Source organism: Salvelinus fontinalis, chromosome 36 (assembly GCF_029448725.1).
Source record: "Salvelinus fontinalis isolate EN_2023a chromosome 36, ASM2944872v1, whole genome shotgun sequence".
Classification (NCBI taxonomy): domain Eukaryota; kingdom Metazoa; phylum Chordata; class Actinopteri; order Salmoniformes; family Salmonidae; genus Salvelinus; species Salvelinus fontinalis.
Window position 1 is genome coordinate 19,291,121 of NC_074700.1, and position 132,785 is coordinate 19,423,905.

At 42.9% G+C, this 132,785-nt stretch overlaps 6 protein-coding genes across 10 annotated transcripts; 3 read left to right on the forward strand and 3 right to left on the reverse strand.

The window, feature by feature from the left end:
• The first annotated feature begins 6,320 nt into the window (after nucleotides 1–6,320).
• LOC129835366 (copper chaperone for superoxide dismutase-like) lies at nucleotides 6,321–13,986 on the forward strand. Its single transcript, XM_055900996.1, has 8 exons — nucleotides 6,321–6,456; nucleotides 10,096–10,168; nucleotides 10,641–10,778; nucleotides 11,171–11,345; nucleotides 11,657–11,717; nucleotides 12,082–12,159; nucleotides 12,397–12,500; nucleotides 12,676–13,986. The coding sequence occupies exons 1-8, from the start codon at nucleotides 6,331–6,333 to the stop codon at nucleotides 12,833–12,835; spliced, it is 915 nt and encodes a 304-aa protein (XP_055756971.1). The 5' UTR covers nucleotides 6,321–6,330; the 3' UTR covers nucleotides 12,836–13,986.
• A 24-nt stretch (nucleotides 13,987–14,010) lies between these two features.
• Nucleotides 14,011–31,901, forward strand: rbm14b (RNA binding motif protein 14b). 3 transcript variants are annotated; one of them, XM_055900995.1, is made up of 8 exons: nucleotides 14,011–14,189; nucleotides 20,684–20,834; nucleotides 21,196–21,400; nucleotides 22,338–22,465; nucleotides 23,046–24,031; nucleotides 25,126–25,197; nucleotides 25,415–25,681; nucleotides 28,000–31,901. In XM_055900995.1, exons 2-8 carry the CDS (start codon nucleotides 20,691–20,693, stop codon nucleotides 28,007–28,009), a joined length of 1,812 nt encoding a protein of 603 aa, XP_055756970.1. In that variant the 5' UTR covers nucleotides 14,011–14,189; nucleotides 20,684–20,690; the 3' UTR covers nucleotides 28,010–31,901. The 3 variants fall into 3 exon arrangements, with proteins under 3 accessions (XP_055756970.1, XP_055756968.1, XP_055756969.1); XM_055900993.1 differs by having other exon boundaries at nucleotides 25,415–31,901; XM_055900994.1 differs by having other exon boundaries at nucleotides 22,359–22,465; nucleotides 25,415–31,901.
• LOC129835364 (alpha-actinin-3) lies at nucleotides 28,918–80,990 on the forward strand. Of its 3 annotated transcripts, XM_055900992.1 has the most exons (23): nucleotides 28,918–29,007; nucleotides 59,382–59,501; nucleotides 62,822–62,936; nucleotides 63,268–63,387; nucleotides 63,564–63,650; nucleotides 64,885–64,972; nucleotides 65,227–65,305; nucleotides 66,284–66,365; nucleotides 67,054–67,139; nucleotides 67,417–67,509; nucleotides 67,775–68,005; nucleotides 68,652–68,799; nucleotides 69,276–69,426; nucleotides 69,952–70,060; nucleotides 71,023–71,163; nucleotides 71,329–71,511; nucleotides 72,066–72,200; nucleotides 72,607–72,786; nucleotides 75,319–75,465; nucleotides 75,774–75,839; nucleotides 78,292–78,450; nucleotides 78,588–78,664; nucleotides 79,001–80,990. In XM_055900992.1, the coding sequence occupies exons 3-23, from the start codon at nucleotides 62,912–62,914 to the stop codon at nucleotides 79,080–79,082; spliced, it is 2,469 nt and encodes an 822-aa protein (XP_055756967.1). In that variant the 5' UTR covers nucleotides 28,918–29,007; nucleotides 59,382–59,501; nucleotides 62,822–62,911; the 3' UTR covers nucleotides 79,083–80,990. The 3 variants fall into 3 exon arrangements, with proteins under 3 accessions (XP_055756967.1, XP_055756965.1, XP_055756964.1); XM_055900990.1 differs by lacking the exon at nucleotides 59,382–59,501 and having other exon boundaries at nucleotides 28,921–29,007; XM_055900989.1 differs by lacking the exons at nucleotides 28,918–29,007; nucleotides 59,382–59,501 and adding an exon at nucleotides 34,007–34,332.
• A 9,118-nt stretch (nucleotides 80,991–90,108) lies between these two features.
• LOC129835462 (GTPase IMAP family member 9-like) lies at nucleotides 90,109–92,222 on the reverse strand. Its single transcript, XM_055901099.1, has one exon. It carries the CDS (start codon nucleotides 91,324–91,326, stop codon nucleotides 90,109–90,111), a length of 1,218 nt encoding a protein of 405 aa, XP_055757074.1. The 5' UTR covers nucleotides 91,327–92,222.
• A 6,556-nt stretch (nucleotides 92,223–98,778) lies between these two features.
• On the reverse strand, nucleotides 98,779–106,290 carry LOC129835367 (GTPase IMAP family member 9-like). Its single transcript, XM_055900997.1, has 2 exons — nucleotides 106,125–106,290; nucleotides 98,779–100,856 (listed from the first exon to the last, which is right to left on the reverse strand). The coding sequence occupies exons 1-2, from the start codon at nucleotides 106,138–106,140 to the stop codon at nucleotides 99,523–99,525; spliced, it is 1,350 nt and encodes a 449-aa protein (XP_055756972.1). The 5' UTR covers nucleotides 106,141–106,290; the 3' UTR covers nucleotides 98,779–99,522.
• A 19,469-nt stretch (nucleotides 106,291–125,759) lies between these two features.
• LOC129835330 (GTPase IMAP family member 9-like) lies at nucleotides 125,760–128,129 on the reverse strand. The gene is made up of 2 exons (XM_055900921.1): nucleotides 128,114–128,129; nucleotides 125,760–126,850 (listed from the first exon to the last, which is right to left on the reverse strand). Exons 1-2 carry the CDS (start codon nucleotides 128,127–128,129, stop codon nucleotides 125,760–125,762), a joined length of 1,107 nt encoding a protein of 368 aa, XP_055756896.1.
• Between the last annotated feature and the right edge of the window lie 4,656 nt (nucleotides 128,130–132,785).

The following is a 132,785-nucleotide window of genomic DNA, read 5'->3' on the forward strand; positions in this document are numbered from 1 at the left end:
TAGGACCATCAGATGATGTCCTGACAACTGATAAACAGAAATGTTCCTGCAATATTCCCATGAAATGTGTCTAGGACATTAATATCTTATGTTCTGAGAACATGGCAACCATGTTCTGTGTATATTCGGTGGGACGTTCAGGGAATATTGTCCTAACCCACAGAAAACTGGATACATTAATGTTCTTGCAATGTTCCCAGTGTGTCTCGACCATTAATATCTTAAGTTCTGAGAACATGGTAACCCTGTTCTGGGTGAGTTCTATTTGACATTAAGGTAATAGTCTCTTGGAAACAGTCCTGGCACATCACAGGAACATTTCTATGAAAACGTTACTTAATGACCTAATGAGACTTTTAAGGGAACGTTCTCTAAAGTTGAGGGAACGTTTGTTGTTAGCTGGGATGCTGCTGATGCTGCTGATTGACTAAGTGATACATGAAATATTGGCCAGCCCTATTAGAAAACGAAATATTATGATTTTTAGTGCACCCATAACTTCAGTCTCTCAATAGGCAAAAATTTGAATATTATTATGATTTGATGATGGGTTGTGTATGGATGGCCCATGGCGCCATATTGCAGTGTCCATATGGTCAGGGTAGACTAGAGAGACAGTTGCTTGGACAATAGAGGGAGACACTGCCTCATTAAACAACACTGTGTCGTCTCGTTATTGAACCATTTGTTGATCCATGAAGTTCATGTTCCTCCGCTTGTTATGAACACATCGCACTGTTTTCACAATGCTGTGTCCAATACGCTATTCCCTATGTATAGTACACTACTATAGTACACTACTGTTGACCAAAGCCCTGGTCAAAAGTAGTTTAGTAAATAGGGAACATGGTGCTATTTGGGACGTAGTCAATGAATGCTGGTAGGTCAACAATATTGGACATTTCTATGTGCAATTTAAAAAACAAAAATGTTTTATAGTTTCGTAGAATGTATTAGTTTATTTGATTGCAGCAATTGTGCTTTAAAAAAAAGATGATTCATGATTATCATTAGGCCGCATAGGCCTACATCTGATTCAATGTTGTCACGCTTTTCATTATTCAAAGTTACAGCTTTTACACTGGGATATCTGTCTGTTTGTCAATAGCTTTTGTTTGTTGGTCAAGCACACTTGCCATAAATTAACTTTCCACAATAGCCAAAATTGTATCTGATGAGTTTCAGTTATGAAAAAGATTGTCCTCCTATAATGAAATAATAATTACAAATTAACATTTTAGACAACAATATAAGTAAGTAACCTTGGTATGCAATATAGATACATTTTATCATGAGAGAAACAATGATCTACAGAACCTCATGTACATCTGGTTCATATTAATCATGCATGAACCCATTAGTGTGTAATACTTATGTCATTACTTCACCATTGCGCCTTCATTGTCCATGTACTATTAATATGAAACAACGTATAGAACCAAATTCAAATCACATGTTTGATATGTTTACCATGTGAAGTGTGAAGAAATGACCGTGTGTGTGTGTGTGTGTGTGTGTGTGTGTCTTTGGTGCTGCCGGTGACATTGTTGTGACCTCTGAGGGGACCCTCTGCCACTAAAACCCCTCTTATCTTCCTACATGGAAGAGTTGAACAATTCACCTTATGCAAGAATGCAGACACACACACACACACACACACACACACACACACACACACACACACACACACACACACACACACACACACACACACACACACACACACACACACACACACACACACACACACACACACACACACACACACACACACACACACACACACACATTCAAAGGTCAAAACAGATGAGCCGACAAGGATAGGAGGATATGACTGTGTCCCAAATGGCACCAAATCCCCTTGTAGTTCCCCATGGGCCCTGTCAAAAGTAGTGCACTATATAGGGAACAGGGTACTATTTGGTGTGCAGACTATATGTTAAAAGGGGTATTCTGAGTGCTCTGTTTCCCTTTAAGAAGAGTGTGTATTGGTATCATGTGTGTGATTAATATAGCATTAGTGTTGGACCATTTAACCTAGTGTACGTACAGATGTAGGATCGTCATTTGAGCCAGTTTGCTACAGCAGGAAAATAATCCTGCAGCAACAGGAAATGTGAATTATTATGGGGATTACAACTAATGGACATTTTTGTAGGGGTTGATACATTTTCGTTAAGGCAAATCAAGTCTGACATTTCCAAGTGCAAATCACAAACTTTAGAAGTCTTTTTAAAACTCAAATACACTACAAGTTTGCATTTCCTGCTGTGCTGGACAATTCTCAACAACAAAAGAGAGATCTGTATGGTGCTTGGAGTTGAGTAGACAGCTGGCTGAGGACAGGTCTACAATACCAAGTATAGTGAAGAACAATCAATGTTTCTTGGCCGGAACTTTATCACCTTTTCATACCAATGGATGTACCTGTCACCCAACCTCATGAAAACATACACACACAGTCACACATGCACACAAACACACACACACACACACACACACACAAACATACACTACATCAAACCCACTCCCCTCTGACCCCGGGGCGTGTTGAAATCTCAGTAGTGATCATCTTAGCGGTGCGATCCCTATAGCGGGACTCTAACAGCCTTTATTCTGCAGGACGGGTATTAATATTGAGATTGGTGACTAGGCTCCATGTCGGAGTCCAAAATAGCACCCTATTCACTTTACAGTGCACTACTATTGACGAGGGTCCATAGGGCTCTGGTGGAAAGTAGTGCACTATATATGGATAGGGTGTAATTTGGGATGCAATCCTAGAGATCCACTGTACATCTCACTAAGATATGTAGATCAATGTTTAATCATACAATACAGTACAACATATACTCAATCTCAATCTAGTGGTTATGTTGATGTGTCCTACTTTACTGTGAATCATATTACTGCCAGCATTTCAGATAGGCCTCTGTATAGCATATAGGAATTGTATTCCATATAGATTTTTTTACCATAACGCTTCTGTAAGATGATCTACTTCCCACTGAGCACAGATGTCAGTTCAACATCTAGTTTTGATTTACATTGAATTGAGTTGTCAACTAACCTGTATTGAACCTGAACAAAACATCAACAAAACATTTCACCATGTCATTGGATTTTGGTTAAAAGTTGGGTGAAAATTCACAAAATGTACGTTTATGATTATGATTTTTTTCAAATCCAATCAGTTTTCCACGTTGATTCAACGTCATCACATTGGATGTTTTTGTTGTTGAAATGGTGTGGTTAATTTAACCAGTTTATAACTATCTGGGTTTTACAGAAACGTTTTGATAAAAATGTCAAATCAAATCAAAGTTTATTTGTCACGTGCGCCGAATACAACAGGTGTAGACCTTACAGTGAAAGGCTTACTTACAGGCTCTAACCAATGGTGCGGGAAAAAAGTATGTGTGTGTGTGTGTGTGTGTAGTTAAGTAAAGAAATAAAACAACAGTAAAAAGACATTTGAAATAAGAGTAGCAAGGCTATATACAGACACCAGTTAGTCAGACTTATTGAGGTAGTATGTACATGTAGGTATGGTTAAAGTGATTATGCATATATGATGAACAGAGAGTAGCAGTAGCCTAAAAAGAGGGGTTGGTGGGTGGTGGGACACAATGCAGATAGCCCGGTTAGCCAATGTGCGGGAGCACTGGTTGGTCGGGCCAATTGAGGTAGTATGTACATGAATGTAGAGTTAAAGTGACTATGCATATAAGATAAACAGAGAGCAGCGTAAAAGAAGGGTTGGGGGGGGGGGGGGGGACACAATGCAAATAGTCCGGGTAACCATCTGGTTACCTGTTCAGGAGTCTTATGGCTTGGGGGTAAAAACTGTTGAGAAGCCTTTTTGTCCTAGACTTGGCACTCCGGTACTGCTTGCCATGCGGTAGTAGAGAACAGTCTATGACTGGGGTGGCTGGGGTCTTTGACAATTTTCAGGGCCTTCCTCTGACACCGCCTGGTGTAGAGGTCCTGGATGGCAGGCAGCTTAGCCCCAGTGATGTACTGGGCCGTACGCACTACCCTCTGAAGTGCCTTGCGGTCAGAAGCCGAGCAATTGCCGTACCAGGCAGTGATGCAACCGGTCCGGTCAGGATGCTCTCGATGTTGCAGCTGTAGAACCTTTTGAGGATCTCAGGACCCATGCCAAATCTTTTTAGTTTCCTGGGGGGGAATAGGCTTTGTCGTGCCCTCTTCACGACTGTCTTGGTGTGTTTGGACCATTCTAGCTTGTTGTTGATGAGGACACCAAGGAATTTGAAGCTCTCAACCTGCTCCACTACAGCCCCGTCGATGAGAATGGGGACGTGCTCGGTGCTCCTTTTCCTGTAGTCCACAATAATCTCCTTAGTCTTGGTTACGTTGAGGGATAGGTTGTTATTCTGGCACCACCCGGCCAGGTCTCTGACCTCCTCCCTATAGGCTGTCTCGTCGTTGTCGGTGATCAGGCCTACCACTGTTGTGTCGTCAGCAAACTTAATGATGGTGTTGGAGTCGTGGCCATGCAGTCGTGGGTGAACAGGGGGTACAGGAGAGGACTGAGCACGCACCCCTGGGGAGTTCCAGTGTTGAGGATCAGGGTGGCAGATGTGTTGCTACCTACCCTCACCACCTGGGGGCGGCCCGTCAGGAAGTCCAGGATCCAGTTGCAGAGGGAGGTGTTTAGTCCCAGGTTCCTTAGCTTAGTGATGAGCTTTGAGGGTACTATGGTGTTGAACGCTGAGCTGTAGTCAATGAATAGCATTCTCACATTGGTGTTCCTTTTGTCCAGGTGGGAAAGGGCAGTGTGGAGTGCAATAGAGATTGCATCATCTGTGGATCTGTTTGGGCAGTATGCAAATTGGAGTGGGTCTAGGGTTTCTGGGATAATGGTGTTGATGTGAGACATTACCAGCCTTTTCAAGCACTGCATGGCTACGGACGTGAGTGCCACGGGTCTGTAGTCATTTAGGCAGGTTGCCTTTGTGTTCTTGGGCACAGGGACTATGGTTGTCTGCTTGAAGCATGTTGGTATTACAGACTCAATCAGGGACATGTTGAAAATGTCAGTGAAGACGACTGCCAGTTGGTCAGCACATGCCCGGAGCACACGTCCTGGTAATCCATCTGGCCCCGCAGCCTTGTGAATGTTGACCTGTTTAAAGGTCTTACTCACGTCGGCTACGGAGAGCGTGATCACACAGTCGTCCGGAACAGCTGATGCTCTCATGCATGCCTCAGTGTTGCTTGCCTCGAAGCCAGCATAGAAAGTGATTTAGCTCGTCTGGTAGGCTCGTGTCACTAGGCAGCTTGCGGCTGTGCTTCCCTTTGTAGTCTGTAATAGTTTACAAGCCCTGCCACATCTGACGAGCGTCGGAGCCGGTGTAGTATGATTCAATCTTAGCCCTGTATTGACGCTATGCCTGTTTGATGGTTCGTCGCAGGGTATAGCAGGATTTCTAGTAAGCTTCCGGGTTAGAGTCCCGCACCTTGAAAGCGGCAGCTCTACCCTTTAGCTCAGTGAGAATGTTGCCTGTAATCCATGACTTCTAGTTGGGGTATGTACGTACAGTCACTGTGGGGACGACGTCCTCAATGCACTTATTGATAAAGCCAGTGACTGATGTGGTGTATTCCTCAATGTCATCGGAAGAATCCCAGAACATATTCCAGTCTGTGATAGCAAAACAGTCCTGTAGTTTAGCATCTGCTTCATCTGACCATTTTTTTATAGACCGAGTCGCTGGTGCTTCCTGCTTTAATTTTTGCTTGTAAGCAGGAATCAGGAGGATAGAGTTGTGGTCAGATTTACCAAATGGAGGGCGAGGGAGAACTCTGTAGGCTAGCATACATGTTCATAGAGAGAGAATGTCATATAATTTCAACATAACATTGGTTAAACATTAGTTGAATCCTTAGCAACCCCACAAAAAAACTTGCACTGATTTTGCTGATATAGCTCCTTTATTAAGGAACGTTTTTACTTGAAATGACTGTGATGCGGTTGTCTTCTTACCTACCTTAGTTGAATGAACTGACTTAAGTCACTCTTGACATGAGCATCTATCTGATAAATAATCAAAATGTAAATGTAAACATCAGATGTAGACAGAAAGGCTTTTAAAATATGAATTATTGCACTACATTTACAGTATATAGGGAATAGGGTGCCATTTGGGACAGAAACCTATTCTCAGCGAGTCAACTCCCCTCTCATACATTTACTTGTAGATGTCCCGTTCTTTCGTAAAAAGTGAACACCAAATCTACTCAGTGACTGACAATTGACAATAGGTGGCGATGACGGTCTAAATACAGTTTACCGACCTCATAAAGATGGCGGCTACCTTCTCCCGGTTTGTGCCTGTTTGGGGGAAAGTAAGACGTTTCCTAGTAAATTCTGTTATCATAGGTCAGGCAACGGCGTGCTGCACAAAAATGGATACAGACAGAACTACGAAGGTTTGAACCTGTTAATATTTTTTATTCAAATGACAAATTGTACATGTTGCTTTCCTTGTCTTATTGAAAACACTGCGTGTCAATAGTGAACGTTAACAAGCGCTTATTTAGTAACACTGCTTACACAACATCCGGATATTGACTGTAATACAGTAAGTAGCTAGCTATCAATCATTAGTATTAAAATGTATCGTCATTAAAATCATTTTATTTGGGACAAATCATTCACTAAACCCCAACAAATACTTGCAATGAATAATGTAGAAAATGAGCAAGTTGAGGTGACTAAACTGCTTGGAGTAACCCTGGATTGTAAACTGTCATGGTCAAAGCATATTGACTCATAATAAAGCATTGCTCTGCCTTCTTAAAAGCATTATCAACAAGACAGTCCCTACAGGCCCTAGTTTTGTCGCACGTAGACGGGTGGGTATAATTTGTGGAACGTTCCAACAGGAATCTTTTCCAAAAACTTCGTAAATAAGTTTGCCAACGAACAACGCATACAAAGTTGTATAACGGCAGATTAAGATACCGGGTAGGGAGTGGGCAATTTATTTACGTTTTTCACTCACCACGTTTATTCCGAAAAATGTATGTCCTCACCCTGGTAGCCTATGGACAAACATTAAGAATAAACTACGTGGTGAGTTGATGACTATTCGGCAGCTAGTTAACGAGGTGAATTGATCAGGCCACGTTGTATGCGTTGTAATGTTGGCACCCTTGTATTTTACGAAGTCTTTGGAACAGATTCCCGTTGGAACATTCCACCAATTCTACCCACCCCACCTGGACTACTATTCAGTCGTGTGGTCAGGTGCCACGAGGGAATTAGGAAAATTGCAATTGGCTCAAAACAGGGCTGCATGGCTGGCCCTTAGATCTAACTTTAATAATATGCATGTCAAACTCTCCTGGCTCAAAGTGGAGGAGAGATTGACTTCATCACTACTTGTATTTGTGAGAGGTGTTGAATCTACTGAGCTGTCTGTTTGAATTACTGGCACACAGCTCAAACACCCATGCATACCCCACAAGACATGCCACCAGAGGTCTCAGTCCTCAAGTCCAGAACAGACTACATGGAACTCTATTCCACATCAAGAAACTGATGCAAGCAGTAACATCTTTTTTTTAACAGATAAAAATACACCTTATGGAACAGCGGGGACTTGTGAAGCAACACAAACATAGGCACAGACACACAATAACGTGCGCACTATATACACACGTACACATGGATTTTGTGTTGTAGATACAGTGGGGAGAACAAGTATTGGATACACTGCCGATTTTGCAGGTTTTCCTACTTACAAAGCATGTAGAGGTCAAATTTTTTATCATAGGTACACTTCAACTGTGAGAGACGGAATCTAAAACAAAAATCCAGAAAATCACATTGTATGATTTTTAAGTAATTAATTAGCATTTTATTGCATGACATAAGTATTTGATACATCAGAAAAGCAGAACTTAATATTTGGTACAGAAACCTTTGTTTGCAATTACAGAGATCATATGTTTCCTGTAGTTCTTGACCAGGTTTGCACACACTGCAGCAGGGATTTTGGCCCACTCCTCCATACAGACCTTCTCCAGATCCTTCAGGTTTCGGGGCTGTCGCTGGGCAATACGGACTTTCAGCTCCCTCCAAAGATTTTCTATTGGGTTCAGGTCTGGAGATTGGCTAGGCCACTCCAGGACCTTGAGATGCTTCTTACCATGACGGCGTAGTGTGTTACTTATGGTTTTCTTTGAGACTGTGGTCCCAGCTCTCTTCAGGTCATTGACCAGGTCCTGCCGTATAGTTCTGGGCTGATCCCTCACCTTCCTCATGATCATTGACACCCCACGAGGTGAGCTCTTGCATTGGGCCCCAGACCGAGAGTAATTGACCGTCATCTTGAACCTCTTCCATTTTCAAATAATTGCACCAACAGTTGTTGCCTTCTCACCAAGCTGCTTGCCTATTGTCCTGTAGCCCATCCCAGCCTTGTGCAGGTCTACAATTTTATCCCTGATGTCCTTACACAGCTCTCTGGTCTTGGCCATTGTGGAGAGGTTGGAGTCTGTTTGATTGTGTGTGGACAGGTGTCCTTTATACAGGTAACGAGTTCAAACGGGTGCAGTTAATACAGGTAATGAGTGGGGAACAGGAGGGCTTCTTAAAGAAAAACTAACAGGTCTATGAGAGCCAGAATTGTTACTGGTAGGTGATCAAATATTTATGTCATGCAATAAAATGCAAATTAATTACTTAAAAATCATACAATGTGATTTTCTGGATTTTTGTTTTGGATTCCGTCTCACACAGTTGAAGTGTACCTATGATAAAAAAAATTACAGACCTCCACATGCTTTGTAAGTAGGAAAACCTGCAAAATCGGCAGTGTCTCAAATACTTGTTCTCCCCACTGTATGTGGTAGTAGAGTAGGGGCCTGAGGGCACACACCTAATGTGTTGTGAAATCTGTTGTGAATGTATTGTAATTTCTTTTGTATAACTGCCTTGTTTTTGCTGGACCCCAGGAAGAGTGGCAGCCACTAATGGGGATTGATAATAAATACAAATCGTGCCTCGTAACTATTGTTTCATCAACAATTGATGTTGAACGCAACATTGTTGAGTAACTAAAGTAACCCTAGCCAGCACATAACTTTGAGATGCAAATGTTTCTTAGAGATTGGTTGTCCTATTCTTATTTTGATACAAACTTCCCACAACGTTTTGAAAATGGTACAGCATACCCAGCTAGCACATAATGTTCCGAGAAACGTGTTTCTTAGGTGGAAATTTCAGTACTTCAGCATATTTTTTTTTTTACCTTGTTCTGTTGAAAGTCATGTTCTCAGAACATTCAGAGAACGTTAAGAAACAACGTTCTTCTGTGGGAACTTCAGTACTTCAGCATAGCGTCATAAACTGTCGCTATCCTCCATCACGTTAAGTGTGTTGGCCGCAACCATTAATTGGACACTTGATCTTAATGATTGCTTGTTTATTTTGAAATGGGGTCTGTTTGAATAGACTAAAATGAACAGCTTTGTATGAGTAAAAACTATGGCATGCTAGCTCCATCCTGGTGGTGCAGTGGACTAATTCCATGGATAGAAAACAGAAGATCATAGGTTCAAGTCTCACTGACACGGTGTCTAAGCAAATTAATTAACATGTGTCCTATTTGTGCTTAAGTTCAAAACAGTTATCCCAATCTAAGCCAGCACTATTATTAAAAGTCTTATTGAAACGTGTTCTCAGAACATTATTTAATTACCTTCAAATAACCTATAATTTCTGTTCTTAGAACATTAATAAACCTCCCAGGAAAACTATCAGGGAACCATAGTAAAACGTTCTCAGAACCTCCCTGCAACCTAAAAGTTCCACTTCGGTTCACAGAACGTTTAAAAAATGTTTAATTTTACCAGTCAGGAAATGTATGGCTTCGTTTCCAGAACCTATGGGAAACCAAAAACGTATGTTCCCACAACTTCCAAGGAACCAAATGTGCAAGCTGGGATGTTGGCTTGCTATATCAAAGCATAATTTACATCCAGAGATTGATAGCTATATTGACTGTACTTTGAGGACCTAGCTAGCTAGTTAAATGCTCACTATTTCTCTATTACGTACAGCTGGAGTTTGCAGTGCAGATGACATGTGACAGTTGTGCAGAGAAAGTCAGAGCTGCACTGGAAGGAAAACCAGGTAAATTTGTACTTTTCCATTCCAGCACTCAAATTAGTTATTAGTGTAGTAGGCTAGTAACTACACTTTTGCTAGTGTGCACAGCAGAATACTCGTTAACTTAGTTGTGTATTGCTCCTAGGCTTAATATCAATAGTTACACATTAGAACAAATTATGAATGTTGTTGTTTACTTAGCTATTATTATTGTATTGCAATTCAGTAGGCTGATACAGCGGCTGCTCTTGCTTTGGGTAAACAATTTACACGGGAATGAAACCACTGGGCCCCTCCATGCATTCCAAGATATGTATCAACCTAAAGCCATCTAAAGCATTTAACACACATGGCAGCAGTATTTGTCACAGTGACAGATATCTCTTTTATTTTACTCATTTGTCCCGTGTTTTATCCTCATCTCTTCTTTCTCTCTCTCTCGCTCCTCATCCTTTTTTTCTGTTTTGTCCTCCTCATTCATTCCATCTCTCTGCAGGAGTGCAGTCGGTGAAGATCGATGTGGGGAAGGAGGAGGTTCTGGTGGAGTCTGCTCTGACGTCCCATGAGGTGCAGGATCTCATAGAGAGCACTGGGCGCAGGGCAGTACTAAAGGGCATCGGAGGAACAGAATTGGGTACGGGCACACTGAGATGCATGAACACGGATTAAATTGTATGTGATGCACATCATTGTCTGCTTTTGTCTGTCAAAAGTACAACTCCTCTCTACTTTTTTTTCAGATGAAATGAATATGTGATTTTTTGGGGGTTGGACAATGATCTCCATTGTTATTCAACCGGCAATGGATGACTCCCATTGCAAAAGCATTGGCTCCATCTGAAATACTCAGAGACAAAATCCCAATGTGGCCACGGCCCATAGAGTTAGATAGAGGACTCTAGATGGATAAAAACTGTTTTGGCATGGATGTTGTCACAAGTGTATTTGGCAGCATATGTGCATCTGTATGTGTACTCTACTGTGAGTGTGTGTACTGTATATGCAACGTTTGTGTCTGTGTATCAGACCTGGGTGCAGCGGTGGTCATGATGGGTGGTAGTGGTCCTGTCCAGGGGGTGGTGCGATTCCTCCAGCTGTCTGAGGAGCGCTGTCTGATTGATGGGACCATTGATGGTCTGGAACCTGGCACCCACGGACTCCACGTCCACACGCTGGGAGACCTCACACAGGACTGCCAGAGGTGATCTTTGTGTGTGTGTGTGTGTGCGCGAAACATGATATATTATCAACCCAAATGCAAATCATATTCATTATTAGTGCAGAGGTATTTTTAATAATATGTACAAAATGTCATTGTACTGTATGCATTGTTTTGCCCACAATTTTCTACAGCCTTCAGAGGTTCCTCAGTCAATTTTAAAATAACCCTTGAATAGATAAGTCGCTTTATGATTGCATCACTGTAGCTCATAAGGTCACAGTTGCACCTGCTTGCCCCAGAGAATCATGGGAGTGGATGACTCATGTTTCTCTGCCTGTGTGTTTGTACAGCTGTGGAGAACACTATAACCCCTATGGGAGACAACATGGTGCCCCGCAGGACCCAGACAGGGTACAGTTTCCTTGCCTTCTTCTAGAGTAGGGCTATAATGTATAGTTCTGTTTAGTTCCTTGTGAAGCTGGGGTACATTCTTTCTGAGATGTTATGCCTACAGGTAGTATATTTTTACTGTCTCAGAGACGATATACAATGCATTCTAAAGTATTCAGATCCCTTTCATTGTTTCACATTTTGTTATGTTACAGAATTATTTTTAAATATATTAAACAAATAAAACATTCATCAATCTACACACAATACCCCATAATGACAAAGCAAAAACAGGTTTTAGAAAATGTATTACAAATAACAAACAGAAATACCTTATTTACATAAGTAATGGTTGTGATATTCAGTTAAATGTGTTTTCTTTTAGCATGTAGGTGATCTGGGGAATATTGTGGCTGGACCAGACGGTCGAGCCTCATTCAGACTAGAGGACCCTGAGCTGAAGGTAACACACACACACACACACACACCCCTACCCCTTTTGGTCTAAAACCTATGTATTTACATGGGTAGTGACATAGGTAGGTACAGTGTAATTACAGTAAAGGCATTGAGTACATGGTGTTATACCAGCTTGGGGAATGCACAATTGAATACTGAGCACAGCACACTGGTCAGCGGTACCAACCATTGACAGTAGCCACTCTTACCCCTCTGTCACTTCCTGCTTTACTTCCTGTAGGTGTGGGACGTGATTGGTCGGTCTCTGGTGGTGGATGCTGGGGAGGATGACCTGGGAAGGGGGGCTCACCCCCTCTCCAAACTAACCGGGAACTCCGGCCAGAGGTGAGTTCATGGTAGAGGAGAGACGTGGGTAGCGTTTGGAAGAACTTACTGTTGTAGGTCAAAGTTGAATTAATACATTTTATAGTGAAAAGTTCTGATCTTTTCTATTTGTTTCTCTTTCTTTTCTCTCGCTCTCTATACCCCCCTCTTTCTATCTAATGCTCGTTGGGTACAGGCTGGCCTGTGGGATCATTGCTCGCTCCGCTGGCCTGTTCCAGAACGCCAAGCAGATCTGTGCGTGTGACGGGGTTACTCTGTGGGAGGAGAGGGACAGACCGCTGGCCGGGACGGGTCGCAGCAAGACCACTACAGAGACACCTGCTGCTCACCTGTGACCTGGGGTCTGTTCAGAAGGATGTGATGTTATAGAACATAAAAAAATACATGTATTGTGGATATGTGTGTCAGCTGGAACACGGAACCCTGTCAGCGCTATTAATTATATTTCTATCTGCAACGTTCGGAACGTTTCGTAACACTGAAAACATCCAAGAACGGCCTACCTCACTGGCTGTAGCTGATGATGTCACACTTACTGAAGTTGCACTGAGAGCGAGGGAGGGTAGGAGAAAAGAAGAGGAGAAACCGAAACCGAAGTATTGTCTATTCAGCTGTAATAATTATTGAATTGCCATATAGAATTCTTTCAAGATCGGAACCTGTCATAATTCTAAAGAAAAAAGACAGCACAATAATATGATTTTTTTGTAGATACTATAAAACCTATTTTTTGTAGGTTTGTAGATACTTAGTCATCTCCCATATAGGCAAGATCAGGATTCCAAGCCCAAATATCCCATGTTGACTATTCTGTTGTCGAATAAGTTTAACAGTTTTGTACTGTTAAGCAGTCAATGTTGCAATTCTGTTTGATTACAATTTCATACTTATCTCAACTGCTTTACTGTCTAAATATCTGTCTCTTGATCTCTGGATGTTCTCATTGTGTGTTTTTGAAACTGTGGGGGTTGATTGGATTGACTTGATGGGGACTGTTTTAGTGGTTCAATTACCTGTTGGTAGAATGCCATTCTACTAGGGTGAATCTCAGGTCTTTCCTCGCATCCTCTCTCTGTACCTTCTCCAGTCGCATTGGAGGTGAAAATCACTTCAGATCTTCTCCTCCAATGAGTTTGGGAGATTCGGGGAGGCGATGAAATACTTTAGGGCAGCAGGTAGTCGAGTGTTGGACCACTAACCGAGGGGTCGATGGTTCGGGTCCACAAGCTGACTATGTGAAGAGTCTGATGTGCCCTTAACCCTAGTTGCTCGTGTGGTTCGTTCTGGATACAAGCGCCTGCTAAATTATTAAAATGTATCAGTTTTCATGACTTGAATCATGATTACATCAATCTTTGTAGCTAGTGTTGTAAGTGATTTTGTTTTTCTTTCTCAAGTTAAGGAAAGTTATTTATCAACTTCTCAGTGAAATTTGCAATAAAAGGCACCAGTTGCCCTTTGGACTATGGTGAAACCTGCCTGTGAATTGATGAGTGACTGACTTTTATGTCGAAGCATGCTGTAAAGCCACTTTTTTTAATAGCCTATCTGTTATCAAATGTAATACGGCGATTGTGAAGAATCAGCATTCTGGTGTGGCAGCCCCCCCAACCCCCTGACTTCCCCATTGGTGAAGCCTTCTAAAAAACGGAAGCAGGCGCTACCATTTTGAAACACGGCACTGCTTAGGTAAGTAAGATGGTAGATTTATGTACCTCTTTTATTCGATTTATTTACTAAAGATGAAAAATATAAGTAACGATTCGTAGAAATATTAGGTTTTATTCGTTGTCAGCGGAAGAACCAATGACACGAAACACGAAAGCGTGTTGTCGTTCCATTGAAGACATTTTCGCTATCGCGCAATGTATCCGTTCCAGTGCGGAAAAATGCTGTGACTAACATTTCCAATGTAACATTGTTTTGTTATATGTCCACCATTCATCCGATACAGTTCGTGTACTGTTTTTGTAGATTGGATTAATGATAACACAACAATGGCGTCGAAACCCCATTTCCAGCTATTTAGGCAAATCGTCTCACATTTTCGCCGCGAGGTTTGTTCAGTTTCGGTCACACCAACCAAAACCTAAGCATCCTCTCCAGTCCATATGGGTAATTTTAAAGAAAACATATGTCGTCTATCAACTATTTTCTCATTCTTAGCAGCGAATTGGAAAGTCATGTAAACCCGAACCACGTTTTTGATACATATCTTTAACGTCTATCGGGAGATTCCCAATGCAGGGTTGCCAAGTGTAGCTAAAATTTGTAGCCCAGTGACCTCTGAAAACCCGCCCACAAGGCCTGAAAACTAGACCAAAATGTATTTCCGCTGCAAGGGACGAGTTGCAACATTTATCCCCAAACCCCTTTTTCATAACGTTATTGAGCGAATTAAGAAGGAATATCGACGTATTTTTTTACGACGTCGGCTAAGAAGCAAAATCCTGTTTTCCATCAAAATAATAATTATTGCCAGTTTAAGAATGTCGCAAGAGAAAAGATAAATCACCCTTATTAAACTCTCCAGATAATTTCCCACAAATGTACGTTATTTAACTGGTTTTGACTGCTATGATTGAGCAATGTGTGGTATTTGCCCAATTATACCACAGCTAAAGGCTGTTCTTAGGACATAGCTTTTAGCTGTGATATATTGGCCATATACCACAAACCCCTGAGGTGCCTTATTCCTATTATAAACTGGTTACCAACTTAGTTAGAACAGTAAAAAGTATGTTTTTGTCATTCCCCTGACACACATCTGATATACCATGGCTTTCAACCAATCAGCATTCAGGGCTCAAACCAGCCAGTTTATAATTGTAAATAAATCCAGTTTGCAGCATGTGCATAACTATAGGTAAATCAGACAGGAGAGTTTGAGTGATGAAAGTTGGACAGAGGATCTCGAAATCTCTGCAAGAAAGAAAAATACGTTTTATTTTTATTTTTTAAATGTTGTTATTTTCTGGCAATTGTGCCGTTATGTGCCAGATGTTAAGACTACAAAACGTCATAAATGGCCTATTTGCAAGATTTACTTGTTATTTCATAGGCTACTGACTAAAATCAGGGGTTATAATTGCAATTCAACTTTGCCATGGTTTGCTGAGCTAGATGCAGGTAGCCTATAGCCCCTGATATGCCAAAATCTAATTTCAGGTAAAAATCCACAATGAAACTGACATTAAATGTGGAGAAAGATACATTTACAATAGAGCTGTGATCATGATCACAATTGATAACTTCCAATTTAATTAACTAAATATGACCATTAAAAATTGCATAATAACACAAGGATCCAACAACAAACAGAATTCTAGGCAATTTATTACATCTGGTTGCCAGCTCCAGGTAGGCTACACAAGTGGCACAAATTTATCTGCAATGACTCCAGTGATATCGTCATTTCAATATATATTTATTGTATTTTTATATATATATATACATTTTTATTTTTTCAAGTATTTTCTTAACCCTAGTTCTTGAACTGCATTGTTGGTTAAGGGCTTGTATGTAAGCATTTCACGGTAAGGTCTACACCTGTTTTAATCGGCACATGTGACAAACACAATTTGATTTGAAATGGTAGGCTACAGTAGCTTGCAATGGCATATGAGTTAATAGCCTACTTGATGGCCAAGAAATGCAAATGCAGCCAATCATTCTCCACAATTAATGGAATTTTCATTGTGGACTTTTTCCATAACACAAGCTACATAACCATTTCCACTCGCGCAGTCCTGCAGACCCTTGAACTGGGCATGCGTAAAACCCTTCGCTTGATACTGTTATCCATAAGAAAAGTCTACATCAGAATGCAGTTTACTTTAGGCCGCCTCTGAGCGAATTTATCTAAAGAGCTCTGGTGCGCATTAGGTCGTTTTCCAATGCGTTGTCGCCGTTGTATCAGTTCTAGCACGTTAATATATTTTTTGGAAAAGGGATGTCTCCATAATGAGGATTCTAAATAACTTTTGACCAGTTGTAGGTAGGCTATCACGACGTGCGCGCGTGCTACTCTGTCGCGGTGACTCAGCTGCCTCTGCTGCAGCACTCTCTCCAACCAGCGATATCAACGCACACACACCCCTCCGGCCCTCCACCATTCCACCATTCATTCACATACACAGTAACAGTCTGCTCACTGCCTGATAGTCAGCAGCAGCAGGTCACAGTGAAATATATATATATATTTTTTTAGAAATGCCATAGCGGCCGCGGTGCAATTTAGAAGTAGACCAAAAACCCGCCACCCGGGACCAATACATTTTCGCCGCAAATTGTTTTATTTTTATTGCAACAATAATAACAACATTACACATCAATACAGCGACATTTATGGGAATAAAATGAAATAATAAAACACCAGGCGACCGTAAAAAAATTATTCTGGACATTTTAGATGTGACAAGGCATTGAGACATTAACAGACATCCAGAGACATGAATTCTAATAATTTTTCCCTACTTTTTAAGTTTCACAAGTTTGAGGGATTTGTAAAATTGTAAAGGTTCAATTAAAAAAATACAAAATAAGGAATTTTCCCACCCTATTTACATTTTATGAATATAATATTTGGCCAAGAGAATAATAATGTTAATAAAATAGTTATAATCAGAATTACAAGGATAAGCATAATGCCATTTAATGTCATCAAAGGTAATTTTGGAGACTTTATACACAACCGTTCATGAATTTCAATCCATAGTTTACTAGAATGGCGGCATGAAAAAAATACATGTTCTAAAGATTCTGAATCAGAGGAGCAAAAAACACAAGGTGTTTTGTCAAAATGTAACATTTTGTGCAATAAATAATTAACAGGGTAGATGGGAGAAAATATTTAAATATGAGTTTCTTTAAATGTTTGGATAACTGGACAATTAAGGTAAAAGGTTATGGCTTTTGACCATAGCATGGGTTGGTCACTTCCATAGCAATATATTGAAAAGTACAGGTAATTTTGGAGGGTCAAAATCACATTTATTTTGGAATTCAAGTTAGAGTGTATTAAACAGCCTGTTAGGGATATGATACCACATAGAGGTAGGATTAGACATCATTTCTACCGTTTAATTTAGGAAAAGGGCAGTATCTTCTGCAAATTGACTGAAATGTATCTTAACCAAAAATACGGAAGTTTACAGACACTTAGGTTGGAGTCATTAAAACTCGTTTTTCAACCACTCCGCAAATTTCTTGTTAACAAACTATAGTTTTGGCAAGTCGTTTAGGACATCTACTTTGTGCATGACACAAGTAATTTTTCCAACAATTGTTTACAGACAGATTATTTCACTTATAATTCACTGTATCACAATTCCAGTGGGTCAGAAGTTACACTAAGTTGACTGCCTTTAAACAGCTTGGAAAATTCCAGAAAATTATGTCATGGCTTTAGACGCTTCTGCTAGGCTAATTGACATCATTTGAGTCAATTGGAGGTGTACCTGTGGATGTATTTCAAGGCCTACCTTCAAACTCTGTGCCTCTTTGCTTGACATCACGGGAAAATCTGAAGAAATCAGGCAAGACCTCAGAAAAAAATTGTAGACCTCCGCAAGTCTGGTTCACCCTTAGGAGCAATTTCCAAATGCCTGAAGGTACCACATTCATCTGTACAAACAATAGTACGCATGTATAAACACCATGGGCCCACGCAGCCATCATACTGCTCAGGAAGGAGACGCGTTCTCTCTCCTAGAGATGAACATACTTTGGTGCGAAAAGTGCAAATTAATCCCAGAACAACAGCAAAGGACCTTGTGAAGATGCTGGAGGAAACAGGTACAAAAGTATCTATATCCACAGTAAAACAGGTCCTATATGAACATAACCTGAAAGGCCACTCAGCAAAGAAGAAGCCGCTGCTCCTAAACCGCCATAAAAAAGACAGACTACGGTTTGCAATTGCACATGGGGACAAAGATCATACTTTTTGTAGAAATGTCCTCTGGTCTGACAGAACTGTTTGGCCATAATGACCATCGTTATGTTTGGAGGAAAAAGGGGGAGGCTTGCAAGCTGAAGAACACCATCCCAACCGTGAAGAACGGGAGTGGCAGCATCATGTTGTGGGGGTGCTTTGCTGCAGGAGGGACTGGTGCACTTCACAAAATTTATGGCATCACGAGGGAGGGAAATTATGTGGATATATTCAAGCAACATCTCAAGACATTTGTCAGGAAGTTAAAGCTTGGTCGCAAATGGGTCTTCCAAATGGACAATGACCCCAAGCATACTTCCAAAGTTGAGGCAAAATGGCTTAAGGACAACAAAGTCACGGTATTAGAGTGGCCATCACTTTGCCCTGACCTCAATCCCATAGAACATTTGTGGGCAGAACGGAAAAAGCGTGTGCGAGCAAGGAGGCATATAAACCTGACTCAGTTACACCAGCTCTGTCAGGAGGAATGGGCCAAAATTTACCCAAATTATTGTGGGAAGCTTGTGGAAGGCTACCCGAAACATTTTACCCAATTTAAACAATTTAAAGGCAATGCTACCAAATATAATTGAGTGTATGTAAACTTCTGACACACTGGGAATGTGATGAAAGAAATCAAAGCTGAAATAAATCATTCTCTACTATTATTCTGACATTTCACATTCTTAAAATAAAGTGGTAATCCTAACTGACCTAAGACAGTGAATTTGTACTAGGATTAAATGTCAGGAATTGTGAAAACCTGAGTTTAAATGTATTTGGCTAAGCTGTATGTAAACTTCTGACTTCAACTGTATATCATCAAGTTTTTTTTTCAGCCTATTGGCATAGACATGCGCTAGTAACTTATAGTCAGTTACCAACAACGTGAGAGAGTCCTTCTTTGGTTTGGGCATTAGAACTATTTGTCCCTGTCTCAAAGAAGGAGGTAAGATAGCATTGTCAATATCCTCTTTGTAGACCGAAAACAATAACTGTCTAATATCAGGCCAAACATCTCGATAGAATTCAGCTGTCAGGACTTTCGGTCCAGGAGATTTACCTGTAGGAATTAGTTTAATGGCTTGGTCTAACTCAGTAATATCTAAATTGGAATCACAGAGTTGCTTAAACCTTTCTTCTATAGGGTTACCAGAGTTATTAACAGAATCAAAAAAGGAATCCAAGTCGCCTTCCGAAAGATGAGATTAATACTGTCGAAAGAGTGTATTTCCTTATTAATCACTTCAAGATCATCAGATATGGTGTCGTTTTATATATATAGTGTCGTTTTCATAAATGGATGAAATTCTTTTCCTAGTTTGCCTACTTTTCTCCAAATTAAAGAAATAAGATGTGTTTTTTCCACCTTTCTCAATCCATTTGGCCTTTAGAACGGATGAAGGCCCCCTGTGCTATATCGTTGTATATGTTGTCCAGTTCATCGTTTTCAAAGTAGCCCAATTTACCAGAATTCATTCGTGAACATGGCAACACTGCCAATGGTTCAAGCATTTGTTGTTGTTGTTGTTGCTTTGTCTCGTGCTGCGTCATTAGAAAAAAAATAGCTTTTCCCTCTCCAGTGATGCCTCAACTGAAGTCTGTTTAGTGATGTAAATATAAGCTTTTCGTTGGACGGTGAATACCATGTGTATATACGACTGATACAACTTGGAAAATGTATCTGATCTCAGCGGAAAGGCTGCTATGTATAGCATTGTCAGTATTCTATACATGTGCTTGGCACAGAAAAGTACATTTTTGTGCTTTTCGATTCACTGCTAGCATAGCAACTGGCCCTAAACTGTTGTGACAAACCTGCAGGGTAGCCTAGTGCTTCTTGACCTGTAAGAAGGAAGGTCAGAGGTCAACATGTTGCATGATAATAGAATACGCTAGTAAGGCTACATAACCAAGTTTCTATGGTGTTCCATATAATTACATATTAGAACTATATGGTGTCTTCAATGTTGTTATTCTGCATGGTGGTCAATTGTTAAATATTTTCTTGACACATACTTCCTTTTCTCCTGTGGTCTCGTCATTCATTTTGTCAGCTCTTGCTTTCTCCCTTATAGGTGTCTCTTGGACTGTTTGGTTTTTGGTGTTTCCAGCATCGTGGACAAGTGCAAGTTCAGAATGTTTTGTCTTTTACAGTATGTTCACTTGTCTCTCTCTCTCCCTTGTGTCCCCTGTCTGCCTGTATCTATCTGTCTGTCTGCCCGTATCTGTGCATGTCCCACCACAGCTCCACTATGGACAAGAGCAACACGGTGAAGCTCTTCGTGGGCAACCTGGCTCTAGACACCACCCAGGAGGAGCTTTCTGCCATATTTGAGGCGTACGGCCAGGTGGTCAGCTGCAGCGTTCTCCGACAGTTCGCCTTCGTACACCTACAGGTAGGCTGTAGATATCCCAAAGAGGGGACTACGGTCTAAGTCCCAATTCTCTTCAGTTCTTCTAAAGTGTACACTTGCACACTCTTCGTCATGGATTTAACAATGATCTAAATGCCTTCCAGCCAATGTTTACACCAACCGATCCTATTCTTTTAAATCCCCGACGGCGAGTGCACTACAGAACTGTGTGTTTGTCCATTTTAAATGGTGATTGTTTTTGTGTGTACGTAGGCTACATTGAGTTGATATGGTACAAAATGTATTTCCTCATTGAGTTTTCCTCCCGTTAAAGTTTCCTAATCTAAATGAATGTCTTATTATTTGTACATTTTCTTTGTTTACTAATCAAATCTCCTCCCAGGGTGAGGGTGCTGCGGAGCGGGCCATCAGGGAGCTGAACGGCAGGGAGTTCCGGGGGAGGAACCTGGTGGTAGAGGAGTCCCGGGGCAGACCTCTCCACTCCACCAAGGTGTTTGTGGGGAACCTGTCGGGCATGTGCACCACCGAGGACCTCCAGGAGCTCTTCCAGACCTTTGGTAAAGTGCTGGAGTGCGACAAAGTCAAAGGTGAGCCACGCCCCTTCTCATTGAGGGGTACTCCACGAGAAGGGAGTACCCCTACGAGGGTGTCTCGGGGGGATTTGGGATATGCAATGAACACATTTCCACTTCACACATGTATGTAATACACACTTGTACATGTGTGAAGTAGGACAAATATAAGCACATACCAAATAGTAACGTTATTATAACGGTACTCATGAGGGTGAAGGGAGAGATTGCTCAGTATGGCGAAGGGTGAAGTTGACCCTAGATGTTGATCTTGGGTCAGTTTGCATTTCCCCCACTACTAGGGCTGCAGCTAGCCTAGTAGTCAGAGCGTTGGGCCAGTAACCGAAAGGTTGCTGGTTCGTATATACTCAAGCCGACAAGGTGAAGAGTCTGTCCTTGAGCAAGGCACTTAACACTAATTTGTCTGACCCTGTAAAACAACACATTTCACTCTCCCAATCTGGTGAATGTGACAATAAAACATATATGTGTGTTTTAATGGTTAGGATTGGGGGAAGGGAAACTGATCCTAGATCTGTACCTAGAGGAAATCTCACTGCGGAGCTTATAGTACATTATGGCGTACCAGTGCTTGAAGTAGGCCGGCCGGTGTCGTCCAGTATGGAGTACAGACACCTAATTCTCTACCGCTGAAGTACTGCACCTCTTATAGAACAGGCCATTGGCTTAAATATATGACGGGTACCAGCACCCAAAATGAGTACGGTCACCTATTTCATTGCACTGCATACCGGTGATGGCTAGTTGAAAGTGTAAAGATCCAAGGTATTCTAAGTTGTTTGGGGCTTTTTCATTGTGCAACTTGACAATCAGGTAAGGTTTGTGTGTAGTTGTATAGAGCAGTAAGAAACGTGTGTGTATAGAGCGGTAAGGTGTGTGTGTGTGGCATGCCCGGTGTGGTTCTAACTGGTGTCCCTGTGCTCAATGACAGCCAGGCTCTCCTCTTCTGCAGGCTACGCCTTCGTGCACATGGAGAACAAGGAGGAGGCTCTTCAGGCCATCGAGGCCCTCCACGGCACCTCCTTCAAGGGACGCCCGCTCTCCGTGGAGCTCTCCAAGGTGCTGTAGCACGATGCACTGACATGGAATAGAATCCCTTGACTGGCACTCCCCCCTCCCACCCCCCCATTCAAGTCAATTGGCCTTGTTAATGGAGGACCGGTGACCATTTTGAGTGTACCCATGAGGGTGCAGCCAAATTGCTGTGGTCTGAGGGGTGATGCCTGTTCTAGTGATTATATTTTTGTGTACATTACCCATACTGCCCTGTCTTGTATATCCTTGTATATCCACTATGATGGTGAAGGCGTTCCTGAAGGTTTAGCATGGTCTACAACTGCAGTGGTTCTCAAACCTCTCCTCGCAGACCCCCAGCCATTACATGTATTTTAATTATTCCACAGCTAGGACACCTGATTCAACTTGTCAACTAATCATCAAGCCCTTGACTAGGTGAATCAGGTGAGTTAGTTTAGGACTACAACAAAATAGCGAAATGTCTGGGGGTCCCCGAGGAAAGGTTTGAGAACCCCTACAGTAGCTATAATGCTCTGAGTTGTAGGCTAGATCCGGTTGTCTCTTACTAAAGTCAGTTCCGGAAGCTTGCTAACAAATGGTGTCCGTCTCTGTGTCCATGCAGGTGCAGCCCTCCAAGCAGACACCGACGGGGAAGATCCCCTGTGTGAGCTGTGGGAAGCAGGGCCACTACGCCGGGGAGTGCCCTGTAGGGAAGTCCTCTCTGGAACAGTACCAGAGCCAGGCAGCTGTGCTAGCTGCAGCCGCCGCCGCCGCAGCCGGCCTGCCCCTCCAGGTCCAGCAAAGCGTCCACAACTCTGTCTACAACACCTCGACCTTTGACCCCACCTACGCGGCGTTGACAGGTCTCACCACCGGCACGCGAGCGGAAGGCAACCCCGTCAACCAGGCGGTGTATGGTGCCCTGGCGACGCAGGTCTACGGCGCTAACGTGGCCAATCAGCTCTATGGGGTCCAGGCAGCCAATCAGGCGGCAGCGTTGACGCAGGCGGGCGCCACGCAAGTGTATGCCAGCTCCATGAACCCCAGCCACGCCGCTCTCTACGGTCAGCTCAGTCAGATTGCCGCCAGTCCCGCTGCAGCGTCCGCTGCCGCCGCCTACTCTACACCAGTTTACGCGCATGCCATGGCTAACCACCACCACCCGGGGGCCATCTACCTGGCAGCACCTGGCGTAGAGATGCCTGCGGCCGCCGCGGCAGTCAACCAGGCCTACGCCATGGCGCCGGCGCTCTATGGGGGTGCCCAGCATGCCTACGGCCACTTGGGGATGGGTGCCGCCATGAGCGCGTCGGCAGATCCTTCGGCGGCCATCTTTGAAGCAGCGAGGGTGCAGCACTACTTCGCCCAGGGACAGCAGGTTCTGGCTGAGCAGCAGAACGCGGCGGCAGTGGCGGCGGCACAAGCAGCAAAGTCTGGAGAGAGGGACCGGAGTCCCCTGAGGCGCTCTGCGGGGTCCCTGCTGCCCGATCCTGTCATGAAGCCCTTCATGTACCAGAGAGCCCCCAAGCAGCGCCGGCCGCTGCTCCCCACCCCCGCCGGGCGAGCTGCAGAGGAAGCAGCGGAGGCTGCAGAGGACCCCATGGCTAGGTACTACCACTTCCTTCTCTTCTTATCCAACCCTCTTTGACCCTTCACGATTTAGTTAACTTTATACCTAATTACCAGTCGAGAAAGTCCACTAAGTCGAATTTTGACTTAGTCTCCCATTGACATCATCAGTGCTGGACTTAAGTAGAAGTTAGTATTCGCCCCAATGCTTTTAGGAGCCCTTAACCTTGATCTCTTTATTGAAGCCTCTTCTACCCTCCCCAATGCACTACATCCTTTCTCACTACATTACCCTGTCTCACTACAAACCTTCCTCAGTGTTCAGACTTCAGGAGTGGTAGTGAACATACTTATAGGAACTGAATTGCTCAGTACATTTTCCTTCATTTCCATCAAAGACTTGCTTGACCCCTTGTACATTTTCTGAAAACCTGTGTGTGTGAAAAGACTACAATTCCCTACTGGTAGATGATCTAAATGCTCTATCTGTCCCCCTCCCTTTCTCCCTCCCTTCCTCCCTCCGTGTGGATCTTAGAGAGCAGTGCCAACAGTACGCTGAATGCTACCACCAACAGTACCAGCAGCTCCAGCAGTTACAGTAATTAGGAGAATCCTAATTTCCAGTCAAAACTTCTTTAAGTCAAGAAAGTCCACTTTAAGTCGAATTTCGACTTAGTCTTCCATTTACGTCAGTGCAAGGCTAAGTGAAACTTTGACTTCAGTGGAAGTTAGGGTTCGCCCCAATGGTTTTAGGAGCACTTAACCCGTATTGAATCCTCTCTGACCCTCCCCAATGCACTACACTCTCTCCTCCTTTTCACTACGTGACCCTCGGTCTGATGTTCAGACTTCAGGAGTAGTGGACATACTTCCTGGAACTGAATTGCTCAAGACATTATCTTTCAATGCCATCAGAGACTCTTAACCCCATGTACATTTCCTGAAAGCCTGTTCGTTGTGTGCAAAGACTACAATTCCCCAGTAGAGGATCTAAAAATGCTCTTTCTGAAAGGCTGTTTGTGTAAAAAGATGACAGTTTCCTACTAGTCCAGTTCTTGGTGTTAAAAGACTACAATTCCCTACTGGTAGTCTAAATCCCTCTATCTTTCCCCCTCCCTCTGTGTGTATCTTAGAGAGCAGTACCAACAGTATGCTGAGTACTACCACCAGCAGCACCAACAGCACCAGCAGCTCCAGCAGTTACAGTACGCTACCTACCCTACCTACCACCCCCTGAATGGCTCTCTGTACCCCCACTCAAATGTTTGTGTGTAAAAGACTGTAATATACAATCCCTAGTAGATAATCCAAAACCCTCTTGTCTGTCTGTTTCCCTACCCTCTTTTCTCTCGCTCCTAACTTCTCACTCGATTTCTCCTTCTCCCTCCCCCTTCCCTCTTTCTCATTCCCTCTCTCCCCCAGGTACTATGCGGAGTACTACCAGCAGTACCAGCAGTATCAGCAACTCCAGCAGTACCAGCAACTCCAACAGTACCAGCAACTCCAACAGCTCCAGTATGCCTACCCGCCTCCCAACCACCACGCCATAGCTGCCATCCCTGCCCATGCCATGGCGGGCCACGCCCACCACCACGGCCAACCGGCCCACGTCACGGCGCTGGACGCCGCCCTCAGGCCAGTGGTGCCCGCCTCCGCCGTGGCCGCCGCCATGGTGGCAGCGCCCAGAGTGTATGAGCCGCCGCTGCCGCCGCCACCGAACCGCAAGGAGGCCGTCCTCCGCCGAGCCCCCGAACTCTCCCTTCACACGCCTGAGCCCCCCTTCAGATAGTCACCTCCCTCGTACCCCTCTGTTTCCCCCCGCCTATCACTGTATACCACCCTCGTACCCCTCCTCACTCTCAGCGGCTGTGTGTGTCTGTGTATATCTGTGTGTGTGGGTATATTTGTGTGTACTGTGGCGGTGGGGATTTGTGTGTGAGTGTGTTTGGAGTTTAGGAGTTGTCCCTTGACTACAGTAAGAACCCAACCCCAACTTGGTCCTGGTACCACACTAACAGTGCAGTTAAAGAAGGGAAGACATTCTGTCATCTTACCACCACACAATGTTTAGCTATTGACTCTCAATGGTAGACAGGTGCCAGTAGCAGACAGTCAATTCCTTCAACATAGAGATGAGGTCAAAAATATCACAACCGATTCTTGTACTGTCTGCGCTGTGGTGTGTTGCGTAGCTCCAGGGTTGGAGGGGTCTGTGAGTCTTGTACCAGTCGGGACTGTGGTGCGAGTGTGTGTGTGTGTGTGTGTGTGTGTGTGTGTGTGTGTGTGTGTGTGTGTGTGTGTGTGTGTGTGTGTGTGTGTGTGTGTGTGTGTGTGTGTGTGTGTGTGTGTGTGTGTGTGTGTGTGTGGGAGAGTGATGTTGGCTTTCTGTTGTTACGATGTAATGCACACAGTCCCACGCGTGCTGCCGTGTTCCCTCATCAGCTCACCCCTGGGAGATTGGAGGAACATAGGCACACTGTACTATATGAAACTACCCCCTACCTCTCCTACCCCCTCCCTCCTTCCCTCACACCGCTGGAACCACAGCACTGAAAGACACTGCTGCATTTCTGACCTTATTTACTCTGTCTATACCTTAGCCTGGGTAAACCAAATTAAATGCCGGAATCACCACTGAAACAATCGAGGGTTTAACATTCAGTCTATATACCTACCTCTGACAATGAGAGCACGGAGATTTGCTGGTTAGAATATGAATGGTCTGCCTTCTGTCCATACAGTTTATCAGTCAGTCAGTTACAGGGTTGGGGTCCATTTCAATTAAATTCAGTGAATTTAAAATGGAATTGACTCCATCCCTGGTCAATAGTTTGGAGAAGAATGACACGTTTTAGGGACGAAGTTTTCTATGTACTGTACTACTAGAGTCTTACTGCATCAGTGCATTTTGAGAGGCCTTTTAAAGTATGAATTATTTTAGTTTCGTTTTTTTGTAATGTAAGTGGTTGTCGGGTTGATGAAGTTTACATTCTAACCCCTCAGATCAAGTATGAATTATTTTATGGATTTATAATTAAGTTCACTTTTTAGACTTGCTAGAGAATTTCAATGAGGTTAAAGGAAAACTCCACCCAAAACCTATATTTTGGTGTTTGTTTCATTAATCCATTGTTGACATAGTCCCAAAATGTTTTTGTCAAGTTTTCAACGATATGTAACTTTAAAAATACAGATCATCCCTGTATGATCCATTTTGCATCATATGATGTAGCGTTTTGAAAGTTACATATCTTGAAAACTTGATTGCTGGCAGTCCCAAAATGTTTTGCTTATGTCAACAATGGACTAATGAAACAAACACCAAAATATTGTTTTTGGGTGGAATTTTCCTTTAACATTGTGCCTAAGCTTTGTCTGAACTGCATATAGTGGAGTGAAGATCTCCTTTTTGAAGTGCTTTTGTTCTTACACGTCAGTCTTTTTAATCTGCGATGGAGGGAAAAGGGTTCGGATAATGTGACGTGATGATTTTTTTGTGGTGCGGTAAAGTTCACACCGATGATATGACGATGAGAGATGGAGCAGTATCTTTCAGTCGCCCTGTTCCGACGTATCCTTGCACCCCGCTGTAAGACGACTCACTACCCCCGTACCCCGCTGTGTCCTTCCTCTTCTCCATGTGATTTTAGTGATGTAGTATTTTATCTTGCATATAATCTCTCTGTCTCTCACACACACACAGTTTCATCTGTGGGATCGCGACGATCAGGAAAAAAAACACCCTTTCTTGTTATGCTTGTTGCTTGCCTTGTTTCTGACCGTGTTTTTAGAACTATTTAAAATATTTCTTTTTTTTTAACAAAAAGAAAAAAGGCATGCTTTTTAATATGTATACTACACATACCCACCATTTAAAAATAAAGAATGTTTCTGACTACTGTGAGGAAAAGAAAAAACTGCGTTTCGGATGTATTTCCCCGTTCTTGTTTTTACGTATTTTTTCGTCTTTCTTACTCCTTCCCGTCTCTCCTTGTTGTAATGACCAGACCCATATGACTGGGGACCAGGGTGGCAGAGAAAAGGAGGAGTAGCGTCTGTGTGTGCGCCCCCCCTAGTCTGCCTCGTGGATGGGGTAAGTCTGGTCTGGGGTCAGCGCTCCTCTCTCCAGCCTCACCCAAACTCTTGGCCTATAGCACAGTCAGACAGACCCTGGGTGCGTGCCAATAAAATGTATTTTCTCCTCAACTGTACACTTGTTCACTTCCCTTTACTGGTGCGAGAGGAAATGCCTGAAATGAGGTTGTTTTTATGGTGCCAACTCCTAGGCCAGGTGTATTCCCTACGAGGTCCGGATCCTGCTGGTGTTCTGTTCTACCTGATCATTAATTGCACCCACCTGGTGTCCCAGGTCTAAATCAGGCTTTGACGTCCAGAATTGAGTTTGAGGGTTCTAGGCCATGCCTCTGCTAATCCTATGTTTTTAAGATATGTGGGAAGTCGTGAACAAGTGTATACTTCAGGAGGAAAGAGATAACTGGGACATAGCCCCTCGCTGGTACATCAACAAGGCATCTACTGTGTTACCATGCTGTTACCATGCGCTCATGTCTGAAACCGCTTCCGTTAACTCTGATCTTTTTGAGTTCCACTTTGTGCCAAACTAGTGTCGATTTCATGCCATTTTAATTGCAGATTCAATGTTGAGTAGAGTGGAGCGCATTACTTGCTTGCAGATGACTCCTTGTTTTAACAATGGGTGGACAAACACACACATCAGAGACCTGGGGAGAGGCACACAGATGGAATGACTGTGGTGCTATGTGTCTGCTCCTACCCAACAACCTCACCACCAACACCATGTGTCTGTCTCTGCTGTGTTAGATGTGCATGTCACTCTGCTCTCTGTCCAAAGCCCCATACATACTGACCTACTATTCCAACTGAAATAGGTACCGGCCGCCCAGACACCACCCAGCAGGTGTGAGGTGAGAGGGGGAAGACAATAAACGTCGCGCAGGCAAATGGGAAGTGGGAACTCAATCTTCTCCACCAAGGTAATGAAACAGCACTGTCCCCCTCTCTGACTGTGCCTTGACCGAAACACCCCTCCCCCCCTCCTCGTCCGCCATCACCACCCCCACCCCCCCTCCGTAGCTCCCCCTCTCACCTGCGTTGATATTGCCCGGGGGGCTTCTTTTGGGGGTCACTGCTCACGCTGTGATGTCTTCTACCAGACTTCCAGTGACTTGTCCTGTCTCTCACCATGCAGCACCTACAGTGACTGGGCTGTCAGTCTCTCTGTCGTGCTGATGTGTGTCTGAGAGAGACTGTGTGTGTGCCTGACTGACTGTACATGTTTGAGAGCCAGAGACCGTGTAGGTAAAAGAGTGAGTGAGCGTGTCACTGACTCTACGTGTCTGAGAGAGAGTGTGTGTGTGTGTGTGTGTGTGTGTGTGTAATGTCGTTGGTGTTTTGAGGCTTGGTACATGTGGATCCCCCGCCCCCGCTAGTGACTCCTACACCGCCGTATTCGCCGCCCCTCCCCCCAACCCATCCCCCTCTGCGCCTGTCCGCCGTACACAGCTTGCTGCCGCCGCCGCCTGCCGCCATCTTGGATCTAGGCTGGGCTCTGGATCAGCAGCTCCCGACTGGCCACACCCACCCCTGGCTATGGCTGTAACCATAGAGACCTATTGAATGACAATGGACACCGTGTATGGTGGCCTAGTGGGGTCACACGGCTGGACAGAGTATAAACTCATCAGAGACTTTGTAGGGCGAGAGTTTTTTTGCTTTGCTAAAACTGTGATGCTGGGTTTGCCATGGCTGTGTATGGGAGTTTAATCACTATTCACCACCTCGCAGTTGAATGACTCAAGTCAAACTTATCTAATTAAATCCGATAACCTGACCTTGCTCTGGAGGATAACATTTGGAATAGGTTTTTTAACAGCGAGTTCCCTATGGCCCTCTCGCCCTATCAAAAACGTCCTATAAGACAGACCGGCCCAGTAAGGGACCAACTACCTGCAGATTCACTGTAATCTCAGGACTCCTATAGGACTTCTTTGGTATGGGGACTATCTCTCTCCTCGAGGTAGCTGCTGTCCCTACACCAACCTGCTGTATCTGTGGGTTGCAATGTGTATATCTGAATCTCCTCCTTCTGTTGAGATGATTGAATACACACACCCACTCATCTGAGTTGTCCGACATGTGGTCTGAACAGCTGAGTAGTGCGTTGCCGGTGGGGGGCAGAGACGGGGAGAGGGTTTGTTCTCCACCTCTGTCTTATGAATGAAGGAAAGGATAGATGGATGGAAGGAAATGATAGAGGGATGGAATGAAGGTGAGTTGGTAATGTAGGGATCTCCAGCTCTGATCCATCCCTGTTCCCTAACTCTTCTATCCTGACCATGGGGGGCCCTACACGAACACTGGTTAAACACACATAAACACTGGTTCTGCACAAAATAAACTTGAGTAGTCTACCACTGCACTAGATGGTTTTTGATGCGTTTTGGCCAATATCCCTCTTAAAAGAACTTTAATGTTATGCCTGTGTTCGTTTCCCAAAAGACCTTGAAAGCCCATTTTAATACATTTGATATGAGGGTAATCGATACAAATCTCCCCTTAAGGTTCACCAAAATAGAACTGATTCTTCAATCTCCATGATCAGGATGTGATGCTCTTTCCCACACAGTCCCCTCTCACTCTGACCTGGATGTGTGGAGTCTGACTCTCTCTGGTGTTTGAGTAAATGTAGCCAGCCATGAAGTTCTCCTGCTCTGCTCCCTATTGGCTCACACTGATGGACAACCTCATGGCTGCTCCCTCTCTCTTCACAGCACAGGATAGGGAAGCCATCAATGCTGCCTTACACATAGCAGCTCAACTCCGATGCTCACCCCGTTCCCTGAAGTGTGCACTTGTTCACTCCCCCTTAAGGATGTAAGGGGGGGGGGGGGGCATTCGATTGTTGTAGACAAAGTATACCATGTCTCCAATACCAATCCCATGGTTTTAAATCCTCACGGAGTGAATGAGTGCACATTTGAAAGAGTGGGGACAGAATTGGAATTGGGCCACAGTTTTGCGCCCTGGGTCGACACCAAGTCCACTGTCGGTCACACTTAATAACGTTGTTACCCCAATGCTACCTAGTCACATCAAATATTACATTCTCACAAGCAAGAACTTACTTGTAACTAAGTTGACTTTATTGAGAATCTGGGCCCAGTCAAGTGTAGTTACAGTGTAATGGTGTGTGATTACATTTGGTTAGGGAAGAAGCTATATATAGACTTACTACAGTATAAAGGCAGCTTGATGTAGTGCTAGCTCTTATTGTTATCTAATACCTATGATCTTACTCTGGGGGATTTCATTTCTCTTGGTGTTGGAGGAGACATTTTTAGGGAGAAAGAGCATCTTTGTACACCAAACTGGATTGTTGTGGTGATGTTTTGCAATGGATCGATGTTGAGTCATTTGTTACTTTAAGCACATTTATAGGAAAAACTTAAACAAAGAATCAGCATGCTTGACGGAGATGAAGGGGGACATTTCCTCGGTGTGAAATTGTTCACATCTGTTATAAGAAAACCCTAAAACTCATTATAATCTGGCAGTGTGATTTTAATTTGACATTTTTTCTTCAATGTGCGTTATAGGAAAGTGTATAAACTAGTTTACTATACTAAGCAAGGCATGAACAGTGGCCTTTTTATAACGCACATTGCTGAATAAGTGTCCAATTAAATCACACTGCCAGATGATGAGTTTTAAAGTATTTTGCACCATGAAAATGTTGCCCAAAATGTATTATGACTAATGAATAACCCAATTTACTATAATGTATACTTCCTTTCTCCTTGCATTGCTTATGTCTTGAGGCACTGTACCGTCTGCATGGCATTCCCAAATAAATGAGTATTGAAATAAACGTCATGTTTTATTCTCTCTTTAATCACAATAAGGCTAATTTTAAAAGCGTTTAGCAAAAAACTTGTAGCCACTTTTTTAATAAGCAGTTATATGTGCCATTTAATTATTTTTTTGTTATAAAATATTTGAGATATATGTTATACTGTAGGCCTAAATCCCTTGGTTTGAATGTATTATGCTGTTTAGCCTTCTGACATTCATATGGAATGTATACATGGAAAATACAAAGCACGGCTGGGGGTCCCCGAGGACCGGTTTGAAAATGGATGGAATAATCCTATCCCAGTCAATTTGCTCGATTGAAAATGACATCTTTCTACATCTTAAGATACACTGTATCTGTATGATTTATAATGACACATCTGTATCTTCAGCACAAGATGTAGCTGTACAGACATTTAAGTTATCTGAGGTCTGTATTTATCATTGGAGTCGGTGTGAGGGGTATAGAGCCTGAGAGACAGCGAAAGTCTAAACGGAATCCTTGGGATGTCCCAACTCAGAAGTCAGTTCACTGCAGTTAAAATTTAAAATGATAAAAGGGCCATTTCACAATTTTCAACTTCATATTCATTATTTCGAGCACCACCCCAAAATCAACGTAATGTGAAAATGGCGCATTTCTATGTTTTGTATTAAAAAAGATAGAGGAAGATTTTAAGTCATCGGTATGCATTGGGATTTTAAACAATTATGAGTAGGCAGTAATTACTAATTGCCTCCTGATTGTCCACTAATTGCTGGATGACATTGGAAATACTTTTCTATCTTTTTTACTACAAAACATAGAAATGCAACATTTTCACATACACATACGAAGTGGGAGGCCACACAAGCTCACAGAACGGGACTGCTGAGTGCTGAAGCATGTAGCGTGTAAAAATTGTCTGTCCTCGGTTGCAACACTCACCGAGTTCCAAACTGCCTCTGGAAGCAACGTCAGCACAAGAACTGTTCGTCGGGACCTTCTTGAAAGGGGTTTCCATGGCCGAGCAGCCGCACACAAGCCTAAGATCACCATGCGCAATGCCAAGCATCAGCTGGAGTGTTGTAAAGCTCACCCCTGTTGGACTCTGGAGCAGTGGAAACGTGTTCTCTGGAGTGATGAATCACGCTTCACCATCTGGCAGTTTCATGGACAAATCTGTGTTTGGCGGATGCCAGGTGAACGCTACCTGCCCAAATGCATAGTGCCAACTGTAAAGTTTGGTGGAGGATGAATAATGGTCTGGTGCTATTTTTCATGTTTCGGGCTAGGCCCCTTAGTTCCAGTGAAGGGAAATGTTAACACTACACTCAACATACAATGACATTCTAGACAATTCTGTGCTTCCAACTTTGTGGCAACAGTTTGGGAAGGCCCTTTCCTGTTTCAGCATGACAATACCCCAGTGCACAAAGCGAGGTCCATACAGAAATGGTTTGTTGAGATCGGTTTGGAAGAACTTGACTGGCCTGCACAGAGCCCTGACCTCAACCCCATCGAACACCTTTGGGACGAATTAGAACGCAGACTGCGAGCCAGGCCAAATCACCCAACATCAATGCCCGACCTCACTAATGCTCTTGTGGCTGAATGGAAGCAAGTTCCTGCAGCAATGTTCCAATATCTAGTGGAAAGCCTTCCAGGAAGAGTGGAGGCTGTTATAGCAGCAAAGGGGGGACAATCTCCATATTAATGCCCATGATTTTAGAATTAGATTTTCAAGGAACAGGTGTCCACATACTTTGCTCATGTAGTGTATGTTGATGTTGGGGTGGTGCTGGAGATGATGAATATGAGGTTGAAAGTGGTGTTATTGCCCTTTAAGGTTAGGGTAAGGGTAGAGGTTAAGCTTAGGGTGTAGGGGACAGATGTACCAAGGATCCCGGATAGTGCTGCCTACCAGAGGCAACAGGTGCACTCCACAAGCTTTTGCTTATAAATTATCTCAGTAAGCGGTGCGATTGACGTCTCCATCCCGCTCAGTCCTCCCTGCCCCAGGATAGGTCATCTCCCCAACCACAACCCCGCCCATTGCACCTTTTTAGGGTGAATCCGATACCTGTGCGCCCGGTGTCTCACTTTTTGGGGTGCGATCACGTGTGCTACTTTTGGAAAGAAGCACCCGCCAAGCAGAGCTTCTGGTAGTGGGAGCTGCACCTCCGCCGCAGTCTGTACTCTGCCTCCGCCTCTCTTCTTTCTCCTGACCAGCACACCTGACAGACAGCGAGTCTTCAAGCCCAAGGAGGGTTCCTTCTCGTTTCTTTTCTACATAATCAGAGGGGGGTACTAGAAACCCCAACAAGGCGTGATGATGGCTGTCGAAACCCAAGCGCAATACAGCACCTCTTATATGATGAACGAGGAACACCAGTACATGACGCCAGAGGATGAGTGGGACAGGGACCTACTGCTGGACCCCGCCTGGGAGAAACAGCAGCGAAAGGTAGGCCACGTTTGGGATCGGGCGGTGGGTGAGTGAAGTCACTGTGGCGGTTGAGTGTTGGCTGGAGCGGCCGTTGTGCGTTACAGGCGCTTGTGTGTTTGGCTTGAATCCAGCCCACTCGTTGCGCGTGTTTTATGAGTTAAACAAGTACTCACGGGCAGAACCAAATGGATGTCACGTAGGCTACTAAAGCCCTTTAAAAGTGATTAAAGTTGTCAAATGAAACAGCATAAGCGACCGAGAGAAAGAGTGGGTGGTTGCGTCTTGGCTGCTGAGCTAAGGATTTGGCGCACGGACCTGCCCCCTCCGTTCTGGAAACTATGAGCAGAGCGGTTAGATATTTGTTGTCTTTCACTTATTTACCTGCCAGAGGCACTTATATATATCCACCCCCCACACATTTAAGCTAACCAATGCACCAAATAGGGACTTTTACGCACGACATTTCCAACAGGTCACCATGCACTATAGGCACAACTTGACCAATTACAGAAATCCTAAGCTATGTTTCTGCCTACCAGTCAATAGTTATGCCTACACAATAAAAGCAGGCCTATGCATATAGAGAAATACGTTGATATATTAGAAACGGAATGCTTTTTAAACTCTATCTCTCAAAACTACAAGTTGTCACTCGGAGGGAGAGTGTCCATTATTATTTTGTGCTTGAGGAAGTGTCTTGTAGCCTAGAGTAGAGAGTTGTGAAGGGACCTGGGCCCACCCGTTGTCTTAGCTATCAGTTGGCCTTGCCCTACTCGCCGAAGGGGTTGACAGGTGCATTTAATGAGCTCTAGCTGTCAAACCTAAAAGTCAAATGGTCTGATGGGACAGTTAGCGATGACGTCTGCCTCGCCTGCATGTGCTCTATGGTCTGGCCTAAACTTGGATGGGGACAACCATACTACAATAGGGAATTCATTGAGCATATGACCAAACTTCTACTGGCCATACATGACCGTTTGTCAGCTAAGCTGTCATAGGCTTACAGTTCTATATTTGGGCACCCATAGCTTTGGCCTGTGGTTAGGCCTATGTATACTTAATTACCATTCATTTACCAGAAAAAAAAAATGGTGTATATATGCATACAAGCATTCATTAGGAAATGTATGGAGTCATATGAGGTCTTGAGTCCATAGAAGTCAGTCATTCTCTATTCTATTTCTTAGTTTGAGTCTATGGAACTCCCTTGTCTCACTATGATGGGACAGTTTCCTTCACACAGTGACTGTACAGGAGCTCACAGGGCCTTAAGGGTGAGAGACGTCAACAGATGGCCACTCAGGAGGAGAGGAGGAGTGGAGGAATGGAGGAGAGGAGAGAGACAGGGCTCATATAGAAGTACACCAACGGTTCGTTTCAGACCCACGAATAAACATGTCCTAAAAATACTCCTGAACACTTTCTGTTCCCCCCCCATCTCTCGCTCTCTTTTCTACTCCCTTCTTCCTCTCCCCCTCTTTCTACCTCTCTCCCTCTTCTATCTCCTGGCCAGTTCCCTCTCCAACAGTCTTTCTCACACCTTCTCTGTTTCTCAACAAGTTGTTGTTTAGCTGTTTATCTTCATAGAGCGTAAGTCGATATGTGCCTGTCAGCCGCGCACACACACACACACACACTCACCCCGCTTACCCCCCCCCCCCCCCCCACACACACACACTTTAAGGAACAGCTCAAGAAGCTGATATCATAAATATAGAAAGCTGCATCATTCCGTGGTGAAATGGATCTGAAAGAGGCTCTGGGCACCTGTTCTAACCCCATGCTCCAGATTTCAGTGGAAAAACCCTTGGCTGCAGGCAGGCTCAGTAATAAAGTGTTTGTCAACACACTGTGACTCTGTTGAATATGATACGGCTTCAGAAATGGACGACACACTCATTTTAGTTTATTGCCACTGCCAGTGACTTGTACATTTTGACTTTGGGTGTATATTTATCCATATAACCTTCATGTATAGGGTTCGATTTTAATATTTCACTTGGTCTTAAGTGGTGAAGTAGTGCGATTGACCAATGGTTAGAACCAGTCCCGCAAGACTGTGTTAGCCCGTTGAGCTAAAGCCTAGGTAATAGCCTAACACGAAGCGCTAACACAAGTCTTCAGGTCTCAAGGCAAGGTTTTTTGTCACGAAGTTTACAAGCCACTAGTGTCATTAGCATGTTACAGTGGTGTGATATATTGTATCTGAGCGTTGGCCGCCTAAGCATTTCAGAAGAAAGGATGATGGATGAGAGGAAGGTGTAAACGATTCCTTTTCACACACCCTGTCCTGTCTCTGGCCTTACCTCTGTCACAGCCATTCTTTTCTGCAAATAGAGAGCTATTTTACATGATTTGATCCAATACTTTTATGTGAAAGTGCCGTAAGCCTAAGAAGGCATAGTGTATTGTACGTTTCTACTGAATGTAAAGTTCTGTGTAACTGATGCAATTAAAAAAGGTTACTATAACGTTATTAAGAATCTTATTTAACCTTCATTTAACTAGGCAAGTCACTTAAGAAAAAATTGTTATTTACAATGACAGCCTACCCGTCCAAACCCTCCCCTAACCCGGCCGTTGCTGGGCGAATTGTGCGCCGCCCTATAGGACTCCTGATCACGGCCGGTTGGGACACAGCCTGGGAACAAACCAGGGTCTATAGTGACACCTCCAGAACTGCAATGCAGTGCCTTAGACCACTGCACCACTCGGGAGGCACTCAAGCCCCAAGACAAAACATAAAATAGACACAGTTTACAGACTATATTATATAACGCAACACTTTAGGTTTAAGTTGAAACACATATTAGCCTGATAAACACTTCTTTGAGAACTTACTCCCTAACGAAACAAAAATGAACTTAAATTTACACCACAGAGTGTTAAGTTGGCCAAGGAGGGTTCTCATCACCACAGTGATGACAGGATGTGGACTATTCACAGTCTCACACTCAGAAACAACAGACGTCAACTTAATATGATCAGGGAAGCCATTCCCCTGTGGATGGTAAGCTTACACCTTCCTCTTCTAAGAAACCCAGAATGTGAGGCTGAGGCTGCTGCTGTTATATGTAATAGGTTATATATAGGTTAGCATAGTGTTAGGATGAGCTACTGAGATGCCAAGCAGTTATTCAGCTAGCTAGCCAGTTAGTAGCTGAAAACCCAGAGTATGCAATTAGGGCTCTATAAAATATGCACTCAATTAAATGTTAACTACAAAGTAGCTTATGTGTACCTGGCAGAATGATATCATGATTATTTGCATCAATCCAGTGGCCGTTTGTTTTGCAAACTCTGCAATCATATGAGCGTTACAGAAACATCGCTAACCAAACAACACTCTCTTGCTGGTGGGCAATCCCATTAAAGGGTAACTACATCCCAAAAAATGTAATAAAAACATTTATCCCAGACCTCAAAAGTGGTCTCCTGATGCAGTTTAAGCATTGTTGTGGACTGAGAACATCCAATTGAGTTGTTTTTCTTTTTTTAAGTGTGATTTTGAGAGTGAAAACCTGAAAAAACTGGGGGAAACGGAAAGCTGAAAAAACTGAGGGAAACGGAAAGCTGGAAACACAAACGGAGAAAAATAAATTGGGGAAAAACTAAATGGAATCAGGCTAAAAATAAAACTGATTTTATAGGGGCCTATGTAATGTGAACCACTCCACATTGGACTTATTCTCTTAGGAAGAGAATCACTCTCATAGTCTGTGTTCCAAATGGCACCCTTTTCCCTATATAGTGCACTACTTTTGATCAGATTCAGAGCCCTATGGGCCTGTAGTGCACTAGTGTTCAAGGGCTTGGCGTGGACGCTTGAGAGCTTATCTTTGAGTAGTAGATATTGATCCATCAAGAAAACGATCACTGGTTGTTGTTGTTGTGGATACTGTCTTTCTGTAAGGCCTGTAAGCTGCTCAGGGAGCCCAAGGAAGTAGGCTTTGATGGTGTCTGTGTGTCTGTGTGTCTGTGTGTGTGTTGGTCGAGAAATAGATGTACATTTAAATCAAATCAAATTTTATTTGTCACATGCTTTGTAGACTAACAGGTGTAGACTAACAGTGAAATGCTTACTTACAGGTCCTTTTCCAACAATGCAGAGTTAAAGATAAGTTAAAGATAACAATTGAAATATTGGCAAAGTGAATAACGAATAATAATAATGAGTAAAAATAACATGGCTATATATAGTGAGTAGAAAATAACATGGCTATATACAGGGAGTAGAAAATAACATGGCTATATATAGTGAGTAGAAAATAACATGGCTATATACAGGGAGTAGAAAATAGCATGGCTATATACAGGGAGTAGAAAATAACATGGCTATATACAGGGAGTAGAAAATACCATGGCTATATACAGGGAGTAGAAAATACCATGGCTATATACAGGGAGTAGAAAATAACATGGCTATATACAGGGAGTAGAAAATAACATGGCTATATACAGGGAGTAGAAAATACCATGGCTATATACAGGGAGCAGAAAATAACATGGCTATATACAGGGAGTAGCAGTACAGAGTCGACGTGCAGGGATACAATGTAATTGAGGTAACTACAGTGCCTTCAGAAAGTATTCAAACCCCTTGACTTTCTCCACATGTTGTTGTGTCACAGCCTGAATTTAAAATGGATTAAATTGACATTTTGTGTCACTGGCCTACAAACAATACCCCATAATGTAAAGTGGAATGATGTTTTTAGAAATGTTTACTTAGTCATTACAAATGAAAAGCTGACATTTCTTGACTCAATAAGTATTCAACCCCTTTGTTATGGCAAGCCTAAATAAGTTCAGGAGTAAAAATAAGCAGACATTTAACATCCCTTTGAATATGGTGAAGTTATTAATTACACTTTGGATGGTGTATCAATACAACCAGTCACTACAAAAATACAGGCGTCCTTCCTAACTCAGTTGCCGGAGAGGAAGGAAACTGCTCAGGGATTTCAGCATGAGGTCAATGGCGACATTAAAACACTTACAGAGTTTAATGGCTGTGAAAGGAGAAAACTGAGGATGGCTCAACAACATTATAGTTACTCCACAATACTAACCTAAATGACAGAGTGAAAAGAAGGAAGCCTGTACAGATAAAACATATTCCAAAACATGCATCCTATTTGCACAAGGCACTAAATTAAAACTGCAAAAAATGTGGCAAAGACATGAACTTTATGTCCTGAATACAAAGTGTTATGTTCGGGGCAAATCCAATACAACACATCACTGAGTACCACTCTTCATATTTTCAAGCATGGTGGTGGCTGTCTGATGTTATGGGTATGCTTGTCATTGACAAGGACTAGGGAGTTTTTTTGGGATAAAAAGAAACAGAATAGAGCTAAGCACAGGAAAAATCCTAGAGGAAAACCTGGTTCAGTCTGCTTTCCAACAGATACTCGTGGGATAAATTCACCTTTCAGCAGCATAATAACCTAAAACACTGGAGTTGCTTACCAAGACAACATTGAAAGTTCTGAGTGGCCAAGTTACAGTTTTGATGTAAATCACAGCAAGACTTGGAAATTACTGTTTAGCAATGATCACCAACCAACTTGGCAGAGCTTGAAGAATTTAAAAAAGAATGTGCAAATATTGTACAATCCAGGCGTGCAAAGCTCTTAGAGACTTATATAAAGCTCACAGCTGTATATATCAAGGCTCACAGCTGTATATATAAAGGCTCACAGCTGTATATATAAAGGTACACAGCTGTATATATAAAGGCTCACAGCTGTATATATAAAGGCTCACAGCTGTATATATAAAGGCTCACAGCTGTATATATAAAGGCTCACAGCTGTATATATAAAGGCTCACAGCTGTATATATAAATACTCACAGCTGTATATATAAAGGCTCACAGCTGTATATATAAAGGCTCACAGCTGTATATATAGAGGCTCACAGCTCTATACATAAAGGCTCACAGCTGTATATATAAAGGCTCACAGCTGTATATATAAAGGCTCACAGCTCTATATATAAAGGCTCACAGCTCAATATATAAAGGCTCACAGCTGTATATATAAAGACTCACAGCTGTATATATAAAGGTACACAGCTGTATATATAAAGGCTCACAGCTGTATATATAAATTAATCCAGATGTCCACCAATGATCTGTCCTTTAACATCACCTTCCCATCCATCTCTTATGACAAGCTTATACAATGTGTCTATGAGAGTCAGGAAATGATGTTGAGTATTTGACAATGAGTGTTTCAACCACTGGACTAAAGGTAGCACATACGGATGTGGGACCAGAGTTCCATTGTACTTGCTTGAGAATACGTTGTTCACTGACATAAGTTGTCCGTCTGACACTGCACGCACTGCAAGTGAATGCAAGACAGAACTGAACTGGCCAACCGAGCAGAGAGTGTGTGTGTAGGCGAGGTGAGAGAGAGATAGAGAGCTTGTAGTGAGATCAGATGGCAGTTGCTATTCCAGAAGCTGTGTCCATGTAGGGAGGCTTCTATATACTACCTTAGAGGAGCTAGTAGTCCTGGGAGGCAGCAGGAAGGGCTGAGGAGTGTGTGTGTGTGTGTGTGTGTGCGTGCGTGCGTGCGTGCGTGCGTGCGTGTGTGTGAAACAGCATCCACTTGTGTGTCATCCTGAGTATTTGTACGTGTGTATGAGTGTGTGTGTCAGCGTGTGTGTGTGTCTTTGTGAGTGTGTGGGTTCTATGGGTCATCCTCCATGGAGGTGGTAAGATATGAGGTCACATAGGTATTCCATGGTCTGGTAATGGGATAAACTGAGGTGTCACAATCCACAGGGAGAAAGAAGTGATGGAGGGAGGGAGGGAGCAATGGAGGAAGGGAGGAAGAGATGCAGGAAGACAGGGAGGGAGGAAGCGAGGGATGGAGGAAGCGAGGGAAGAAGCGAGGGAGGGAGAGATGGAGGGAGGGATGGATGGGAGCTCTGCCATGCTTTACTCTGTGTATCTAAGGCAAATATGGACAAATTAAGTCTTACAATAGCTGTATTATTCATTGTGGATGTTAAGATAAATAGTCTTACTACTGATACTTCTCACTCTTGTTAGTGAAGCCACTTTCAGCAGTAAAAACCTTTCTGCGTGTGTATATAATGTGATTTCAGAATCCTGTTTCATGAGGTCATAACAGAACAGAACTGCTAGCTCAGAGGAGTTTGGTGATTCTGACTCAGCAAAAACACTTACACGGACACTTTATAGTCATACCTCCCTTTAAAGAGGTTTTGTATAACTTCAGACAGTAGTTTTGAAAGTAGCATTCACGAGCCAAAACGGATCCCTTGAAAATTGTGCACTATTGTGTACAATGTCATCCATTTCATATGATATGTTGCATCCTGCAAAAAAATATTTGTATGATACAGTATGTTACGGATTCCAATTCATACAATATGTTACGAATTTGTAAGTGCTTAAGATCCCGTTCACTCTCTAACAATTGGAATACTGTATTACTCAGGGCTCTGAGTGGCACAGCAGTCTAAGGCACTACATCTCAGTGCTAGAGGCGTCACTACAGACACCCTGGTTCGAATCCAGGCTGTATCACAGCCGGCCGTGATTGGGAGTTCTATAGGGCTGCGCACAATTGGCCCAGCGTCGTCCAGGTTTGGCCGGTGTAGGTTGTCATTGTAAATATGAATTTGTTCTTAACTGACTTGCCTTAGGTTAAATAACAATTGAATGGCATGGCACATCACACTGGATATTCACACTGAAAGTGTGTATCTTAGATTGAGTTTGGTATTATTCACATTTGACAACATGGTAATCCTCAGTCTTGCAGTTACAAGAGCTGTGATTGGGTGTTGTCACATTAACCAGTGCCTGGGTATAGTCCCAGTGATAGGCTGTAGTTTATGAGAGACTCGTCATTGGTCACAACTCAGGATATTGGGGCCCATGACATCAGGAAGTAAAGGACTAAAGGAAGGTCATGATCTGATCTAAGATCAGTATTGTGTTTACTTCCTAATGGTCAAGGTTAGCATTTACCCTGGATGAACTGATCCTAGACAGGTCCTAGCAGTTTAGCCCTATTGACAGGAGACACGCCTGCTGAAATTAGAACCCCCCCCCCCTCGCTCCCCTCCTCATATAAGACAGGCGCTCAGCTGTAAATCCTACTCCCCTATTTAACCAATTTATCCCCTCTGCAATCATTACTCACAGAGCCCACGGCACAGTAATGAACCTTCCTTCACTGCCGTCCTTGCAAAGCCCCCCCCCCTCTCTCTTTCTCACACACACACACACACACACACACACACACACACACACACACACACACACACACACACACACACACACACACACACACACACACACACACACACACACACACACACACACACTTTGAAGCAATCTGAAGGCTGTGCCGTGCTCTGCTCTAGATGCCCTGTCCATGTTCTTTAGTGACCAGTGGATGGCCCAGTGGGTTTGACATTTAACCTTAGAATCACTCAGTCAAGCTGCAGGCAGAGAAAAGAACAGTGAAACACTGGAATGGAACAGAACAGAATGATATACAGTATAATGGGATTATGTTTAATGGAACGGAATAGAACAGAATGATATATCATGGAATTATGTTTAATAGATCGGAATAGAACAGAATGATATATCATGAAATTATGTTTAATGGAACGGAATAGAACAGAATGATATATCATGGAATTATGTTTAATAGATCGGAATAGAACAGAATGATATATCATGGAATTATGTTTAATAGATCGGAATAGAACAGAATGATATATCATGGAATTATGTTTAATGGAACGGAATAGAACAGAATGATATATCATGGAATTATGTTTAATGGAACGGAATAGAACAGAATGATATATCATGGAATTATGTTTAATGGAACGGAATAGAACAGAATGATATATCATGGAATTATGTTTAATAGATCGGAATAGAACAGAATGATATATCATGGAATTATGTTTAATGGAACGGAATAGAACAGAATGATATATCATGGAATTATGTTTAATAGATCGGAATAGAACAGAATGATATATCATGGAATTATGTTTAATGGAACGGAATAGAACAGAATGATATATCATGGAATTATGTTTAATGGAACGGAATAGAACAGAATGATATATCATGGAATTATGTTTAATAGATCGGAATAGAACAGAATGATATATCATGGAATTATGTTTAATGGAACGGAATAGAACAGAATGATATATCATGGAATTATGTTTAATGGAACGGAATAGAACAGAATGATATATCATGGAATTATGTTTAATAGATCGGAATTGAACAATGGAATGGAATGTGTTTCATCTGTTGCCCTTTAATAAAACCGCTGATGCAAACGGATGGAAATAACTGCTGATTAATATGTCAAATAGTAATGTGTAGCTGTTGGTATGACTCTCTGCAGGTGCCGGTCCATGTGTTGTGTTGGCCCTAGTCATACGTATTGTGACTTTGATTGAACACTGTGAGTGTGTTTAATAGCAGCCAGTACTAAGGCTTGTAATGGTCAGTCTCACAATAAGCAACACATGAACACAAAATCCCATTTTAAACCTGTAGCATTTTGTCCATTTCAGATTTCCTGTCTAATAATTCTTTGCGGATCAGAGTTAGAGACAAAGTGCAGCATTCTTCATCCTGATGATGTAGCGTGTTGTAGCTACAGGCCTCTCTCTGAACATGTTCTCACTCAGTCAACCTACCTGGTCATTTTTTTTTGAGTGTGAGGGGCGCTTTGATGAGGAGGGCTCCATGCTGCCATCAGGTGTGCCACTTGTTGTCTGGCTGTAATGGTTGTCCTCCTCCTCTTCGTCCATGCTGCCATCAGGTGTGCCACTTGTTGTCTGGCTGTAATGGTTGTCCTCCTCCTCTTCGTCCGAAGAGGAGGAGTAGGGATTGGACCAAAGCGCAGCATGAAAGTTTGACATAACGAATTTATTAAAGAAAAGACGAAACACGATAAACACTTGAAAGGATTATCAAAATAACAAAATGACGTAGACAGACCTGAACATGGAATTTACATAAATACACGAAGAACTCACGAACAGGAACAGACTACAAACACGAACAACAAAACGAAACAGTCCCGTGTGGTGCACATACACAGACACAGGAGACAACCACCCACAAACAAACAGTGTGAACAGCCTACCTTTATATGGTTCTCAATCAGAGGAAAAGTCAAACACCTGTCTCTGATTGAGAACCATATAAGGCTAATTACAAATGACCTACACATAGAAACACAAAACATAGAATGCCCACCCCAACTCACGCCCTGACCAACTAAACACATACAAAATAACAGAAAACAGGTCAGGAATGTAACACTGGCATTGGCAGCCCTCGTGCTCAGGGGTTGGCTGGCAGCTGAGACAGAGTTGGGCTGGCAGAGGACGTGTGCCCGCTGCCCTCCAAGCACTAATTCAGCCAGGCAGCGAAGGCAAGCCAAAGCCTCTGATCCTCTAAATGTAGACATTTTAGGCCTGGGGCTTAGGATGCTGGCCCCCAGAGGCTCTGGATGCATCCCAATTGGCACCCTATTCCCTTAATAGTGCATACCTTTGACCAGAGCCGGGCCCTGGTATAGTGCACTACTTTTGACCAGGACCCGGGCTCTGCAGTAGGGAATAGGGTGCCATTTGGGACACAGCCTCTCTGCTCTAACAGGCCAGTAGGTGGCCCCTGGTCTCCTCTTAGTGGCAATCTGTTGGATGAGGGGGTGAGGGAGAGGAGAGTGGCTAAAGAGAGAGAGGAGTGTTCTGTCTCTCTTTGGTTTCCTCTGCAGTCTTTGTCAGTGCACTTGGTAGCACCTCTACATGGTATGTTTGTGTGGTAAATGACAAGAGATGAAAAAACACTTTTCTCTTTTCAGGCCTCAGGCAACCAAGTTCAGGCCTCAGGCAACCAAGTTCAGGCCTCAGGCAACCAAGTTCAGGCCTCAGGCAACCAAATTCAGGCCTCAGGCAACCAAATTCAGGCCTCAGCGATATTTAAATCCCTCATGAAGGGATGGAGGGATGTGGGAAGGGGGTGCTGTCACACCTGTTGTATGGCCCCCTCCCACCCTCCCCTACCTTATACTGTATAATGAAACTCAATAAAAAGTGGACATTTCACATACATACATTACAAGTAACCACTGACAACTGGTAATATAAGCCATGACAACTCTTTCTGTCAGCTGTCAAAAAAACAAACAAAAAAACGTTACTGTATGGCTATAGTCACTCTGTCAAGAAAGTCAGCATCTTATTTAGTTGGTGTGGAGCAGCAACAGTTGAGACGGGTCTTTAGGTCAGGTGCCACAATAGGTGGTATTTATTTAGAGCGCAGGCAGTGATGAAGACTGGATCAGGAGTTGAGTTTTTACAAAATGTACAGATCTTACGTGGCCAAAATAGTATTAATAATCTGACTCTGCTATAAAGGCAAAATGTCTATAAAATGACACTTTACAGGTTGAGCTTCAGTAGTATATTAGGATGTACTAGGGGTCAGGTGGGGTCACCGTGGGGGCGTATAGCATTACATTGTGAATATGTGTGTGTGTGTGAGTACATACAGTGATTGTTCTCTCTCTCTCATTGTCCCTCCACTTGTGCGTTGGGGATAGCAGCAATGTACTGCGTCCAAAGGGGAACTGTTGCCTGTTTGCAGGCCACACGTTTCTCAGAGTCCTCTAACAATTGTTAGCATCAAACAGGCCTCAGACGGTGGCTGCTCTCCAGTGTGTTAATGTGTGTGTGTGTGTCTGTGTGTGTGTGTATATATGTGTGTGTGTGTCTGTGTGTGTGTGTGTGTCTGTGTGTGTCTGTGTGTGTGTATATATGTGTGTATGTGTGTGTGTGTGTATATATGTGTGTGTGTATGTTTGTGTGTGTATGTTTGTGTGTGTGTGGGTGGGTGTAGGCGTGTGTGTATGGGTGTGTGTAGGTGTGTTTTTGTAGGTGAGTGTGTGTATGTGTGTGTGTGTGTGTGTGTGTGTGTGTAGGTGTGTTTTTGTAGGTGAGTGTGTGTGTGTGTGTGTGTGTGTGTGTGTGTGTGTGTGTGTGTGTGTGTGTGTGTGTGTGTGTGTGTGTGTGTGTGTGTGTGTGTGTAGGTGTAGGCGCGTGTGTGTGTAGGTGTGTTTTTGTAGGTGAGTGTGTGTGTGTGTGTGTGTGTGTAGGTGTAGGCGCGTGTGTGTGTGTGTGTAGGTGTGTTTTTGTAGGTGTGTGTGTAGGTGTAGGCGCGTGTGTGTGTAGGTGTGTTTTTGTAGGTGAGTGTGTGTGTGTGTGTGTGTGTGTAGGTGTAGAAGTAGGCGCGTGTGTGTGTGTGTGTAGGTGTGTTTTTGTAGGTGAGTGTGTGTGTGTGTGTGTGTGTGTGTAGGTGTAGAAGTAGGCGCGTGTGTGTGTGTGTGTGTAGGTGTGTTTTTGTAGGTGAGTGTGTGTGTGTGTGTGTCTTCTCTATTTCTAATGATAAAGGCTGCTTCTGTTTTTCTACACAGCATCATACCTCATCAGGATAGCAGTGCCTGAGGATTAGAAACACGCTGTATTCTGCATAGTTGAGGTTCCTTTGGAGTTTGTGACCCCATTGTAAAGGTGTGTGTGCGTCCGTGCCTGTGTGTGAGCCAAGTGTGAGGATGTTGACGTTATAAACACACCACCAGCAGCCTGTGTCAAGTCCAGCACATTACTATAGAACAGGTGGGACAGGACAGTACATTACTATACAACAGGTGGGACAGTACATTACTATAGAACAGATGGGACAGGACATTACTATAGAACAGGTGGGAGAGAACAGTACATTACTATAGAACAGGTGGGACAGGACAGTACATTACTATAGAACACGTGAGACAGGACAGTACATTACTATAGAACAGGTGGGACAGGACAGTACATTACTATAGAACACGTGAGACAGGACAGTACATTACTATAGAACAGGTGGGACAGGACAGTACATTACTATAGAACAGGTGGGACAGGACAGTACATTACTATAGAACAGGTGGGACAGGACAGGACATTACTATAGAACAGGTGGGACAGGACAGTACATTACTATAGAACAGGTGGGACAGTACAGTACATTACTATAGAACAGGTGGGACAGGACAGTACATTACTATAGAACAGGTGAGACAGGACAGTACATTACTATAGAACAGGTGGGACAGGACAGTACATTACTATAGAACAGGTGAGACAGGACAGTACATTACTATAGAACACGTGGGACAGGACAGTACATTACTATAGAACAGGTGGGACAGGACAGTACATTACTATAGAACAGGTGGGACAGGACAGCACATTACTATAGAACAGGTGGGACAGGACAGTACATTACTATAGAACAGGTGGGACAGGACAGTACATTACTATAGAACAGGTGGGACAGGACAGCACATTACTATAGAACAGGTGGGACAGGACAGCACATTACTATAGAACAGGTGAGACAGGACAGTACATTACTATAGAACAGGTGGGACAGGACAGTACATTACTATAGAACAGGTGGGACAGGACAGTACATTACTATAGAACAGGTGGGACAGGACAGCACATTACTATAAAACAGGTGGGACAGGACAGTACATTACTATAGAACAGGTGGGACAGGACAGTACATTACTATAGAACAGGTGAGACAGGACATTACTATAGAACAGGTGGGACAGGACAGTACATTACTATAGAACAGGTGGGACAGGACAGTACATTACTATAGAACAGGTGGGACAGGACAGTACATTACTATAGAACAGGTGGGACAGTACATTACTATAGAACAGGTGGAACAGGACATTACTATAGAACAGGTGGGACAGGACAGTACATTACTATAGAACAGGTGGGACAGGACAGTACATTACTATAGAACAGGTGGGACAGGACAATACATTACTATAGAAGAGGTAGGACAGGACAATACATTACTATAGAACAGGTGGGACCGGACAGTACATTACTATAGAACAGGTGGGACAGGACAGTACATTACTATAGAACAGGTGGGACAGGACAGGACATTACTATAGAACAGGTGGGACAGGACAGGACATTACTATAGAACAGGTGGGACAGGACAGGACATTACTATAGAACAGGTGGGACAGGACAGTACATTACTATAGAACAGGTGGGACAGGACAGTACATTACTATAGAACAGGTGGGACAGGACAGTACATTACTATAGAACAGGTGGGACAGGACAGTACATTACTATAGAACAGGTGGGACAGGACAGTACATTACTATAGAACAGGTGGGACAGGACAGTACATTACTATAGAACAGGTGGGACAGGACAGTACATTACTATAGAACAGGTGGGACAGGACAGTACATTACTATAGAACAGGTGGGACAGAACAGTACATTACTATAGAACAGGTGGGACAGTACATTACTATAGAACAGGTGGGACAGGACAGTACATTACTATAGAACAGGTGGGACAGGACAGCACATTACTATAGAACAGGTTGGACAGGACAGGACATTACTATAGAACAGGTGGGACAGGACAGTACATTACTATAGAACACGTGGGACAGGACAGTACATTACAATAGACCAGGTGGAACAGGACAGTACATTACTATAGAACAGGTGGGACAGGACAGTACATTACTATAGAACAGGTGGGACAGTACATTACTATAGAACAGGTGGGACAGGACAGTACATTACTATAGAACAGGTGGGACAGGACAGTACATTACTATAGAACAGGTGGGACAGGACAGTACATTACTATAGAACAGGTGGGACAGGACAGTACATTACAATAGAACAGGTGGGACAGGACAGCAAATTACTATAGAACAGGTGAGACAGGACAGTACATTACTATAGAACAGGTGGGACAGGACAGTACATTACTATAGAACAGGTGGGACAGTACATTACTATAGAACAGGTGGGACAGGACAGTACATTACTATAGAACAGGTGGGACAGGACAGTACATTACTATAGAACAGGTGAGACAGGACAGTACATTACTATAGAACAGGTGGGACAGTACATTACTATAGAACAGGTGGGACAGGACAGTACATTACTATAGAACAGGTGGGACAGGACAGTACATTACTATAGAACAGGTGGGACAGGACAGCACATTACTATAGAACAGGTGGGACAGGACAGGACATTACTATAGAACAGGTGGGACAGGACAGTACATTACTATAGAACAGGTGGGACAGGACAGTACATTACTATAGAACAGGTGGGACAGGACAGTACATTACTATAGAACAGGTGGAACAGGACATTACTATAGAACAGGTGGGACAGGACAGTACATTACTATAGAACAGGTGGAACAGGACAGTACATTACTATAGAACAGGTGGGACAGGACAGTACATTACTATAGAACAGGTGGGACAGGACAGTACATTACTATAGAACAGGTGGGACAGGACAGGACATTACTATAGAAGAGGTAGGACAGGACAATACTATAGAACAGGTGGGACAGGACAATACATTACTATAGAAGAGGTAGGACAGGACAATACATTACTATAGAACAGGTGGGACCGGACAGTACATTACTATAGAACAGGTGGGACAGGACAGTACATTACTATAGAACAGGTGGGACAGGACAGGACATTACTATAGAACAGGTGGGACAGGACAGTACATTACTATAGAACAGGTGGGACAGGACAGGACATTACTATAGAACAGGTGGGACAGGACAGTACATTACTATAGAACAGGTGGGACAGGACAGGACATTACTATAGAACAGGTGGGACAGGACAGTACATTACTATAGAACAGGTGGGACAGGACAGGACATTACTATAGAACAGGTGGGACAGGACAGGACATTACTATAGAACAGGTGGGACAGGACAGTACATTACTATAGAACAGGTGGGACAGGACAGTACATTACTATAGAACAGGTGGGACAGGACAGTACATTACTATAGAACAGGTGGGACAGGACAGTACATTACTATAGAACAGGTGGGACAGGACAGTACATTACTATAGAACAGGTGGGACAGGACAGTACATTACTATAGAACAGGTGGGACAGGACAGCACATTACTATAGAACAGGTGGGACAGGACAGTACATTACTATAGAACAGGTGGGACAGGACAGTACATTACTATAGAACAGGTGGGACAGTACATTACTATAGAACAGGTGGGACAGTACATTACTATAGAACAGGACAGTACATTACTATAGAACAGGTGGGACAGGACATTACTATAGAACAGGTGGGACAGTGCATTACTATAGAACAGGTGGGACAGGACAGTACATTACTATAGAACAGGTGGGACAGGACAGTACATTACTATAGAACAGGTGGGACAGGACAGTACATTACTATAGAACAGGTGGGACAGGACAGTACATTACTATAGAACAGGTGGGACAGGACAGTACATTACTATAGAACAGGTGGGACAGGACAGTACATTACTATAGAACAGGTGGGACAGGACAGTACATTACTATAGAACAGGTGGGACAGGACAGTACATTACTATAGAACAGGTGGGACAGGACAGTACATTACTATAGAACAGGTGGGACAGGACAGTACATTACTATAGAACAGGTGGGACAGTACATTACTATAGAACAGGTGGGACAGGACAGTACATTACTATAGAACAGGTTGGACAGGACAGGACATTACTATAGAACAGGTGGGACAGGACAGTACATTACTATAGAACACGTGGGACAGGACAGTACATTACAATAGACCAGGTGGAACAGGACAGTACATTACTATAGAACAGGTGGGACAGGACAGTACATTACTATAGAACAGGTGGGACAGGACAGTACATTACTATAGAACAGGTGGGACAGGACAGTACATTACAATAGAACAGGTGGGACAGGACAGCAAATTACTATAGAACAGGTGAGACAGGACAGTACATTACTATAGAACAGGTGGGACAGGACAGTACATTACTATAGAACAGGTGGGACAGTACATTACTATAGAACAGGTGGGACAGGACAGTACATTACTATAGAACAGGTGGGACAGGACAGTACATTACTATAGAACAGGTGAGACAGGACAGTACATTACTATAGAACAGGTGGGACAGTACATTACTATAGAACAGGTGGGACAGGACAGTACATTACTATAGAACAGGTGGGACAGGACAGTACATTACTATAGAACAGGTGGGACAGGACAGCACATTACTATAGAACAGGTGGGACAGGACAGGACATTACTATAGAACAGGTGGGACAGGACAGTACATTACTATAGAACAGGTGGGACAGGACAGTACATTACAATAGAACAGGTGGGACAGTACATTACTATAGAACAGGTGAGACAGGACAGCACATTACTATAGAACAGGTGAGACAGGACAGTACATTACTATAGAACAGGTGGGACAGTACTTTACTATAGAACAGGTGGGACAGGACAGTACATTAATATAGAACAGGTGAGACAGGACAGTACATTACTATAGAACAGGTGGGATAGGACAGCACATTACTATAGAACAGGTGGGACAGGACAGTACATTACTATAGAACAGGTGGGACAGGACAGTACATTACTATAGAACAGGTGGGACAGGACAGTACATTACTATAGAACAGGTGGGACAGGACAGTACATTACTATAGAACAGGTGGGACAGGACAGTACATTACTATAGAACAGGTGGGACAGGACAGTACATTACTATAGAACAGGTGAGACAGGACAGTACATTACTATAGAACAGGTGGGACAGTACATTACTATAGAACAGGTGGGACAGGACAAGACATTACTATAGAACAGGTGAGACAGGACAGTACATTACTATAGAACAGGTGGGACAGTACATTACTATAGAACAGGTGGGACAGGACAGGACATTACTATAGAACAGGTGAGACAGGACAGTACATTACTATAGAACAGGTGGGACAGGACAGGACATTACTATAGAACACGTGAGACAGGACAGTACATTACTATAGAACAGGTGAGACAGGACAGTACATTACTATAGAACAGGTGGGACAGGACAGGACATTACTATAGAACAGGTGGGACAGGACAGTACATTACTATAGAACAGGTGGGACAGGACAGCACATTACTATAGAACAGGTGGGACAGGACAGCACATTACTATAGAACAGGTGGGACAGGACAGGACATTACTATAGAACAGGTGGGACAGGACAGTACATTACTATAGAACAGGTGGGACAGGACAGCACATTACTATAGAACAGGTGGGACAGGACAGTACATTACTATAGAACAGGTGGGACAGGACAGCACATTACTATAGAACAGGTGGGACAGGACAGGACATTACTATAGAACAGGTGGGACAGGACAGTACATTACTATAGAACAGGTGGGACAGGACAGGACATTACTATAGAACAGGTGGGACAGGACAGTACATTACTATAGAACAGGTGAGACAGGACAGTACATTACTATAGAACAGGTGGGACAGTACATTACTATAGAACAGGTGGGACAGGACAGTATATTACTATAGAACAGGTGGGACAGGAAAGTACATTACTATAGAACAGGTGGGACAGGACAGTACATTACTATAGAACAGGTGGGACAGGACAGTACATTACTATAGAACAGGTTGGACAGGACAGTACATTACTATAGAACAGGTGGGACAGGACAGCACATTACTATAGAACAGGTGGGACAGGACAGTACATTACTATAGAACAGGTGGGACAGGACAGCACATTACTATAGAACAGGTGGGACAGGACAGCACATTACTATAGAACAGGTGGGACAGGACAGGACATTACTATAGAACAGGTGGGACAGGACAGTACATTACTATAGAACAGGTGGGACAGGACAGCACATTACTATAGAACAGGTGGGACAGGACAGTACATTACTATAGAACAGGTGGGACAGGACAGCACATTACTATAGAACAGGTGGGACAGGACAGGACATTACTATAGAACAGGTGGGACAGGACAGTACATTACTATAGAACAGGTGGGACAGGACAGGACATTACTATAGAACAGGTGGGACAGGACAGTACATTACTATAGAACAGGTGAGACAGGACAGTACATTACTATAGAACAGGTGGGACAGTACATTACTATAGAACAGGTGGGACAGGACAGTATATTACTATAGAACAGGTGGGACAGGAAAGTACATTACTATAGAACAGGTGGGACAGGACAGTACATTACTATAGAACAGGTGGGACAGGACAGTACATTACTATAGAACAGGTGGGACAGGACAGTACATTACTATAGAACAGGTGGGACAGGACAGCACATTACTATAGAACAGGTGGGACAGGACAGTACATTACTATAGAACAGGTGGGACAGGACAGTACATTACTATAGAACAGGTGGGACAGGACAGTACATTACTATAGAACAGGTGGGACAGGACAGCACATTACTATAGAACAGGTGGGACAGGACAGTACATTACTATAGAACAGGTGGGACAGGACAGTACATTACTATAGAACAGGTGGGACAGGACAGTACATTACTATAGAACAGGTGGGACAGGACATTACTATAGAACAGGTGGGACAGGACAGTACATTACTATAGAACAGGTGGGACAGGACAGTACATTACTATAGAACAGGTGGGACAGGACAGCACATTACTATAGAACAGGTGGGACAGTACATTACTATAGAACAGGTGGGACAGGACAGTACATTACTATAGAACACGTGGGACAGGACAGTACATTACTATAGAACAGGTGGGACAGGACAGTACATTACTATAGAACAGGTGGGACAGTACATTACTATAGAACAGGTGGGACAGGACAGTACATTACTATAGAACAGGTGGGACAGGACAGTACATTACTATAGAACAGGTGGGACAGGACAGCACATTACTATAGAACAGGTGGGACAGGACAGTATATTACTATAGAACAGGTGGGACAGGACAGTACATTACTATAGAACAGGTGGGACAGGACAGTACATTACTATAGAACAGGTGGGACAGGACAGTACATTACTATAGAACAGGTGGGACAGGACAGTACATTACTATAGAACAGGTGGGACAGGACAGTACATTACTATAGAACAGGTGGGACAGGACAGTGCATCACTATAGAACAGGTGGGACAGGACAGGACATTACTATAGAACAGGTGGGACAGGACAGTACATTACTATAGAACAGGTGGGACAGGACAGTACATTACTATAGAACAGGTGGGACAGGACAGTACATTACTATAGAACAGGTGGGACAGGACAGTACATTACTATAGAACAGGTGGGACAGGACAGCACATTACTATAGAACAGGTGGGACAGGACAGTACATTACTATAGAACAGGTGGGACAGGACAGTACATTACCATAGAACAGGTGGGACAGGACAGTACATTACAATAGAACAGGTGGGACAGGACAGTACATTACTATAGAACAGGTGGGACAGGACAGTACATTACTATAGAACAGGTGGGACAGGACAGTACATTACTATAGAACAGGTGGGACAGGACAGTACATTACAATAGAACAGGTGGGACAGGACAGTACATTACTATAGAACAGGTGGGACAGGACAGTACATTACTATAGAACAGGTGGGACAGGACAGTACATTACTATAGAACACGTGAGACAGGACAGTACATTACTATAGAACAGGTGGGACAGGACAGTACATTACTATAGAACAGGTGGGACAGTACATTACTATAGAACAGGTGGGACAGGACAGCACATTACTATAGAACACGTGAGACAGGACAGTACATTACTATAGAACAGGTGAGACAGGACAGTACATTACTATATAACAGGTGGGACAGGACAGTACATTACTATAGAACAGGTGAGACAGGACAGTACATTACTATAGAGCAGGACAGTACATTACTATAGAACAGGTGAGACAGGACAGTACATTACTATAGAACACGTGAGACAGGACAGTACATTACTATAGAACAGGTGAGACAGGACAGTACATTACTATAGAACAGGTGGGACAGGACAGTACATTACTATAGAACAGGTGGGACAGGACAGTACATTACTATAGAACAGGTGAGACAGGACAGTACATTACTATAGAACAGGTGGGACAGGACAGTACATTACTATAGAACAGGTGGGACAGGACAGTACATTACTATATAACAGGTGGGACAGTACATTACTATAGAACAGGTGGGACAGGACAGTACATTACTATAGAACAGGTGGGACAGGACAGTACATTACTATAGAACAGGTGGGACAGGACAGTACATTACTATAGAACAGGTGGGACAGGACAGCACATTACTATAGAACAGGTGGGACAGGACAGTACATTACTATAGAACAGGTGGGACAGGACAGTACATTACTATAGAACAGGTGGGACAGGACAGTACATTACTATAGAACAGGTGGGACAGGACAGTACATTACTATAGAACAGGTGGGACAGGACAGTACATTACAATAGAACAGGTGGGACAGGACAGCACATTACTATAGAACAGGTGGGACAGGACAGTACATTACTATAGAACAGGTTGGACAGGACAGTACATTACTATAGAACAGGTGGGACAGGACAGTACATTACTATAGAACAGGTGGGACAGGACAGTACATTACTATAGAACAGGTGGGACAGGACAGGACATTACTATAGAACAGGTGGGACAGGACAGTACATTACAATAGAACAGGTGGGACAGGACAGTACATTACTATAGAACAGGTGGGACAGGACAGTACATTACTATAGAACAGGTGGGACAGGACAGGACATTACTATAGAACAGGTGAGACAGGACATTACTATAGAACAGGTGGGACAGGACAGTACATTACTATAGAACAGGTGGGACAGGACAGGACATTACTATAGATCAGGTGGGGTAGCACATCAGACACACACACACACACACACACACACACACACACACACACACACACACACACACACACACACACACACACACACACACACACACACACACACACACACACACACACACACACACACACACACACACACACACACACACACACACACACACACACACACACACACACACACACACACAGCAGCTAGCCCTGCAGACATTGTTGCAGACTATTTTTACCCTGCTGTTGAGTTGAGCTGATACAGGAATACTTCTGTTCCTGTTATTAGTAAGAGGATATAATCAGCAGATATGGAATTCGGGATGGGATGTTATCATTAGCAACCAGGTGGATCAGGGTTTGTTTGGTTTGGACTTACAGCTATAATCAGGGTTTGTTTGGTTTGGATTTACAGCTATAATCAGGGTTGGTTTGGTTTGGACTGACAGCTATAATCAGGGTTTGTTTGGTTTGGATTTACAGCTATAATCAGGGTTGGTTTGGTTTGTATTTAAAGCTATAATCAGGGTTAGGTTGGTTTAGATTTACAGCTATAATCAGGGTTAGATTGGTTTGGACTGACAGCTATAATCAGGGTTAGATTGGTTTGGACTGACAGCCATAATCAGGGTTAGATTGGTTTGGAATAAACTCGAAATTCCAAGTCGGATATCTTTCTAGAGCTCTGACTTTTCGACCTGAAGATCACTGATATGTTATGATTTGCCCCCCCCCCCCCCCCCCCCCGAGTTCCCAGTTGTCTTGAAAGCACCATGACCATCTGATGCAAGTACCATCGGTCAAGTAAAATAAAAATACATTTTTATTTTGTTATCAAAGCTCAAGTTTTGAAATATAATATGGTCTGAGAAGAACAGTATTGGCAAACCAGGCATATAGCCAATGTGCTGTGATTATGTATTAGACCTACTGCACTCGCTCCCACAGACTGTTTTTACCACAACATTTGGGAGGCCCACAGTGATCCGGTACGGAGCGTAGCCTCCGACCACATTTTGGGATCAAACATAAATGGGCTCTTAGAGTGGTTGCATCACATTCTTGATGGACAGGTGGTGTCAGGGGCTATGTCTTGGATGGGAGGAGAGGTGTGTGTGTATGTCCTCCCAGCTGTGCTGATGGTCATAAGGTACCCCCACTCCACTGCCCCCCCTCCTTTAGTAATGACAGGCATTTAGCCGGATGACTGTGTGCGCGTGTGTGTGTGTGCGTGTGCGCACGCGCCCGCGTGTGTGTCTCTGTGTGTGTCTGTGTGTGTGTGTGTTCAGGGTCAGTTCAACAGGTGGAGATGAGGGGAAAGGGGGTGAGGGGACAGGGAGAAGAGAGGAGTCAGAAGAGAGGGAGAGAGGAGGTGGGACAGAGGAGAGGGTGAGACATTGGGACAGAGGAGAGGGGGAGACATTGGGACAGAGGAGAGGGGGAGACATTGGGACAGAGGAGAGGGGGAGACATTGGGACAGAGGAGAGCGGGAGTCAGTGGGACAGAGGAGAGGGGGAGACAGTGGGACAGAGGAGAGGGGGAGACAGTGGGACAGAGGAGAGGGGGAGACAGTGGGACAGAGGAGAGGGGGAGACAGTGGGACAGAGGAGAGGGGGAGACAGTGGGACAGAGGAGAGGGGGAGACAGTGGGACAGAGGAGAGGGGGAGACAGTGGGACTGAGGAGAGGGGGAGACAGTGGGACAGAGGAGAGGGGGAGACAGTGGGACAGAGGAGAGCGGGAGTCAGTGGGACAGAGAGGAGAAGGGGGAGAGGAATACGGGGGATACTGAGTAAAAGGGGAAACACACAACAGAACAGAAGGGGGAGAAGGGGGAAATAGAGGATAAGATGGGTGACTTCATAGTCATAGCACTCTAGTTGACTACAGGCATCTCCTGTCAATGTTAAGAGTTGAGATAATGGGTTAGAATGGATATTGGTGTAACCATGGTCTCTGCTGTATAACCTCTTCAGTCCAATTAATAGCGTTTTGTACTCAGTTGTTCTTAATAGGCCTTCACTTGATTTTAAGTCGGGCATCTTTCTAACGATTTCCTATATTTGAGAGGCAGGATATCCCAATGTCTCCTGTTTAAAGGCAATGTGTTATTTTGTTCTCACACCATTTCTGTGAATCCTTTAAAAACATGCATCTGAATGTCCTGTGTGGCTCACTGGGTAGATCATGCTTGCATCGCCAGGGTTGTGGGTTTGATACCCACGGGGGACCAGTATGAAGAAAGGTATATCACTCTGGATGAGAGCGTATGAAAAATGTTGAACTGAGGTCACCAAAAACCAAGTTTGTTTTGACATCACTCATTATCTCGTAATTTACTCTCTCTCCTTCTCTCCCTCTTTGACTCTGATAACCTTAGGAATCCTGCCTTCTCAGCTGTCCCTACTGGTGTCTCATAGCTACCCGATTTAGCCTCCCTCTCCTCTCTTCCCAACTTTCCCCCCTCCTTCAACCCCTCCTCTTCTCTTTTACCTCCCCTCCCCTTTCTTCCCTTTACCCCTCCCTCCCTACCTCCCTCTCCTCCCCTGTTCTCCAGCAGACTCTGGTCTGGTGGTCTAGCTAGACTAGCAGGCTGTGTGGTCTGTATGTGGAGCCTGTCTAAATTTGGTAATGCGTAGATGTGAGGAGGGTAGTGTCAGTTTTGGTCTGTAGAGACTAGGGGGGGACGACACCTGCTGGGACAGGACCGTAGGGGTCTTGTCAAAAGTAGTGCACTATGTAGGGAATAGGATAACATTTGGAAAGCAGACCAGGGCCTCCCTCTGGCTGCTTCTCTGTTCTGCCTTCGCCCCCTGGCAAGCATTGTCTCTCTCTCGCTCTCCCTGTCTCTCTCTCTCTCTCTCTCTCTCTGTCTTTCTGAATGTCTCTTTCTTCCTCTTCTCTCCCTTTCTGTCATGCTAAATGGCTGTCAGCTCTGCCCAGTGCCCCCCCCCCCCCCCACACACACACACACACACACACACACACACTGCATTCTGCATTAATGGAGAACTCTGCCTGTGTGTTCTGTCTCAAACCACACATCGTGCTTCATTACTGATTAATGGAATCTTTTTTTTCTTCTCTCTCTCTCTCTCCCACACACTCCTCTGTAGTTGGTCGTTCCGATGCTGCTGGTTTTCTTTCTTTCCGCCCCCTCACCGCGGACTGACGTTCAGATCAATCCATCAATGATGTAATCTATCAAAGCTGTCAAGGCAGAATGACTATCTGAGGTCAGGATGGGTGTTCTAGCCCAGTATATTAGTGGCATCAGTGTCACTGTGTATATTATTATTATAAGATGTATTATTTTGACAGGAAAGTCATGCTGAGACGATGGTGAGCCCTACATAAATACATCCAACACATACAATATACAAACCTACAAAACATATTAAGAAAAACAGACACATATATCAACATAGAGATCTCCGATCATTACTCCGCACTGACCAAGGGGGACCAGAACAATCTCATTTCAGAGATCTATGGAAGTTGTTCCACATAAAGGCCACAAAAAACTAAAATCAGCTTTACCCAACTATGTGGAGACGGAAGGGGACTCCAGTGTTATCCGAGCCTGAGATCCAGGTTTGGTTATTTGTAAATATATATTGAATTAATGATGATTGAACATAAGACGTTTCTTGCATGAGTGCTTTGTAGATAAACACAAGAAAATGTGGCTCTCTCCTTATATACAATGAGGCCAAACCCACTTTTTTTTAACCAAACACAATAGTGAGTTTTATAACCATCACCAGTAATAAACCTAAGGGCTCAATGGAAAACAGCATTTAAGGGTTTAAGTGTACATGTAGATGCTGCTGCATGCATATAAATAATATCCCCAGAATCTAAAATATACATAAAAGTGACCTGGACAATATCCTTCCTGTTATCAAAAGTCAGACAAGTTGTGTTTCTGTAAAATAAAGCAACATTGAACTTCAACTTCAGCACCAGCTCAGTGACAGGCTTTTTAAATGACTGTTTTTCATCAAGCCAGATACCAAGATATTTGTAGGAAGGAACCCGCTCAATTTATGTACTGTTCAAACTAGTCATAACAAATTAATTTACATCTGAGTTATGGGACCTAGAAAAAAAACATGCCTTTTGTTTTGTTTGCATTTAGTGCTAGCTTTAGATCCAACATCAACCTCTGCAGTGGTTGAACATCAAATGTGAAAAGGCTTGGCCAACGGATGGAGTAATGGTATACAACACGGTATCATCTGCATAGAAATGAATATAACTTTTTTTTTACAGCATTACCAATGTTATTTATATAGATTGTAAACAGTAGTGGGCCGAGTATGGAACCTTGGGTCACCCCTTTACGTAACTCAAGGAATTTGACCCATCTACCTCAATGGCATGAGTTGTGTCATTAAGATAAATATGAAACCATCTGAAAGTATCAGTACCCAACCCTATGGAGGACAGCTTATTCAGCAGAATAACATGGTCTACATTATCAGAAGCTTTTGACAAGTCTACAAACATGGCAGCACAATCCTTTCTATCATCTAAGGCATTTGCAATATCACTTACAACAAGCATGGCAGCCATAGTGGTATGTTTAGGTCTGAATCTGGATTGATTAACATTAAGAATACCATTTACAGATAGAAAATAATGTAGCTGTTTGTTGACCAACGATTCTAGGATTTTCGCAAGACAGGGGAGTCTGAAAATGGTTTGGTAATTATCAAGATCACTACTATCCCCGCCCTTATGGAGTGGAAGCACAAAAGCTGCTTTCTATACTTCTGGAATATTTCCTGATACTAAAGTTAAAATAGAAGTGTGTGTTAGTGAGGCAGCAGTGAGGAGCTCTGCATAATTAAGCAAAGACGGGTCCAAATTGTCAGCCCCTAATGACTTATTGGTGTCAATAGCTAATAATGCGGCAAGAACTTTAGTTTCTGTGAGTTAAAAACCCTGAATAACATTTCCCAAGTCACGTGAGGTTGACTGATCATTCATCGAGGCAACGGGAGGCTGTAGGTGGGATGAACAGTCAACTGAATGGCCAAGACCAGTATGAGCACCATTTCTTTCAAATAGGAAACCTGCTGAGATAAAATGCTGAGTAAAAGCATTACAAATCGAAACTTTTTCAGTAATGATGCATGAGTCTACAACGACTTGCTTAGGCAGGGAAGTAGAGGAATTACCCGCCTTGGTGAATTAACGGGTTTCCAGAATGTAGAGGGATCACTAACAGAGTCTGCCATAGGGCTAAGGAAGTAGTTTGATTTGGCCTGTTTAACTGATGCGTTGCGCCTGTTTCTCAATTGCTTAAATAGCTGCCAATCAGCTAACGAGACAGTTTTTCTAGCCTTGGCCCAGGCTTGATTTCTTATCAAGTAGAGGTCTGAGAGTGCAGGAGAATACCATGGATTAGTTCAGTTTTTGACTGAGTTCCTTGAAAGGGGCATGTTTATCAGCCAGAGACGTAAAAATGGCTGATAAAAATTGAAGTGCCAAAACAGGGTCTGGTGTGCAGCTAGTATTAAAAAGCTCTGAACAATATAAATCATGAAGGAAAGCATTTTTACATTTCTCTTCACAATTATACGAGGGGTCAGAGTTTTTCTATTTGGTATCTCTAATTCAAGCAATAGGACAGTGGTCCCTGATATCATTTGCAAAAACACCACTAACCAAATACTTATGGGGACGGTTAGTTAAGATAGGGTCAATCTATGAGGAGTTTGCTACGTTTTTTACATTCATCCGAGTGGGTTTCGTTATCAGCTGAGTCTAGTTGAACTCAAGACAGATATAGTTAAACTGATCTGAGGCATAAGCCAATCAAGATTTAGATCTCCTAACACAGCCAGTTCAGATAGCAGAAAGGGTTTTAAATAATCATAAATAATACCAACAGCTTCCACCGAAGTGACTTGGGGGGCGGTAGACCACGGCAATAAATATATGCATACTTTGGCTTATGGACACTTTTATAACCAACAGCTCACACATTTTGGGGACAGAGATGCTAAGAGAGCATGATGCCATAAGAGAAAATCTTACATAAATAGCCACCTTAAGCACCTCCCCATTTATTTATTACCACAGATACAGGCACAGACACAGAGCAGCACAGTAATGCTGTAACAAGGTTATAGATGTGATGGGTCACTTCGGGTGTTGCCAATCATTCTGACCTGTCAGAGCGGCCGGGGAAAGAAAACACTGACCAGTCTGCACTTTTGAAGGGAGTGCTTAAGGCTTCACTTTAGATTAGAGCATTTGTTTGTTTGTTTATGTTTGTTTATGTTTATTAAGGGGTTGTTTATGAGTGTGGGACGAGGTTCAAGTTGGGGTCTGTTGGTGCGATCGTGCATTGTCAGTGAGGCTCAGTCTCTGTCTGTTTGTTTGAGAGAGAATATTAATTAATCCCTTTTTTGTCTCCCTCTCTTTCTCTTTTTAACTCTTTCTTCCCCTCTCCCCTCTCTCTCTACCCCTCCCTCCCTCCCTCCCTCCCTCCCTCCCTCCCTCCCTCCCTCCCTCCCTCCCTCCCTCCCTCCCTCCCTCCCAGACTTTCACAGCTTGGTGTAACTCCCACTTGAGGAAGGCAGGGACACAGATCGAGAACATAGAGGACGACTTCAGGAATGGCCTCAAGCTCATGCTGCTGCTGGAGGTCATCTCAGGTGGGTCTGACTCTTAAGTCACTTTAAGTTACTCTAAAAAGTCACATTATGTCACTGTTAAGTCATTTAACTCACTAGTAATTCTCTGGCAAGTCATTGAAGTCACAGTGGAGTGGAGTCACTCTTAAGTCACTCTTAAGCCACTTAAAGTCCCTGTAAGTCACTGCTAAGCCACCGTTGAGTCACTTTAAGATGGTATCAGGTCAAATACAGCAGCATCTGAGCTGAAATGAATGGAGAATGGCACAGACCTCTCTTAATTGAGTAATACTTCACCAATCATTCTGTGTTGCAGAGAGAAGTTTAAAGTGATTTTTTAAATTGTATACAGGTGAGAGACTGCCCAAACCTGACAAAGGCAAGATGCGTTTCCACAAGATCGCCAACGTGAACAAAGCCCTGGACTTCATCTGCAGCAAGGGAGTCAAGCTGGTGTCCATCGGAGCTGAGGGTGACACTTCATTTTTTATTTATCCCTTATTTGTACTTCTAGAGTCCCATTTACCAAAGCATAGAGTGAGGTATTATATCTGAGAGACAACTGATCAGTAGGCCAGCATAGACTGAGTTTTGGCCTGTGTTCCATGTTGCCATGGTTTCTGACGGGGCTCTGTGATTGACTTGCAGAGATCGTCGACGGTAACACGAAGATGACCCTGGGAATGATCTGGACCATCATCCTGCGCTTCGCCATCCAGGACATCTCCGTGGAAGGTCAGTGTGTGTGGATGGGTCGGCGTGCGTGTATATACAGGCGTGGACTTGGAAAAAGGTTACTCTTGGATCGGAAACATGGTCAATTCATCTTAAAAATAAATTGTGCAACTTTGTTACCAAGCATTTCCTCTCAGTTCCACCCGTCATAAACTCATAAACACTAACTCCAAACCAATGCACACACTGAACATAAACACAGTTGAACTGTACGTACACTAAGTCTACATAGACTTACACAGCTATCAGACGCACAGTAGCACTGTTTATTCATACACTATACATTAACATTGTGACTATACCCACTTTAAAAATGCTGGGTTAAAAGCAACCCAATTTGGGTAAGTATTGGACAGAACACGCGTTCGGTTATTTTGACCCCGCCAGTTGTTGCTTTCTTCAAGTTGGGTTGTTAATGTTGGGTTGTTGAGCTATGATCCACCGGGTCAAATCAGAAGACTGGAGGTGTGGTTTAGTAGGGACGTGGTTTTCAGATTATGGCTTTCAACATATGTTGGCAATACAACAGAACAGATGAACCGGAATGACATTTACTCTTACGGGTGGTCAAAAATAACTATCCGAGAGACACGCCCCTATTAAGCCACACCTCCAGTTTTTTTTATCTGACCCGGTGGATCATAGCTCAGTAACCCAACTGGCTGGGTCCAAAATAACCCAACGTGTGAACTGTCCACTCTTTACCCAGAGCTGGGTTGTTTTTAACACAGCATTTTGTTTTAGAGTGCATGCACTGTACAACATTATACATATGCCTGCCACTAACATATCAACTCATGAATTACACACACATTCATAAAGGTGTCATAGGCTCATGGTGTAGACACATTCTACATGTGGCACACTCAAAATAACATGACTCTTATAGCAGAACCACTTGGCTACACTCAGTCTAAAACCGACTGTTAACACATTCATATTACTCAAATAATACTCAAGCCTCAGTTACATACACACTTTGCATATGCTCCACACACACACACACACACACACACACACACACACACACACACACACACACACACACACACACACACACACACACACACACACACACACACACACACACACACAGGCCACTAAGCTCGACACCTTCACAGCACAGGGTTACTGGAGCATATTTAGCCTCCTCCTTTAGGATAACACTCTCCCCCTGCCTCCCCTGCCCCCCCCCCCCTCTCCCCCTGTCTCTCCTCTTTCTCCCCCCATGCAGAGACCTCTGCTAAGGAGGGTCTTCTTCTGTGGTGCCAGAGGAAGACTGCCCCCTACAGGAACGTTAACGTTCAGAACTTCCACATCAGGTGAGCACTGGGCGCCACCCTGTGGTCGTCTTTGTCTTACTTTGATCTTTCACTTGCTTTAAACTTTACCTCCAACATTTTCCTTGTCCTAGTGCTTTTCCTCTCCTCTCTTGTATTCTGTCTTCTCCTCTTGCTCTTTGTTCTCCTCTCGTCTCTCTCTCCATCTATATTTTCTCCTCATCCCTCCTTCTTCCCTCCCTCCCTTTGGGTCCTCCTCGCCTCCTCTCCTGTCCTCCATTGGGTGACTGATTCAGTTGGAAGGATGGCCTGGCACTGTGTGCCCTGATCCACAGACACAGACCTGACCTCATTGACTACTCCAAACTGAAAAAGGTGCCCCTCCCTTAGAGTCCACTAGGGTCAACACCAGTCCCTTCCCTCTTAGAGTCCACTAGGGTCAACACCAGTCCCTTCCCTCTTAGAGTCCACTAGGGCCAACACCAGTCCCTTCCCTCTTAGAGTCCACTAGGGTCAACACCAGTCCCTTCCCTCTTAGAGTCCACTAGGGTCAACACCAGTCCCTTCCCCTCTTAGAGTCCACTAGGGTCAACACCAGTCCCTTCCCTCTTAGAGTCCACTAGGGCCAACACCAGTCCCTTCCCCTCTTAGAGTCCACTAGGGTCAGCACCAGTCCCTTCCCCTCTTAGAGTCCACTAGGGTCAACACCAGTCCCTTCCCCTCTTAGAGTCCACTAGGGTCAACACCAGTCCCTTCCCATCTTAGAGTCCACTAGGGTCAACACCAGTCCCTTCCCCTCTTAGAGTCCACTAGGGTCAACACCAGTCCCTTCCCCTCTTAGAGTCCACTAGGGTCAACACCAGTCCCTTCCCTCTTAGAGTCCACTAGGGCCAACACCAGTCCCTTCCCCTCTTAGAGTCCACTAGGGTCAACACCAGTCCCTTCCCTCTTAGAGTCCACTAGGGTCAACACCAGTCCCTTCCCCTCTTAGAGTCCACTAGGGTCAACACCAGTCCCTTCCCCTCTTAGAGTCCACTAGGGTCAACACCAGTCCCTTCCCTCTTAGAGTCCACTAGGGTCAACACCAGTCCCTTCCCCTCTTAGAGTCCACTAGGGTCAACACCAGTCATAGCCTCTTACTATTTTCTATAATGTCTCTATAGCTCTATTACCCTTTATCTTGTTTTCTGTAGAACTCTTATTACCTATAAGTCATATATATATAATATATGTCATTTAGCGGGCGCCTTCACGCATGTGCATATGTTTTGTATGGGTGGTCCCAGTGGGAATTAAACCAACAACCCCTGACCTATATCTTTCTCTCTCTGTCTGTGTGTCTGTCCCTAACAGGATGACCCCATTGGTAACCTCAACACTGCCTTCGAGGTGGCTGAGAAGTACCTGGACATCCCCAAGATGCTCGACGCTGAAGGTGAGTACATTTTTCATGTCAAACCAGGCAATTTTGGGATGTTTCAGGAAATGTTCAACCCTAGCATTCGTCTCTGCCGACTCTCTGTAGCAGTGGTGGCTGGTGGCACTTTAACTGGGGAGGACGGGCTCACAGTAATGGCTGGAACGGAATTAATGGAATGGTCTCAAACACATCAAACACCTGGTTTCCATGTCACCCTGAGTATTTACATTGACATCCCAGTTTTTACACTGCTGCTACTCTCTGTTTATTATCTATGTATAGTCACTTTACCCCTACCAACATGTACAAATTACCTCGACTAACCTGTACCCCCACACATTGACTTGATACCGGTACCCCCTGTATATAGCCTCAGTATTGTTATTTCATGTTACATTTTTTTACATTTTTTACTTTAGTTTATTTAGTAAATATTTTCTTAACTCTATTTTTTGAACTGCATTGTTGGTTAAGGGCTTGTAAGTAAGCATTTCACGGTAAGGTCTACAACTGTTGTATTCGGCGAATGTGACAAATAAAATGTGATTTGATTTGATACCATTCCATGAAGTCCATTCCAGCCATTATTATGAGCTGTCCTCCCTTCACCAGCCTCCTCTGCTCCCCTGTGATTTCGCTGGAGTTGTATTGTCTTAGTTAATTTCATGTCTCTGAGCTCTTCTCCCTGTCTGTCACCCCTCAGACATTGTGAACACCCCCAAGCCTGATGAGAAGGCCATCATGACCTACGTGTCCTGCTTCTACCACGCCTTCGCTGGCGCTGAGCAGGTAACTCACACCTTCCACTGTCTCTGCTGGTCCCATGGGAGAAACAAGTAACAGCATCTGCATTTTATTCAGCAAGATCTAACATCCACTACTGACTCTGTCTAAACTTGTCTCGGTCTCTCACCCCCATTACTCTCTTGCTCTCTGTCTCTCTCTCTCTCTCTCTCTCTCTCTCTCTCTCTCTCTCTCTCTCTCTCTCTCTCTGTCTCTCTCTCTGTCTCTCTCTCTGTCTCTCTCTCTGTCTCTCTCTCTCTCTCTGTCTCTCTCTCTGTCTTAGGCTGAGACAGCAGCTAACAGGATCTGTAAAGTGCTGGCTGTGAACCAGGAGAATGAGAAACTCATGGAGGAGTATGAGAAGCTGGCCAGTGAGGTGAGTGTTAATGTTACTTTCCAAAGCCCATCGAGAGAAGCATCGCTATGCACCTTCTTATGATAAACAGTATGAGATGTAACCTCTCAAAGGCCTAGTTCACACTGCAGAAAAACTCATCCAAAATATCTGTTGTGTTAAAAGTGTTATATATGAGCTGTACAACCTGTGTGAACTAGGTGATCTGAAGTAAAAACTCAACAAACCAACTCTTCTTTAACCACACCTCTGACCTTTAACCACTTGACCTCTGACATCTCCCTAGCTGCTGGAGTGGATCCGCAAAACCATCCCGTGGCTGGAGAACCGCACGGCGGAGCATCACATGAGAGCCATGCAGCAGAAGCTGGAGGACTTCAGGGACTACCGCCGCGTCCACAAGCCGCCCCGCGTCCAGGAGAAGTGTCAGCTGGAGATCAACTTCAACACCCTGCAGACCAAGCTGAGGCTGAGCAACCGGCCCGCCTTCATGCCCTCCGAGGGAAAGATGGTCTCGGTAGGTGACGTGGCACATCACGTCCACGTGGCACTGTAGCCCTGGCATCGTCACATTCAGCCCGGTTATTCAGGAAACCACAGCTAATGTACAGTGGTGGTGGAGTTTTGAGAATAACCTCCTAGATATCTGACTGCTCCACCAACCTCACAACACCAGGTATAGTCAACCACTTATGGTAGAACCGCTCTTCATTCCACAGGCCAGGACTAAGAGATATAAAGATTTGACCATGCCCTACCTATGCAAATCCATCAACAAAACACTCTTAAGTCCCGTAAATGTACATATTGTCATGAATTGCATTGATTTGAACTGAAATGTTTTATTATGTATGTATTTATTTGTATGTATTTGACTCACATGTGGATATTGGTAAAAATTTAAACTTGAATATAAATACAACATCAATACAAAGTGGACATTAGTTATGACACCTTATCAGCCAACACACACCCATGTTCTACCTCTCCTCTCCTCTCCTCTCCTCTCCTCTCCTCTCCTCTCCTCTCCTCTCCTCTCCTCTCCTCTCCTCTCCTGTCCTCTCCTCTCCTCTCCTTTCCTCTCCTCTCCTCTCCTCTCCTCTCCTCTCCTCTCCTGTCCTCTCCTCTCCTGTCCTCTCCTCTCCTCTCCTGTCCTCCCCCAGGACATAGCCAATGCCTGGAAGGGTCTGGAGCAGGTGGAGAAGGGCTATGAGGAGTGGCTTCTTACTGAGATCAGACGTCTGGAGAGACTGGACCACCTGGCTGAGAAGTTCAAACAGAAGTGTTCCCTGCACCAGTCCTGGACCTCAGGTAATAACAGAGAGATGGAGAGGGAGACAGAAGTGTTCCCTGCACCAGTCCTGGACCTCAGGTAATAACAGAGAGATGGAGAGGGAGACAGAAGTGTTCCCTGCACCAGTCCTGGACCTCAGGTAATAACCGAGAGATGGAGAGGGAGACAGAAGTGTTCCCTGCACCAGTCCTGGACCTCAGGTAATAACAGAGAGATGGAGAGGGAGACAGAAGTGTTCCCTGCACCAGTCCTGGACCTCAGGTAATAACAGAGAGATGGAGAGGGAGACAGAAGTGTTCCCTGCACCAGTCCTGGACCTCAGGTAATAACCGAGAGATGGAGAGGGAGAGGGGACGGGGAGAGGAGAGGTAGAGGGGGTAGAGCGATGGAGAGAAATAGAGAGAGAAAGAGAGAATGGGTGAACAACTGCGTCGGCCTCTGATGGAGTATAAACTGTGTGTGTGTGTACGTCCGTGTCCGTGTGTGTGTCCAGGTAAGGAGGAGCTGCTGTCCATGAAGGACTACGAGTCGGCCTCTCTGATGGAGATCAGGGCTCTGATGAGGAAACACGAGGCCTTTGAGTCTGACCTGGCCGCCCACCAGGACAGAGTGGAGCAGATCGCTGCTATCGCACAGGAGCTCAAGTAAGGAGGGGAGGAGGGAGGGAGGTGTGGAAGAACGGAGGAGGAAGAAGTGATAAACGTAGTAAAGTTAAAGAAAAAGGGATAGAAGTGTGTAATAGAAGACGTGATGGTGATCAGAATGTTCCTCTCCCAGTGAGCTGGACTACCATGATGTGATAGTGATCAGTGTGTTCCTCTCCCAGTGAGCTGGACTACCATGATGTGATAGTGATCAGTGTGTTCCTCTCCCAGTGAGCTGGACTACCATGATGTGATAGTGATCAGTGTGTTCCTCTCCCAGTGAGCTGGACTACCATGATGTGATGGTGATCAGTGTGTTCCTCTCCCAGTGAGCTGGACTACCATGATGTGATGGTGATCAGTGTGTTCCTCTCCCAGTGAGCTGGACTACCATGATGTGATAGTGATCAGTGTGTTCCTCTCCCAGTGAGCTGGACTACCATGATGTGATAGTGATCAGTGTGTTCCTCTCCCAGTGAGCTGGACTACCATGATGTGATAGTGATCAGTGTGTTCCTCTCCCAGTGAGCTGGACTACCATGATGCGTCCTCAGTGAACACCCGCTGCCAGGGAATCTGTGACCAGTGGGACAACCTGGGTACCCTCACCCAGAAGAGAAGAGACTCTCTGGAGGTACACACACACACACACACACACACAGTGGGACAACCTGGGTACCCTCACCCAGAAGAGAAGAGACTCTCTGGAGGTACACACACACACACACAGTGGGACAACCTGGGTACCCTCACCCAGAAGAGAAGAGACTCTCTGGAGGTACACACACACACACACAGTGGGACAACCTGGGTACCCTCACCCAGAAGAGAAGAGACTCTCTGGAGGTACACACACACACACACACACACACACACACACACACACACACACACGCACACGCACACGCACACGCACACACACACACGGAAGGTACATACACTTTTAGTTGGAGAATGTGATCCCAGCAGGAATTGAACCCTCAACCAATTGAGCCGCCATGAGCCAAGAGTTTTTCTGACCATGTGGCCCTTCTGATAACAACTAGTGATAACAACTAGTGAGAACAACTAGTGAGAACAACTAGTGAGAACAACTAGTGAGAACAACTAGTGGTAACAACTAGTGGTAACAACTAGTGAGAACAACTAGTGGTAACAACTAGTGGTAACAACTAGTGAGAACAACTAGTGAGAACAACTAGTGGTAACAACTAGTGGTAACAACTAGTGAGAACAACTAGTGAGAACAACTAGTGAGAACAACTAGTGAGAACAACTAGTGGTAACAACTAGTGAGAACAACTAGTGAGAACAACTAGTGAGAACAACTAGTGAGAACAACTAGTGGTAACAACTAGTGGTAACAACTAGTGAGAACAACTAGTGAGAACAACTAGTGAGAACAACTAGTGGTAACAACTAGTGGTAACAACTAGTGGGGGTCATGTCAAGCTATTACTGGGACTGTAGCAGTTGTAGTAGTAGTGATGGCTTCATACTGTGTACTGATGTTAAATCTTGTCCTGGTCTTTCCCAGCGTGTGGAGAAACCTGGAGTTATAGTAGTAACAGTAGTAATATTATGTGTGTTTCCCAGCGTGTGGAGAAACTGTGGGAGACCATCGACCAGCTTTACCTGGAGTTCGCCAAGAGGGCGGCGCCCTTCAACAACTGGATGGATGGAGCCATGGAGGATCTACAGGACATGTTCATCGTCCACAGCACCGAGGAGATCCATGTATGTGTCTGTGTGTGTGTCTGCGTGTGCGTGTGTGTGTGCGTACAAAATGTACTGTAACATTAACTGTGTGATGGACTCTCTCTATCACTGCTTCCCACTGTATCCCTCCATTCTCACTCCTTTTCTCCTCCTCTCTTCCTCTCATCCCCCTCTCCTCTCCAGTCCCTGATCACAGCCCATGACCAGTTCAAGGCCACCCTGCCAGAGGCTGATAAGGAGCGCATGGCCACCATGGGCATCCAGAGTGAGATCGTAAAGATCGCTCAGACCTACGGCATCAAGCTGTCAGGAGTCAACCCCTACACCAACCTCTCCCCCCAGGATATCACCAACAAGTGGGAGACCGTGAGTACTACACTACCGTAGTATAGTAGTAGTATTGTAGTAGTATAGTAGTAGTAGTGGTATTGTAGTAGTATAATAGTAGCAGTAGTAGTAGTGCGGGTGGTAGTAATAATAGTAGTAGTATTAGTAGTCGTAGTAGTGTTATTGTTGTAGTAGTAATAGCAGTAGTGGTATTAGTAGTAGTAGTAGCAGACGTAGTAGTAGTAGTGGTATTGTAGTAGTATAGTAGTAGTAGTGGTGGTGGTGGTAGTAATAGCAGTAGTATAGTAGTAGAAGTAGTAGTAGTAGTAGTAGTGTTATTGTTGTAGTAGTAGTAGTAGTAGTAGTAGTAGTAGTATTAATCTGTCAGGAGTGAACCCCTACACTAAAGCTGTGACCATAACACACTGAGAAGCCAAAAGAGAAGGATGTCTTTTTCCCTAGCTAGGTTTGTGCACTCCAGATTGAAGATATAAATTGCTTCATGGCAAAGGGTTAGTCTCTAGAGTAACAGAGTAACGCGATTTCATCTCTACCAGTGTTTTGACGACCAATGTCCCTGTCTCTCTCCATAGGTGAAGCACCTTGTTCCTCTCAGGGACCAGATGCTGCAGGAGGAGGTAGCCAGACAGCAGGCCAACGAGAGGCTGAGGCGCCAGTTCGCTGCCCAGGCCAACATTATCGGACCCTGGATCCAGACTAAGATGGAGGTACAATTACAGCTAGAACCCGAACCCCGAACACGCAGGGGTTCACCACCTCCTCCAAAATGTGCCATTAATGGATACTGAGCTAATTTCACTAAAGAAATTAATAAAGTTGTGTTGTATTATTGCATACTGTAAACCTCAACCACAAAACCTTCAACACTCATCATGTTTCTCTCTCCTTTCTCTTCTTTCTTTCCTCCTCTCCCCCTCTACCTCCTCCCCATTCTCCTGTAACCCCTCTCCCCCTCAACCTCCTTCCCCACCCCCTCCCTCCCCCTCGACTGCCTCCCCATTCTCCTCGCCACCCCATCTCCCCTCTCCTCCTTCCCCTCTCACCTCTCCTCCTTCCCCTCTCACCTCTCCTCCTTCCCCTCTCCCCCCTCCTCCTTCCCCTCTCCCTCGATAGGAGATTGGTCATGTGTCTGTGGACATTGCTGGGTCTCTAGAGGAACAGATGAACAGCCTGAAGCAGTATGAACAAAACATTATCAACTACAAGTGTAACATTGACAAGCTGGAGGGAGACCACCAGCTCAGCCAGGAGTCCCTCATCTTCGATAACAAGCACACCAACTACACCATGGAGGTACCAGAACACACAACTACACAACACAACCAACTACACAACACACAACTACACAGCACAACCAACTACACAACACACAACTACACAACACAACCAACTACACAACAAACAACTACACAGCACAACCAACTACACAACACACAACTACACAACACACAACTACAAAGCACAAACAACTACACAACACACAACTACACAACACACAACTACACAGCACAACCAACTACACAACACACAACTACACAACACAACCAACTACACAACACACAACTACACAACTACACAACCAACTACACAACACACAACTACACAACTACACAACACAACCAACTACACAACACACAACTACACAACCAACTACACAACACACAACTACACAACTACACAACACACAACTACACAACTACACAACCAACTACACAACACACAACTACACAACTACACAACACACAACTACACAACTACACAACTACACAACCAACTACACAACACACAACTACACAACTACACAACACAACCAACTACACAACACACAACTACACAACTACAAAACTACACAACCAACTACACAACACACAACTACACAACTACACAACACAACCAACTACACAACACACAACTACACAACTACACAACCAACTACACAACACACAACTACACAACTACACAACACAACCAACCACACAACACACAACACAACCAACTACACAACACACAACTACACAACTACACAACTACACAACCAACTACACAACACACAACTACACAACTACACAAGACAACCAACTACACAACACACAACACACAACTACACAACACAACCAACTACACAACTACACAACTACACAACACACAACTACACAACACAAACAACTACACAACACAACCAACTACACAACTACACAACTACATAACACACAACTACACAACACAACCAACTACACAACTACACAACACACAACTACACAACACAACCAACTACACAACACACAACTACACAACACAACCAACTACACAACTACACAACTACACAACACAACCAACTACACAACACACAACTACACAACACACAACTACACAACACAACCAACTACACAACACACAAAACAACCAACTACACAACACACAACTACACAACTACACAACACAACCAACTACACAACACACAACTACACAACTACACAACTACACAACACACAACACAACCAACTACACAACACACAACTACACAACTACACAACTACACAACACAATCAACTACACAACACACAACTAGACAACACACAGCACACAACTAGACAACTACACAACACAACCAACTACACAACACACAACACACAACTACACAACACAACCAACTACACAACACACAACTACACAACACACAACACACAACTAGACAACTACACAACACACAACTACACAACACACAACACACAACTACACAGCACAACCAACTACACAACACACAACACACAACTAGACAACTACACAACACAACCAACTACACAACACACAACACACAACTAGACAACTACACAACACACAACTACACAACACACAACACACAACTACACATCACAACCAACTAGACAACTACACAACACAACCAACTACACAACACACAACTACACAGCACAACCAACTAGACAACTACACAACACACAACTACACAACACACAACTACACAACACACAACTACACAACACACAACTACACAACACAACCAACTAGACAACTACACAACACTACCAACTACACAACTACACAACTACACAACCAACTACACAACACACAACTACACAACCAACTACACAACACAACCAACTACACAACACACAACTACACAACACACAACTAGACAACTAGACAACTACACAACACAACCAACTACACAACACACAACTAGACAACTAGACAACTACACAACACAACCAACTACACAACACACAACTACACAACACACAACTAGACAACTAGACAACTACACAACACAACCAACTACACAACACACAACTAGACAAATACACACACACAACACACAACTAGACAACTACACAACTACACAACACAACCAAATACATCATGGAGGTCGTATCAAGTATTGTATACTTCCTAAATTATTCCTGGAGAGCTACCGGCCTTTAGGTTTCCGCTCCAACCCCAGTTATAACTTGATTCAGCGTATCAAGCAGCTAATTATTCAAATCAGGTGCACTAGATTAGGGTTGAAGTGAAAACCTACTGGACAGCAGCTTTCCATGAACAGGGTTGGAGAGCCCTGATGTAAAGGAACCTAACCCAAGTAACATAAATATTTTACACCATATAAACTACTCTGGAGAAGATCCCAAATGCATATGAATATACACACCTGTGCTACTTTAGTCTAGATGTTTCAACCATCCCAGACACTCACATACTAACCCCCAACTTGGTAGACCTATGATGCTTACCAACTATCCAAACCCTTCATCTCCATTCCTCGTCTTCTCTCCCTATCTTCCTCCCTCACCCTCCTTACCTCGGCAGCATATCCGTGTGGGCTGGGAGCAGCTCCTGACCACCATCGCCCGCACCATCAACGAGGTGGAGAACCAGATCTTGACCCGCGACGCCAAGGGCATCAGCCAGGAGCAGCTCAACGAGTTCCGGGCCTCCTTCAACCACTTCGACAGGGTAATGAAACTAAAACAGTTTATTGTTCTTGGACTTGCTTTTCTTGATCTCACACTTGTCTTTTCTCTCGTCCTGGCTCTGATTTTGCAGATAGCGGCCATTTTGAAGAGGTTTTTACTTGCAATGACTGTAAATTGTGGTTGTTTTAAGTGTGAATGTTGGAATGTTTAGTGGTTTCTTGCCATCATAGTGGTTCCTCCTCACAGAGTGTTACTGTATCACTAGCGTGTAGCATTCACATAATGGATCATTACATTGGACATAACGTCCAATCATAAACACTGATGGTTGTGTTCTGTCTCTCTCAGAAGAGAAACGGCATGATGGACCCAGACGACTTCCGTGCCTGTCTCATCTCCATGGGTTACGATCTGGTGAGTAGCCTAGCTACCAACAGGAAGTAGCCTCACATACAACAGTCCCTTTCACAGGAGGCTGGTGAGGGGAGGACAGCTCATAATAATGGCTGGAACGGAGTGAATGGAATGGTATGTTTGGTATGTTTTATACCATTCCATTTATTCTGCTCCAGCTATTATTATGAGCCTGTACTCCCCAATTAAGATGCCACCAGCCACCTGTGCTCCCTTTTTATGAAATGACTTTAGTCTATCTGGTTATATACAGCTATAGTATAAATGTAACGGCTTTCTAATTCCTCCTCCTCGGATGAGGAGGAGGAGTAAGGGTCGGACCAAAACGCAGCGTTGTATGCAGACATAATGGAATTTATTAAAGAAGGACGAAACACGAAAACTCTTACACAAACTACAAAACAACAAACAACGTAGACAGACCTGAACTTGAGAACTTACATATAGACACGAAGAACGCACAAACAGGAAAGACTAGCCAAACGAACGAACAAACGAAACAGTCCCGAGAAACAGTCACGAGCAGTGCAGGCGGCGTTGGGCAGACGGCCGACTCTGACCTGCTGAGGCGCACAGTAGGCCCGGTGCGTGGTGCCGGAACTGGTGGTACCGGACTGGAAACACGCACCTCAAACCTAGTGCGGGGAGCAGGAACAGGGCACACTGGTTTCTCAAAGCGCACTATAGGCCTGGTGCGTGGTGCCGGAACTGGTGGTACCGGGCTGGGGACACGCATCTCAGGGCTAGTGTGGGGAGCAGCAACAGGACGCACAGGACTCTGGAAACGCACAGGAGGCTTGGTGCGTGGTGTAGGCACTGGTGGTAATGGGCAGGAGACACGCACCATTGGGCTAGTGCGTGGAGGAGGAACAGGGCTCTGGAGACGCACAGGAGGCTTGGTGCGTGGTGCCGGCCCTGGTGGAACTGGGCTGGGGCGGGGACGTGGCGCCGGATATATCGGACCATGCAGGCGTACTGGCTCCCTTGAGCACTGAGCCTGCCCAACCTTACCTGGTTGTATGCTCCCCGTCGCCCGACCAGTGCGGTGAGGTGGAATAACCCGCACTGGGCTGTGTATGCGAACCGGGGACACCATGCGTAAGGCTGGTGCCACGTATGCCGGCCCGAGGAGACGCACTGGTGGCCAGATGCGTTGGGCCGGCTTCATGACATCCGGCTCAATACTCAATCTAGCCCTGCCAGTGCGGGGAGGTGGAATAACCCGCACCGGGCTATGCACACGTACAGGAGACACCGTGCGCTCTACCGCATAACACGGTGTCTGCCCGTACTCTCGCTCTCCACGGTAAGCTCGGGGAGTTGGCGCAGGTCTCCTACCTGACTTCGCCACACTACCTTGTATCCCCCCCCCCAATACATTTTTGGGCTTGACTCACAGGTTTCCAGCCTCGCTTCCGTGCTGCCTCCTCATACCACCGCCTCTCGGCTTTAGCTGCCTCCAGCTCTTCACGAGGGCGGCGATATTCTCCTGGCTGTGCCCATGGACCTTTTCCGTCCAATATTTCCTCCCATTTCCATGAATCCTGCGATCGCTGTTGCTTTCTCCCACGCCGCTTGGTCCTTGGTTGGTGGGTGATTCTGTAACGGCTGTCTAATGGAGGAGTAAGGGTCGGACCAAAACGCAGCGTTGTATGCAGACATAATGGAATTTATTAAAGAAAGACGAAACACGAAAACTCTTACACAAACTACAAAACAACAAACGACGTAGACAGACCTGAACTTGAGAACTTACATATAGACACGAAGAACGCACGAACAGGAAAGACTAGCCAAACGAACGAACAAACGAAACAGTCCCGTGTGGTGCAACAGACACAGGAACAATCACCCACCAACAAACAGTGAGAACAGCCTACCTTAATATGGTTCTCAATCAGAGGAAACGTCAAACACCTGCCTCTAATTGAGAACCATATCAGGCAACACATTCAACCCAACATAGAAACACATAACATAGACTACCCACCCAGCTCACGTCCTGACCAACTTAACAAAGTAAAACAAAGGCAAATAAGGTCAGGAACGTGACAATAAAATGACATTAGTTTCCATTCAAGACATGTTCCAAAACATGTTCTCCCCTACAATGATATGAAGGTGTAATATATTCTAACTTGTTGACCAGTAGGGTGAGGTGGTGTTTGCTGTATATTGGCGTTTGTATATTTGTAATGCTTTAATTAATGACAAACAATTTAAAGGTACAATATGCAGAAATCGTTCCGCCATTTTATGGTTGCTAAAATTCTAATAGTGCACCTAATTTCAGTTTATGTGACAAAACAAGCAAGTGTAGAGAATCATTGTACCATATAAACTGCTGTGAAATGCAGCTTTAATGATAATAACGTTTTCTACTCTACTCTAAGGTGTTGTCCGATTGAGTGAAGTGTTCTAATTTACCCAAATGTGTTGTCCTGTCCAATAGGGTGAGGTGGAGTTTGCCCGCATCATGACGCTGGTGGATTCCAACAACACGGGCGTGGTCACCTTCCAGGCCTTTATCGACTTCATGACCCGCGAGACAGCCGAGACAGACACAGCCGATCAGGTCATGGCCTCCTTCAAGATCCTGGCCTCAGACAAGGTGACCAAGAACATTGTAATGTGGCCAGGTCTCCCTTGAGACAGAGGTCTTTGGACTTCTGTGGGACAACATGGTAAAATGAAATAAATACATACAAATGGAATAAATGAAATAAATATATGCCTCTTCTCTTCCAGTCCTACATCACGGTTGATGAGCTACGCAGGGAGCTGCCCCCAGAGCAGGCAGAGTACTGCATCAGCCGCATGACCAGGTACACAGAATTACATACAACACTAGAATGGACATCGGCATCCTAGCAACATAACGTAAAACATAATCAGCTATGACATAGGCCACTCTAGTAATATAATGTATCTCTATGACCAGGTACATTAGACCTCTCTAGTAATATAATGTATCTCTATAACCAGGTACATTAGACCTCTCTAGTAATATAATGTATCTCTATAACCAGGTACATTAGACCTCTCTAGTAATATAATGTATCTCTATAACCAGGTACATTAGACCTCTCTAGTAATATAATGTATCTCTATAACCAGGTACATTAGACCTCTCTAGTAATATAATGTATATCTATTACCAGGTACATTGGAGCTGACGGCCCAGCCGGAGCCCTCGACTACATCTCCTTCTCCAGCGCTCTCTATGGAGAGAGCGACTTATAAACCCCCTCTCCTCCTCCTCCTCTTCCTTTTCTCCTCCCTTCATCTTCCCCCTCTCCTGTATGGAGAGAGCGACTTGTTTCCCTCCTCTCCCTTCTCTCCTCCTCTTACCCCTTACTTATCCTCCCTCTATCCTCCTCCTCTCAGTCATCTGAAGTTTCCCTCATATTAAACCTTCCTCCACGTTGTCTACACTGCCCAGAGAGGGTGGGAGGCTTTACTCAGATCAAAACTCAGAGACTCACCATGTCCTGTTTAGGTCTGTCTGGATATCTTAATGTTTAACTGTCATCCCTCTCTCATTCATACTGTCATCCGTACTGCACCAAGTGCCTGATGAGCCAGAATGCCTGGAGTCACACGATAATCTGCTTCATGTTAACTGCCCTTTAGTATGATCAACCGGACAGAGAGATCACAAAGAAAGAACGGAAATAAAGAAAAATACTAAAATTGTTGAACAATTGTTGAATAGCAGAGTATTGGAGCAAAGCCCCCGGCCCTACACTCTCAGGAAAAAGGGTTCTACCTGGAACCAAAAAGGGTTCTTCAAAGGGCTCTCCTATAAGGACTGCCGAATAACCCTTTTAGGTTCAAGATAGCACCTTTTTTTCTAAGAATTTCCACCTGTCCTCCTCTCAGAATATTAAAATATGTTTTGGTTAGAATGGCTTACACAAATGTGGAAGAAGATTGGTTGGTTGTGTATTGATGCAGATGCATGTTGTGTTTATACTGTAGTGGAAATGCTGTCCAATCTGAATGGTTGAATCCCCCTTACATCCCAAATTCTTTATAGCACCCCCTTATCCCAGAAGATATGCCCCTCCCTTTCCATAGAAACTTGTAACGTTGTGCCAACGTTTTCATAACGTTGTCATTAAGTAGGAATCCCAACTATCCAACATGTTGAGTTGTATTATGTGTAAGAAAGCCATGCAGTCTCAAGCTCACCTTCAGACAAAAAGACAGACCGTAGTACCTAGTTGTCAACCATTAATGTTATGTTAACATTAGTTGTCAATAATCAAATTTAGCCTGTGATTTTAGGGATTATTTTGGACGCACCCTAAGTTAATGCAGTAGGTCTGATGAGACCCCCCCCCCCCCCCCACCACCACATAGGCCCAACAAGAGAGACCAACCTGAGTAATGCATTGTGGATAAGAGTTAGTTCACCACTGGTCACCCGTAACCCTGCAGACAGGAAAGCTCATTTTGTTTGAAGGATAGGACGTCACCTCTCTCCTCTGTCACCCTCTATCATCACTCCCTTCGTATTGCGGTTGTCTGTTTGCTGTGCGTTTTGAGAGGAGAGAAAGACAGAGAGAGGTGTTAAATAGAGCGAGAGAGAGAGCGAGAATGAGAGAGAGAGAGAGAACGAGAGAGAGAGAGAGAGAGAGAGAGAGAGAGGGCGGGAGACAGGACATCAGGTAAAGAGATATGGTGGACCATAGTTAGGCCCCAGACTTCGTCCAAAATGGCACCCTATTCCCTATGTAGTGCACTACTTTTGACCTGATCCAAAGTAACCAAGTTTACTGCATAGGGAATAGGGTGTCAATTGTGGACAGAACCAGCATCTGTAACTCCCATGTGTATGAATTCTTTATTTTCCTCTTCCGTCTTCTCTATAATGCCCCTCCTCTCCTCCTCTCCTCCTCACTTTATTCTCTTCTATCACCCAGTCCAAGAGCTTGCTTCCATACAATCCATTTCAAAGTTAAAGACACACAACTTGGAATAAATTTAAAAAAGGGAAACTATATTACTATGTGAAGTTTTGTGTTGTGTTTTTATTTCCCATCGTTCACCATAAAAGGAGTGGCAATACTGTTGATGCAACTGTTCACAAGTACAACCAATTTCCAGGATAGTTCCTGGACATTAAATAATTAGTAAATAATTAATTTTAAAAAACAAGAGCTGTAATACTTGTATGAATGTAAACACTGTAAGATTAGTAAGACTTATAGTGCTTTCAGAAAGTATTAAAATTGATATAATTGTCATATTTTTGTCAACGACCTACACATAATTCTCTGTATTGTCAAAGTGGGAGAAAAAATGTAACATTTACAAAACATATATATATATATGTATAATATATCTTGATTAGATAAGTATTCAACCCCATGAGTCAATAAATGTTAGAATCCCTTTTGGCAGTGATTACAGCTGTGATTCTTTCAGGGTAAGTCTCTAAGAGTGATTACAGCTGTGATTCTTTCAGGGTAAGTCTCTAAGAGTGATTACAGCTGTGATTCTTTCAGGGTAAGTCTCTAAGAGTGATTACAGCTGTGATTCTTTCAGGGTAAGTCCCTAAGAGTGATTACAGCTGTGATTCTTTCAGGGTAAGTCTCTAAGAGTGATTACAGCTGTGATTCTTTCAGGGTAAGTCTCTAAGAGTGATTACAGCTGTGATTCTTTCAGGGTAAGTCCCTAAGAGTGATTACAGCTGTGATTCTTTCAGGGTAAGTCTCTAAGAGTGATTACAGCTGTGATTCTTTCAGGGTAAGTCTCGAAGAGTGATTACAGCTGTGATTCTTTCAGGGTAAGTCTCTAAAAGTGATTACAGCTGTGATTCTTTCAGGGTAAGTCTCTAAGAGTGATTACAGCTGTGATTCTTTCAGGGTAAGTCTCTAAGAGTGATTACAGCTGTGATTCTTTCAGGGTAAGTCTTAGCTGCCTTTTTGCATGATTATGTTTTACATTTATCAAGCTCTGTCAAGTTGGTTTTTGATCATTGATAGACAGACATTATTAAGTCTTGCCATAGATTATGAAGCTGATTTAAGTCAAAACTGTAACTAGGCCACTGAGAAACATTCAATGTCGTCTTGGTAAGCAACTCAGTATATATTTGGCAACATGTTTTAAGTTATTGTCCTGCTGAAAGGTGAATTTTGCTCCCAGTGTCTTGGAAAGCAGACTGAACCAGGTTTTCTTCTTTCTTGCCTGAGCTTAGCTCTACTCTGTTTATTTTTATCCTGAAAAACTTCCCAGTCCTGAATGATTACAAGCATGCCTTTCTAATCGACCTGGCCCGGGTACCCTGGAAGGATATTGACCTCATCCCGTCAGTTGAGGATGCCTGGTCATTCTTTAAAAGTTACTTCCTCACCATATTAGACAAGCATGCTCCGTTCAAAAAATGCAGAACCAAGAACAGATATAGCCCTTGGTTCACTCCAGACCTGACTGCCCTCGACCAGCACAAAAACATCCTGTGGCGAACTGCAATAGCATCGAAGAGCCCCCGCGATATGCAACTGTTCAGGGAAGTCAGGAACCAATACACGCAGTCAGTCAGGAAAGCAAAGGCCAGCTTTTTTGCATCCTGTAGCTCTAACTCCAAAAAGTTCTGGGATACTGTAAAGTCCATGGAAAACAAGAGCAGCTCCTCCCAGCTAATGACTGCCTTGCCTGGTTCACCAACCCTGCCTTGCCTGGTTCACCAACTACTTTGCAGACAGAGTTCAGTGTGTCAAATCGGAGGGCATGTTGTCCGGTCTTCTGGCAGTCTCTATGGGGGTACCACAGGGTTCAATTCTCGGGCCGACTCTTTTCTCTGTATACATCAATGATGTTGCTCTTGCTGCGGGCGATTCCCTGATCCACCTCTACGCAGACGACACCATTCTGTATACTTCCGGCCCTTCCCTGGACACTGTGCTATCTAACCTCCAAACGAGCTTCAATGCCATACAACACTCCTTCCGTGGCCTCCAACTGCTCTTAAACGCTAGTAAAACCAAATGCATGCTTTTCAACCGTTCGCTGCCTGCACCCGCACGCCCGACTAGCATCACCACCCTGGACGGTTCCGACCTAGAATATGTGGACATCTATAAGTACCTAGGTGTCTGGCTAGACTGCAAACTCTCCTTCCAGACTCATATCAAACATCTCCAATCCAAAATCAAATCTAGAGTCGGCTTTCTATTCCGGAACAAAGCCTCCTTCACTCACGCCGCCAAACTTACCCTAGTAAAACTGACTATCCTACCGATCCTCGACTTCGGCGATGTCATCTACAAAATAGCTTCCAATACTCTACTCAGCAAACTGGATGCAGTTTATCACAGTGCCATCCGTTTTGTTACTAAAGCACCTTATACGACCCACCACTGCGACCTGTATGCCCTAGTCGGCTGGCCCTCGCTACATGTTCGTCGTCAGACCCACTGGCTCCAGGTCATCTACAAGGCTATGCTAGGTAAAGTGCCGCCTTATCTCAGTTCACTGGTCACGATGGCTACACCCACCCGTAGCACGCGCTCCAGCAGGTGTATCTCACTGATCATCCCTAAAGCCAAAACCTCATTTGGACGCCTTTCCTTCCAGTTCTCTGCTGCCTGCGACTGGAACGAATTGCAAAAATCTCTGAAGTTGGAGACTTTTATCTCCCTCAACAACTTTAAAAATCTGCTATCCGAGCAGCTAACCGATCGCTGCAGCTGTACATAGTCCATCTGTAAACTACCCACCCAATTTACCTACCTCACCCCCATACTGCTTTTATTTATTTACTTTTCTGCTCTTTTGCACACCAGTATCTCTTCTTGCACATGATCATCTGATGATTTATCACTCCAGTGTTAATCTGCTAAATTGTAATTATTCGATTTATTGCCTACCTCATGCCTTTTGCACACATTGTATATAGATTCTCTTTTTTCTACCATGTTATTGACTTGTTTATTGTTTACTCCATGTGTAACTCTGTGTTGTTGTCTGTTCACACTGCTATGCTTTATCTTGGCCAGGTCGCAGTTGCAAATGAGAACTTGTTCTCAACTAGCCTACCTGGTTAAATAAAGGTGAAAAAAAAAATATATATATATAATACCCACAACATAATGCAGCTAACACTATGCTTGAAAATATGGACAGTGGTACTCAGTATTGTGTTGTACTGGATTGGCCCCAAACATAACACTTTGTATTCAGGACAAAAGTGAATTGCTTTGGCACATTTTTTTTGTAGTATTACTTTAGTGCCTTGTTGCAAAAAAGATTGGCACACCTGTATTTGGGGAGTTTCTCCCATTCTTCTCTGCAGATCATCTCAAGCTCTGTCAGGTTTGGTGGGGAGTTTTCAGGTCTCTCCAGAGATGTTAGATCGGGTTCAAGTCCGGGCTCTGGCTGCCCCACTCAAGGACATTCAGAGACTTGTCCCGAAGCCACTCCTGCGTTGTCTTGGTTGTGTGCTTTTGGTCATTGTTCTGTTGGAAGGGGAACCTTCGCTTAGGCCGGGGTCCAGAGCGCTCTGGAGCAGGTTTTCATCAAGGATCTCTCTCTGTACATTGCTCCATTCATCTTTCCCTCAATCTTGACTAGTCTCCCAGTCCCTGCCGCTGAAAAACATCCCCATAGCGTGATGCTGCCACCACCATGCTTCACCGTAGGGATGGTGCCAGGTTTCCTCCAGATGTGACACTTGACATTCAGGGTTCAATCTTGGGTTCATCAGACCAGAGAACCCTGTTTCTCATTGTCTGAGAGTCTTTACTAGACCTTTTTTGCTCTGACATGCACAGTGTCGTGTCTTTACTATCATTAAATGAAGACTTTTAGTTTTTATCAAAGATTCTCTGTAATTAGTATTACGCGATTAAACTGATTAATCATGTAACTGTAATTAACTAGGAAGTCGGGGAACCAAGGAAAATATTCAGATTACAAAGTTATAATTTCCTAATATCTTTTCAGATATTTTATATCTGATCAATTAGTCTTCGAAGGAATGAATGATTTACTTTACCTCACGTTAGTCTCATTCCAAACGTCGTAAATTATTGGTTAGCTGCACAAACCCAGTCTTCACTATGAGTCATCCATACATCAATTGTCTTAAATCATTTATTTACTAACTAAGTAATTCACAGAAATGCATAAACAAACAAACAAAGTAAATATGGTTACAAGAAATGATAGGAGAATGTGGGCTAAACCGGCATGGCGGCTTGTTTAACAAAAGGGGGAGTGGGGGGTCACCTGAGAAGTCACTACAGAGTTGATAATTATAACAATTGAAATACTAATCCTTTACACATGAACGCTCACTCATTCGGGAACAATTGCAATCAATATATATATTTACGCTCATTGTGTCGTCTTGATCGCTGTTGAAAAGTTTGTTTCTTTTGTAGAATTGTCAGTTTCTCTCTCTCTCTGTCTGTCGTGGTTAGAGGGGATAGTTCAGAGCGACATTAAATCATGTTGTTGTAGAATGGACGTTTCGGCGGTTGTCGTTCTTTGCGTTCAATGATACCGACTTCCTAGCTGCAGACTAGTAATTAATATCAAATACTTGTTCTTATTCTGTCGGTATCGATAGTCTAAGAGTTTAACCACGTGGTATGGTTAAAAGATTCAGCAATGGTCTGCAACCTTCGTCCTCTCGTAATGGAGAAAAACATGGTCTCCTGAGAATTTCTCAAAGTTGGGGTTTTATTCGGAATTGCAGAAAAGGGGTGTCCCAGGATGCCTGACCCTAACTGGGCTCATGGGCGGTCCTCTGATTTAGTTCAACTCAAAAGGGAATTGGAGTTTCCTTCATTAAACAGTCCAAAATCACATTACACAATTTTACAAACAGTATCATCCTCACTCATTCATCTTATACAACAATTAGATGTAAACCTCATATCTGATGCTATTATGTAAACAGCGTTATGGTAATGTGGCCGCACCGTCTCCTATGAGTCTCACAAAAATGAAACAAAGGACGAGTTCGTAGCTGGATTCTTCACCGATCTTTTATACCTTCTCCGGAACATAAATGTTGTTCGGACCTCAAGTTCTGTGAGGTGGAAGAAATTCCTTTGTTCTCTATGAAAACTCACTCTGTCTCTATACTGTGTGGCCATGAGGAGATCCTCTCCTCAGGAATTTACGACCTCTCTCTGACCACAGCAGTCTGGTTGTAGGAGCAGAGAGCGGGGGATGGTGCTCGCTGTACCCAAAGAGGGCAACATCATGACAACAGTTAACCTCTCTGGGATATGTGGGACGCGTCCCACCTGGCCAAAAGCCAGTGAAAATGCAGAGCGCCAAATTCAAATAAATTACTATAAAAATAACTTTCATGAAATCACACATGTAAGATACCAAATTAAAGCTACACTTGTTGTGAATCCAGCCAACATGTCAGATTTCAAAAAGGCTTTTCGGCGAAAGCAAACGATGCTATTGTCTGAGGATAGCACCTCCGTAAACAAAGAGAGAAAAGCATATTTCAACCCTGCAGGCGCGACACAAAACGCAGAAATAAAAATATAAATCATGCCTTACCTTTGACGAGCTTCTTTTGTTGGCACACCAACATGTCCCATAAACATCACAAATGGTCCTTTTGTTCGATTAATTCCGTCGATATATATCCAAAATGTCCATTTATTTGGCGCGTTTGATCCAGAAAAACACCGGTTCCAACTTGCGCAACGTGACTACAAAATATCTCAAAAGTTACCTGTAAACTTTGCCAAAACATTTCAAACTACTTTTGTAATACAACTTTAGGTATTTTCTTACGTAAATAATCGATGAAATTGAAGACGGGATGATCTCTGTTCAATACAGGAGGAAAGAAAACTGTAGCTAGCTTTCTGGTCACGCGCCTCTATCTAACAGTACACTTGAAGTGAGCCTCGTTCTGAACAGGGCTACTTCTTCATTACACAAAGGAAAAACCTCAACCAATTTTTAAAGACTGGTGACATCCAGTGGAAGCGGTAGGAACTGCAAGAACAGGACAGCGGAGTCAATCACCACCTTCCGGAGACACCTGAAACCCCACCTCTTCAAGGAATACCTAGGATAGGATAAAGCAATCCTTCTGCCCCCCCCCCCCCCCTTAAAAGATTTAGATGCACTATTGTAAAGTGGCTGTTCCACTGGATGTCATAAGGTGAATGCACCAATTTGTAAGTCGCTCTGGATAAGAGCGTCTGCTAAATGACTTAAATGTAAATGTAATGTCCCTTAGAAATCTGGATTCCCAATGAAAACCATTGAAAAGAGAGTGACCTCAAAAAAGTGGACTCCAATCAAGTTGGAGTCCAAACTTCTCAAGGATGATCAATGGAAACAGGATGCATCTGAGCTAAATTTCGAGTCTCATAGCTAAGGGTCTGAATACTTAAGTAAATAAGGTATTTGTTTTTTATTTTCAATAAATATGCAAACATTTCTAAAAAACAGTTTTCGCTTTGTCATTATAGGGTATTGTGTGTAGATTGATGTGAATTATTATTATTTTGACCAAGAAGGAGAGTGATGCATCAGATGACCTGGCCTCCACAATCCGACCTCAACCAAATTGAAATGGTTAGGGATGAGTCGGACCGCAGAGAGAAGGAAAAGCAGCCACCAAGTGCTCAGCATATGTGGGAACTCCTTCAAGATGGTTGGAAAAGCATTCCAGGTGAAGCTGGTTGAGAGAATGCCAAGAGTGTACAAAGCTGTCATCAAGGCAAAGCGTGGCTATTTGAAGAATCTCAAATATTAAATATATATTTTTTGGTTACTACATGATTCCATATGTTTTTTCATAGTTTTGATGTCTTCACTATTTTTCTACAATGTAGAAAATAGTAAAAATAAAGAAAAACCCTTGAATGAGTAGCTGTTCTAAAACTTTTGACCGGTAGTGTATTTCCAGCTTTAGCTGAGATCATGAGCAAAGAATAATTTTTTACAGCACCTTACACAACATGTATATACACTCATTTTCCTAATCACCCCATTCACTCTGTCCAATTTGAAACATAGTTGAGTAGTGGAAACAAAGGTCTATCAAACCTGGGCTGTCTCTTGCGGAGGTCATAAGTGAGCTTTTCAAGAGGGAGAAAGTCAACAATCTAGTCAGTCCACATTTTAAATGTAGGAGAAGAATTAGATGCCCACTGTAGGAGAATACATTTCTTAGTTAAGTATGTGATAGTCATAAACACATTTTCTCTGTCTGGATAAATAACAAAGTCCTGCTGGGCATTAAGAAGATAGAGACACAGGTTCATATCAAACTGTACAGCTAGTATTTTCTGTGCAGCAGTATGTATAGATTGCCAAAATCTGGTAATCTCTCTACAACGCCAAAATACATGTAGTGGGTGCCATTTTTGTGTGTTATTTTTCATTTGACTCATTACATCATTTACATTGAAATTAAATATTCTAATCATTTGAAAACAGCAATCAAACATTTGCTATTGTAATTCTGTAAAACATTGAAATAAAATATTTGCTACTTTTCCTATCCTGATAGGCATTCAAAAGTGTTTTTGGGTGTCAGCGAAAATGTATGCAGTAAAAAGTACATACTTTTCTTTAGGAATGTAGTGAAGTATAAAGTAAAAGTTGTCCAAAATAGAAATAGTAAAGTAGAGTACAGATACCCCCCAAAAAACGACTTCTGTGGAAGTTCTTACACAGGGACACTCAAAGTCAATCTGAAATTAATCATTGTTTATTGTTATCAAGGTGGAGAGGTCACAGTCAAACTTAGATGTGTAAAGTAGCGGTCTGAAGTGAGCTCTCACGGGGCAGTCCCGTTAGTTCCCTTAGATACGGACACGTTCTATTTGCATGATTTAGTTTATTCACCATTCAGAAGGAATGTTTGCTTCATTCATGTGACGACAAATACTGGGTCTGCATGTGACAGACCAATACCTCACGAGGCTTCCTCTCTCTGAGCCGAGGCCTTGAAACTGATACATCCATTTCTCTAAACAAGTCTCTGGGCGTACTGCCAAATTGCAGATACTGATAGTGAGGATTCCTTCAATCAGTCACTTGCATGAACACAGAAATGGGTTTATAGAAAAAGCACAAACATAACACAGAAATTGGCTATTAGAAAATCACAAACATAATTTCCATCACAGTAGTAGTTTAGAGTATTTTTACTTAGGTACTTTACACAACTGCACCAGGCTAGGTTGGTGGTGGGTGATGGGGATAACACGTGGGTTCCTTGTGCCTAAACTTAACCAATCACATTCATTTCCTGCCCTTGAGGCAGATCTGCTCTTACAACAGGACGAATGGAATTGCTTGCTTGAACTCAACCAATCACATTTCTTGCCTAAACTTAAACTTTCACATTACTTCCTGCCTTCGAGATAGAGCTGACCTGAACAAGATACTGAATAAGGAAAACTCTAATAGGCTCTAAATACCTCTTATGCTTTTAAATAAATGACTGTTTTAACGTACACATGAATATCCAACAGATTGTGAACAATTAGCTATTTTGTTTTTGTAATTCAATCAACAGTGTGTAGAATACATGCCAGTCCACAGTCCTAAAGTCTTAATCATAAAAAATAGTAAATACAGACAATACCATAGTGATCATAAAAAATGTTGAAGATTTTTGAGTGAATAAACTTAAACATATTTCCACAATGCTGGTAATAGCTGGTAATAGCTGATGTCACTGACTACACTTACATAAACTTAAAGTTAGTAAGCTGTGAAAAGGGAAACCCTGATATAAAATCAACGTTGTGGTAAACACGATTTTATGAGCCACTTCTCTGTCTCCAGCTTATTCAACTCATACAACATTATAACGACAGAGATGTAGTCATGCATGTTATATACAGTATAATGTGTTTTTTTGTGGTATTTTTTATTTGACTCATTACATCATTTACATTGAAAGGAAATCATTTTTCATTTAATCATTTGAAAATAGCAATCAAACATTTGCTACTGTAATTCTGTATGACATTGGAATCAAACATTTGCTACTGTAATTCTGTTAAAACATTGAAATAAAAAAGGTGCTACTGTAATTCTGTTAAAACATTTAAATAAAAAACGTGCTACTGTAGTTATGTTAAAAGAATGACATGTTATAAGGTTTGATTTGTCTGAAATGTTTATTATTTGTTTGAATAGTTTTTCTTCTTCTGTGGTTTGGTACTGACTGTTGTGTATAGTAAACTACACAGGTTGTCAACACTCATTCACTCATTTCACCTGTGTTTTCTGAATACCTAGAGTGCTCCTGCTACTTCTTTTCATCACTCGAACTCACTTTGCTGTAGGCTACCCCTCTGACATACGTCTTTAACCCTGTACCCACTCCAATGTTTGCCCCAGCTCCTCCAGCTACTCCTCCTGCTATTCCTTCTGCTACTCCTGCTGCTGTTGCTCGTCCTCCTGCTGCTGCTACTCCTCCTGCTGCTGCTGCTACTCCTTCTGCTACTCCTGCTGCTGTTGCTACTCCTCCTGCTGCTGCTGCTACTCCTCCTACTACCCCTCCTGCTGCTGCCATTACTCCTCCTGCTGCCACTCCTCCTGCTACTCCTCCTGCTGCTGCTGATACTTCTCCTGCTACTGCTACTCCTGCAACTCCTCCTGCTACTCCTCCTGCTGCTGCTCCTGCTGCTGCTTTTGCTGCTGCTGCTGTACTACTTATGAGAGAAAGTACTATTGCTAATGACCCTACAACCCCAAGTAGAGCTCCTACCACTACACCTGTTGCTACCCCTGACAACTTGATCAGGAGTTTCTTTCTCGCTCTTTCCTTGGCTAGTTTTCCGATCTCTTCCTCTGACATCTGGCTGTTTGACTCTCTAAGACTCTCTTTCTCTGCTTGTTTGACTCCCTCCACTGCTTGAAGCATCTCATTGGCGTAGCATCTTCCTCCGTCCTCTCTCTCTATGGTGTTGAGTAACTCTGTTACTTGGTACTGATTGTTCCTGTACTCATCCTGCTGACTGTTGTTCCAGTATTTGTTGTCAATGACATGACAGCGGCCTCCACATTTCTCCACAAGCTCACTCAGTTTCTTATTTGTTTTCACAAAATCCTGAATAGTTTTTCCTTCATAAAGCTGGTCACCGTAAATGAAGAGAACTGTGGCATAATTGAAGATCTGTCGTGAAAAAAAGTTCTTGATTTCTGTGATGACTCTTTCCTCGAGGACTGTGTACTTTTCCACTCTAAGCACAATGAGAAAGGCATGTGGCCCCGGAGCACATTCTACAATACATCTCACTAGTTCAGGTTTCAGCTCCTCTTCAGGGATGTCTGTGTCAAAGAGTCCAGGTGTGTCTACTACAGTGAGTTTTCTTCCATTGATGATCTTGGTCTTTGCTTCACACATGTGCGTTCTAGACTTGGCTGAACTGTTTATCTTGAACTCTTCATCTCCTCCTCCAAAGATGGTGTTTCCTGCACTGCTTTTGCCCCATCCTGTTTTTCCCAGCAGCACAATCCTCATTGGGTTAACTTCTTAGGGCTAGGACCCTTTTTTCTCCACTTCCTGACGTGCCCAAAGTAAATGGCCTGTAACTCAGGCCCTGAAGCCATGATATGCACATAATTGGTACCATTGGAAAGAAAACACTTATAAGTTTGTAGAAATGTTAAAATAATGTAGGAGAATATAACACAATAGATATGGTAGGAGAAAATACAAATAAAAACCAACCAGAATTTTTCTTTTTTTGAGAGACCATCCTCTTAGAAATGCACGCTCCCTGGATGGAATTCCTATGGCTTCCATAGGGTGTCAGCAATCTATGTTCAAGGTTTCAGGCTTGTAACTTCAAAAACGAATAAGAAAAATCTGTTTTTGTAGAAGGACACAGTCTTGGAAATTCGTGTTTGCATTCGTTTCCTATTGAACATACTTATTTCCGAAAGAAATATTACAGTTTGATTACATTTTAGGGTATCTGAGGAGTTAATAGAAACATATTTTGACTTGTTGAAACAAAGTTTAGGGGTAGAGTAAGTGAATATAAGCCACTTACAGTATGTGTACATAAATGTTTAAATCCATAATATTTATTTGAATTGCGCGCCCTCCAGTTTCACCGGAAGTTGTCCCGCTAGCGGGACACCGAGCCTACACCCTATTCCCTATGTAGTGCACTACTTTTGACCTGATACAAAGTAACCAAATGCACTACTTAGAGAATAGGGGGCCTTTCGGACAGAGACAGTATCAGTAACTCCCGTGTGTATGAATTCTTTCTCTTCCTCATCGGTCTTCTCTCTTATGCTCCTCCTCTCCTCCTTCACTCCTCTCCTCCTTCCCTCCTCTCCTCTTTCCTTCCCTCCTCTCCTCCTTCCCTCCTCTCCTCCTTCCTTCCTCATTTTATTATATTCTATCACCCACTCCAAGAGCTTGCTTCCACACAATCTATTTGAAAGTTAAAGACAAACATCTTGGAATAAATGTAAAAAAGGAAAACTATATTACTATGTGAAGCTTTGTGTTTTATTTCCCATTGTTCACCATAAAGGGAGTGGCAAAACTGTTGAAGTTAGACCAGTTGCAACTGTTCAGAACTACAACCATTTTCCAGGATAAGTCCTGGAAATTAAATAAATAATTAATAATTAATTAAAAATAAAAGAACTGTAAAACTTGTATAAATGTAAACACTGTAATGTGACTGTAAGATTAGTAAGACGCAGAGCGCTTTCAGAAGGTATTCACACCCCTTGACTTTTTCCACATTTTGTTGTGTTACGAGGTCGGATTAAATGGACTTAATTGTCTTTTTTTGTCAACGATCTACTCAAAATACTCTAATGTCAAATTGGAAGACAATTAGAACATTTGTAAAAACAAATTAATATATCTTGATTAGATAAGCAAGCCCCTGAGTCAATAAATGTTAGAATCACTTTTGGTAGCAATTACAGCTGTGTGTGTGACGGGTGTCTAGATCTTCCTCCTCCTCGGACGAAGAGAGGAGAGAAGGATCGGAGGACCAAAATGCAGCGGGTTGTGAATACATAATGAACTTATTGAAAGACAACGACGAACACGAAAAACACTTGGAAAATTACAAAAACAACAAAACGACGTAGACTGACCTAAAACATGAGAACTTACATATAACATGAAGAACGCACAAACAGGTACAGACTACAACTAACGAACGAACAAACCGAAACAGTCCCGTGTGGTGCACAGACACAGACACGGAAGACAATCACCCACAAACAAACATTGTGAACAGCCAACCTTTTATATGGTTCTCAATCAGAGGAAAAGTCAAACACCTGTCCCTGATTGAGAACCATATAAGGCTAATTACAAGTGACCTAAACAAGAAACACAAAACATAGAATGCCCACCCCAACTCACGCCCTGACCAACTAAACACATACAAAAATAACATAAAACAGGTCAGGAACGTGACAGTGTGTCTTTCTGGGTAAGTCTCTAAGAGATTTGCACATACCCTATTTGCACATGATTCTTTTCTAAATTCTTTAAGCTGTCAAGTTGGTTGTTGATCATTGCTGGACAGCCATTTTCAGGTCTTGCCAAGGATTTTCAAGCTGATTTAAGTCAAAACTTAGGAACAGGGACATTCAATGTCACCTTGGTAAGCAACTGCATTATATATTTCCCCTTGTGATTTAGGTTATTGTCCTGCTAAAAGCTGAATTTGTCTCCCAGTGTCTGTTGGAAAGCAGACAGGTTTTCCTCTAGGATTTTGCCTGTGCTTAGCTCTACTCTGTTTATTTTGATCCTGAAAAACTTCCCAGTCTTTAATGATTACAAGCATAACCACAACATAATGCAGCTAACACGATGCTTGAAAATATGGACAGTGGTACTCTGTAATGTGTTGTACTGGATTTGCCCCAAACATAACACTTTGTATTCAGGACAAAAGTTAATTGCTTTCCACATATTTAGCAGTATTACTTTAGTGCCTTGTTGCAAACATGATGCATGTTTTGGAATATTTGTTAGGATGGCTTGATCCATCCTCAGTTTTCTCCTATCACAGCCATTAAACTCTTTAACTGTTTTAAAGTTACCCTTGGCCTCATGGTGAAATCACTGAGCGGTTTCCTCCCTCTCCGACCTGTGTCTTTCTAGTGACTGGATGTATTGATGCACCATCCAAAGTGTAATTAATAACTTCACCATGCTAAAAGGGATATTCAATGTCTTTTTTTACCCATCTACCAATAGGTACCCTTCTTTGCGAGGCTTTGGAAAACCTCCCTGGTCGTGGTGATTGAATCTGTGTTTGAAATTCACTGCTCGACCGACAGACCTTACATATAATTGTATGTGTGGTGTACAAAGATGACGAAGTCATTACAAAATCATGTTAAACACTATTATTGAACACAGAGTGAGTCCATGCAACTTATTAATTGACTTGTTAAGCAAATTTCTATTCCTGAACATATAGAGGCTTGCCATAACGAAGGGATTGAATAGTTATTGATTCAAGACATTTCAGCTTTTCATTTTGTATTAATATGTAAAAACATAGTTCCACTTTGAAATTATGGCGTATTGTGTATAGGCCAGTGACCAACAATCTCAATTTAAACCATTTAAAAATCCGACTAACACAACAAAATATGGGAAAAGTAAATGGGTGTGAATACTTTCTGAATGCACTGTATTTCAGCTAGCGCATAAATTATGAAAAATGGCCTCTGAAAAATGAACTGTCTAAAACTTGGCCGGGACATGCTTTCAACGGTGCTATCCAACTCCTGACACCGGTGTAGTTAATTATGGGGATATCCTGACTTGGACTCAAACCCTGGTCCCTGTAACAGTCATTCCAGAGCCATTATACAGTACAAAAAGGCTCAAATCTCTTGGTAAGGTTGCCAGGTGTTTTATTAAGTTTGTTTTGTAGTTCAACTTTCATTTCATGTTTTATTTTTCTTTGCTGCTCTACTCACTTTTCATAAAATGAAATCCATTAAATGTTAATACAATGTGAGTGGCCGAAAAGATCCCTGCGTCATTACTTAATTATTTTAATTAATAGACTCATCAAAATGTAGGGAAACGGCTTAACAAAAGTCTTAACAAAAGTCTTAACAGGACCAGGAAGTGTATTATATTACATTTGCAAACACACAACGAACCTGTAAACATTCAAGCTGGACAAAAGACGCACAGCAGATTTGGCACAATGGTTGTGATACAACAGAGAGTTATTCTGCACAAAGATAATTACACAAGTGTAGTGGAGACACCGCACAATGGTTGTGTAAACATTTTACAGGCAACGACAAAAATATCAGTCGCATCACAACCATTGTGTTCAATGCATTGTAGGCTACATCAGTTGTTCAACCAAGCAGGCTGGAGAAGATGGTAGAGGTGATGCTTTTGAAAGCTTGGTCATGTTGAAGTCAGGAAAGACCAAGTAAAGTTTCATATAGCCAGTAGATATCACTGTATATCAATGATGACAGTAGATAACACTGTAGATCAATGATGCCAGTAGATATCACTGTATATCAATGATGACAGTAGATAACACTGTAGATCAAGGATGCCAGTAGATATCACTATATATCAATGATGACAGTAGATAACACTGTAGATCAATGATGCCAGTAGATATCACTATGTAGCAATGATGACAGTAGACATCACTATATATCAATGATGACAGTAGGTGGCACTGTATACCCATGACAGACATGGCAACCAACACTCTAAACTTCTAAATAGCTCAGTGCAGTTTTCCTTATTCAATGTTGTTCTGAGGGAACGTCTGAATTAATGTGATTGGTTGGATGAAAACTCAACAGTCAGTGGGTGGAGCTTACAGCGACCTCAGAGTAAAAAAATAAAAAGCCCTGCTAGGAGACAGGTTGGTGGTAGCCTGGTGGAACTATGTTCACTATTCTGTTTCACTTCACACATCAGTTTGGTCTTTCTCCAATAGATGGGTGTTTGGAATAAGTTAGAAAATTACCGATCCAATCAGAATCCTCTCAAAAACAATGGGTGGGTTTAGGGCAAAATCCTACGTTGCCAAACAATGTGCTTTGAAATGGGCTATCCTCTGATTGGTTGAAGATGATCTAATCACTGACAAGTTAGTTTGAATAATACCCATCATTACAATAATAGGCTCAAACTGTTTCAATGAGGAGTAATGCCAGACTCATACAGTATGTAAAGTGAAATAGAATGGTGAACGCGGCGATCAGGCTGGTTACACCAGGCAGTGTTGGAAAAAGTACCAAATTGCCATAATCGAAAATTATTCAAGTATAAGTGAAAGTCACCCAGTAAAATAATACTTGATTAAAATGTTATAAGTATTTGGTTTTAAATATACTTAAGTATATTTGAGCAATTAAATTGACTTTGATACATTTACTTTTGATCAAAAGTGAAGGTGTAAATAATTCAAATTCCTTACATTAAGCAAAACAGACAGCACCATTTTCTTGTTTTTAATTTATTTATGGATAGCCAGGGGCACACTCCAACACTCAGACATAATTTACAAATGAAGCATGTGTGTTTAATGAGTCAGCCAGAGGCAGTAGGGATGACCAGGGATGTTCTCTTGATAAGTGAGTGAATTGGATCCTGCCTGCTAAGCATTCAAAATGTAACGAGTACTTTTGGGTGTCAGGGAAAAAGTATGGAGTAAAAAGTACATTATTTTCCTTAGGAATGTAGTGTTAGGTTCTTATTTTTCAGAGTAAATAACCCACGGACACTAGAGAAGCTTTAACCAAGTTCAATTCTTCCCAAAGGTTCTGTACAGCTGTAATCAGACAGCAAAACATTTCTCACATCACAGTTATATACCTTCTACTTAAGGGGAACTGACCTCACCCCTCACCTCCTGATCTCAACCACTCCTTCACCTAATCCACAGCTATTCATCTATCTTCCCTATATCAACACGTCAATCTCCTCTCCTTCATCAAACACATTCCAAAGCATTCTGGCTTGCTACAGACTCTTTCTATCCAAGGCTTCATCTTTATCATTTATTTAATATCTCAATGTTCAAAGTTTAGCCGATTCCAACAGTCCTTCCTCTTGAACAATAGCGTCCTAATGTTCACTTTACATAAACTTGAAAATGACTTAAATGTATAAACATGAATAAAAACAACAAAGAAATGATTATAAAACATGAATTAAACTAACAAATGAACAAACAATAAACAGACAGTCACCACTAGATGTACAAATTCAGAGACTTATGGCCTCCGAACTACGATCACACAACAAAATGCCATTCCAGCTGAATCTGCCGTCTCGTTCAATGGCAGATGGAGCAGCTTTTAGTTTCTCCACTTTCCCCTTCTGTTCCTAAGAGAGTGATAGCACAAAACTTGGAAAGCAACAAAAATACATAAAACATAACAGTATTAACAATGTGATAAGCAACGCATAATTATATGTGCATGAAAACCGAAGTCCAATCTAAAGCCTAAAACCATGACAACCTGAAACCATGACAATTCCCACTCTCTCTTCACTTGACTCTATGCCTCCAGGATACTTTCCTGCTGGGTTCCACAAAAACGAAAGCTCTAAAAAGCTTCCTCATGCTTTCACCCAGTCTTCCCCTTTAGGCCCCAGGTTCCGAGAGGTGTTCCCAAGTCATGTCATTTTCACTTTGTTCCCCATCTCCTCCATTTCACCTGATAGGCACGAACACCTGATATGCAAGTGCGTATCCCTAATCCACGTTACATCCTCTTGAGGGAACTCAGCACTGTATCTGCTTTTACATCAATGCCTTCAACATTTTGTTCAGAGTACAATGACCCCTCTCTCTATCCTCTATCATATGATGCATTAACCCATAAAGCAGCTAAACCCCAATCCAACTATGATGTTTATAGTAGTTCCCAGACCCAACCCATTTGTATGTTTTACAGTGGAATCTAGTCTCTCTCTCGCTCCGCTTCCTGTGTCATGGTGTCTTCACTCACCCATTATGCAGTTGGACATCACTTCCTGTGAAAACTATGCACCCCCCAAGGAGAGGCATGACGATCTTAACCACAGCAGGTACTGTTCCTGAGTAGTGTGTCTCTCAAACCAATGCTGGTCCAACACCTCCGCCTGGAGTCTCTTGATGTACACTCAATCTCCAGAATTCAGCCGGTGACCTTGGTTATATCTCTGCTTCCACCTGAGGATACACACACTGCAACACATGGGTTTTGTGGGTGGTTGTCTTCAGTCTTCGTGTGTCTGCACCAGACAGAACTGTTTCGGTTTTTCACATTTCTTGTTTTTGTATTTTGAGTGTTCACTTTTATTAAACAAGATGAACAATTACCTGCATATTGGTCCTCCGATCCTTCTAACTTCTCCTCGTTACATCAAGCCGTTACATCTCTCTGCCACATAAATGTTATCAGCGCTCCAGCCCCTCATCGTGCTTCAGCAATTCTCTCTCTCAGTATCCCAATCACAACGAAAACATTTTATAACTTATCCAAGGCTTCGTCTCTATCATTTATTTAATATCTCAATGTTCAACGTTTAGCCGATTCCAACAGTAGTAAAGTAAAAGTTGTCAAAAATATAAATCATAAAATAGAGTACAGATACCCCCAAAAATGAATTAAGTAGTACTTTAAAGTATTTTTACTTAAGTACCTTACACAACTGCACCAGGCAAGGTTGGTGATGGGGTTAACACGTGGGTTCCTTGTGCCTAAACTTAACCAATCACATTCATTTTCTGCCCTTGAGGCAGATCTGCTCTTACAACAGGATGAATGGAATTGCTTGCTTGAACTCAACCAATCACATTTCTTGCCTAAACTTAAACTTTCACATTACTTTCTGCCTTCGGGATAGAGCTGCCCTGAACAAGATACTGAATAAGGAAAACTCTAATATGCTCTCAATAGCGCTTATGCTTCGGATAAATTATTGTTTTAATGTACACATGAATATCCAACAGGTTGTGAACAATTAACCATTTTATTTTTTTTGCAAGTAATTCAATCAACAGAGTGTAGAATACATGCCAGTCCACAGTCCTAAAGTCTTAATCATTACAAATAGTAAATACAGACAATACCATAGTGATCATAAAAAAATAGGAAGATTTTTGAGTGAATAAACTTAATATTTCCACAATGCTGGTAATAGCTGATGTCACTGACTACACTTACATAAACTAAAAGCTAGTAAGCTGTGAAAAGGGAAACCCTGATATAAAATCAACGTTGTGGTAAATACGATTTTATGAGCCACTTCTCTGTTTCTCCAATTTTTTCAAAACATACAGCATTATAATCACATTGATGTAATCATGCATGTTACATAAAATGTGGTATTTTTGTGTGGTATTTTTCATTTTATTCACTACTTCATTTACATTGAAAGGAAATATTTTCATAGTTTGAAAATAGCAATCCAACATTTGCTCCTGTAATTCTGTTAAAACATTGAAATCAAATATATTCTACTGTAATTCTTTTTAAACAATAACATGTTATAATGTTTGCGTTGTCTGACATTTTTTGTATTTGTTTGAATGGTCACTTAACTTTCACAAGACATAAAAACTGTTTTTGTTCTTATTTTTTCAGTCGGTACAGTACTGACTGGTGTGTAGAGAAAACTATTGAAACAGGTTGTGATCACCCTTAATTATTTATTTGTATACCTAGATTGCTCCTGCTACATATTTTCATTACTTAAGTTCAATTTCCTGTACCCCTTTGACATATATCTTACATTCTCCACACTACCTTTACTCTCCACAAAGACTTCTTTACAATCCACCCAGATTCCCTTACCCTTCTTAAGGACTGCTACAGCTGCTTTCTCTGCTGCCTCTCCTGGTGTCTCTGCATCTTTTGCTGCCGCAGCTCCAACTACCCCCCCTCCTATTCCTCCGACTAATGCTGCTGTCCCAACAACAACTCCTGCAGCTATGCCTAACCCTGCACCCACTCCAATGCTTGCTCCGGTCTCCACCGCAACTACAGCTCCTCCTGCTGCTGCTCCTCCTGCTGCTCCTGCTGCTCCTCCTGCTCCTGCTGCTGCTGCTGCTGCTACTCCTCCTGCTGCTCCCGCTACTCCTCCTGCTACTCCTCCTGATACTCCTCCTGCTACTACACCTGCTACTTTTGCTGCTGTTGCTGCTGCTACGTTTGTACTTAATTGTCCCATTTGCTTTGCAAGAAGTAAGAGTACTATTGCTAATGGCACTGCAACCCCAAGTAGAGCTCCTATCACTACACCTGTTGCTACCCCCGACAATTTGATCAGGAGTTTCTTTCTCGCGCTTTCCTTGGCTAGTTTTTCGATCTCTTCCTCTGACATCTGTCTGTTTGACTCTCTAAGACTCTCTATCTCTGCTTGTATTAATCTCTCTGCCTCTTGGAGCATCTCGTTTGTGTAGCATCCTCCTCCGTTCTCTCTCACCATCTTCTCTATGGTGTTGAGTAACTCTGTTACTTGGTACTGGTTGTTCCTGTACTCATCCTGCTGACTGTTGTTCCAGTATTTGTTGTCGATGACGTGACAGCGGCCACCACATTTCTCCACAAGCTTGTTCAGTTTCATATTTGTTTTCACAAAATCCTGAATAGTTTTTCCTTCAGGAAGCTGGTCACCGTAAGTGAAGAGAACTGTGGCATAATTGAAGGCCTCTGGTGAAAAACATTCCTCAATTTTTGTAATGACTTGTTCCTCGTGGACTGTGTACCTGTCCACTCTAAGCACAATGAGAAAGGCATGTGGCCCCGGAGAACATTCTACAATACATCTCACTAGTTCAGGTTTCAGCTCCTCTTCAGGGATGTTTGTGTCAAAGAGTCCAGGTGTGTCTACTACAGTGAGCTTTCTTCCACTGATGATCTTGGTCTTTGCTTCGCACATGTGCGTTTCGGAGTTGGCTGAACGACCTATCTTGAACTCTTCCTTTCCTCCTCCAATGATGGTGTTTCCTGCACTGCTTTTGCCACTTCCTGTTTTCCCCAGCAGCACAATCCTCATTGGGTTTGACTCTATAGGGAGGAGGGGTTGTCATTATGACTTAAATGTATTTTTATGGACACACTGTGCATATTGTTTATAGTAATATACATGTATAATCACAAACATCTCTAAAGGATCCCTGTGTCATTAATTAATAAATGAATTGGAAAATAATTGTATCTTCAATATTGCATTAAAGCCAGAGTCCTTAATTGAACCAATAATGAAGTGGTCACCTCTACTTTGGTAAACAGCTGAGGGATGAGCCTGGAGAAATGTAACCACTTTCAAATTCATAGACAGAGATACTATCTGACCAAAATGATAGTTTTAACAATGTTTTGAGGTTAAACAGTATTTGTTCACGTTTACATTGTTTACAAAGAGAGTAAAACAAGCATAACTATATATATTGAGTTCTGATGGGGTATGACAGGAGAATTACCTCATGAGACATAAGATATATATTTCAAGAATCAATGGGTACATATAATTAACTTAAAAGTCCAAAACTGTATGTATTAATTGCTGATTGCACCTTTAATGAAAATATGTGCTTAAAAGTTCATTAACAATAACTAGATCATGTTAATCCAAGATTGCGTAGCAGTCAGGCGTCTTTGTCTTCGTCTTGTCGTGTCTCGTGTATATATATTTTTTTCTTCGCATATATATCGTATATATTTTTTTAAATATTTTTTAACCTCAACTTCAACATACTCTCCTGAAACCCGCCTCACGCCATGTGATATGGCTCTGCTATTTTCTTTACTTTAGAACCGGAACCCCCAACAGAAGCTAGCCAGCTAACTAGCTACTAGCTAGTAGTCAGTTAGCCACTGCTAGTAGTCATCAGCTAACCTTTAGCCCGGTCAACTCCTGTCAGTCTGCACAGCGCGATTCAACCCAGAGCATACCGGACTTATTTTTCTACACATCCTACTGCAAGCTCTGAACCTTTTCATCCGGATCATTGCAGCTAGCTAGCTGCTATCCGAGTGGCTACTCCTGGCTAAAGTCTCTGTCCCGAAGCAAGCACCAGTTAACCTGGAGCTAGCCTATGCTAGGCCTATCTCCCGGCTAGCCGAAGAGGACCATCAGCCACTCTCTTCAGCGAGCAGGCCTTTCTAATCGACCTGGCAGGGGTATCCTGGAAGGATACTGATCTCATCCCGTCAGTAGAGGATGCCTGGTTATTTAAAAAAATGCCTTTCTCACAATCTTAAATATGCATGCCCCATTCAAGAAATTTAGAACCAGGAACAGATATAGCCCTTGGTTCTCTCCAGACCTGACTGCCCTTAACCAACACAAAAACATCCTATGGCGTTCTGCATTAGCATCGAACAGCCCCCGTGATATGCAACTTTTCAGGGAAGCTAGAAACCAATATACACAGGCAGTTAGAAAAGCCAAGGCTAGCTTTTTCAAGCAGAATTTTGCTTCCTGCAACACAAACTCAAAAAAGTTCTGGGACACTGTAAAGCCCATGGAGAATAAGAACATCTCCTCCCAGCTGCCCACTGCACTGAAGATAGGAAACACTGTCACCACCGATAAATCCCCTATAATTGAGAATTTCAATAAGCATTTTTCTACGGCTGGCCATGCTTTCCACCTGGCTACCCCTACCCCTTTCAACAGCACTGCACCCCCCACAACTACTCGGCCAAGCCCTCCCCATTTCTCCTTCTCCAAAATCCAGTCAGCTGATGTTCTGAAAGAACTGCAAAATCGTGACCCCTACAAATCAGCCGGGCTAGATAATCTGGACCCTTTCTTTCTAAAATTATCTGCTGAAATTGTTGCCACCCCTATTACTAGCCTGTTCAACCTCTTTTTCGTGCCGTCTGAGATTCCAAAAGACTGGAAAGCAGCTGCAGTCATCCCCCTCTTCAAAGGGGGGGACACTCTTGACCCAAACTGCTACAGACCTATATCTATCCTACCCTGCCTTTCTAAGGTCTTCGAAAGCCAAGTCAACAAACAGATTACCGACCATTTCGAATCCCACCATACCTTCTCCGCTATGCAATCTGGTTTCAGAGCTGGTCATGGGTGCACCTCAGTGACGCTCAAGGTCCTAAACGATATGTTAACCGCCATCGATAAGTAACAATACTGCGCAGCCCTCTTCATTGACCTGACCAAGGCTTTCGACTCTGTCAATCAACACATCCTCATCGGCAGACTCGACAGCCTTGGTTTCTCAAATGATTGCCTCGCCTGGTTCACCAACTACTTCTCTGATAGAGTTCAGTGTGTCAAATTGGAGGGTCTATTGTCCGGGCCTCTGGGAGTCTCTATGGGGTTGCCACAGGGTTCAATTATTGGACCGACTCTTTTCTCTGTATACATCAATGATGTCGCTCTTGCTGCTGGTGAGTCTCTGATCCACCTCTACGCAAACGACACCATTCTGTATACTTCGGGCCCTTCTTTGGACACTGTGTTAACAGCCCTCCAGGCGAGCTTCAATGCCATACAACTCTCCTTCCGTGGCCTCCAATTGCTCTTAAATACAAGTAAAACTAAATGCATGCTCTTCAACCGATTGCTGCCTGCACCTGCCCGCTTGTCCAACATCACTACTCTGGATGGCTCTGCCTTAGAATATGTGGACAACTACAAATACCTAGGTGTCTGGTTAGACTGTAAACTCTCCTTCCAGACTCACATCAAACATCTCCAATCCAAAGTTAAATCTAGAATTGGCTTCCCATTCCGCAACAAAGCATCCTTCGTTCATACTGCCAAACATACCCTTGTAAAACTGACCATCCTACCAATCCTCGACTTCGGTGATGTCATTTACAAAATAGCCTCCAATACCCTACTCAATAAATTGGATGCAGTCTATCACAGTGCCATCCGTTTTGTCACCAAAGCCCCATATACTACCCACCACTGCGACCTGTACACTCTCGTTGGCTGGCCCTCGCTTCATACTCGTCGCCAAACCCACTGACTCCAGGTCATCTATAAGTCTTTGCTAGGTAAAGCCCCGCCTTATCTCAGCTCACTGGTCACCATAGCAGCACCCACCCGTAGCACTCGCTCCAACAGGTATATCTCACTGGTCACCCCCAAAGCCAATTCTTCCTTGTTTATTCCATGTGTAAATGTGTGTTTTTGTTTGTGTCGCACTGCTTTGCTTTATCTTGACCAGGTCGCAGTTGTAAATGAGAACTTGTTCTCAACTAGCCTACCTGTCACGTTCCTGACCTGTTTTCTGTTGTTTTGTATGTGTTTAGTTGGTCAGGGCGTGAGTTGGGGTGGGTATTCTATGTTGTGTGTCTAGTTCGTCTGTTTCTGTGTTCAGCCTAATATGGTTCTCAATCAGAGACAGCTGTCAATCGTTGTTCCTGATTGAGAATCATATATAGGTGGCTTGTTTTGTGTTGGGGATTGTGGGTGGTTGTTTCCTGTCTCTGTGTTTGTGTTCTGCACCAGATAGGACTGTCTCGGCTTCCACGTTTGTAATTTGTCAATGTTCATCGTTTATTGTTTAATTAAACATGTTGAACACTAACTGCGCTGCATTTTGGTCCTCTCCTTCATCCCAGGAAGAAAGCTGTTACACTACCTGGTTAAATAAAGGTGAAATAAAAATATATCAATAAATACTGTATATGAATCAACTAAACTACATGACACAGTTGCTAAAAGAACTACAAGCAATGAATAAGAAGATACTCTCCATGCTTGTTGACTAATGTTTTTCTGTTTGAGGAAGCGTGACTATTTGTTTGATCCGAAAGAGTGAAGGAACATAGGAGCTCTCTAAGCAACTCCTCTGTCTTTCTGTTATATTGTATCTAAAGTTTAAGTTCAGAGAAAATGTCCCACTTTGTTTAACTAAATGGATCTTCCTAGATTCTCTATAAAGTATCTTTATGGTGAGATGACTCTGGTACATTTCTCATTTGTAGCAGAATAAATATAAGTGATAATCTCAGGATCAAACTTTAATGTGACTTTCTGGCATCATGAAATTATATGATCTACTTCCCCAGAGTCATATGAACTTGTGGATACTTTTTTTTATATATCTGCGTCAAATATGAAGGAAGTTAATAGGTCGTTTTGCAACCCAATGCTAACAAGTGTTAGTGAAATGACTGGGAGTCTACAGGAACGTCCCATAGAATTCCAGTCATTGCACTAACGCTACATAGCAAAAAAAGTTACTCTAACTCTGGGGAAGTAGATAAAGGGCCTCATTGCCAAAACCCCAAACTATCCCTATTAAATGAGGGATAGACGTAAATTAATCAATAATCACATTAAATAAATAATACTCTTCTGAAATGACTTTGTCAAAGCAACAACATAACTAGTGCTTTAATGATGGTGAAAACTTGGAGAAATGTTGGGGTTAAATGCATTAAAATCTTCCTAAAAGTCACAGAGGGTGAACGGAGGAACATGTCAAAATGCAGAATTTTGTGCACTTTTGCAAGTCTTTAGTCATACAAGTCAGATTTATTGAATTCTCCATGTGGACTATATTAAAGGGCACTTCATTTAACATAACAGGCTTTTAAAATTAATTATTGGTGCTCAATTTACATGGAATGACCCTTATAGCTGTTGAGATTAAATAGCCTTCTGCATGTATTGTTTGGAGGAAATACTGTTGAGATTGGAATATTTAAAAAAATCTACATTCATAAAGTACTAATGATTAACCAATTGAATTTAATGTTTATAAAGAGTAAACATTTCATGGTTACATTCATGATGGATCCCAGGTTTTGTCTGAGCATGTAACGGCTTCATTTGATGAGAGCACATGGCTAATGGAGTTTGTTTGAGCTGAAGTGAGACCTCAAAGAAAATGGACTCATCACTTCCTTGTACAACTTTTTGTTTTCTTGGTTTGGTTTGGATGTTTGTCTGACGATTTTAACTTGCATGGTTTTTAGAGTAAAAAGTTAGAGTCATTTATATTTCTGGAAACAAAGCAATTGAACATAATAGGTAAACCAGAATGTGTTGAAACATAATCATTAAAAAACATATAAATGTTTAAATGAAAGTATTTTGTTGTTGGCCTCTAATTCACTCTGCTTGCCCAACCCAAATCTAAAACCTGCCACTTTTCCAACTTTTCACATCATAACCACCTGCACCTAGTTCATTAAGTCAAGGACTCTATAGTCTAGAAGTCAGTAATCTAAAGATAAGCAATAGTGCAGAAAGAGCCTAGTCCTGATTTAATTAAAGCTCTGACCAGGAAACCACCCCATAATATAATCTAAAATAAAAAAAAATGTTATATTTAACAGACTCACCAGACAATGAAGCCATCTTCTCATGAGACAAGTATCCTCTTCTCAAATGACAGAATGTGAACTTAAAACAATCTATAGAGCTATGAGGAAGTAATGGCGTTTTGAAACCTTCAGGTGCTATGTCGAATGTGCCAAAATAAATGTAAAGAATCTCCCCCCGCCCTACACATGGCTGCACGTTTCATGACAGGAAGATGTTCCTTGCCCTCTGCCTTCGTTCACTCCGCTTAACAGATCTGAGACAACTGGTAAGGTGTAAGCAATAGCTCCATCTAGTTTCCACCATATTGCTTTCCCATATCCAGTCCTATCAGATCTATGAAGGGGAGTAAATGAGAGCAGAGGGGAGGGAACATCTTCCTGGAATGGCACGCAGCCATTGTCTCTTGGTCTCTCTGTAGTTCACCATAACTACATGACATGTCATACAGTAACACTGACCTTGATTGTATGACAGTCATAAAACCAAACAGAAAGGTTAGAGTTGTGTGATGAATTCTGTTTGTAGGTGTTGAGACCCTTGAGATTAAATGCTGCAAGATGTTGTATGAGAAATACAAAAATATCTACATTCACGAAGTACTGAAGAGTAACCTATTGAGTTAAATGTTTATCAAGAGTAAACATTAGGAAACTCTATATTTTACTTTCTCTTTCAACAGGAAAAGGCCGGAGAATATGACAGAGATACAGGTCCTCAATCTCAACAGCGGAGCCTAAAAGTAGTAACTCTGATCCTGACCACAACCAAACCTATAAAGCTCCTCTCTACCCCCCAGGACTATTTTTTAAATATACTTTAATGTAGTGATCATGTGTACGGACCCCTCCTTGCCGTAAAGATAAGTGTGACGCACCCACCCATGCACACACACACACACACACACACACACACACACACACACACAAAATCTGCTTGCCCAACCCAAATCTAAAACCTGCCACTTTTCCAACTTTTCACATCATAACCACCTGCACCTAGTTCATTAAGTCATGCCCAGCCATGTCTGGCTGTTTCACAATCTATCATCACATCCTGCTTAACAGAGAGAGAGAGAGAGAGTAAAGAGAGAGAGACAGAGAGAGAGAGAGAGACAGAGAAAGATCAGTTTTGTTTTCTCAGAAGAGTGTGGGAGGTGTTCTGCCAGATACAAACAGAAAGAGAAAGAGAGCCTCTGTACTGCTGTTGTGTGGTGTAGATGCATAATAATTGCTGACAAATGTGATACACTCTTATTGTTTTATAAATAGACCAATCAACAGAATGAGGAATCCTTTAGAAGAGAAAATCATAATAAATATATATTTTTTAAAGACTTTAAAGACTTTTGTCCATAAAAAAGCATAGGTCGCTGTGTGCTTCTTTAGCAGTTCAACAGTAGTTTTGTTTAGCTTTTGCTGATGAACACTGACATACACCAGTATTCTAGTCCAGTAGCCATCTTGTCCAACAGATAACCTTTGAACCTTTGACCTTTGGGCCTAGGGTCACAGACTGTCATCGCGCAGGGGTCCAGGGGAGGTGAGAAGGGAAGACCAGGCCCCTCTCCTGGGCGTGGCGTCTCCAGCGGTCCTCGTCTCCCTCATGGGTCAGGTACTGGCAGCCCATCCTCTGCTCAAACTCCCTCAGGTCACACCACAACTGGAAGGTCTGGGAGTTAAGATCATGGTTATGGTTAAGGATAGGGCTATGGGTAAGAGTTACGAGAAGGGTTTGGTTAGGGTTAGGGTTTGAGTTGGGTTAGGTTTGGTTAGGGTTATGGTTAAGGGCTAGGAGAAGGGTTGGGTTAGGTTTGGTTAGGGTTATGGTTACGGGTTAGGAGAAGGGTTTGGGTTGTGTTAGGTTTATGGTTAAGGGCTAGGAGAAGGGTTGGGGTTGTGTTAGGTTTATGGTTAAGGGCTAGGAGAAGGGTTGGGTTAGGGTTAGGGTTGTGTTAGGTTTATGGTTAAGGGCTAGGAGAAGGGTTGGGTTGGGGTTGTGTTAGGGTTATGGTTACGGGCTAGGAGAAGGGTTGGGGTTGTGTTAGGTTTATGGTTAAGGGCTAGGAGAAGGGTTGGGTTAGGGTTGGGGTTGTGTTAGGGTTATGGTTACGGGCTAGGAGAAGGTTTGGGGTTGTGTTAGGTTTATGGTTAAGGGCTAGGAGAAGGGTTGGGTTAGGGTTGGGGTTGTGTTAGGGTTATGGTTACGGGCTAGGAGAAGGGTTGGGTTAGGGTTGAGCTAGGACGTGGACATGGAGCTAGGGTTAGGGGTAAAGGGTTAGAGAGAGAAGCTATACACAGGCCGTCAACAGAGCAGCAGGCCCAACTCCCACTCCAGCCTTCTGCATCCAGACACCTAAGAAACATCCAGGAGATGCTAGTCTTCACTGCACTCACCTGGTTGGCCGGGGACCTTGGAAAAATAATCAATTATCAATCCCTTCAAAAGGTTCGGAGAGGGAGGCCCCGTGGGCCGCCACACTGAAGACGACGCAGGAGAACAACAGGGCACCCACACTGAAGACGACGCAGGAGAACAACAGGGCACCCACACTGAAGACGACGCAGGAGAACAACAGGGCACCCACACTGAAGACAACGCAGGAGAACAACAGGGCACCCACACTCACCCACAGCAGCTGGGAGATGAGCAACACTATCAACGGCATGGTGGGAGGTGTTATACAGTGAAGTTTTACAGGGAGGGGATCAGTGTTGTCCTGTCCTCATCCAGTATTCTGCAAGAACATAAAGAAACAAAGAGAGATTTAGGGCCAGGTGATTCACAGAGCATCCAGAACTGTGAAACTGAAACTATTAACATGACTTTCGGTTCTACATTTCTGTACATGAGAGCAGTTCTTGGAAATGGTTCCCAGACATTTATTTTCTATGGCATTTGGGACGCATCCTACATCTCCCTTTCCCCCTAGTGAGCCACCTGAGGACATACTCTAGTACATACATTCCATCAACATGACTCTCAGTAAATGTTTATATGCCTGAGAGCAGGGTCGTTGGACTACCTCAACTTCTTGTTCCAACAAGAAATATTGCAAAATGTTTGGCTACGGTCAGGTACACGCCATGCGCCTGACTGATACAAAACGTTTGGCTACGGTCAGGTACACGCCATGCGCCTGACTGATACAAAACGTTTGGCTACGGTCAGGTACACGCCATGCGCCTGACTGATACAAAACGTTTGGCTACGGTCAGGTACACGCCATGCGCCTGACTGATACAAAACGTTTGGCTACGGTCAGGTACACGCCATGCGCCTGACTGATACAAAACGTTTGGCTACGGTCAGGTACACGCCATGCGCCTGACTGATACAAAACGTTTGGCTACGGTCAGGTACACGCCATGCGCCTGACTGATACAAAACGTTTGGCTACGGTCAGGTACACGCCATGCGCCTGACTGATACAAAACGTTTGGCTACGGTCAGGTACACGCCATGCGCCTGACTGATACAAAACGTTTGGCTACGGTCAGGTACACGCCATGCGCCTGACTGATACAAAACGTTTGGCTACGGTCAGGTACACGCCATGCGCCTGACTGATACAAAACGTTTGGCTACGGTCAGGTACACGCCATGCGCCTGACTGATACAAAACGTTTGGCTACGGTCAGGTACACGCCATGCGCCTGACTGATACAAAACGTTTGGCTACGGTCAGGTACACGCCATACGCCCGACTGATACAAAACGTTTGGCTACGGTCAGGTACACGCCATGCGCCCGACTGATACAAAACGTTTGGCTACGGTCAGGTACACGCCATGCGCCCGACTGATGCAAAACGTTTGGCTACGGTCAGGTACACGCCATGCGCCTGACTGATACAAAACGTTTGGCTACGGTCAGGTACACGCCATGCGCCTGACTGATACAAAACGTTTGGCTACGGTCAGGTACACGCCATGCACCTGACTGATACAAAACGTTTGGCTACGGTCAGGTACACGCCATGCGCCTGACTGATGCAAAACGTTTGGCTACGGTCAGGTACACGCCATGCGCCTGACTGATACAAAACGTTTGGCTACGGTCAGGTACACGCCATACGCCCGACTGATACAAAACGTTTGGCTACGGTCAGGTACACGCCATGCGCCCGACTGATACAAAACGTTTGGCTACGGTCAGGTACACGCCATGCGCCTGACTGATGCAAAACGTTTGGCTACGGTCAGGTACACGCCATGCGCCTGACTGATACAAAACGTTTGGCTACGGTCAGGTACACGCCATGCGCCTGACTGATACAAAACGTTTGGCTACGGTCAGGTACACGCCATGCACCTGACTGATACAAAACGTTTGGCTACGGTCAGGTACACGCCATGCGCCTGACTGATGCAAAACGTTTCGCAACGGTCAGGTACACGCCATGCGCCTGACTGATACAAAACGTTTGGCTACGGTCAGGTACACGCCATGCGCCTGACTGATACAAAACGTTTGGCTACGGTCAGGTACACGCCATGCGCCTGACTGATGCAAAACGTTTCGCAACGGTGTAAAACCTTTTCCTCTGGTGCAATACATGTTTGCTAAGTTATGCACTAATGAATACAACCCAGCTTCTTTTGGTTGTTAGGCCTGTTAATTGATTACCACGTCGCCCTCCTAGTCACATGTTCTACCCCTCCAGTACATTTATCCTCACACTAAAGATGATATGACAGTCAGAGAGAGAAAGCTCTTCTAGCTGTGACTTGAACTAGGCTAGTCAGTATACACATAGTAATGAGATAGAAAGCCCTGTATTTCCTTGATTCCTCACATCCTCCCTCCTTGTCTCCTCCTCAAAGCACATTGGTGCAGAAGATCTGAGGTTCCTCCCCTTTCTCTTCTTCTCCATTGCGTTTTGAGAAGGAAGCAAGGAGAGAGGACGAGAGGAATCAAGGCAATACAATTTATTTAGATGCACTCCTTGAAGTCAGGCTGAAAAGATAAGGCATGTCCTCCTTGATGTCAACTCCCTCTAGTGGCGATGGGGTTTACTGTAAGTCTCACAGCTCACCACTCGTTTGTCTCAGCATCATCCCTTTTCATTGGGCCAAAGCTAAGATCCTCCTAGGACTAAGCTTTGAGTAGTTGGCTTTTTCTGAAATTACACCAGACAGATGACACAGAGACTCAGATCAGTTTAGTTTCCTCAGATAGTGGAAACACCATACATTTCCAACGATATCATAAAAAATAAAGCAAGTTATTGAGTTACTGAACATCCAGTCAAGAGATGAACAATGCTGTTTCTTCTTTGGCGAACAGCACCATCAGATGGACAGGTTTGTGATGGTTGAAAGATCAAATAATTGTGAACAATAAATGCATAAAGTTAAAGTGTAGAATAAAGCATCACATATGTGGACAATGGTATTCACTACAGACACAAAAACACATTCCAAAGGGAGGGAATGTTATCATCATAACATACTACACATGTAAAGTGATGGCTGTAGGAGTGTTCGGTGATTTTCTTACAGGACTTGATGTTTATCAAAACCTTTTATTCTTAACCCACCTGTAGCTGTAGCGGAGGTCTGTTTTACATTTCAAAAATCCCTGCTGAGCCATTTGGACTGTTGTTCACTCTCAGACAGACAGACAGACAGAAATAACTATAGATACTTGTTGAAATGTAAACACTGTAACAAGAATATAAGCCTACGGTTTTAGATTGCATAAACAACACAAGTAATAGTGTTATGGCAGGGATGCAGGGTTGTGTTCCAAAGGCAACAACTAAAAGATTCGCGTGCTTGCTCTAGTTCCTCAATGACACAGCTTAGGGAGCTCAAAAAAGCACCTTATAGTGGAAGACTCTTCTTTGAGACATGAAAGTGCATTGAAATTGCTTAGGACCTGTGCACACTTTGGAGAGGTGTGTGGTCACATGGAGACACCAGTTAGTCCTCTCTCTCAAACCCTTGTATTTCTCTGTACAGAGAAACTCTTTGTTAAATCAAAAAAATATCAGTGGCATCACAACCCTTGTGTTAAATGTATAGTAAGCTACATTACTTGTTCAACCAAGCAGGCAGGAGAAGATGGTGGAGTTGATGCTTTTTGAACTCTTGGTCAGGTTGGAGTCAGAAAAGACCAAGGCAGAGTTTCATATAACCAGGGTTGGGTAGGTTACTTTCTAAATGTAATCCGTTACAGTTACTAGTTACCTGTCCAGAATTGTAATCAGTAATGTAAGTTTTGGATTACCCAAACTCAGTAATGTAATCTGATTACATTGTTACTTTTAGAATACTTTCCCCTTAAGAGGCCTTAGAAGAAGACATAAATGTTTGTTACCAATTGAACGACATCTATTGCAGGATAAATCAATGTTAAAGTTTACATAGCTGGCCATATATGGATGTGACATTTTACTTTACTTTACACGTTTTACTACATATAATAATACGATTAAATTATATATTTACATTAAAAAACTAAGTCTATCAGAATTCCAGTCATTCCAATAAATGTTATACCCCTTGATGTTCAAGAATAGGACTTGGAAATGTGGGAGTATAGATTAGCCAAATTGTTTTTTCCTGAGCATAACCCCAAAACTAAAGACTTATTAGCCAGCCCTTGTCACGCCCTGGCTATAGAGAGGTTTTTTATTCTCTATTTTGGTTAGGCCAGGGTGTGACTAGGGTGGGCAGTCTATGTTCTTTTTTCTATGTTGGTGGTTTTCCTTGTGTTTGGCCTGGTGTGGTTCCCAATCAGAGGCAGCTGTCTATCGTTGTCTCTGATTGGGAGCCATACTTAGGTAGCGTGTTTTCCATTTTGAGTTGTGGGTGATTGTTTTCTGTTTAGTGTTTTTTTACCTTGCGGGACTGTTAGTTTGTCGTTTTTGTTGTTTTTGTTCAGAGATGACACACAGAGATGACACTTACCACGCTGCACCTTGGTCCGCCTCTCTTTCTCCCGACGACATTCGTGACAGCCCTACTCTGTTGTCCACAGATGAAACAATGACGAAACGGCCGCACCGCCTCTGTTTTTGTATAAAGCTGTGGGATGGGCCTGGAGAAATGGATTATATTTGATTTCCAGTTGTTAAGTAGACGTTTTTTCAAAATCTTTGACATACCCCATTGGGTATCTTATCGCACCCTCATATGCCATGTTTTGAAATATGCAGACAGAAATATGCAGACAGAAAATCAACTCTAATCTGCTCTACGTCTTATGCTTTCGATAATTGCATGTTGTAATGTACACAGAAATATCCATCAGATTGTGAACAATTAGCCCTGTAGCACTCACCTCTGTCATCATGAAGTGCTTTGAGAGACTAGTCAAGGATCATATCACCTCTACCTTACCTGTCACCCTGGACCTACTTCAATTTGCTTACTGCCCCAGTAGGTCCACAGAGGATACAATCGCCATCACACTGCACACTGCCCTGTCCCATCTGGACAAGAGGAATACTTATGTAAGAATGCTGTTCATTGACTATAGCTCAGCATTCAACACCATAGTACCCTCCAAACTCATCATTAAGCTTGAGACCCTGGGCCTGAACCCCGCCCTGTGAAATTGGGTTCTGGACTTCCTGATGGGCCGCCCCCAGGTGGTGAAGGTGGGAAACAACACCTCCACTTCGCTGATCCTCAACACTGGGGCCCCAACAGGGGTGCGTACTCAGCCCCCTCCTGTACTCCCTCTTCACCCATGACTGCGTGGCCAAGCAAGCCTCCAACTCAATCATCAAGTTTGCAGATGACACAACAGTAGTAGGCTTGATTACCAACAACGATGAGACAGCCTACAGGGAGGAGGTGAGGACTCTGGGAGTGTGGTGCCAGGAAAATAACCTCTCACTCAACGTCAACAAAATAAATTAGATGATCGAAGACTTCAGGAAACAGCAGAGGGAGATTCCCCCCATCCACATTGACGAGACAGCAGTGGAGACGGTGGAAAGTTTTAAGTTCCTAGGCGTACACATCACTGACAAACTGAAATGGTCCACCCACACAGACATTGTGTTGAAGAAGGCGCAACAGCGCCTCTTCAACCTCAGGAGGCTGAAGAAATTTGGCTTGTGTCGTGGTAATTTCCTGTATTACTCAATGATGAGAGAGCCAACCACACACTTATAAAGTCCATCTTTAATTATATATGAGCTTCACCATAGTCCGTTTACCTTGGGAACGTTATTTTTCCAAACATAAAAATTCTGCCCCCTAGCTGAAAGAAGTTAATCACACAGAATGATCCATTGTTGAGAAAAATACAATAAAAAACAGAACATAGAAATGCTCCCTAAGTTACATGAGAACCAGTATCTAAACACAGTCCTCATCACAACATATAGGACAGTCTTCCCTCTCAGTCCTTATACTCAGAATAGAAAATAGGTCAGGGAAATCATTCATATTCCAAATCATAGCTTCAACCCAACTAATTATCCAACCAAAATTTACAATGACATTCCTCACTGATTCATATTGGTCTTATCACTCAAAGTAAAAAACTCAATTTAACACACATCAATATTGGCAGAATTTACATTCATATTAACATTCAGTACAATTATCCCATAATTCTACTATTAACTTTTTAATCACGATTTATAATACAGATCAGTATCTCAATGCCTTCTTAATCTAAATTACTATAATTTTCCGTGGTGTAGACCTCTACAATCAACCTGATACCCCAAAAGTCTAAAACAATTTATTGGCACAGTTGACCAACCCCCTCCTTCAGGCACTGATTCTTCTGGCGTCCTTTTCGTTCTTTCTTCAGATAACTTTACAGTTCAAAGTGGATGGCCCATGATAATGTCCCAATTTCAATGTCTCACCTTTACCACTCATTATGTCTTGTCCATTCGTTAACCAATATACCAGCAACATAAGAAAAGTTTAGAACAGATCTGTCTCCATGCCCACTGTGACTCCTCTCACACTCCTGAGAGAAACATCATGAGAAAAGCAGTTGATAGCTTAGATCGGATACTGTACACCGATTTCTGTCTTGGTTCATTTCTCCCGGTAGAAGTGGTCCAGACAGGGCCTTATTCAACGCCTTTGTCACTCTTCTTCAGCCAGTTAGAGGGGGTTTTGAGGTACACACACTGTTCGGTCCAATTATCTCTTCCATGCATTAAGATACCGTCTGATGTCCCTTTTCATGATAACCTCGAAAGAACAGATCAGAACAACAGTTTCGTTCAGTTCATTAACTACATGATACATTTGTACTTTTACCAATTATTCTTAATACACATTCTAAACATATTTCAAAGAGAATATCCACACATTCTATTGAAACAATTCTTTCAAATTAGCTTATACTCCTCATCACACTGTCAACTCCATCGTAGAGCCATGGGATCAGGAAGTTAGACCTATATCCCCTCAGGAATAGAACAGAACAAACAATACAATACACTCCTTCACATATCACTCAAGGTGTATAAACTTCAATCCAAAACCTCAAAGAACTGAATCCTCCCCCACTTTTTAACACATATCTCTCAGCATGAGAGTAATGTATAAAACAAAACTACTACTGATACAAAAGATAAAACACAATTCCAAATAACCTAATCAAATTAAATCACTACTCTGAAAAACTGCACAAAGAATAATTATTTTAACCCATATGGTCATAGGAAAATAGAATTAAATCAGCATACCCTTAATTAAAAGCAATGCTAAGAACTAAAAACTCAATCATATTTATCAATTACACAAATTACCTAGAAATCAGTATTACAAATGACCATAAAATCATTATCCAAATGGCTTTCCAATGAGGGTGATCAAGCCACAACGGAAAGTCATAATTAAGGTCACAGGTCATACAAAACCCCTTCAAATAAGTATTTTTTTACTATATTAGATAAACAAAAAAATAGTCAAACATTTCACAACATGTTGTATCGTAGGTTCTCAGAACATTCCTTTATCAAAAGAATTCACTTGTTTAATTAAAACTCAGAAAATAAAAAACTCATACAAATTCCATGTGAGTGCGTGCCCCTTTATTAAGATACCTTAGCACTAACACACATTTTAACACAAATCAAACATAGTATTTTAAAAACACCAACAAATAGTCTTAACAAGTGTTTTGTGTGTGTGTATTTGCAAACCTTAATGTAAAAACACACAAAAACTTCCAGGCCCTTTTCAATTTGGTAGTTTACGGCCTCTATCGGCCAAGATTATAGTCCCAGGAAACATTTCAAAGAGACAATGACACCCCCATTTTCCCAGAAAAAACACAAAATACTTTGTCAGCATTCATTATACTACACCGATTCAGAAACCCAAAAGTTAACTATAAACAAAACCTAATGATAATTCCATTGTACTTCCTCCAATCATTAATCATTAGTCTTAATCTACATCAATGTATATGTATGCTTAAGTGAACATTAGATACAATTATCCTGATATCATTACTACCTAAATGTAATAATTTTCCCTCTGTCGCTAATGTAGTTGTAACGGCTATCATATTCGTTCTTCTCCTCAGACGAGGAGGAGCATGGATCGGACCAAACACGCAGCGAGGTATGTAGACATAATGATTTATTAAATGAAGACGAAACACGAAGAACACTTGAATAAACTACAAAACAACAAACGACGTTAAACAGACCTGAACTTGTGAACATAAAAAACAATGAACACACGAACAGGAAAGAACGAACGAACGAACGAACGAACGAACGAGACAGTACCGTGTGGTGTAACAAACACAGACACAGCAACAATCACCCACAAACAAACAGTGTGAACAACCTACCTTAATATGGTTCTCAATCAGAGGAAATGTCAAACACCTGCCCCTAATTGAGAACCATATCAGGCAACACATTGAACCCAACATAGAAACACATAACATAGACTACCCACCCAGCTCCCGTCCTGACCAACTAAACAAAGTTAAACAAAGGAAAATAAGGTCAGGAACGTGACAGTAGTACATTTCTCAGCGTAAGGAATCAGTGACATTTAATCCCAGGCATTTAATAAAAATGTAGACGTGTTCTCCCATGTCTCCTTTAACTTACATACTTTAGATAACTTCCATCCGTCCCGGAAGAAAGAATTCTACTCAAACACATCAGATAATACAATGGGTAGCCTAGCGGTTAGAGCGTTGGGCTAGTAACCGAAAGGTTGCAAGTTCAAATCCCCGAGCTGACAAGGTGCAAATCTGTCGTTCTGCCCCTGAACAAGGCAGTTAACCCACTGTTCCTAGGCCTTCATTGAAAATAAGCGTTTGTTCTTAACTGACTTGCCTAGTTAAAAAAAAAAAAAAAAAAAAAAAGGTTAAATGTAAGTCGCTCTGGATAAGAGCGTCTGCTAAATGACTTAAATGTAAATGTAATGTAAATGTAATTAAGTAAAATCAGCACCTAAAATCAACAATAAACATTAAACAAATAAACAAACCCATAACCCCTTTAACCAGCAATATAATCATTTCAACCTGTTGATATGTTTAGTAAGAACTGTCCTGATCTTTTTAACAAATCTAAAATCTTTCAACAGTTGGCGCTGTCTCATCAGCGTAAAAATCAAAACTATTATTTTCCACTCATATCTACAAGGTTTTCATTCCCCAAAGGTCAATACTGTTCAGCTCCTACATCAATGATCTTCCTTCTGTATGTACAGGGTCTGAAGTTCCAATGTATGCAGATAATACAGTGATAAATTCATGCAAATAACAAACAACAAACTACACAAGAACTCACTACTGAAATGGTTCAGATGACAAACTTTTCCAGAGACTCATGTTTACATCTCAATAAAAAAAATAAAAAACATAGTCTGCATGTTCCTCAAAAAACAACAACTGATGCCCCTGAGACAGATGTCTATGTATCAGGGGAAAAGCTCACGGTGGTATCTGATGCCCCTGAGACAGATGTCTATGTATCAGGGGAAAAGCTCCAGGTGGTATCTGATGCCCTGAGACAGATGTCTATGTATCAGGGGAAAAGCTCACGGTGGTATCTGATGCCCCTGAGACAGATGTCTATGTATCAGGGGAAAAGCTCGCGGTGGTATCTGATGCCCCTGAGACAGATGTCTATGTATCAGGGGAAAAGCTCACGGTGGTATCTGATGCCCCTGAGACAGATGTCTATGTATCAGGGGAAAAGCTCCAGGTGGTATCTGATGCCCTGAGACAGATGTCTATGTATCAGGGGAAAAGCTCACGGTGGTATCTGATGCCCCTGAGACAGATGTCTATGTATCAGGGGAAAAGCTCGCGGTGGTATCTGATGCCCCTGAGACAGATGTCTATGTATCAGGGGAAAAGCTCACGGTGGTATCTGATGCTCTGAGACAGATGTCTATGTATCAGGGGAAAAGCTCCAGGTGGTATCTGATGCCCCTGAGACAGATGTCTATGTATCAGGGGAAAAGCTCCAGGTGGTATCTGATGCCCCTGAGACAGATGTCTATGTATCAGGGGAAAAGCTCACGGTGGTATCTGATGCCCCTGAGACAGATGTCTATGTATCAGGGGAAAAGCTCTCGGTGGTATCTGATGCTCTGAGACAGATGTCTATGTATCAAGGGAAAAGCTCCAGGTGGTATCTGATGCCCTGAGACAGATGTCTATGTATCAGGGGAAAAGCTCACGGTGGTATCTGATGCTCTGAGACAGATGTCTATGTATCAGGGGAAAAGCTCCCGGTGGTATCTGATGCTCTGAGACAGATGTCTATGTATCAGGGGAAAAGCTCCCGGTGGTATCTGATGCCTCTGAGACAGATGTCTATGTATCAGGGGAAAAGCTCCAGGTGGTATCTGATGCTCTGAGACAGATGTCTATGTATCAGGGGAAAAGCTCACGGTGGTATCTGATGCCCTGAGACAGATGTCTATGTATCAGGGGAAAAGCTCACGGTGGTATCTGATGCTCTGAGACAGATGTCTATGTATCAGGGGAAAAGCTCCCGGTGGTATCTGATGCTCTGAGACAGATGTCTATGTATCAGGGGAAAAGCTCCCGGTGGTATCTGATGCCTCTGAGACAGATGTCTATGTATCAGGGGAAAAGCTCCAGGTGGTATCTGATGCTCTGAGACAGATGTCTATGTATCAGGGGAAAAGCTCACGGTGGTATCTGATTTTAAGTACCAAGGCATCATACTTGATTCCAACCTCTCTTTTAAAAAAATAACTCAAACAACCAAATTCAACCTAGCTAATTTCCCAAAACATATGAAATTGTTTTGACTATAGAGGTAACAAAACTATAATTAAAATCTATAATACTCCCCCACTTAACATACTACCTTACTAGTATGGCCCAAGCTTGCTTTTTCAACATTAATACCCATTCAGTCTTCTGCAACAGGCTCTCAAACTTGATAGGAAACCCAATAGCTATAGAAAGCATAAGCTCCTGATTTGGAAAAAATCTTATGCAATACACTGACGCCTATCTTGTATTCAAGATTCTAAATGTCCAGGCTCCCTCTTTCTCAGTACTTTTGTTAAACAGAAAACCCAAACCTTATTGCAACAGAACCACAAGATCCGCCATGAGAAATGACTGTATAGTTCCTTTAAGGAAATATACCTTTTTAGTCAATCTGCTTTCAGTGTGAGAGCTTCCTATGTCTGGAATACCCTGCCATTAGACATACACAACTGTGATTAATGATGCACTGTCCCTGAAAAAAGTAAAAACTACTCAAACTGCAATCAACTGATCTGACATTGTTCCACGTAATGGAAACAGATTTCAATGTTAGACTACATGAACTTTCCTGCTCAAATTCACTGGTGTTAACTAAACAATCAAACCAAGAATCAATAACCATCAGAATACATTATTACAATGTTTCCTTACTCACACCTAAATCACTTTCAGCTTAAAACCTGTTTGGGATAGGGGGCAGCATTTTTACTTTGGACGAATTGCATGCCCAAACTGAACTTCCTCCTACTCTGTCCCAGATGGTAATACATGCATATTATTAATACTATTGTATAGAAAACACTCTGAAGTTTCTAAAACTGTTTGAATTATGTCTGTGAGTATAACAGAACTCATATGGCAGACAAAAACCTGAGAAGAAATCCAAACAGGACGTGAGAAATCGATTTTCAAAACAGTGCCAATTGAAATCCCTGTTAGTTATGGATGTGCATACACTTCCTAGGGCTTCCACTAGATGTCACCGTCTTTAGATTCTGGTTTTAGGATTATACTATAAAGGAGGGGCTCATAGGAGCTCTTTTACTGAGTGGTCTGCAGAGAGCCTCGGTCTCATGATGCGCGGTCACGAGAGAGTATGCTCTCGTTCCAATGCTTTTCTTTAGACAATGAAATTCTCCGGTTGGAACCTTATTGATGATTAATGTTAAAAACATCCTAAATATGGATTGCATACATCATTTGACTTGTTTCTACGACCTGTAACGGAACTTTTTGAGTTTTTGTCTGGAGGGATTGCTCGTGCCTCATGAAGATGGATTACTGGGCTGAACATGCTAACAACAAGTGGCTAAATGATGGGCTTTATGGAACTTTATGGAACAAATCAGTCATTTATTGTCGAACTGGGATTCCTGGGAGTGCCTTCTGATGAAGGTAAGTGAATGACGCCAAAATGGCGGCTATTTCTTTGGCTATTTTGGGTTCTGAGCGCCGTTCTCAGATTATTCTTTTTCCGTAAAGTTATTTTGAAATCTGACACAGCGGTTGCATAGAGGATAAGTTTATTTTTAATTTTGTGAATAACTCTTGCATCTTTTATCAATGTTTATTATGAGTATTTCTGCAAAATCACCGGATGTTTTGGAATCAAAACATTACTGCACGTAACGCGCCAATGTAAACTGAGATTTTTTTATATATATATGCACATTATCGAACAAAACACACAATACATGTATAACATGATGTCCTATGAGTGTCATCTGATGAAGATAATCAAAGGTTAGTGATTCATTTTATCTATATTTCTGCTAACTCCTATCGTTGGCAAAAAAAATGGCTGTGTGTGTTTGTGACTTGGCTCTGACCTAACATAATTATATGTTGTGCTTTCACTGTAAATAATTTTTTTAATCGGACACCGTGGGTAGATTAACAAGATGTTTATCTTTCATTTGCTGTATTGGACTTGTTAATGTGTGAAAGTTACATATTTCTAAAAAATATTTTTGAAATTTGCACACTGCCTTCTCAATCGGAATGTTGTGGGTTACCCTAACGATAGCGGGACCCCTGGGCGAGAAAGGTTAACATATCCTATTTTTCTTTTTTTCTGTTGGGCAAAAATATACCCCTCTGCCAACAACGTTGTCTTACCTCTTATCGTAAGATTAAAACCAAACTTTACCACTTTCGTAACTTTACCACTTTCGTACCGGCAAATTTATAACATATGTCAGTCAATCCATAAGAATGAAAACATTTCGGTGGGCACTACTCTATCGCCATTATCTCTCCGCTATTATTTAGAATTTCTTTAATTTAGGTACCTGTCTCCTCTATGATACAGTAATTTAAATACGACTCAATACATTATTCCAGCAGATAATTTAGGCAACAGACACCGTCCTGCATCGAAATTCGCTTCGCTATTATTTTGAATGAATTAGTCTATCAATTTAACCTAAACAATCTATTAAAACATTCAGTTTATATCTTATACAAACACTAGCTACCGTATCTTTCCAGGCAAAACATACAATTATTTGAATTACAATCAAAAACTCATATTTTTGTCAGAGCATTTGCCTGTAACCGAACTCAGGTCTCAAGCTTGGTAGGCAGCTATTTAACCACTGAATCACCAATGCTACTTTAATGATTAAGACTCTCCGCAAATAAACCCACATTGCAATTGTCTGTATTCGTAAAATCAAGACACTTCCCAGACAAATAGCCCTAATTTAAACGTCCAAGCGTTATTCCGGCTATGATTCTCCCATGCCAAATTAATAGATTAGCAGTCAAAGAATAAAATTGACATTCATAGACTAGGAAACAGATCTTGCGCATTTTAATAAAAAAGTAGATTATGTTAACTCATGCAACGTTACTTTACTATATCACATTAATCATGCAATGATAATTCGTTTGATGGAAACCTTAGGCTTTGTACGACATTATAAATTACGTCGAGATTCCATTTTAATTCGCTCTAACTTTATGGAAAACGGTTTATTCAATAAATCCTGCAACTCCCCTGGTACTGGGAAGAAAAACAAAACATTTTTGGTCCTTAAGGGCAGTTTTATTTCAAATGTTGTACCCAGACGGAGATAATCCAATAAATGTTTTATAGTTCCATCGTTAGGGTAAAATAACCAAAAGTGGACACTCTAATCAGTTTCTAGAGCTCAATTGCCCAGATTTTGTAGACTAGTTTAGTAGTGCTTAAAACCTTATCTTTATCAAATTAACCATTAAAGATACCAACTCAAAACCCTCCGTACGTCTACGAATGGGTGTTTTAAATTGTATCTAATTATATTCTCAGCATTACTTTATCAAATCTCTAGTATTATACACAAATACAATTTATCATGTTTTCATATATTCACAGAATCGATATAAAACGTAAGAAATGCTTAGGTACTCACACAGAACTTTAAGGATCCCCCACATAGGATTGGTCAGATGTTCACACAGAACTTGTCCAATACTCACACAGAACATCAGAACATAATTAAAAGGTTACCCACACAGTCAACCTAACCCCGCTCACACAGAACACTCCTACAAATATTACCTAGTGATTCCATAACAAAATACTCACACAGAGTAACCCAGGGCATACCTGGCTAGCACATTTAAAATAATTGGAATTCACCACTTCTGAGGGTCACTTAGACAGTCACACAGACAAACAGAATGAGGTCCTTCTCCCAATAGGGCTTCACCAAGTATCATGTTTCACACAGAACACACAGTCACCCTGGCCCCTCACCCCCACAGACCGCACCAATCCCCACTGTGATCAATTCAGTGTCGGGACGGCTCTCGTCGCCCACAACCGAACAATAGCAGAGTATTCTTTGAGTCCGCAAACTTTCAGATTACTCTCCTCTGACTCGGCCCTGTTTACGCCTCCAAGGTGTCCTCTCTTTCAAAGGAATACACTCAGAGCCCACGTAACAGAGGCTTTTCTAAAAACTCGACTTCAAGTGTGTGTGGTTCGCTCACCTCTTTCTTTAAAAAATAAATCAGTTCGAGATGTGGTATCCACTCGGCTCGCTGCCTCTCAGATCAAAGGTTGGTCCATCTGCTTCGTTCCTGAAGTGTGGTTTCCCTGAGATCCCAAGTTTTAAGGATCCCTCGTGCACGATTTACCTAGATCGTCAGGAACGGTCACAGAGTGAAGATTCACATCCCACCGCTGCCACCAAATGTTGTGGTAATTTCCTGTATTACTCAATGATGAGAGAGCCAACCACACACAAGTCAGAGTTATATTATAAAGTCCATCTTTAATTATATATGAGCTTCACCATGGCCCTTTTTGACTCTCAGATCAATTCAGTGTCTATAAATGAATTCTCTGAGAGTCTCTACAAAACAATTCTTAGTATCATTTATAGCCAAGACACACCCCTTTCAACTCACATGACGAACAACAGATCTTAGGAACATTACAAAGAACCTTTTACTTGAAAGAGGAGTATCCCATCCAGATAGCATTAGCTATAAATTATCGTTCAGTTTGGTCTCTTTAGACGAGGTTCCAATCTCGTGCTTGGTACCAAAACATTATCTCATCCAATGGCATATATCAATTGTCAATTCTAGATACTCCCATCTCAAATACACCCCCTCCTGGACAAGCTCAGAAAAGACAGTGAGCCTCTTAGGTCATATACTAGGTCAAGATAAGGGCAACCTCAGAGGGGACATACAATAGTTACAGACACATTCCCATAAGAAGACAAGCCTCCATTCTGTCCTCCTCCCCTTCTGATATTCTTCATAGCATCACATGGTTTAACAGATACATTGACATATGAAGACAAGCCTGACCCCCCCCCCCCCCCCCCCCCTCTGGGCCCCAAGTGGCTAAGCCCTAGCTGAGAAGGGATAACTGCAACTGCCAACAGTATAGTCCAAAAGAAGACATTCTAATGACAAGAATAAAATAAAACATCTTATTTATCTATGTTACCTAACTAATTCTGATTCAGCCACGACACTTGTCACCTAAAACCCTCACAAACTTTTACAGATGCACAATTGAGAGCATCCTGTCGGGCTTTATCACCACCTGGTACGGCAACTGCACCGCCCACAACCGCGGGGCTCTCCAGAGGGTGGTGCAGTCTGCACAACGCATCCCTGGGTGCAAACTACCTGACCTCCAGGACACCTACAGCACTCGATATCATAGGAAGGCCAAAAAGATCATGAAGGACAACAGCCACCTGAGTCACTGCCTGTTCACCCCGCTATCATCCAGAAGGCGAGGTCAGTACAGGTGCATTAAAGCTGGGACCGAGAGACTGAAAAACAGCTTCTATCTCAAGGCCATCAGACTGTTAAATAGCCACCACTAGCACAGAGAGGCTGCTGCCTATATACACAAACTTGAAATCATTGGCCACTTAAATAAATGGAACACTAGTCACTTTAATAATGTTGCTTGAATAATGTTTACATATCTTGCATTACTCATCTCATATGTATGAACTGTATTCTAAACTATTCTACTGTATCTTAGGCTATGCTGCTCTGACATTGCTCGTCCATATATTTATATATTCTTAATTCCATTCCTTACTTAGATTTGTGTGTATTGGGTAGATGTTGTGAAATTGTTAGATATTTCTTGTCAGATATTGCTGCACTGTCGGAACTAGAAGCACAAGCATTTCGCTACACCCACAATAACATCTGATAAACACGTGTATGTGACCAATAAAATTGTATTTTATTTGATCTCTTTTATTGTTTTTGCAAGCAATTATAATCAACAGAGCATGGAATACAAGCCAGAACACAATCCTACTGTAATCATTTAAAAGAGTAAATAAAACATTTATCATAGTAATCATATAAGAAGTAATCAAGATTTGTTTGTAATAAAGTCAATATTTCTACAATTGATGTGATGTCACTGACTACATTAACATGAATTATAAGCTATTAGGCTGTAAAAAGGGAAACCCTGATATAAAATCTATGCCTTGGGAAATACGATTTTATCAGCCACTTCTCTGTCTCCAGTTCTTTCAACTTATACAGTGTTATAATGACATGTTATAATCATTCATGTCATATATAATGTGTTATTTTTATATGTGCTTTTTTTCATGTCACTCATTACATCATTAACATTGAAACAAAATGTTTTCTTTTAATCATTTTAAAATAGCAATCAAACATTTGGTAGTGTAATTCTGTAAAACATTGAAATAAAAAATGTGCTACTGTAATTCTGTTAAAACATTGAAATCAAACATTTGCTACTGTAATTATGTTAAAACAATGACATAAGGTTTGATTTGTCTGAAATGTTTATAATTTGTTTGAACAGTTTTTCTTCTTCTGTCATATAGTAGGGGCTGATGTGTTTAGTAAACTATTGAAACATGTTGTGATCACTCATTCACTCATTTCACCTGTGTATTTTAATACCTAGAGTGCTCCTGCTACTTCTTTTCTTCACTCAAACTCAGTTTGCTGTACCCCTCTGACACACCTCTTACACTGTCCAAAATACCTTTACCCACTTCCCATACTGCCTCAGCTGCTTTCTCTACTGCCTCTCCTGATGTCTCTGCATCCTCTGCTGCAGCAGCTCCTATCATCCCCCCTCCTATTGCTCCTGCAGCAACAATTCCTCCACCGACGCTTCCTGTTATTACTGTTCCTAGTCCTCCTGTCACAAATGGAGTTGCCTGTGGTATGTCACTAAGAACTAAGAGCACTAATGTTACTGCCACTGCAACCCCAAGGAGAGCTCCCACTATCGTACCTGTTGCTATCCCTATCAATTTGATCAGGAGTTTCTTGTATACATTTACCTTGGCCTGTTTATTGATCTCTTCCGGGCACATCTGGCCATTTGACTCTGTAAGACTTTCTATCTCTACTTTTATTTCTCCCTCCACTGCTTGGAGCAACTCATTGGTGTAGAACCCTCCTCCATTCTCTCTCACCATCTTCTCTATGGTGCTGAGTAACTCTGCTACTTGGTACTGGTTGTTCATGTACTGACCCTGCTGACTGGTGTTCCAGAATTCATTATCAATGACATGACAGCGGCCACCACATTTCTCAACAAACTCACTCAATTTCTTATTTGTTTTCACAAAATCGTCAATGACTCTACCTTTGAGCTGGTAACCATGAGTGAACAGAACTGTGGCATATTTGAAGGCCTCTGGTGAAAAACAGTCCTCAATTTTTGTGATGACTTGCTCCTCCTGGTCTGTGTACCTGTCCACTCTAAGCACAACAAGAAAGGCATGTGGCCCCGGAGCACACTCAACAATACATTTCACTAGTTCAGGTGTCAGCTTCTTTTCAGGGACGACTGTGTCAAAGAGTCCAGGTGTGTCTACTACAGTGATTTTTCTTCCATTGATGATCTTGGTCTTTGCTTCACACTTGTGCGTCTCAGACTTGGCTGAACTGTCTATCTTGAACTCTTCATCTCCTCCTCCAAAGATGGTGTTTCCTGCACTGCTTTTGCCCAATCCTGTTTTCCCCAGCAGCACAATCCTCATTGGGTTTGACTCTGTAGGGAGGAGGGGTTGTCATTATGACTTGAATGACTTTTAATGATACTGTACATATAATTTATAGTAATATACACGTATAATCCCAAAGATCTCTAAAGGATCCCTGTGTCATTAATGAATGAATAAATTGGTAACTAATTTCTTGTAAATAATTGTATCTTAATTGTAACAATAAAGTGGTAAACAGCTGAGGGATGAGCCTGGAGAAATGTAACCTCATTCATAGACAGAGCTACTATCTGACCAAAATTATAGTTTTAACTTCTTCGTGTGCGGCTGAACAGTATTTGTTCACATTTACATTGTTTACAAACAGAGTAAAAGAAGCGCAGTTATATATTTGCGGTTCTGATGGGGTACGACAGGTGAATTAATGTCATGAGACATAAGATTTAAATACTTCAAGAATCAATGGGAACATGTAATTCATATAAAAGTCCAAAAATGTATTTCTTAACTGCTGAAAGCCCCTCTAATGAAAATGTGTGCTTAAAAGTTCATTAACAATAACTATATACATTTACATGGCACAATTGCTAACAGAACTACAAGCAATGAATAAGAAGATACTCTCCATGCTTGTCGTCAAGTGTTTTTCTGTTTGAGGAAACGTGATTATTGGTTTGATCCACAAGAGTGAAGGAACATAGGAGCTCTCTAAGCATATTCTCTGTCTTTCTGTTATATTGTATCTAAAGTTTAAGTTCAGAGAAAATGTCCCACTTTGTTAACTAAATGGATCTTCCTAGATTCTCTATAGAGTATCTCTATGGTGAGATGACTCTGGTACATTTCTCATTTGTAGCAGGCTAAATACAACATTTTTAATCGCAGGATCAAACTTGAATGTGACTTTCCGGCATCATCAAATAATTGTATCTACTTCCCCAGATTCATATGAACTTGTGGATACCTTTTATATATCTGCGTCATATATGAAGGAAGTTAATAGGTAGTTTCGCGAGCCAATACTAACTAGTGTTAGCGCTATGACTGGAGGTCTACAGGAACAGATAGCATGCTAACTGGGGAAGTAGATAAATATTTGTAGTCCGTTCCAGGCTTCTAAACAACCTCACATCATAACCACCTGCACCTAGTTCCTCTAGTCAAGGACTCCATAGTCTAGAAGTCAGTAATGTGAAGATAAGCAATAGTGCAGAAAGAGCCTAGTCCTGATTCAATTAAAGCTCTGACCAGGAAACCGCCCCATAATATAATCTAAAATCAAAAATATGTTATTTTTAACAGGCACTTACCAGACAATGAAGACATCTTCTCATGAAACAAGTATCCTCTGCTCAAATGACAGAATGTGAAGTTAAACAATCTGATTAGCTGTGTCTAAAGGTTTTCTGCTATGAGGAAGAGATGGCGTGTTGTAACCTGCATGTATTATGTCGAATGTGGCTAAATAAAAATCTCTCAAAGTAGTAACTCTTGGCTTGCACATATGAATGTAGGAGCACAGCATTCCTGAAATAATGTATCTTTGTAAAATATAGTGTTCATGTGTAATGATCCCTCCTTGTCGTAAAGATCAGTGTGACACACCCAAACATGCACAGACACACACACACACACACACACACACACACACACACACACACACACACACACACACACACACACACACACACACACACACACACACACACACACACACACACACACACACACACACACACACACACACACACACGTAAGTCAGACACTTGCCCGGCCCATGCCTGGCTGTTTCACAATCTATCATCACATCCTGCTTTACAGAGAGAGAGAGATAAAGAGAGAGAGACAGAGAAAGAGAGAGAGACAGACAGGGGGGAATAGGGAAAGAGAGAGGGAAATTAAACTGCAGTACAAGCGCAGTAACTGCAGTTGACTGTGGTATTTTGGACACAGTATTTCCAGAATAACTTTTTTGTACTGCAGTTGTATTGCACTCTAACTGCAGTTCCACTGCAGAACAGTGTTATAAAACGGTGTTATAATGGATGCATTATTTGCCACATATACTGCACTCTAACTGCAGTATATGTGGGAAGTCATATTGAGAGTAAAGTCTCTTTTACAAATGAGCCCTGCACAATACAAAAACCAGGCACATCAATGGGCAAAACTGAACAATTGGGGGAGAAGGGCCTTGGTCAGGGAGGTGACCAAGAACCTAAAGGTCACTCTGACAGAGCTCCAAAGATCCTCTGTGTAGATGGGTGAACCTTCCAGAAGGATAACCATCTCTGCAGCACTCCACCAATCCGGCCTTTATTGTAGAGTGACCAGACGAAAGCCTCTCCTCAGTAAAAGGCACGTGGCAGCCTGCTTGGAGTTTACCAAGAGGCACCTAAAGGATGCTCAGACCATAAGAAACAAGACTCTCTGGTCTGATGAAACCGAGTTTGAACTCTTTGGCCTGAATGCTAAGGGTCACGTCGTAAGGAAACCTGCCGCCATCCCTAAATCAAATCAAATCAAATTGATTTATATTGCCCTTCTTACATCAGCTGATATCTCAAAGTGCTCTACAGAAACCCAGCCTAAAACCCCAAACAGCAAGCAATGCAGGTGTAGAAGCACGGTGGCTAGGAAAAACCCCCATGAAAGGCCAAAACTTAGGAAGAAACCTAGAGAAGAACCAGGCTATGAGGGGTGGCCAGTCCTCTTCTGGCTGTGCCAGGTGGAGATAATAACAGAACATGGCCAAGATGTTAAAATGTTCATAAATGACCAGCATGGTCAAATAATAATAATCACAGTAGTTGTTGAGGGTGCAACAAGTCAGCACCTCAGGAGTAAATGTCAGTTGGCTTTTCATAGCCGATCATTAAGAGTACCTCTACCACTCCTGCTGTCTCTAGAGAGTTGAAAACAGCAGGTCTGGGACAGGTAGCACATCCGGTGAACAGGTCAGGGTTCCATAGCCGCAGGCAGAACAGTTGAAACTGGAGCAGCAGCACAGCCAGGTGGACTGGGGACAGCAAGGAGTCATCATGCTAGGTAGTCCTGAGGCATGGTCCTAGGGCTCAGGTCCTCCGAGAGAGAGAAGGAAAGAAAGAGAGAAAGAGAGAATTAGAGAGAGCATACTTAAATTGACACAGGACACCGGATAAGACAGGAGAAGTACTCCAGATATAACAGACTGACCCTAGCCCCCCGACATATAAACTACTGCAGCATAAATACTGGAGGCTGAGACAGGAGGGGTCAGGAGACACGGTGGCACCATCCGATGATACTCCCGGACAGGGCCAAACAGGCAGGATATAACCCCACCCACTTTGCCAAAGCACAGCCCCCACACCACTAGAGGGATAGCTTCAACCACCAACTTACCATCCTGAGACAAGGCCGAGTATAGCCCACAAAGATCTCCGCCACGGCACAACACAAGGGGGGGCGCCAACCCAGACAGGAAGATCACGTCAGTGACTCAACCCACTCAAGTGACGCACCCCTCCTAGGGACGGCAAGGAAGAGCACCAGTAAGCCAGTGACTCAACCCCTGTAACAGGGTTAGAGGCAGAGAATCCCAGTGGAGAGAGGGGAACTGGCCAGGCACAGACAGCAAGGGCGGTTCGTTGCTCCAGAGCCTTTCCGTTCACCTTCACACTCCTGGGCCAGACTACACTCAATCATATGACCCACTGAAGAGATGAGTCTTCAGTAAAGACTTAAAGGTTGAGACCGAGTCTGCGTCTCTCACATGGGTAAGCAGACCATTCCATAAAAATGGAGCTCTATAGGAGAAAATGCTCTGCCTCCAGCTGTTTGCTTAGAAATTCTAGGGACAGTTAGGAGGCCTGCGTCTTGTGACCGTAGCGTACGTGTAGGTATGTACGGCAGGACCAAATCGTAAAGATAGGTAGGAGCAAGCCCATGTAATGCTTTGTAGGTCAGCAGTAAAACCTTGAAATCAGCCCATGCCTTAACAGGAAGCCAGGCTAGCACTGGAGTAATATTATCCAATTTTTTCGTTCTAGTCAGGATTCTAGCAGCCGTATTTAGCACTAACTGAAGTTTATTTAGTGCTTTATCCGGGTAGCCGGAAAGTAGAGCATTGCAGTAGTCTAACCTAGAAGTAACAAAAGCATGGATGAATTTTTCTGCATAATTTTTGGACAGAAAGTTTTAGATTTTTGCAATGCTACGTAGATGGAAAAAAGCTGTCCTTGAAACAGTCTTGATATGTTCGTCAAAAGAGAGATCAGGGTCCAGAGTAACGCGGAGGTCCTTCACAGTTTTATTTGAGATGACTGTACAACCATCAAGATTAATTGTCAGATTCAACAGAAGATCTCTTTGTTTCTTTGGACCTAGAACAAGCAACTCTGTTTTGTCCGAGTTTAAAAGTAGAACGTTTGGAGCCATCCACTTCCTTATGTCTGAAACACAGGCTTCTAGCGAGGGCAATTTTGGGGCTTCGCCATGTTTCATTGAAATGTACAGCTGTGTGTCATCCGCATACCAGTGAAAGTTAACATTATGTTTCGAATGACATCACCACGAGGTAAAATATACTGCTCAAAAAAATAAAGGGAAGATTAAACAACACAATGTAACTCCAAGTCAATCACACTTCTGTGAAATCAAACTGTCCACTTAGGAAGCAACACTGATTGACAATAAATTTCACATGCTGCTGTGCAAATTGAATAGACAGGTGGAAATTATAGGCAATTAGCAAGACACCCCCAATAAAGGAGTGGTTCTGCAGGTGGTGACCACAGACCACTTCTCAGTTCCTATGCTTCCTGGCTGATGTTTTGGTCACTTTTGAATGCTGGCGGTGCTTTCACTCTAGTGGTAGCATGAGACGGAGTCTACAACCCACACAAGTGGCTCAGATAATGCAGCTCATCCAGGATGGCACATCAATGCGAGCTGTGGCAAGAAGGTTTGCTGTGTCTGTCAGCGTAGTGTCCAGAGCATAGAGGCGCTACCAGGAGACAGGCCAGTACATCAGGAGACGTGGAGGAGGCCAACAACCCAGCAGCAGGACCGCTACCTCCGCCTTTGTGCAAGGAGGAGCAGGAGGAGCACTGCCAGAGCCCTGCAAAATGACCTCCAGCAGGCCACAAATGTGCATGTGTCTGCTCAAACGGTCAGAAACAGACTCCATGAGGGTGGTATGAGGGCCCGACGTCCACAGGTGGGGGTTGTGCTTACAGCTCAACACCGTGCAGGACGTTTGGCATTTGACAGAACACCAAGATTGGTAAATTCGCCACTGGCGCCCTGTGCTCTTCACAGATGAAAGCAGGTTCACACTGAGCACATGTAACAGACGTGACAGAGTCTGGAGACGCCGTGGAGAACGTTCTGCTGCCTGCAACATCCTACAGCATGACCGGTTTGGCGGTGGGTCAGTCATGGTGTGGGGTGGCATTTCTTTGGGGGGCTGCACAGCCCTCCATGTGCTCGCCAGAGGTAGCCTGACTGCCATTAGGTACCGAGATGAGATCCTCAGACCCCTTGTGAGACCATATGCTGGTGCGGTTGGCCCTGGGTTCCTCCTAATGCAAGACAATGCTAGACCTCATGTGGCTGGAGTGTGTCTGCAGTTCCTGCAAGAGGAAGGCATTGATGCTATGGACTGGCCCGCCCGTTCCCCAGACCTGAATCCAATTGAGCACATCTGGGACATCATGTCTCGCTCCATCCACCAACGCCATGTTGCACCACAGACTGTCCAGGAGTTGGCGGATGCTTTAGTCCAGGTCTGGGAGGAGATCCCTCAGGAGACCATCCGCCACCTCATCAGGAGCATGCCCAGGCGTTGTAGGGAGGTCATACAGGCACGTGGAGGCCACACACACTTCTGAGCCTCATTTTGACTTGTTTTAAGGACATTATATCAAAGTTGGATCAGCCTGTAGTGTGGTTTTCCACTTTAATTTTGAGTGTGACTCCAAATCCAGACCTCCATTGGTT

What these genes read in the sequence shown, in the direction of transcription:
- rbm14b (XM_055900993.1), top strand. Translation starts at nt 20,691, where the DNA reads ATGGACAAGAGCAACACGGTGAAGCTCTTCGTGGGCAACCTGGCTCTA. An exon ending in TCTCCGTGGAGCTCTCCAAG is followed by an intron (nt 22,466 to 23,045) that starts GTGCTGTAGCAC and finishes GTGTCCATGCAG; the next exon opens with GTGCAGCCCTCCAAGCAGAC. An exon ending in CAGCAGCTCCAGCAGTTACA is followed by an intron (nt 25,198 to 25,414) that starts GTACGCTACCTA and finishes TCTCTCCCCCAG; the next exon opens with GTACTATGCGGAGTACTACC.
- LOC129835462 (XM_055901099.1), bottom strand. Translation starts at nt 91,326, where the DNA reads ATGAGGATTGTGCTGCTGGGAAAAACAGGATGGGGCAAAAGCAGTGCA.
- LOC129835364 (XM_055900989.1), top strand. Translation starts at nt 34,198, where the DNA reads ATGATGGCTGTCGAAACCCAAGCGCAATACAGCACCTCTTATATGATG. An exon ending in ACAGCACCGAGGAGATCCAT is followed by an intron (nt 71,164 to 71,328) that starts GTATGTGTCTGT and finishes TCTCCTCTCCAG; the next exon opens with TCCCTGATCACAGCCCATGA. An exon ending in CCTTCAACCACTTCGACAGG is followed by an intron (nt 75,466 to 75,773) that starts GTAATGAAACTA and finishes TGTCTCTCTCAG; the next exon opens with AAGAGAAACGGCATGATGGA.
- LOC129835366 (XM_055900996.1), top strand. Translation starts at nt 6,331, where the DNA reads ATGGCGGCTACCTTCTCCCGGTTTGTGCCTGTTTGGGGGAAAGTAAGA. An exon ending in CATCGGAGGAACAGAATTGG is followed by an intron (nt 10,779 to 11,170) that starts GTACGGGCACAC and finishes TCTGTGTATCAG; the next exon opens with ACCTGGGTGCAGCGGTGGTC. An exon ending in CTCACACAGGACTGCCAGAG is followed by an intron (nt 11,346 to 11,656) that starts GTGATCTTTGTG and finishes GTGTTTGTACAG; the next exon opens with CTGTGGAGAACACTATAACC.